This window comes from Anastrepha obliqua, chromosome 1 (genome assembly GCF_027943255.1).
Source record: "Anastrepha obliqua isolate idAnaObli1 chromosome 1, idAnaObli1_1.0, whole genome shotgun sequence".
Lineage (NCBI taxonomy): Eukaryota > Metazoa > Arthropoda > Insecta > Diptera > Tephritidae > Anastrepha > Anastrepha obliqua.
The window spans coordinates 133828059-133971329 of NC_072892.1; the positions used below are offsets into that span (position 1 = coordinate 133828059).

Below are 143271 nucleotides of genomic sequence, written 5' to 3' on the forward strand. Positions count from 1 at the left end.
CCGTGATTGAATTTTTATTTTTGGCAGGTTTAAAAGCAAAGCAAATTTATGAACGAATATTTGAAGCGTATAAGTACTTTTCGTGCTGAAAACCCGGTAATAGGTTCTCTGGACTTAACCATTGATCTGTATCTGGGATCAAAACGTCATACTTCCTACCGAAGCCACGGTGTCAAATCTGACAGTGGCCAGTGTTTTCTTCGTTCCCCCAGACTCCGTTTGACTTGAGTCTATACGGCGCCTTCATTGCTTCCTTCCAGATTTGAAGATCTAGAGGTTGCAAGTTCAGGATGGCACTAAGGGCATTGCCAGATGTCGTACTCATAGCACCTGTGATACCCAAACACTCACTTCTATGTAGTCTCGTTAGGAGTTTTACTCTGGAATTGACCATAGTAGCCTTCCACCAGACTAAAGAGGCGTATGTAGTAATGGTCTAATCAGGGCGATGTACAACCAGTGTACTATCGTCGGTCTTAGCTCCCATGTCTTGCCAAAAGTTCTCTTACACTGTCACTAGACTTTTACTCTTCGAGAGACCTTCTGCTAAGCGTGCGTCTTCCAGGTCATCTTACAATCTTGTACCTCCAAGTATTTGACCTCAGAAGAGGCCCCTTGTCAATCATATCTGCATCTGCATAAGCTAGAACGTGTCCAATTTCCTGCAGATTATTAAGAAGAGAGTCGACAACAAAGCACCTTGGGGTCAGCTCTTTTTAACCTCAACCTTGACTCCTTCATCGTTTCCTTCATCTGTGATAAGCAGTCTCTTGGATAATATAGAGTGGATCCATCTGACAATGATTTCTTCTACTCCATGCCCGCTAATAACAGAGCACATTGAATCATTGTCAAAAACTCCTTCAACGTCCACAAACACGCTAATAGTGTACTCTCTCTTTTCCAATCCTTTTTAGATTATGCTGACGCACTCGTGTACAGCCGATTCACAAGATTTTCCTCTTTGGTAAGCGTGTTGTCTGACATTGAGAGGCTTGCGACTTAGAACCCTCGTCTCCACCCTACGTTCTAGACCTTTAACTATAAGTATAAGATGTCAGGCTTATAGGTTTGAAACTTTTTGGTAAAGCGTAGTTGTCCTTGCCTGGGCTTTTGACAAAGACAACACTCACCAAACGCCATGATTGTGGAACATAAGCTTGCGCAAGACATACCGTAAAGATTATTTTCAGAACCTTCATTAGTTGTCCTCCACCACGCTTGAGCATGATTGGGTAAATGTCATCGGGTTCTGGGGCTTAAGGTTTTCGAATGACGAAAAGGCGAACCTTATCGTTTCCTCGTTAACTATCCTTGATGCAATGAACCAATCATGTCTGCTGGTAATTATATCGACATGATCAGATTGATCAACGAAGCTTTGACCAACAACACTTCTGCAGCCAGGGAAATGTGTTGCAAAGAGAGCATAACTTCCTACCTTCTGCTGGTCACAAAGTCGGGCTGGTGCCAATGTTCTTAAGCGAGATGACAGAATGAGGTCCATGACTTTATGCCCCCTGAAGTTACATTTCGTGCTACTCTAGAGTGTGTTCTGTGAATTTGCGTCACATCCCACAATTAGACTGGGATTTGGACTGGGACTGGATTCAGCATATCTTACAACTTCCACAAACTCCCTCGTAGGGGGAGCGAGAATGGAGTCGCAAGGAAAATAGGCCGGGACGACGATTGTCTCTACCTCTTTCCTCTCTAATCGATACTTTGTTTTGACTGCAACTAAGTCTTGACCGCAGAATTGTCTTAACAAAATGCAATCAATCTCTTTTGGCATAGTAATGCACATATGCGGACGGAGGGAGAGCCCTCTTTATAAAAGATAAACCCCCACTTTATATCTCCCAAGCCCTGTATTTGTCCTTTAGACTCCCACGGTTCTTTGAATAATATTATGTGAACATCTGTTTGAAGTTTCGCATAGCTGTGGTATAGAAGACCGGTCGCCGATATGCTGTGCTGCAAGTAATTCGTCGAGTGATTGATTTAGTATAAGCTCTAGGCATCTCATGGGGCTGTGTAAGGAATATTCTGACTGAGTTATTGAGTTTCAGAAACCCATGATGGAACAATGGAACAAAAAAACATTCAAAGACGACTTTCTCAGCAACATGAACAGCGTCTTCTAAGGGTTAAACTGGATTTTGTGCGTCGATTCATCATTATGGGTGAAACTTGGGTCTATCACCATGTTTTCAAATTAAAACAAAAGGCTAAAGAGTGGTGTGAATCTGGTTATTCTTATACCAGCTGAAAAACGATCCAGTTTTCATAAGAAAAAAATTCTTTTTCATCAGGAGAACGCACCGTGTCACAAGAGTATTTGGCAATGGCTAAAATCCATGAACTACAGTTCGAATTGTTGGAGTACCCACTGTATTTACCAGATTTGGCCCCTAATGGATTCCATCTGCTTTGGGACTCAAAAAATGCATGCGTGGAAAGTGTTTTTCATCAAATTATGAGGTCAGAACAGCTGTGGAAACGTATTTTGCAGCTCTTCCAGATTCTTACTTCAGGGATGGAATTCGTTAATTGGAATCTCGTTGGAACAGGTGCATTGATGTTGAGGAAGACTATACTGAATAATTAAGTGTATGTATTTCAAACCATGAAATTGTGTTTTTCCTATCGAGCCGCAAAACTTATTGAACAACCTAGTATGCCATAATTGAATCTTCTAAGAAAATAGTGATATATATTGTATATACAAAATTACATTCTGAAAAGAATTATGAGACAAACTGTACGTATGTAGAAGAAAAACATCTAATGACTATGCTCAAAAGGTCAAGAAACAAGTTGCTTCCTTGCCATGCTTCAATGCCACAAAAATGTCAAGTATCTAACTAAACATTTGCAAGTGTATGTATGTGTATGTTTTTTTTTAATTTTCTGAAATATATGGCATGTCTTGTGGTTTATTGTTAAATTGTTGTAACATTTTTGTAAGCGCATAATTTGCCTGTGTTCGCTTAACCATCAACTAGCTTAGTGATTTCTTAGGTTTCATGGAAATTACATTTTCTATTTACCAAAGGAATACCATAAAATAAATATATCTACCGGCATTCATAAAATCCTTTCGTAATTTATTGCCTTCTATGCTATTGCCGGCTATTCGGGGCAGCACAAATGATATTGACTTTGCCTGCATTCATTTCGAAGTCATTAAATTGAAAATGAAGACATCCTGGACATGGAGGACATAGTCAATTAGTGTGCAAACAAGACGGATGAAGATTATTGCTTTTGCCAACTGGACGTCTGGTACGTAGAAAGAAATACTCCGTTTGGTTAAGACAAATTGTTTCAACCTTTTCTTCCTTTTGCTCAACTTTTTAAGCATTTTATCTTTGCTAGCCCATCAGTAATCATTACAATGCAGGTTAGAAACAAGAAATTACTAGCCAACAGATAGTGGGAGAAATATGTCAGTGCAAGGCATAACTGCAGGAAAACTAGCTGACCACAAAACAGAAAACGGGTGATTTTTTAGCTATTATCTTTTTAAACATCAGTTTGGTCTATAATTTAACCATTAATCTTCTTACAAACGAACAACGCTTGCAAATCATTGAATTTTATTATAAAAATGCGTGTTCTGTTAAGAAAGTTTAAGATCGACTTTTTTATCGAAGAATTGTGTTCAGCGACGAAGCTCATTTTTGGATCAACGGGTACATAAAGAAGCAGAATTGCCGGTTTTGGAGTGAAGATCAGCCAGAAGAATTGCAAGAGCTACCAATGTATCCAGAAGAGGTCACAATTTGGTGCGGTATATGGGCTGAAGGTATCATTGGACCGTACTTCTTCAAAGATGCTGCGAATCGTAACGTAATTGTGAATGGTGAGCGCTACCATGAAATGATATCCAACTTTTTTTGCCCAAAATGCCATAGCTTGACTTGCATGACATGTGGTTTCAGCAAGACGGTGCCACAGGCCACACAGCACGCGTGACAGTGGACTTGTTGAGAGGCGAGTTCGGTGAACATTTTATTTTACGTTCGGCACCTGTCAATTGGCCACCCAGATCGTGCGATGTAACGCCTTTAGATTATTTTTTGTGGGGCTATGTTAAAGTTCATGTCTATTCAGGCAAGCCTGCCTCAATTAACGCATTGGAAGACAACATTAAATCATTTATATGTGAGATACCATTTGAAGCGCAGTCGCGGTCAACATTTGCATGAAATAATCTTCAAACATTAAATTATATGGACTGTTCTATCGATGTAAATAAAAATTTCTAGCATTTTTCTGAATTTTACGAGTGCTTTTTGAAAACTTTCCTATAGTATTAAAAAAATCTGCCTTTTATATTTTGTGCCAGATAACGAAAACATAGTAAAATAATCATGAAAATGGCTTTATTGGTTTTCAAAATATTCTCCTTAGACGTCAATTCACTTCTAACGGGTGATCAATTAAGAGGAGTTTTTTTCATTTGCGTTTTTTTACAGATCGCGCGCGAGTTGTGGCAAACTGTCATCGTGGATTTGTTGAACAGCGTTTGGCATTTCATCATGGAAAGACTCACACCGCAACAACGTCTACAAATTGTTCAACTGTATTATGAAAATCAGCGTTCTGTGACAAATGTTTTTCGTGCGCTTAGACCGCATTATGGTCAACATAATCGGCCTGCCTTAAACACTATTCGACATACCATCAACAAATTTGAATCCGAATATTCATTGGTGGATAATTCTCGACCGAATAGACCACGTCCAGCAAGAAGCATTGAGAATATAGCGGCAGTAGCAGAGAGTGTACGTGAAAACCGCGATGAATCGATTCGACACCGTTCTCAGCAACTTGGACTGTCGGATGGAACAACTTGGTCAATTTTACGGAAGGATCTTCATTTAAAAGCATACAAAATACAGCTCGTACAAGAACTAAAGCCAAATGACCTCCCTGCACGTCACCGTTTTGCTGATTGGGCTCTTGAAAAGATTGAAGAAGATCCGCTGTTTTCGAGCAAAATTTTGTTCAGCGATGAGGCGCATTTCTGGCTCAATGGTTACGTCAATAAGCAAAATTGCCGTATTTGGGATGAAGAGCAACCAGAACAGGTTCAAGAGCTACCTTTACACCCAGAGAAAACAACGGTCTGGTGTGGTTTATGGGCTGGTGGAATCATCGGTCCATATTTTTTCAAAAATGATGATGGCCGCAACGTAACTGTGAATGGTGCTCGCTACCGTACAATGATATCGGACTTTTTGTTACCTGAAATTGAATCTAATGATCTCTATGACATTTGGTTTCAACAAGACGGAGCCACTTGCTATACAGCTCGTGAAACAATGACTTTATTGAGAAGTCATTTCGGAGAGCAGCTGATTTCACGTTTAGGACCTGTGAGTTGGCCACCAAGATCTTGTGATATCACACCTTTGGACTTTTTTCTTTGGAGATTCGTGACGTCCAAGGTCTATGCTGATAAACCAGCTACGATTGAAGCTCTGGACGCCAACATTACGCGTGTTATTCACGACATACCAGTCGAAATGCTCGAACGAGTGATTGAAAATTGGACCTTCAGAATGGACCACCTTAAGCGTAGTTGCGGCCAACATTTGAATGAAGTCATATTCAAAAAGTAAATGTCAAAGAATGTCCTTTCAAATGATAAATAAAGGTTTTGAACATAATTTACATTTTTGTTTTTTTTTTAACTATTGAAAAAAGCACCTCATGATTGAACTATTTTCCAAAGCACTTTGCTACCCAGAAGTATAGCAAATATATATATATATATATAGATACTTCCAAAAAGAGCTCTTTAAACGCTTCCCAACAGCGTCTTCCAACGTTAAAAAACGTTGACCACGCATTTTATTTTTATACTCGGGAGCAAAAAGAAATCATTAGCTGCCAAATCAGAGCTGTAAGACGGATGACCCATTAATTCGATCTTTCAAGTGCGCATTAATTTGGTGAAAGATGATTCATCTTTAGTGCTTGAATTTCCTTAATTCTCCAAAAAATTCTGGAAAAAAATGGTTGGGTACCACTCAAAATTTACTTTCTCTAGTGACGCAGTTGCGACATGACCGGATATCAGGTTTTCTGAAAAAGCAAGCGACCGTTTGCTGTGCTTCTTTCGCAAACAACATCTGTTGGATTAAGCTTGTCTTGGGTCACTCAATCTGTCGATTACTGATTTGTTTCCGGCTCATATGCATAGATCCAAAATTTGTCACCTTTTAAGATGTCATAGACGTGCTTTGAACCACAGCGGCAGAATTTTTTCAGCATTTATTTGCAGCAATCCATGACAATCGGTTTTATGTACTTTACTGGAATAATCCGGATTTAAATCCGGGAACTATAGCAAAATAAAAGCGCTATTGGAAAAAGATGGACCTCTCGCTTAAAGTTTTTTTGTTTGGCTCTATAATACCATTATAAGGCCAATTCTGTGTATGGAATCGTTGTCTGGTGGAACTCTCTGAAAAAGATGGCATCGGTGAAGAAGCTGAAGAGCTTCCAAAGGTCTGCCCTCATTGGAATCAGTGTGCCGCTTCGAACTAGCGCTTAATGCTAAATGTGGTACCTGTAGATATTGCAGGGAAAGCTGCGGCTGCACGTACCGTAATCAGATTGAGAGACTCAGGCTACAAGCTTGACCTCAATTACGGACTCTCAAGTATACTTAGGAACTTTAGGTTCATTCCTTTGGCGACTGAGCATTGCGCACCCCTGCTTAGTCCGAGCGGAACATTCTCCACTTACATTCCTTCAAGAGGTGCAGCATTTGGAGGCAGGACCATGGCTCAAAATTGGATGGAAGGGTTGGTTGGCGGAGAAGTATTCTGCAAGACCCAAGTTCGGGTTACCGGACCACTGCATTGTATTCCAAGTAATTACTTTTCACTCGTGTAATAGCTGTCACGGAGGTTAATAACTACTCCGACATCCCATCGGCAATCAGGTACATGCGCTCCATGATAGGAATGTCTGACTTCACTTTCGATTGCATCCGAATTCTTCAATGTAAAGCTCAACTGGGTACCTGGTCATAGCGACATCACAGGAAACTACGAGGCAGATCAGCCGGCTAGACAAGGAACCTGCGAGGTAGTTACCCCGCAAAACGAGAAGATTGGGATCCCATGTACTACCTGCAGTCTGCTCCTGGAAAGGTGGGATTCGTGTCAACTCAATGAGCTCTAGACAAGTACACAAACTTGTAAAAAAAGTCTTAGCTCTCGAATTTCATGGGTGCCCTTACTTTACATTACCGTGTGGTATACATGCTGTGAGACTCGATTTACTTCCGAGTCGTTTTTGCGTCAGTTATAGGGAGGATGAGGTGGAATCATCTCAGTACCTTCTTCTTAACTAAGATATAAGCATCTTGGCTCACATGTCTTTGGCACGCCGATGATTTTCATCAGTAGTACGAAGCGGATAACACCACTTTAAATCAGTCATCGTTCTTCAACAAATACACATCCCCTGCTCCTCCTCCTTTTTCCTTTATTCCGAGCTTTCTTATCTCCTTTACAATGGTGCTACAAAGGACGAATTTTTGATTTTCGTCCGAGTGTGTAGCCTCTCTGTGAGCAACCATTTCAACCTAACCTAACGTAGCATAGGAGCATTCCTCGTACATTCCTGGGGAATGCTTATGCTGCTACATCGTACTTAGTCTTCCATCGAATTCTCCTGAAATTCGCTCCCTGAACACGTTTGGAGGACTTCGTTTATTTAGGAAGCAGCATTAACACCGATAAAAATGTCAGCCTTGAAATCCAACGTAGAATCTCTCTTTGGACTTTGAACTAAGAAGACAATTGAGCAGTAAAGTCTTCTCTTGACGAACAAAACTAACACTCTACAAGACTCTAATCATGCCCGTCCTAACGTATGCCGCAGAAGCGTGGACGATGACAACATCCGCTGTGGCGACGCTTGGAGTGTTTGAGAGAAAGATTCTGCGTAAGATTTTTGGGCCTTTGCACATTGGCAACGGCGAATATCGCAGGCGATTGAACGATGAGCTGTATGAGCTTTACGACGACATAGACATAGTCCAGCGAATAAAGATCCAGCGGCTACGTTGGCTGGGTTATGTCGTCCGAATGGATACAAACGCTCCGGCTCTGAAAGTATTCGATGCGGTACCAGCGGTGGTAGCAGAGGAAGAGTAAGGCCTCCTCTGCGTTGGAAATATCACGTGGAGAAGGACTTAACTTAACTTGGTGTGTCCAATTGGCGCCGGTTAGCACGAGAAAGAAACGACTGGCGCGCTTTGTTAAACTCGGCCAAAATCGCGTAAGCGGTTATCCCGCCAATTAAGAGGAAGAAGAACACGTTTAACTGTCGAAAGATGAGCTATACCGAAAATAGAGTTCCAGAAATGTTCCGAAAGCTGGATCAAATGCATAAGTGCGTTGCAGTTCATGGGGCGTACTTTGAATGCAATAATATAACTTTTGAGGAATAAATTCTATTCTATTCCATTCTTCTATTCTGAAATTTCTAAATATATTCCAAAACTTTGCAACTTTAGAAAAATGTATCGTTATCACCACTTTCAAAATAAAGCTAATTCCAGCTAGATCTATCGAATCTCTCTCACTGAGCGATGGTGAAATAGTGAGTCGAGCGGAAAACCCCATTTGACGCAACGAAATGAAATCAATCATAAATATGTATGTACATATTTCATTTATTTTGTTTTGTTTCCTTTTTAGTTCATAATACAAGATGAAGAATAGTAAGTAGAATTCGCGAATAATATCGTTTACAATTGAAATTGAAAATGAGCTCCAAAGTATACATAAATTTGGCAATACTCAACCGAAAAACCGAAAGAAAATACTAAAAAATAGAAAGCATACAATGCAAAAATCAGCAAATTGTAGAGGAAGAATTACTACCGGTGTTTTTTATTTTTACTTTTTCCTACTACTGGCTACTGTCATTGTTAACTCCTCCTTTCTCTCACTGGACGCACTTGTTTGCTGGTTACACGCTGCATGCTTTTGGTTTGCTGATGGATTGCATTGGCGGGTGCTGGTGAGGGTACGCCGTCATTGTTGTTGCCTAATCACGACAAACGCGCTTCGATGGCGGTTCCGCTTCGTTTGGCGCAATCGATTGCAGAATATTGCATTTGGTGTAGTTGCCGAAGAGCGTTAGCAGCAGTGCTACACCATAACCAGTGGCACGTTCACCCTGCAAAAAAAAGATAGCAAAGATGTAGCAATTGTTTGAGATAAGCTGAGTGAAAATAGCATGAAGCAAGTATTATTAAGATTTTTTGAAAAAAAATATGAAAAATACAGAATAATTAAGAACATTCTTATACCTTCTTGTCAACTTTAGGCTGATTTGTTTAGTCTAGGTTATTTTCTCAGATTTTTCGTACTATGGAAATTTGAACTCAAAATCCTAATAGGATGATTTAAAGCCAATAGCTATCCTTCTTTAGTAATCCATTTTAAATTTATCTATGTATGTATATCAACATCTAGAACAGTAATTGATGAGATTTTCCACCTGCCTTTTATTGTACTAAAATTTAATAAGCTATAATATAGTTTTCTCCACAACTGTAAATAACTAAGTTACAAACTAAAAACATTTCCTCTCCTTTTTTTACATTTTGTCTTGGAAATGCTTATTACTATAATTGATGTTTTCTGAAACACAATTAACAATTCTGAAGTGTATTTGATGACTTTCGAAATAAAAGTTTACTATTCTGAAGTATATTTGATAGTTTCTGAAATAAAATTTACTAATCTGAGGTACATTTGATGCTTTCTAAAATATAATTTAATAATCTGAAGTATATTTCATGACTTTTTTAAATAAAATTTTACTCTTTTCAAGTGTATTTGATGCTTTCTAAAATATAATTTACTAATCTGAAGTCCATTTTATGACTTTTTCAAACAAAATTTTACTCTTCTCAAATGTATTTGATGCTTTCAGAAGTATAATTTACCAATCTGAAGTATATTTGATGCTTTCTGAAATGTAATTTACTAATCTAAAGTATATTTGATGCTTTGTGAAATAAATTTACTAATATAAAATACATTTGATGCTTTCTGAAATATATTTTATGACTTTTATACTAATCTGAAGTATATTTTATGAATTTTTCAAAAAAAATCTTACTCTTCTCAAGTATCTATGTATTAGATACTTTTTGAAATATTATTTTACAATTCTGAAATTTAGTTGATAATTTCTGAAATATAATTTACTAATCTAAAGAGTTCAAATAGTGAGTGGTTATCTTACAGCACCTTTGTCGAAAGATCGTCATAATTGGACTTTTTTTTAAATAGGTATGCAGAAATTACCACCAGCTCTCCCTGTGTAATGTGCAAAAAATTCGTGACGATCTCAAAATCTTTGATGCCATCTTTCGCGAATTTTTAATTGTTTGACTTGTGACGTTCTTCTAGCAAAGCGTAGATGTAGCAACTGGCATAATTAAACATATATGGCAGCACTGGAAAAGAGTTGCCAAAAGTTACATTTGCTTGAAGGCACTTAATCGAGTATTAGATGGCCACGTTGATACAGGGAAACATTTTGTGCTTCAGCTCGTTATCTACTTGGGATGCTCTCGCTCTGCCAACACCGTTAGCGTTCTCATTCTTCTCAATGTTACTGTTGACTTTAGACTAGCAACACCAAATGAGTATACGCAGAAAAGTGGCGAATCGAATGCCACTTTAGTAAGACCGCGTTCACACAGGGGAAACATTTGTTGTCTTAACTTTGCGAAACCCTTTTTATGTTGCCCTCGCGCTCCCACACAGCTACACTGTGTGCAATTGTTTTAGTTTTTATTCTGCAGCCAAAAACAACATTGAGAAGAACGAACATGCTTTATGTGTTGGCCGATCACAAGCAACTCGATGGATCTCTTCTCACGTCTTCTCCCCCTCTTCCACAAGTTACGAGTCTACACAACAAAAGCTGTTCCGTATGAACGCAGTCTAATGAAACTTGCCAAACAAAGAGCAAGAGTTGGTAGCACCGAATAGGGTGAGTTATGGTATTATTATTATTTTATGAAGTACTCGCTAGTGATGAATCTTTGTATTCATGATTTTCAAGGTAAGGTTGCTTCTGTGGTTTTCAGTTGCCTTCTGAAGGGTTTGAAGTTTTCCGCGAGAGGTTTTTCATTCCCCTATCTGCCACCTGCGGACGCGCCGGCTAGGGATTACAGTCTCCTCAGAGACGTATCTTGTTCGAAAACTTTGTTGTTGCTTTCACTTGCAAACAGAGCAAACAAAAAAGTGGCGAATCGAAGACGCCTTAAATCAACATGTTTGCACATATTTTTAGCAGAGCAATTCACTTAGAAACTTTTTTATATCAAAAGTCTAATACAACTGCCTTTTCATAATCTATGAATAAACTTCAAATTCCACAAAGCCAACCAGCGTGTAGGACATAGACACTGTTTCATGGCTAATTTTTTAAATAATTTTATACAAATATACGATTATTACATACCGACGAAACTGGAAGCGCCATATCAACGTGCATCCAGATGCCAGGGTAATCAAAACCAAGATGCGCGCCAACAAAAACACCAGCACACGACGGTTGAGCGTTGTTGCGATCCTATAAGAAAAAAGAAAACAGCATTTATTAGATTGAAAATGGCAAACTGACAAAATATGAAATGAAATGTGAAATATGACAATAAAAATAAGAATATTAGAGTGTGGAATAAAAACATGGAAACTTTTAAGTTGGAAGTTACATCCCTAGCTGACTTCCAATGAAAGCTTGGTGACATTCGGTTCAGTGAAGCGAAGTTATTGCGTCTAAAGTGTCAGTATGTTTGTGTAATCGGTACAAAAATGAGTTTAGAACAAAGAGTTAATATCAAATTTTGTTTTAAAATCGGTAAATGTTTACCGAAACATTTGAATTGATGAAAAAAGTTTATTGCGATGATTGTCTATCTCCTGCCAGAGTTCATGAGTGGTGTACACGTTTCAGAGATACATACGGGCCGCCCAAAATCAGTAATCACCGAAAACTTCATCGAAATTTTTCGTAAATTTATCAAAAATGAGCCGAAATCATAGTTGAAATTCATGGAATTGGATTTGAATACCTCCAAAACATCGATTAATCGCATTTTAACTGATCATTTGGGCTTACGAAAGGTCTGACACATTTCATTCCGCACAAGTTAATTAAGTACCAAAAATTGCTCAGAATTCAACATTCGAAAGATCTCATTGAAGAGGCGAAAAAAGACGAGAGCTTCCTTTACAACATAGAATCTGGTGATGAGTCGTGGCGCTTCCAACATGTACCTGAAACTGAGCGTCAAAGTGCTGAATGGAAGGCCCTAGACGAGCCACTACCCAGAAAATCGGGTTTGGAGAAGTCAAAAACCAATTCGATGCTCATTTACGATTCCAAGGGAATTTTTCACAAGGAGTTCGTGCAAACGGGCCAAACCGTCTTGTCGTTTTGAAGCGTTTGATAATGCACCATCTCATCGATCCACTCTTGTCACTGCTTTTTTTTACTACAAATCGCATTTTAACCATCAATCACTCACCGTATTCACCTGATATGGCTAACAGTGAGTTCTACTTATCCGGAAAATAGCATTTGGCCATGAAAGGAAAACGTTTTGCGTCCATAGATGCCATCCGAAAGGTTTGTACCGACACCCCGAAGGACATTGATGGTCAATGACTTGAAACACTCTTTCGAAAAGCTTTTAGATCGCGCAAAACAGTGTATCAGGGCCAAAGGGGACTATTTGGAATAAATAAATTCGAAGTTTATATTTTAGCTCAGTCTTGTTTATTTTGGACTTCACCTTGTATATTCCGAACATCTGAGGATCTCCTTCAGTTTTCAGCTTCCCGACTGCTGTAGTGTCTTTCGGGCTGAACTGAGGGCAATAATGAAAGTCGTAATGTGCTACCTGGATATGAAATCTACATTTTTATTGATAACCAGGCGGCTATAAAATCCCTCACAAAGCAGTCGACAACCTCCAAGGTAGCCACGAAATGCTGCACATCTCTCATCGAGATGGATGAGTCAATCCACCCAAAGGTAATCGGCAGACACATCCAGAGGATGGGTGTGCAAACACGTGACTTCTACAGAATATGTATAGATGATGATCCCACGCCTTTTGTGCCATTGTCCTGTTCTATCCAGACGGAGACTTAACATTTTAGGTAGACAATTCTTTAACCCTTTCAATACTAACGGGACACATATGTCCCAATGAGTGTTTTCGTTTTACTAAATGCCAAATATTTCTTTGCATCGCTGTGTATTTTCTTCCCATCAGTTTTTTACGAGATATACCATCAATTATGCTCCGTATGACCCGTTATACTTTGTATTTTTCTCTACACATGTTTTGCAGTCGTAGTTAAATCTCAGCATGTGCTAGGTCAGTAAGTGGAAAAACGATAATTATAGATCTACTGAGTGCTCATTACGGGGAGGCGGGGGGGACAATGTTTCCCCAGGACATTTTCTCAATTCCTAGAAATAATTTCTTTATTTATACAAGAGGACATACTATTTAAATCACTAGCAATAACTTTTTATGGTTAAATATTTTTTCCCCTTAAAAAAAATCCGTATTGAAAGGGTTAATAAATTGGAAGATCTTAGTTTTGTGGAAATCAGGGAACTTCTAAAATTTTTGAAAAGCCCACACTGGTTGTAGGAGAGATAAAGACAAGTTCGCCACGTGGCATCACAATAGACTATGTGCCTGAGTGTGTCCCACAGTGGACAACCGCTTCAACCTAACCAAACACCTGCTCCACATTTTTACAATTTTTTCATATGAAAGACAGCACCCAACACCGTCAGCAGAAAAAATTATCAAAAATCATCGCGATTTTTGAAGCACTTGAAACTTGGTTCGCAATTCAATGATCTATGAAACTGCATACCTGAAATTTTTCTAAAGATTCTGAAGATTAAAGATTAAATAGTTTGAAATATTAATGAGAGTTTACCGAATTTTTAATATACAAATTTTAAACAAATTTGGAAACTTTTCTTTATATGGTTCTTGTTGTAGTATGAACTTTTTTTTATACAAAAATTATGGAAATTACCAAATAAATAAATAAATAGTCAAAACTTATCAACATGAGTTTTACACTTTATATTGACGCTTGCTGTATTTATATATATTTTCAAACTTTCATTTAAATTTTGAACTTTTTACCCTTAGTATGACACGCAAAAACCAAATTAATTCGATATACGAGTCAACTTCCCCTTCAATGCTGTCTCTCTCTCTCTCTCTCTCTCTCTCTCTCTCTCTCTCTCTCTCTCTACCACAGCTCACTGATCACAGCAAACACACTGAATTCCAATATCAATACCAGCAAGAGTAAATAAACATTTGCAATAGGTTTTGTCCGAAGATAAACTTAAAAATATGTGCAAACAATAAATATAGTAAATAAGTTATTCAATATGTCAGCAGCGCGTTGAAGTGAGTAGGAGGAGGCGAGTAGACGCCCGACTGCTGTACGATCTATGAACGATAGATTTTGTTAGCTTGATTTTCACACTCCCCCCAAAGGCGAAGTATGCGCATAGATGTACTTGGGATGTGTGTGTGCATGTGTATGGCATTTGATGGTTTTGCCAGAAATCAAATGTCAAAAGAGAAAGTGGCTATTGTCAATATAATTGACATTCATTTGACATGTCGCATTGACAAAACAGCCAATAAAACCGTTATTCATGTGGGTCGATACTGAGCGCGAGTGCCAAATCATTTGGTTAGCTGAGCATGACATATGTTTGCGTGAAATTTTCAATTAGCATAAATTCGTAAGTGAGTATCAGCAAATCAAAGCGGTGATGTATATATGAACATATGTATGTATGTATGTATGTGTGTACATATGTGTGCATGTGTATTGATGTAAGAATAGGATATTCAATAGGATATTTAATTAATTGCGTTAATTCATAATGCATGCGTTATCAATGCGTATTACAGTTTTATTTGATACAGCGGTGGTAATATAAATATGAACAACAGAAAAATTCAGACAAAACAAAAAGCCGGAAGACAAAAGTAATTTTTGCAGTTTTTCTTAGTAAATAACCACTTAAGTCTTATTTGTGTCCATGCCCTGACGGAAGAGAAGGATGACGCGGTTAAGGGAACCCGGTGGTCTAGAAATTTCAAAAAATCGATTTTTTGTTTTTTCGATATTTCGAAAGTATAGTATCTTAAGATTATACTGTGAAACAAAAAAAAACTATTCAACCGAATCGTTTGAAATTTTAATATGTTGTACACAACATCGGTGGCTATCGCCCGTACTATAATCGCATTCTTTTTTCAATAATTTCGTATTTTTTATTAAAAAACTGAAAACTAAACCCGATTTTTAGAGAGTCAAATTCAAAACCGCGCAATTTTATCATTTTTTTATTCTAGGGTCCACTCTATACGGACTGTGGTACCAGTGGTACGACCAGGAGTGCCGCGACGCTACTGCAGCAAAAGACACTGCATATAGAGCTACCCTGCAGTCAGTTGCTATGCGAGCGGCTAAAGAGCGGTATAAAGAGAAGAGGGAGGAGAAGAGGCTTCTCAAGCGAAAGAAGCGCGAGTGTGAAGAGATCAAGATGTATGGCAGCAGGACTGAGACCAGAAAATTCTTCGAAAGACGCCTCACGAATGATTATGACGAGGTCTTAAGAGCTATTACCCGGCTTAAGAACAACAAAGTTGCGGGTACGGACGGCCTGCCGGCAGAGAAAGTAAATATTTACTCCGATAGCCACGAGACAATTAAGGCCCGCGGGTTAATGATGATGCCATCGAACTAGTCAAGGAATGCCTGGCTTCACTTTCGTTTGCATCCCAATTCTTCGTCATAAGGCTCATCTGGATTCCTGCGGTCTGCTCCTGGAAAGATGGGCTTCGCGCAAACTCAGCGAGCGCTGGGCATGTACCCCAACTTGTTAGGCCGCGAAATCCTTCTGGCCACGTGTGAAGCGGGGGCGCTCGAGCGATCTTCTGAGGTTGACAAAATTCGGCTCTCAAACTTCGTAGATGTTCTCAGAGGACACTATGAGGATACTTCGAGGTGTGCATGCTGTGACACTTGACAGAACCTCTAGTCCTTTTTGCGCAACGTCAGCTTTATGGAGGATTAGATGGAATCATCTCAGTACCGTCTCCTTAGGCATCTCCTAAGATTTAGGCATCTTAGCTGTTACTTCTTTGCTACGCCTGCAGACCTTGATATTAAAAATCTGATGAACTTCATAAGTAACATAAAGCGATTAACGCAACCGCAACACAGTCATAATTCATAATCCACATAAACTAAACCCATTGCGGTAGACCCCGGTTACGTCAGCTAATCAGCTGATTTCTTTAAAATCTTCACAAGTTCGTGCATCTTCAATCGCCGAACTTTCCTCCATATCCAGATTTTATCGATTGTTTTTGGTGCGGTAGCCTGTCTATATTTTCAATTTCTTTTCACAAAACTAAAGTTTAAATTTGAAATCTGATTTCAAAACTATAACAATCAGCGGCAAAATCTACTTATTCCCAAGATTTCTTTTAAATTTCAGCTAATAAAAACAATAGTAAATAAAAAATAATAACAAAATCAAACAAAAATCCCCACACCAAATTTGGAAGCGAAACTTGTTTTCTACAGCCTAATGACAGTTTAACGACTCACGCGCTGCATCTAAACTTTTCTTTTTCTCTCTACGTATCGAAGCGAGGCAAAAGCGCATTAGTCAAAGCTAAGTTGGCATAAAACACCATTACCAAAATGTGCAAAATGACGAAAACAAAATTTCGACAAGACGTGCACAAAAGCGTCAAAAAGTAGAAAATATTTACACTTGAAAAGTAATGGTGTCGCATACACACTTACATACCTAAATCCCCTTTGACTTTGTTAGTGATTGCTACTAAATATTGTATGTTTGTATAGCCAAGCCTGTGCAAGATCACTAAGGAGCAAAACGACAAATTTAGTGAAAGTGTAAAATAACATCAAGGCGCTATATTATTTTATGTATTTTTCCAATTTCCTTGTGCCGCTCGGAAAAATTTACAGCTATCATTGAAATTTCCCTTTTTGTACAAAGACCCGGTACGGGTCTCTAAATGTAACCAACTTCATCAGACCGCTCGCGCAGCTGATGCACGGGCATCAGCTGTCTCTTAATTGGCTAAATGTCAGTCCAGAGTATTGTTTACAAGCACGTGGAAGCATTTTGCCGAGAGTAAACGAGAGAAAAGAAAATCGGTAATGGATTTCAAACGTAATAGTGTGATTGCATTATATTTGGCTGGAAAATCACAATCAGCGATTGTGCGTCAGTTCGAGCACCTTAAAGTAAATAAAGTTTTTGTTCATTATTACTCGTTACAATTATACTGGTAGCGTGGTGAAACGTCATGGAGGTGGTCATCAAAAGACAACAACGTCACGTGAAATGGTTCAAAAAGTGAAGAAGCGACTTGAGCGAAATCCCCGACGAAGTGCCAATCAATGGCGAAAGAACTGAAAATATCTGACCGTAGCATCCGCCGCATCCTGAAAACTGATCTCAAAGTCAAGCCTTACAAGATCCAATAGGGGCATGATCTCACACCAAAGCAGCAACAAGTTAGACTTGAGAGAGCGAAGGAGTTGCTGCGCTTAGCCGAAAGTGGTCAAATTTCGAACATTGTGTTTTTTGACGAGAAAATTTTTCAGTGGCAGATCATGGACGTTTCCACACGACTCGGCACCGGATCACAAACTCGAGTGAACCAAGAATGGCTAAAAAGCAACGTTCCGAACTTCATAACGTCTACACAATGGCTCTCAAATTCACCAGACGCGAATCCGATCGATTATTCGCTTTGGGCCATTTTGGAGAGCCAGGTCCGATCTAAAAGATTCATCAGTCTCGGGGCGCTGAAAAAAGCCATTTTCCTGCTGCCAACATATTCGGGCAGCTTGCGATTCGTCTGTCTGATGGACGGCGTCAAGGCCATAGTCGATGCAAAAGATGTTTATATCGAGCAAAAGTAAATTGATTCTTAATTTTATATTATTTTCACACAATTTTTACTTTGAATTGAATAAAAGTAATTTTCCAAATTAAATTTATGGAAATTCTAATATAGCAGCACACAACTATCGACTTCAATCAAATTTCTTCCGAGTAACACCAGTTTGGCTGCAAGCTAAACAGAGTAAACGAACAACGGCAGGGCCATTGCGGCATATTAGGCTTAAACGCTCCCAGGTTGCGCAACGTCTGCGCACTACCACTAATGCATAAATATAAATATATGTAAACTATTAATTACAAAATAAAGGGGTATTGAGCAGACAAGCAACGACCAGAGACCCGTGCCACTGAAAAAACCTCTACTGCCATGTGAGTTGATGTTTTAATAGTCGCGGTTTTAATTTCTTCATTATTTTCTTTATGGGCAACAATTTTAATTTGTTGTGCGCAGGTTGGCAGAAAAAAACTATATCTTAGCAGCGGTTACCAGCTGGGTGGACAACGGGTGGACAATCGCCCATGCGCAGGAGTGGATTGTATGCCGCGAAATGTGAAAAACGTAAGGCCAACATTAGGAGGTGGAGCTAAGATTGGCTAAACACAAAACCCAGGCATGTGAGTAATATACAGGGTGGTCGGCATAGTGTTCTTTATTAAAAAAAAACTCCTCATAAAAAACATTTGCCATTCGCCGTCGTGTTAAAAGAAAAGTGGGCCAATAAAGGCAGCCACTCCTGCAAAATTCGCTCCAAATGGCCACTCTCTAAGGATGCATTGCCTTCTCGACGATCATATGCGAGTTTTCTGATCCCCAGATGCGGTAGGTTAGATTGTTCACATGGCCGCCAAGACGAAAATGTGACTCGTCAGAAAAGATAATTTTGGCTTCTTTGCCATAATTGATTGTTTTTGATTTTGGAAATAGGTTAGGAATTAGGTTACGTTATACGGCTTTCTCTCAAAATTTCCAGTGGGGCAAAAGCTGTCAGCGTCAAAATAACATACGATTCAGAAAAAGTAAACACTACATATATGGACCACCCTGTACCTATAATGCATACATAATTCATACAACGTGAAGATAATAGAAAAATATAAAATATGAAAAATTTAACGCGTAGCGCAAGAAAAACAGCAAAAAAGTATTAAAGACAGCATGCGAGAGGGCAGTACGTGTGTGTGCGTGCGGAAAGCAGCAGCACGCAATGCCAGCCGCGGTGCACCGTTAATGCCACAAATAGCGAATGGCACTCGCTTAATATTTCATATGCCCTCCTGCTGCTGTGATGTAGCAAATATGAATGCACTATGCAGCTAAAATTGCGCTGGTTTACAAGCAAACACGGAAGAAGAGATATCAAAATATGTAGGTGCAGATGTGGGAAACAGGAAATAAAGCAGTACGAACAAACAATATAATAAAAATATACGCAAACAAGAACTCATTCAATACGGATATAGGGCATTCCAATAGGCAATACACAGTTTTTTTCTAAAAAGTTTCTTTGCCATAGAAAATGTGATCTTTGGTTGTCTTGGAACGGATCCTAACGTTCAGTTATGAAGATGTAAAAGATAAGATCATATAACCAACCCAATACCAAGAAAAATCACATCTTTCGTAAAAAATTACCTGTAAGGATATATTCCCACTTAATACAAGTCACAAAACGGATTGTTCCCTCCAGATTTAGACATTTTCGTTAAGACATTGTGGAGTATTTTTAGAAAAAATATGGTATTTCAAACGCTGGGGCCAAGAAATTTTCATTGCGATAGAAATTTTTTTTTTGTATCTGAATGAGGGTGAAGAGGTGACCTGGATTTTTACTAAGATTTTTACAAGGATTAGGATTATTGGGTAAAAATGTATGTATCAGCTCAGTGCCTTCCAGCCAAGTTCTGCGCATAATTTTGGAAAACAAGACAGCCTTATTGAATCCAAAATCTAGCGAACGCGAAAATGAGTCAAGCAATTAGACAACTCATTCCAGCAAACTAACAAGACTCCACTTTGGTTTTTGTAAATGCAAATAAGCCAAATATGAAATCGCAAGGATTCTCTGCTGATTTATGTGAAAAATAAGAGGAAAAGACAAGCAGCCTGTGAACTCAAGTAGGCGCTTCTATGAATGGCTTTGAAATGTGGATTTTGTGGTTTATTTTTTATTTATTTAGTTTTTATTAAGTTTTTTATTTATTTTTTTTTGTTTTGTTTTTTTTTGTATGTATTTATTTATTTATTTATCTGTTCATTTATTTTTCAATCTGTTTATTTATTTATTTAATTATTTATTTCTTTTTATTTAATTTTTATTTTTATTTATTTTTTTCTATTTTTTCAATTTTTTGTTTATTATTATACTATTTTTTTTCATTCACTTTTTTTCATTTATTTGTTTATTTTTTTTCTTTTTTCATTTATTTTTTTATTTTTTTTTTTTTATTTTATAATTTTCTATTTTTTTTTTTTTTAATTTTTCTTATTTCACTTTTTTTATTATTATTATTTTTTGTTTATTAATTTATTTTTTATTTAATTATTAATTTTTTATTTTATCTTTTTTATTTTTATTACTTTATTTTTTATTTTTTCATTTTTTATTTATTGATTTACTTATTTTTATATTTACTTATTTATTATGTTTTTATTTATTTTTTATTTTTTATAAATTTATTTTTATTTATTTTTTATTAATTTCTTAATTTTTTTTTTTACTTTTTTCTGTTTTTTTTCTATTTTTAATTTTTTTTTTTAATTTTTGGATTTATTTTTTTTTTTGTTTTTTTTAAATTTCTAGTTTTTTCTTAATTTTTTTAAATTTATATTTTTGTATTAATTTATTTTCTATTTATTTATTTTTTGTTTATTTTCTTATTTATATATTTAATTATTTATTTATTTATTTTTTTTTTATTTTTTTTATTTATTTATTTTTTTTTTATATTTTTTTTTTTATCTATTTATCATCAGTGAATACAAAAGTTTCTTACTGGCTACACTAACACCAACTAAAGTAATTTCAGAGAATATTGTTTAATATCTCTCCAGAAAATGGAATTTCAATGCCAATAATTCAACCAATTTTATTAAGTTCTGTAAGACCTCGACTGATAGGAGGCTCTTAATAGGCCGCCAAAGCAGAATAAATTTGTGCGTGATTACCATTCGGTTGCTTCGGCTTCGAAACCAATAGAGCTGAGGTATAAGTTATTCGTATTTCAAAGCGATGTAAAATATTTCCATATTGCATACCTAACGAGGTACTCTTTATTTAATGCCCTTTACAAATAAATTTCGAAGAATATTTAAAAGCTTATAAAGCCTTTTAAAGCGCAAAGTACAGAAAGTTAGAATTCAAATTGAAAAATAAACTGGCAATTAAAACTTTAGAAACGCCAGAGTAGGCTTTGCTGCACCCAACTTAGATTCGAAGGTATGTTCTACTTATACTACACACAGACATACACCTCTCCTGGCACATGCATACAGCCATTGGAATAATATTCTATAACAAGTGGTTAACTTTACCCATATGTGGGGAAATTCATTCATCCTTAACAACAACACAATTGTTTCCGTTAATTCTACTCATAGAATTCAAGTATATAAAATTTTCAGAAGAAAATGGAGTTATGGGAGTAAGACACGTGCCTTGCCTATCTACGCTTTAAACTTTTCTATGCCTGCACTTACGCACTTGAAAGCAAAATTGGCAGTTTGGAGCCTGTAGTCAAATGTACCAGTTGTAAACCACCTCACAGCTAGTATGAGTCGCAGACCCACTAGTCAGGCAACGGGTGTTTTTTACTTGGTGTAGGACACAGCCATGACAATTGTCAGAATTCGACCAGAAATATAAAAGTCTCATACTAGTTGTAAATAAACAAGAAAAAGACTAGTCCAATTAAGGACCAAAACCACTAATTTGTTATTAAAAAAGGGTAATTAAAAAATTAAATAAATTCAAGAAACAACAACAAAATTTTTTTATTAAGTATAACGAAGTGCCTGCAAACGTTCATAAATCGCTGCCTTCGTCGAAATTTACGAGTTTTCTGGCCCCGGACAATAGCTAACGCCGAGTTGTTGGTGCAAGCTAACCAGGTGGACGCTGCAACAGAAATCGAAAAAAGAAAAAAATTACTACAATCTCGCTAAACAAGCGCTCGTTTCAACAAACTGGTAGAGGAGTTGGGAGAACACTGAAGTCTCTTGGATTGTGTTGAAAGGAAATAATATCCCTACCACAGAACCGTGTCCGTTGGCGAAGAGGAGTGGTTGACACCCTATGCTCCAAATAGGAGTTAAAGGATGACATGTACATATATTAAAATATTACACAGTTTTATTTAGCAGCCTATTCTCATCGAAAATTTTGTATTTTTTATTATAACGTTTGCACTTATGCGCTTTCTTTTTTCAGTAAGTTGAAAAATTCATCTCGTCCAAAAGATGGGATTAACTCGTGAAAATTTTCGTGCAATGATTTAATACGATTTTCGACGTGGATTATCAAGACAGATATGCACTGATTAACCAACTTCGCCTTTTGGCATTGAAACACCACACTTACCCACGATCTTCTACGTGGCCGTGAATCCTTTGAGGATAAATTTCGATGATAAATTTTGATGCTGTGCATCAATTGATAACGCAAAATCATCATGTGACATATCGAGGTGAGATAGAGGCATCCTTGGGCATTAGTGGACCAACATGCTTCAATATTGCATAAAAATTCGGCCGTCAGGCCGAATCGTTGTCGTAGGATACCGCATAATTTGGCAATTTCCCAAAAGAGAACTAGTGTCGATTGGTGTAAAGAAATTCTGAAGAAATGAAGCCGTGGCGGTTCAAAGTGCGTCTATGACATCGAAATCGAGGACGAATATTGAATTTAGGCATATGAGCCGGAAACAAAACAGCAATCGACAGTATGAGTGTTCCAATACGAGGTTAAACCAACAAAAGTTGTTCGCGGAAGAAACACCTTATTACCGTAAATCATCCAACCAAATATTCCAATCACCTGAAATTTTTAACTTATCTTCTCATCCTCGGTCTCGACTCTCCCAAAGCTAATTGTTGATTGGATTAAGTAACTCACTGAATAGTTTTGTAAAAGTTGGCCTGCATTTCATACGGAAGAGTTTATCAATTTTCATATTTTTATTTTATACCAATTTTTTATTTTATATCAGTTTACTATGTTGTACCATAAGGTATTTATTTATTTATTTTATAATTTATACCAATTTTTTATTTTATACCAGTTTTTGTTTTATACCACTTTCTATTTAAACCATTTTATACCATTTTCTATTTTATACCGTTGTTTACTTGTTTACTTTATACCATTTACTATTTTGTATCATTTTCCGTTTTATACCATTTTCTATTTTATACCATTTCTTATTTTTGTACCGTTTTCTTATACCGTGTTCTATTTTATATCGTGGTTGTCTTTGTTCGTTTTATACCATTTTCTGTTTTATACCATTTTTTTTATTTTATATCATTTGTATTTTACACCATTTCTTAATCTATCGTTTTCTATTTTATACCATTTTTTATTTTATACCACTTTCTATCTAAACCATTTGTTATTTAATACCATTTTGTTTTATACCAGTTTTATTTTATACCTTTTTCTATTTAGCACCATTTCTTCATATGTACCGTTTTCTTTTTTACACCATTTTTTTAATTTATACCAGTTTTATTTTATACCAGTATTCTATTTTATACCATTTTTTAATTTAAAGCCACTTTCTATTCGAAGCATTTTTTATTTTATACCATTTTTTATACCATTTTCTGTTTTATACCATTTTGTATTGTACAATTTTTTATTTTATACCACTTTCTATTTAAACCATTTTTTATTTTTTACGCTGTTTATTTTATACCATTTTTATACGTTTTTTTGTTTTATACTCTTTTCTATCTTATACCATTTCCATTTTATACCATTTTTTATTTTATACCTTTTTCTATTCTATAACTTTTTCTATTTTATACCATTTTTTGCTTCATACTATTTCCTATTTTATACCATTTCTTAATTTATACTATATCTTATTTTATTACTTTACTATAGCATTTATTATCGTTTTTAAATCAAAATTTATCATTTTTTAAGTATCCACTCCCATCAAAAACCACACTTTGCCCCAAAAACTTATAAAATTGCATAAAAAGTTTTATAAGCACTTCATCGATACGACAAGGCATTTGTATCAATGAAGTGGTATTCAAATCATATCATAAGCACCACATAACAGCCTCAAACAAGTCTGCAAAATGTTTAAACTGCCAACCTTCGTAACAGGCTTTGCCTCTGTGTAAAAAACGCACACATACAGCCAACTACTATGACAACCAAAAGAAAAAGAAAAACAAAACAAAAAAAAGAAAATAAAAAGAAAAAGGAGACCGAACGAAAAGACAGCCGCAAAGTAGCAGGCAACAGCAACAGTAGCAATCGCTACTTTGACGTGTTGTCAGCGATTAAACTTTTCAATATTGTTTACACGCCTTGATGTATGCTTACATTTTGGGTTCTTTAACTTTTCGCTTTTGAGTGGTGCAACAACAAAGCAGAAATTGAAAAAAAAAACTTGTTTGCCTTTAATGTTCACTCAATTCAATTTCCTACGATAAACTTTTGCATATAAAAATGTTTTCAAGGTTACTAAATATGTGGTTTGTGTTCAATATGCGCTTGGCGTTCTTTCAGCGTGCATTACTTGTTTTTTTTTTTTTTTTGTTCTTTTTACATTTTGTTAGCTCTTTATGGAGCTGCTCTTACCATAGATTGGCATTGCCACAATACAAGCACGCTTTGCCAAGCAACTAACACTGAATAAAAATAGAAACAAAAAAAAACGAATATGAAGAAAATATTTACAAAGGCAATGTGTAGTGCTGCAGACCATTTGGAGTTTGCCAGCTGGAGCTGCTGAAGTTTCGCAGTGATACGGCACGCCGCAGACACAGCAAGCGGCGCTAGCGATGACACATTGGAATTTCATGTGGTTATATGCTCCATTTTTCTGCGTATGTGTATGTGTACGTGCGTATGAACAAATGATGCAAATTTTTATTACGAGCCATAGCAACAACATAGCGTCTATAAAATGGCAGGATATTTTTAAGGATATGTTTGAAAAGTATAATAACAGGAAAAATACGTTTTCGCACATCCTTGATGACAGCAAATGACAGCTCGTTTGGCAAAGATATATCGTGGCTTTAACACATGGCTAAGTTTACATATTTGTTGTTGCAAAAATGGAAGAAGTATAAAGAAACAAATAACATAACAAAAGTTTACCGATACTCCGGGTTGCTTGATGGCGCAAATAATGTTGAAGTTTTAATGGGATTTTTTAGAAACTTTAACTTGAGGAGTAACTCATTTTCCGCCAGCTTAAAGCTGTAGTTACTCTAATTCGCTAAGGACTGTGCAGATTCATTTATCGCTTGCTACTAAAAATTCAGTTGCAGTAATTAGGGTAGGGATTTTGATGGTCTAGGTAGAAAGGTAGGTGAAATGGCTGAACTACCACTTGGTGCTCCCCAAGTAGCACTAAAGCGACTTATAAGACCTCCAACAGGCTGATATCTACAGCCAGGCAGATCTGTTGATGTAATGGAGAAGATTTATTGGGTTTAGGTTGGCGCACTGCCATAGGTAGTTAAAGAAAGGAGCACCCAATGACCTTAATTGTCTAGCTGCCCAACCCGGGCATTTACAGAGAAAGTACTCAACAGTCTCCTTCTCTGAAAGGTCCCCACAGCTTCCGCAATGGGGGTTAAATGGTAAACCTAGCTTTACCGCGTGTGTGCCGATCGTCCAATGACGGGTAAACACTGCTACGAGTTTGGAAATTTAATGGTGTGGAGTCCGCAGGACTTTATGAGTTCTCCGTTTATTGTATTGGGGCCAAAGGGCTTTCGAAATAGCACATGAAGAAAAGGAGTCCCATCTTTTTTGCGCTTTCCTGAGATATAAGTCGTGCAATTCCCTTTTGACAACAGTCAAGGAGGCGCCGATGTCTGGGTAGGAGGCATCTGAGATCAATTCAGTCCCCTGCTTGGAAAGCACATCAGCAATCTCATTTCCCTCTATGTTCCTATGTCCTGGAACCCAGATCAGAGAAATGTTACCTGCACACCCAAGAGATTTGATCTCCTCCTTACAGAAGTTGACTACTTTAGAAATACACGCGGCTTGACTATCGGAAAAGATGTTAATATTATATCTTCTTCGCTCCCACTTTCCTTAAGCATTTTGCTTGCATGTAGGATCGCAAAGATTCCTCCCTGAAAAAATACTAGCAGTATTCGGCGAATTTAAGGAAATAGGTAGAGTCTATACAGCACAAAAAAAAGATGAAATCGTAGCAACATCCAAGCCCTGGTAATGACCAACATCTGTGATACCCTTTTATCATTTAACAAAAATTTCTTTGTTGAGAAGCGGTTATCCCTTTGCGGTTTGTCTTGTAGGGCGAGTTTTAAGAAAAGTTTTTTCTAATATAGTCCCATTATTTTTCCAACAGTATATCCAGTAGTTTTTTGTTTGTTATTAGCAACTCCTTCTCCACCTAATGTTTCCAGTGCAGAGGAGGGCTTCCTATTTCTCTGCTACCACCAGCTGGTATGGCATTGAATAGAACGATTCTTCTGCATACGGTCCAAGCAGTTCACAACTTCCGGGTTTTGCCCAAGCAGTAGCTCCTACCTAAAGTAGTAGCTCCGGAACATCCGTTTGAGGGTGAGCTAATGTAAGAAGGCGAAGCAACCCAGGATGGATATCGGGTTGTGCACTGGGTTTGGGATCCACAACGTAAAAGCCCTCCCCCAATGAAAAACAAAACAAAGCCCCAGATGAAAGCTCTCGGATATATACTATATAATTATAGAACGGACACGTATTTCTATAATTTTTTTCTTTAATTTTTAATTTTTTTTTATATACTGTTTTCAATATATTTTTTTATTTTTTATATATTTTTTTATATTTTTTTTATTTTTTATAAATTTTTTTATTTTTTATAATTTTTTATTTTTTATTTTGTTTTTTTTTTTTTATTTTTTTATTTTATTTTTTTTTTATATTTTTTTTATTCTTTATATTTTTTTTTATTCTTTATATTTTTTTTTTATTTTTTATATTTTTTTTTATTCTTTATATTTTTTTATATTTTTATATTTTTTATTTATTTGTCTAATTTAATCTAATTTTTTTGTAAAAATATAGTTTATTCTATAGCAAAGCCTATATTAATCCAAGTTTCAAACCTTTAACAAGATTTATAAAAACGCTCATCATGATAGAAAAAGTGTATTTCTGTCATGAAATCTTCCTTACAAAAACCATCTGCTGTGCGGAGGCAGCATAAAAAAGTAGCAAAAAATGTACGCTCCAATTATTTTTATTTTTTATTTTCAATAAATGAAAATTCAAAAGTAGATGTATTTAAACAATATACAGTGCACTCCCATCAGAATTCAAAATGATAACAATAAAAATCAATAAATAACAGTCAATGGGGGATCAACAAATTTAAAAATCGACTTACAAAAAATAAAAAATATGAACAGAGAACTGAAAAGAGAAAATATAAAACACAAAACAGTAAATCAAAAGCACGCAAACTAGCATATGAAGTTAGTGACTAGCAACTTCCGACAATTTTAACGGGGAATGTGCGCCCGTATATCAAAGTTTGTGTGCAGGTGTGTGGTGCGAAGGCAACTTGTGGGGCAGGAAAAAAATATTTCGTGCACCAGAGAGCAATTTCCAATATTTAAACAATATAAAATAGCAGACGGACAAATAAACAAACGGCTGGGCAAGTAGTTGAGAAAGGCATCCAGCGGCCTGAAGAATCAGCCACCGAATAGAATCAGCCACCAACATATTATATTACACATGAATACTTCTATATGTTACTCCTATACATATGTACATACACTTATGCGAAAGGCAGCAAAGTGTTTGAGTACGTATGAGTGTGTGTTTACACGTCCGTACACAAAGAGAAACACAGTAACTGCAATCTTTGCGCTGGAAATTGCGGCTTGTGCTCTGCTGCTTAGAGTGTTGCTGCTGCCCTGTTGCCGCAACTAACTAAACAAGTGTTGATTTATGGCATCATCCGGTGTGATTACAAAACGAAAAACACAAATAAAAAAATTCAAATCAAACAAGCGCCGAGAGAAGCACAAAACGCAAGAAGGAAATACAAAATGAGTGGAAACGCATTTCACAAATAAAAAAAATAAAACCAGCTAGAAATGTTAGAAAAACAAAAACAACTAAAAAATACGTTATACTGCGCTTGAAAACATAAGGAAGCTACACATTCTTAAATAAATGCCAATGAGCATAAGGGAAAGGGTGAAATGAGTGGGCGAAGGCGCTAAGAACCAAGCGGAAAAGCAACACGCTCGCTGTATGAAATAGAAAAATGTATGAAAAGCAAACGTGAAAAAAGTATTGCAAGTACAAAAATTCAGTAGAAAAATGCAGCTAAAGAATGTATGGCAATAAATTCAGCCGCCTTTCGCTTGCTGCTGCTGCTGCTCTACGTTGCTCTTGCTCTCCTCGCTTGCTGACCGCCTCAGTTACTTTAGAATTTTTATGGTTTGCTTCCTCGACTGATGGCTGCTGGTTGGTTGGTTTGCGTATTGGCTCATTGCAGCGGCAACGACAACAACATAGGTAGAGCATTTGTTGTTGCTTGGATGTTTGCTTGGTTGAATTCAGGGTTGTAAAGCGGTATTGCGCTCTTCGCTTCACCAATTTTTATGCTTTCTTTATTTACAACAAATGACCTTAACTGCTGCCAACAAGTAACAACAGCCCTTGGCCACAGAATATGCAGCAAAAATATTTAAATATAATAAGTGTGAGTGTGTGTGTGTGTAATAAAGCAACTTTAAATTTGGTGCCATAAAATGCGAAATATTAAAGGCAATGAAATAAAAAAAATAAATTTAAAAATAAAAAACAAAATTAAGAAAAACATTAGAAAAAAGATCTAAAAACAAAAATAGGTATTAAAAAAAAATATACTCTTCTATAAGTTGAGAAAAAAATCTGATCTGCAATTATTTTAAACTTATTAGTTGAATTAAAACTTAAAGTGGTTTAACCCTTTCTCTACACCTGCTACGTGCTATGTCTATGAATGTTCGAGCTAATTCAATATTTTTCTTTAATTTTCGGACAACTGTGTGCAATGGCCCTATGTTAAATATAATAAAATTGTATACCATTCGGTAGAAGGATACCTTCTTGAATGTGAACAAACCATGGCATACGGTTCACTTTTTATTTAAAATCTATACTAAAGGGTTTTGCAATAAGAGCTGTTATTTTGATATTCAAAGAAAATTGCTATTTTTTAATATAAATAATCGGATGTTTATTTCATTATAAAGAGGAAGGTATGCCGTTAATAGTCGAAAATAACATCAGGCAAATGACCACCACGACCACCCACGCTTATAGGACAATATCCCTTTCCTGAATTTTTCCATAACCGAATTGCAAAGTGGCTGCCCTATGTCCTCGATAGCCTCACGAATTCCATCTTTGAGGTCTTGAATCGACCCAGGGCTGTTGGCGTAGACCTTCTCTTTCACGTGGCCCCAAAGAAAAAAGTCACAAGGTGTTAAATTACAAGATCTCGTGATCACCTCTTCGAGAGATAACATAGTCCGGAAACTTTTCCCGAAAATATCAATGGTTTCGTTGCTTGTGTGGCAGGTAGAGCCGTCTTGTTGAAAATAAACGTTGTCCAGATCAAAAAAATTCCGGCCATAAAAAATCGCCTTTTATATATTTAAATAACGACTGTTATTGGAAAACCCTTTATAATATAAATTCAGAAAAACAAGAATAGAAAGAGGAGAGAAAGTGAAAGGTAACTATTGTGGTTTAGTTGGGAAACACAGCTTTTCGATTAGAAAATTCCTCAGATAAATGTCTAGAACTCATGTCAAGAACCGCAACCCACATTTAGATAACTAAAACCTCATATTACCTTTTGTTCTAGAAATCAAATCGAGGCTGTCCTGTCTAGGTAGTATAGGACAGGATAAATGGCTGACCACGGGAGGGGCGCACTTCGACAACGAATAAAAAATGCGTACATTGTGATGTCATACAGAGGAAAAAGAGGCAAACGAGGGAGGAAAAGAGGCTTTGCATTGGAAGATGACGACCAACGGTGGATAATTACATTTGTATTAACCGAAGCTACTAATGAAATTCACCAGGTGTAGCAAATGAGAGCCCAGATGTCAAATTCTTAGACCGGTGCGAGCAGGCCAGCTGAAAAGAAGGTGCTGAGATAATTCCACTCAATCCAGCTTTTGCAGAAAGGACTTGAAGCAATCTCCAATCTCACCGCATGGATACCTAACGAATCCGGTAAGGATACCCACCATAGGAGCTGCGGCTTTATTTATCTTAGAAGTTCCCTTGAGTGCTGCCCATCCAGTCGGGTCCAAAAGGACCTCCGATTTTGCACATTTGCGTACTAGCTCAGCGCTCGCTGAGTTGACGCGAAGCCCATCTTTCCAAGAGTAGAACACAAGTTATTAAAGGAACCCCAATCCTCTCATTGCGCGGTGGAGTGATCTCCAGGGTCCTCTGTCCAGCTCATCAGCCCAGCAGTTTCTTTCTATACCACTGTCACCGGGAACCCAAATGAACTTAGTATCGACGTATTCGAATGCAGTCGAGAGAGAGAAGTCAAGCATTCCCGACTGACGGAGTAGAAATTTACGGTCTTTGCAGTAATCACAGAAGCGGCTACCTCTGCTTGGAAAACACTACATTGATCCGGAAACCTTAATTTCAGCTTGATGGAGAGCTCCTTGCAGAATACTCGCCCACCAACTCTTCCAAATATTGATCCCCCTGTTTCCGAATGTTACATACCGCCCACTTCTCCCTCAAGAGAATATAAATGGAAAAAGTACCGCTCGCACCCAGCGAGGGTGTACATTGATCACGCACCATGCGGATAAACTCTAAGTTTCTAAGAATACTGGTCTGTCTGTAGCTTGTGGCCCGAACAACTCAATCCGATTGCAGCGCTTGCAGCAACAGTTTTCCCTGCGATCCGCATTCAGCATAGCGTTAAGCGCTAGAGTAGGAGTAGTCCGAAGGGACCTATTGATTCCAATGAGACCTTTGAACTCTCTCTGGCTTCTTAACTGATGTCATCCTCTCCAGCGAGTTCCTCCAGACAAGGACTCGTTACAACAAAATTGGCTTTATAATTGTTATATAGTCAAAATGTAACTTTAAGCTTTGAGAACACATCTTTTGCCGATAGCGCGCCTACATCCATACAACGCGACCGTTCCCTTCCTGATTCTCTCGTCAATGGTGGGCGTCCACTTTAGCCCTCTGTCAAGGATGAGTCCCATTTACTTCACTCTGTCATAGAGCACCTACGGAGCGCCCACTATTGAGGAGAGTTGAGCTCTAGGTATTTTACGTTTCCTCGTAATAAGACGATCGTCGCCTTAAGGAAATTTACCGAAAAACGGCAATCTGCCAAAATCGCTTAGGCAGTTAACGCGCCAATCAAGTAGAAGGTAAAAAATGGACCTCATTCTCTCAAAGTGAAAGCCTCCGCCTACGTGTTCATTGAGCTTGGAACCAGCAGTGACTTCACATCTATTGTCCATTACCCCATTATTGTTCCAATCTTCTATCGCTGGGAAAGATGTGGTATAGGATGTATTTATGGCCTATTTATGTATTTATGTCCCAATAATGTAAAAATTAGCATTGGTGATGGAAAACAGTTTTGTTGTTTTTAAAAATAATTCCCATGACGATCAATATACACCAATTTTCGAAGCTCGCTCGCCGTATAATGAATTTAATTCAGAGATGCATGCTTGTCCGAAAATTGTGAAACTATGTCAACGCAAATGTTCACCATTTAATGCCATTTTTTACCCAGATGAGTTTTTAAAAAGCCACTGTAAACTACACGAACATGACTCACTCCCGAACACAGACTGAGTGCGTTTATCGTAAAATTTGTCAAATTTTCCAATGGAAATGTCAGATGGCATCTTACAACACTAGAAGTGGCCAAGGCCAGAAATATAAATAGCAACCCTCGTATATGTATACCTAAATCTATCTCGATTTCTTTTGCTCTTGCATACAACCGTTACGTGAGCAAAATTATAGAACCCGTGCGCGAGCATAAAAAGTCAATCAATCAAATGGAAGAAGATAATCTTTCGTCTACAAAATATTAAACAAAATTTGATTATAAACTACTTAAGTACCTATTAAAAAACATGAATTTTTCCAAAGTCTAGATAACCAATTTTTGTATCCACAAATCAGTCATATTCTCCTCCATCCAATCGAAGTGAAATTCGCAATCGATCTCCTTTTGACAGTTTTTCAAATGCAATATTCGCTTATCAATAGCGCTTATCAAAGACACTAACAATGGCAATTGGAATAAAACACAATTTGTAGGATTCTTGCATGTGCTCACATTCATAAATACATAAACACATACACATGTGCACAAAATTACTAGTGCACAATTCGTCAAAACAAAAGTCACAAAGTGGTTAGAACGAGATGAAAATAGCGAGCAATAAAAAGTCAACAGAAACTCTCCAAAATGACTACTGCAACTGTGACTGGCAATGGTCGCTTGCTAAAATCTGTAAACTAAAGTTTAAATGTATGTACATATGTATGTATGTATGTATTCATGTTCAACCAGCAACTTGTAATTAACTGTCAAAATTATGACAGATGGGCTAAAAAGTTCACTTCCGTTCCACAAAATACCGCAGGATACCAGCCAACACTTTGCTTCAATCCAATGAAACGAAAACTGCAACTACATTTTTTTAGTTAACCCACGAAATACCGTTCAATCAAAAGTTAGATTTACTAGATGCAATATCCAGATATGATTGCATATATTACACACACACACACACACACATACATATAGATACCATATATATATATATATATGTACATGCAATCATATGCTTGTTCATTTATACATTTTTGTAAAATTGTAAAATTAGATTCTTGTTTGTGTCAGTTGACAATAAATGACAAGCGAGTTTATGAGTTGTTATTGTTGTGAATGTTTATGTACGTTGTGTCTTACTTACCGCAACGGAGTTCTTCATATCGGCTATAGCTGACGCAAATTCAGAAAAATGCAATTCCGGTGAGTAAATTAATGGTGCCAATAAATCACCAGATTTACGTCCGGCTTCTAATGCTTTGGTTTCCCATTCCTCGGAGTTGGTAAGTATGGCTCCGTGTAATTTGCCCGTAGCAATGCCCTGCGAAGATATAAGAAAATTTAGATTTAATAATAAAATTCATAACATTTGAAAACTTGAAATATTTGCTTATAATTTGTAATTCTACCAAACTTTTTTTAGTTCACGATGAAGTATTAGAAGCCTTTTTGTGTAGCAAAAGGAGAGTAGGGATCGATTATACAAAGGAAAAATTTTAAGTTGAGGTATTGTAAAGGGGGTTTAACCCTAGCGTTTATTTATTGAACACTGGATATTTGCTTCAAGGAATCAACTATACGCCCTTAAAGACTGATTAAATTATTTATTTATTTATATATAATTGGTGTTTGTACCCTTTGTGGGTGTTTGGCCGAGCTCCTCCTCCCAATTGTGGTGTGCGTCTTGTTGCTTATCCACAAATGGAGGGACGCACAGCAGCCTTCTCTATATACATAGAATGGTTTGGCCACGCCCTTGGATGTGCTCGGGCGAAGGTCCAGCTCGCCATATCCCATTGACGAAATTTTCGCCGGGCAGACAGCTGTGTGGAGTTTATATCGAGGCGCTGGTTAGGTTGGAGCTTAGTAGAACCGTCACCCGCCAGACTGACCGGCGGTGAGACCGCCCTTGTACCTTGGGGGGTCGTGGCGCGCCTATCGTGCCGACAACTGCAGAGCAGGGAGGTGTACTGTTTTCACAAATCATCTTCCTCTGTTTACCTCAAGAACGAGACATTTTGGGAGCGTGCGTGCCCACCGAGGACTCGGCGATCCGTGCGTGTCACTTCCGCCGAGCGAGGTCTTTTGGAAGACACAAACGCAGATGGGCCGGCAGAGCCACATGAGGATTTCTCCCGCATGAACATCGCCAATTGCTTCCTCCGTTCCCTCCTGCCGCGCTCTTCGATTTCCCGGCTTCCTTGGGAGGTCGTACCGCCACCGCAGTGCCTTCACAATGCAAGCCCTACCAATGCAAAACTGCAATGGATTTGACACCGAAGGAAACCCGCAAAATCCATAGTATTGCATCAAATGCCTTTTCTCCAACAGCAAATTAAAGAAATGGAAAATATTGCAACCAGGTTATTCTAAAAACGCCACATTTTAAGCATACAAAATTACAAAGCAAACCAACTTTGAACAAATTTCACAAAGAAAGCGAAAAAATAGTATTTAGTGACGAAAAGAAGTTCAATCTGGATGGGCCGGATGGATACAATTACTAATAGGACTATGGTTAAGTTCGTGCGGTTTTTTTTCGAAATTTGAAACTTTATTGACGTAAAATGGTTACAAATTTAATATTCAAAGTATTGTCCATCGCTTGCTACTACTTTTTCCCATCTTTCTGGCAATTCACGGATTCCCTTTGTGAAAAATTCGGTCGGTTTTGCCGCAATCCACGAATCGATCCATTTTTTGACTTCATCGTAATTACGGAAGTGCAGGTCAGCCAGGCCATGTTGCATCGATCGGAAGAGATAGTAATCGGATGGCGCAAGGTCTGGACTATACGGCGGGTGGGGTAGGACATCCCATTTGAGCGTTTCTAAGTATGTTTTGACCACTTGTGCAACATGTGGCCGAGCATTGTCATGTTGCAAAATAACTTTGTCGTGTCTATCGGCGTATTGCGGCCGTTTTTCTCGCAGTGCTCGGCTCAAACGCATCAATTGTCGTCGGTAGACATCCCCCGTAATCGTTTCATTCGGTTTCAGTAGCTCATAATACACAACACCCAGCTGGTCCCACCAGATACACAGCATAACCTTCAGGCCATGAATATTCTGCGCCGACGTCGATGTTGAAGCATGGCCAGGGTATCCATACGTTGCCCGACGTTTTGGATTGTCGTAATGGACCCACTTTTCATCGCCAGTCACAATTCGATGCAAAAGACCCTTTCTTTTGTGCCGTTGAAGCAGTTGTTCGCATGCCATAAAACGGCGTTCAACGTCTCTTGGCTTCAATTCATACGGCACCCAATGGCCTACCTTTCGGATCATTCCCATGGCTTTTAAACGTTTGGAAATGGTTGATTGATCAACTCCCAAAGTTTTTGCAACCTCTTCTTGCGTTTGAGCCGGATCTTGATCGAGCAATTCCTCCAATTCGATATCCATGAACTTTGGCGGCGCACCCTCGCGTTCTTCGTCTTCCAAGCCAAAATCACCACTTTTAAAGCGTGCAAACCACTTCTGGCACGTTCGCTCAGCTAGAGCATGCTCACCATAAACTTCCACCAAGATACGATGACTTTCGGCTGCTTTTTTCTTCATATTAAAAAATTGCCCGCAAAAACACATTATTTGGCACGAAATTCGACATTTTCAAGTGTGGTAAAAATATTGTTGTTTACGCTTCAAATAAAAAACTTATACTGACGTTTGTGCCTTACGACAGTAGCTCTCCAATGAATGTTTGGAAATGTGGATCGATGGAATAATAATCAAGTTACGCCATCTGTTGTAAAACCGCAAGGAACTTATTCATAGTCCTATTATTTCCATGAATTATGACAGGAAGAAATATACTTGAGTCGACATCACAGCCGAGAAGGTGGTGTTATGTTATGGGGAGCAATAAAATATAGGCGATAGTTTGAAATTGGCGATAGTTAAAAAAATTGCATTTACTCATTCAAAAATTGTACCTCAAGTGAGCTTTACTACCGCAAAACTTTAAGATACCAGTCGGTAAACTTATCCCGTTTCAATACAAAATTCTATCTGTTGTTAATAAAAAAAGGCTTATTATAAAATTAAAACATAGTGGATTTTTTTATTTATTTATTTCCCAGTCCGGTTGAGAATTGCAGATATGGGTGTTGAGCGAATGAAATAATATTGTTCTGTTTCCCAAATATTCACTACATAATTGAATAAGGAGCATTTGGAGCAACCCATATACATGATTTCTTGAAAATTTTTACTTAGATATGATATGTATTAGGTTGGAGAATAAGTTCATAGCGTTTTTATATTTTCTTTTATTTTATAATGATTTGTTTGCTGTTTGTAAAGTAAGTATTCATTCCATAGTATATTTTCGGCTCTAAAAACTATGTTAATTGTATTTTTGAGTTATTGCATTTTTTATTAGTTTTATGGCTTAGAAATTGAATACCCAGGAGGCAAAAATTAACATTCACAACACCTGCCCTTCTTTGCTTTTCATCAAGGTCAAAAAGTCGCCGAAGCAGTCTGGCCCCGAAGCATTTGCGACGTGTATGGAGAAGACGTAAGCACAGAAATCGTTTGCAAAATTCAAAAATGGCGTCTTTGACATCATCGCGCAATGGAAGGCCTTCTAAATTCGATAAAGGAGAATGGTCGCCAAACCAGTCGTGAATCGGCGAAAAAAAAGGCTGCGATCATAAAACGATTCTCAATCACCTTCATTCAATGGGATGACCAAAAAATTGGGAGCCTGGGTGCCACGAACTCAACAAAAAAACAAAAAAGCAAAGAAAGGAGTGGGTGGCTCCAGGAGATACGCCAAAGCCGAGAGTCCAGCCGGATTTTCATCCAAAGATAACATGATATATGTTTGGTGGGACTGCACTGGGAAATGTTCGAAAAGAATGCCACGGTCAACAAGGAGCTTTGCATTGCTCACCTGATCGACCTGATCGACGTGGCCAAACCATACTCCTTCACGACAACGCCAGTTTCAGACAACGCAAGTCTCAAAGAATGGGAGGTTCTTCAGCATCCGCCGTATTCGTCGGACCTTGCACCGACCGATCATCATCTTTTCCGCTCCCTATCAAACCAAATTAAGGGTGCTACCTTCAATAACAAAGAGGGGCTCAACATCTTCTTTGACACCTAGCCAGGCGATTTTTGGTGGAATGGCATCAACAAATTGGTCGATAGGTTCGAAGATATGATATGAATTAACGTAAAACAAATTCATTAAAGATTCATTCCATTGGTTTTTATCGGTACCATTGTCAAGCGTATAACACGCAGATTAGAATTTGAAAGCTGTATGCCGATTATTCCTAAGAGGGCATTCCGAAGAACTGTGGAATTACTCAAAAAACATCAAATCACACGCATATATTGCACATTAGATGCGCCAGAATAATACACCGCCACACATGTCCGAAATCGCGATGCCAGAATTGCCTAACTAAGTCACGAATAAGCTACCTCATCCAGCGTTTTCTTTAAATTTAGTCCTCTGCGTCCTATTTCGTGAAATTTTTCGGCAGTAAGAGATTTTGGTTGGCAAAGGAATTTGGTCATCGGCATAGCAGTAAACGTCTTTTAAAGGCTTCAAGAAAACGTACTATTTGGAAGGCATCGACAAACTGGAGAAAAATTAAAAAAAATTAGAGAAATATTCGAGTGAAACGTCTTGAACTGAGAGCAGATTATATCGAAAAAAGTGATAAAATCTTTCATTGTTTCATTTGTCATAGACTTTGAGCTGTATTTCAATCAAAAAAAGTTTGCCAAGTTTTTTTTATACTTTTAATAAATGTAATGCATCCCATATGATGCGACAACTGCCCGTTATAAGCAACCAGGATCAGTTTCTTATTTCCAACTAATAACGAACATTTTTCACTTTCATTTATTACGGTTTAAAAATATTTAAAAGTGATTGATGCCAAATTTCAAAGTGTTTGCTACTGCATTCAGGCTTTGCAACTTTCCCTGATATACAAAAACCATTCGCACTTGGAATAGCTCAATAAACAAGAGTCTACATTTCTTTTCATGGCACGGCAAATAAAATGTCATACAAAAAACTTACAAGAAAAACTGTGGTGAAAGGAGAATCACTCCATGAACCAATTGATAAATGAAAGTAGAAGGTATAAGAATAAAATAAATAAGAAAAAATTAATTGAGAATATTGAGAGAAGATTAAATAAAAAGTAAATTCTGCTTCAGTTAGACTGCCACTTTGTGGACATACATACGGAGGTACCGTGTCCACATGGGAGTACTTAGTATGTAGGTCACAATTAATTTTCAGCCAACTAAGCAACGTAGCTTGTAGCATTTGCCAATAGAGAAACACAAATGTTCTGCAATTAACGTGTGTGTGTGTGTGTGAGTTAAAGGACCTACGAATGCATAGGTAAAAGCTCTTGTATCATACAAGTGCGCTCATACGCATAATGACCAGGCAGAGAAATCTACAAGTTTCGAGCTGACGTGAAGCTACTGGTGAATTTCTTTCATCTTCTCGGAATTATGTTGCCCAAATCCGACAACAAATCCACCCAAATCGAATCTCACTGTGTAAGCACGCATAAGTTCCGTGGACACGGCTCTACATAAAATCGTAAGCAAAATAGAAAGAGGACTTGCCTGCAAGGAATTTCGATTTCAAAGGAGCTCCCTACAACATCTACCCGGATGCTGTGATAAGAACTCTCGGGCGGGCTTTGGTCAACCACTGTTAGAATTTGTTCAGCAAATTCTTACTTAAAAAACCATCGTCTCATCGATAGGCGTAACTACTATTACTAACTACGCAGTGAGAGACACTCCTCAGGGGAGGGTCCTATTCGCCTACTCTGTAATCCCACTTTAAACAGTCTGCTCTTAAGGCTGTAAAATACTGGCTGCATCGCTTAAGCGGAATTGCATTAACATCATCAGGGAAGCATCTCCAAGTTTTGAGCGATAAACCCAGAAGGGCCGAAATGGAGTTATTTACAAAAAATACCCGCTTTCAAGACCCATTCACTATAGGGGTTGTACTTATGTATACTTGTTACCGAGGTAAAGTAGATCGCGATTATTCTAGACCGCATACGCAACAGGCTACCGCCGTAGCCGAATGGGTTGGTACGTGACTACCATTCGAGAGTGTGTAGGTTCGAGTTTCCGTGCTTGAAAGAGTAAAATGATAGAAAGTTTTTTCTAATAACGGTCGCCCCTCGCCAGGCAATGGCAAAGCGCCGAATGTATTTTGTGCCATGAAAAAGCTCCTCATAAAAACCATTTGCCGTCAAGCTCCCAGAAAATCTCTGAAGGGCAACAATAATTCTTCCAAAATGACAATTGAATTTAAAGCTATTCTAAATAAGCTGGCTAAGCGGTACACCACGACCGTTGTCTGGATCCCTGGGCACAGGAATGTTCCTGGAAGATGTTCCGCGAAAGTGCTGGAGCAAGGAAGGGAACTGATCTTAAATCAATCAACTCTGCTCAGTTTGTGGGCATCCCATTACCCTCAAGCAAGCTCCAGAAAAGGTCGCTCTAAATCACGTAGGTTTGTGGTTAAGTGAGCTTCATGTGAGATAGCTAGGCAGGTCTGGCGTAGAAGCTGTAAACACAAAACTAGGTACCTCATCAATTTAGACCGGACTTCTATTAATACTGAGGTTGGCATCTTCACCGGGCAATGCCTAATGAAAATACATTAGAAGCGTATGGACTTTTGCTGTATTTAATTCGGTCACAGCTGCAGAACGGGGAATGTTGAACATTTTCTATGTCACAGACCTGCCCTTGTCAGAAAGACAAAGTAGTTTTAGCTCGGGAGTTGGAGGGGGAGACTTATGCACAAACAAGTGGTATCACAATGGGCTTTCAAGCCTAAGTGGACCTCTTTGGGAGTGACAACCCCCATAGCCCAACCTAACCTAAAATTCTAGTTTTCAAAATTATTGAAAGAATTACACAGCGACGAGCGATTATGTCACACGTTTTCTCTTTTCTAACGAATCCTAATAGCATATACATACATACATATGAACTGAGGCATGATTTTTGTAAAATGTGAAAGAGCTCGAAACTATACTTCGCCAACTTCAGCCTTAGACAGAAAGTTTAAAATATAAAGGTGCATAATTTATTGAATCAATTACGCAAACTTCCATAACTTCTCAGACGCAGCAATTTTTGTGATCGACGGGGAGATAATATACATATCGACCTCATGGTCCCGTAACGAGTGAATGCGTGGGATTCCAGGAAAAAAAACGCCACCTAATACCGGGGAACGGAGATGGCAAACCATGCAGCGGTCGCAAAGCTGATGGGACACTGAATCGATTGGCAGATTAACGGCAAAGCTGATTCCTACAAAAGGCAAATGGGTTCAAAGGAACTTCGGGGAAGTGGGCTATTTCATAACTCAGTTCCTCTCGGGCCGCAGATAGTTCCAGGAATACCTATACCGCATGGGGTAAAGTCAACAACCGCAGGTGCATATACTTCGAAGCACCAAACGATGATGCCGAACGCACATTCTTTAGTTGCGATAAAGAGATGCTCAGAGATTGGCGATATCGCGCCGTGTAATGTGACTGGCAAGATGCTTGAATGCGAGGATAACTGGAATGCGGTTAAAAGTTACGTCGAAGGTGTATTACGGAAGAAAATAAATCTCGACACGCTACAACAAAACGAAGCCGCACAGACAGAGACATAAGAAGAGGACCCGATACCATGAAGCTGGCTACAAACATGGTGGACGCAGACGTAGGCGAATGGGGACGTCGGTTTAAGCAATCCAGAAGTAATACAGAAAATAGTCTCGGGAAGGAAGTCTTGCCAGAAGAAGAATGGATTGATTTAGCAGACACACCACTCGCCGCAGTAGGCGACGGTCGTTGTAAGTGCAAAGGCATTTTTAACCTTTCAACTGGTAAAAGCTCAGTCACTTCCAGACTGGTTCACATTTGCATAACAATCACCAGTGCTGAGCCAGATATTTTCTTCATTACTTCAAATTTCCACTGCAAGGAATGAATGCATGCAGATATAGCGAGTGTGTACTTACATACATACATACGTAAAATTGTTCTTTGTCTATTCGTACAACGGTTGCGTAGCAAATGATTTGCTATGGACTTACATAGATGTGTATGTGTGTGTGAGTTTCCTTTTTCCTCTTTCTATGCAGTGAGCAATTATTGTGCTATCTGGCATCAAGTCCCTGCGGCAACGAACATCAATGTCGTATTACATTTGTTGCATGCAACGCCAACTTACAAATCAAATTAAGACAAATTGAAAGTACATGGAAAAAAGTGTGAATGGCAAATGAAATAAATGTTGGCGTGCATAGGTTGAAAAAAAAAGAACAAAAAAAAAGTAAATACAAAACCAAGGAAGAACGAAGGAAATCATGGTTGAAAGGAGAACAGAATTTTTACAACCGGTCCATTGCCACTTATTAACACAGGACAGGCAAATGCATTTAAGTAAAATGCAGGAAGCTGCATAAATATATAAAAAAGCACAGGAAGGAATAATTAATGGAATTGCAAGTGTTTTATCATTGAAATGAAAATGAATGAAATTCTATGATTTTGCATAAGGTAATTAAAATTTAAAAAGAAAAATATAATTGATATTGAAGTCGGTATTATTGCCTAAAGTATTTGGAATTTTCATCATACCAGCTTGAGCAAGAAGTTGTCGAACGAACCCATTCGGCTACGGCGTCCGCTCGGTAAGGATAGTCTAAAGAAAACAGTCGTTTACAAGTCGCATGAACGCTTCAGAAAAGATAGTGAATCCATCGAGGATGATGAACGTAGGCACAGACCGTCGACATCGAAAACTGAACATCAACAAAGTGAAAGAAAAGTTGATCAATGACCGCAAATTAATCAACAACCATCAGAGAGCTGTGAGAGGACTTGAATATTGCTTATGGATCCGTTCAGAACATTTTAGTTAGTAATTTGGGGGCCGCCGTGTTGGTCCCAAAGAACCTAAATTTCATTCAAAAAAAAAAAAGAACGCGTTGATATCGCCAAAACATGATTTCCAGAATTGAATGTAACCCAACATTCATCCAACGCATCAATACTGGAGACGAGCCGTGAGTTTGTGAGCTCGACATGCAATCCAGACATCTGGCAAGTGAGTGGAGAGCTCCGAATGAGCCAAGACCAAAAAAAGAAAGCAATGATGCTCACGGTTTTTATGGATTACAACGGTATTCGTGAAAACGATTTTTTGGACGAAGGTCAGACAGTTCATAAGGTCTATTATTTGAAAGTTAGCACTTTTGGGAAAACAACTCATGGATTTTGCACTACGTTAACGCACCGTCGCACAGCGCCATTCCTATTTGTGAATTTTGGACAAAGAACGAAACGAATACCATCCAACAGGAATGGAATTCACCTGGTAAGGCTCTCTGCCGAAAAATCAAAGACGGCTCTGATAGTTATAGCTAGAAGAGAGTTTCAGATATGTCTTGAGGGCTGCACTTGATGAGAAGTTGTTTTTATTTTATTTTAATTTTATTTTAATTTTATTTTATTTTATTTTATTTTACTTTATTTTATTTTATTTTATTTTATTTTATTTTATTTTTTTTATTGCATACATTGCGACAGCTTAGCTGCAAGCCAATAATTTATAACAGGTACAAAATATTACAATTAAATATATTATATATATAAATATTATACAAAATAGTTAAAAAATTTACTAACAAGAAAAACGTTTACTGTAAAAAGTTTCGGACTATATGACAAGAATTGAGTAAAGCTGCTTTCTGCATGTCGAAAATTAAATATTCTGGGAGTTGAAGAGTTTTGACGTTGTCTGCTAAGTTTTTATGCACTAGTCCGTGGGCTGAGATGATAATTGGTAGTATGTGCACCTTCCTTAGCTTCCACTGGCGTTTGACATCAATGCCTAAGTCAGAATATTTGGATATTTTTTCTGCATATGTTTTTTGCATGTTTCTGTTTAGAGGAACAGCAATATCAACTATATAACCAGTCGAGATTTATCAATAAGGAAAATATCTGGTCTATTGTGGTCTCTTGTGGCATTTGTTAAAATTGTTCGGTCGTAATATAGAAGGTAGTTGGAGTCTTCTTGAACAGGTTCTGGGGTGTATCTGAAGTACGGTATTTTGCTTGGATTGAAGTTGTACATCTGCGTCAGTTTTAGATGGATTATTTTCGCGATGTCATTATGTCGCTTCAGGTACATAGAGTTTGCCAGTGTGGTGCATCCCGCTAGCACGTGGTCTAATGTCTCACTTCGACTATTGCATCTTCGACATCTGTCTGCAGCGGCATTTGGATCTCGCATTACGTATTTAATGTAATTTCTCGTTGGAATCACACCATCTTGTATGGCGCAAATGGTACCCTCCGTTTCGGCAAATATCGACCTGTTGGTAAGCCATAAGTGCGACAATTTTTGGTCGACATGTGGGCTCAGCAAGTCTTTATTCGTACGTATTATTTTATTTTATTTTATTTTATTCTATTCTATTCTATTCTATTCTATTCTATTCTATTCTATTCTATTCTATTCTATTCTATTCTATTCTATTCTATTCTATTCTATTCTATTCTATTCTATTCTATTCTATTCTATTCTATTCTATTCTATTCTATTCTATTCTATTCTATTCTATTCTATTCTATTCTATTCTATTCTATTCTATTCTATTCTATTCTATTCTATTCTATTCTATTCTATTCTATTCTATTCTATTCTATTCTATTTTATTTTATTTTATTTTATTTTATTTTATTTTATTTTATTTTATTTTATTTTATTTTATTTTATTTTATTTTATTTTATTTTATTTTATTTTATTTTATTTTATTTTATTTTATTTTATTTTATTTTATTTTATTTTATTTTATTTTATTTTATTTTATTTTATTTTATTTTATTTTATTTTATTTTATTTTATTTTATTTTATTTTATTTTATTTTATTTTATTTTATTTTATTTTATTTTATTTTATTTTATTTTATTTTATTTTATTTTATTTTATTTTATTTTATTTTATTTTATTTTATTTTATTTTATTTTATTTTATTTTATTTTATTTTATTTTATTTTATTTTATTTTATTTTATTTTATTTTATTTTATTTTATTTTATTTTATTTTATTTTATTTTATTTTATTTTATTTTATTTTATTTTATTTTATTTTATTTTATTTTATTTTATTTTATTTTATTTTATTTTATTTTATTTTATTTTTTTTTTTAGAGCTTAATCCATCTCGGCTATTGCCGGAGATTACACATCCCGGATAAAATTTTCAAGGGATTGTGCTCTGGTGGAGCGTAGTCCAAGTTCTACGCCCATGCGATTGCTATTGCTTAAATATTTAAAAATCTACGAACTATTGCACATGTGTCCAGTATGGTCGACTTCTGCATGTCTTCTAAAAGGTGTTGGCAGTCATATTTCTTCAAGTTTTTTATTAAATGCTTAGGCACTAATCCAGTGGACGATATGATTATTGGAATTATATTCACTTCCCTCGCTTTGTACATCTGTTTCAGTTCTATGGCCAAAGCAGCATACTTCGATACTTTGGTGGAGTATGTGCTTTGGATGTTGCGATTAAGGGGCACCGCTATATCGATTACTTCGATCGTTTTATTTGTCTTGTCGAACAAGATAATGTCAGGTTTGTTGGCAGCTGCTGTTTGGTCTGTGGATATAAATCTGTCCCAGTACAGTTTAAAATTTGCATTTTCGATTATTGCCTTTGGTTCATATTTAAAATACAAGACTTCTGCTTGTAAGAGACCGTGTTTTATCGCAAGTTGTTGGTGGAGGATCTTTGCTATATTGTTATGTCTCATGACATATTCACGGGGGGCAAGTACGCTACATCCAGCAATTATATGGTCGATTGTTTCGCCGTAAATGCCGCACCTTCGGCATCTATCCTCTATTGCCTCGCCATGTATCGACCTTCGGAAATTCCTTGTTGGAATAACTCGGTCTTGGATAGCGATTGCGAAACCTTCTGTTTCAGAAAATAGTTTTCCTTTTTTCAACCATAAGTTGGATGATTCTGCGTCGATCCATTCCATTTCGAGATCATGGGGATGGGCACCGTGTATTGTTTTTGCCTTCCATGCTGCGATCATTTCTGCTGGGGTTTTAACCCCCTCAGGTACTGGGAAATCCTGCTCCATCAGACTTAGCGGGGTAAAGCCGTTATCTGCCCTGGCTATAGCTTTAAATAGATGAGACTCGCTGCTTAGAAAATATGTACGTAGCTTTAAAGTTTGCGAGAAGTGTAGACGCGCTATATTAATGATTCCTCTCCCACCAATGTTTCGAGGAAGCGATATTCTTTCCACAGCGCTTTGAGGGTAATGGCTTTGGAACTTTGTGAAAGTGGTGCGTATCAGCGTTTCAATCCGAAGGATGTCTGTCTGGGACCATTTTATTACTCCAAACGAGTATGTCAAAAGGGGTATGGCCCAGGTATTGATTGCCTTGCATTTATTTCCACTGTTCAGACTAGTTTTTAATATAGCTTTCAGTCGTGCCTCAAATTTTTTAATGAGGTTTTGCTTTACTAGCGTGTGGTTGATTCCTTTAAGTTGCAGAAATCCTAAATATTTATAAGATTCGCTGCTATGCAAGTTGTCTATAATAATATTTTGATCTACTGCGTAGTTTTCTTCGGTTTCATCAAGCTGACCTCTAATCAAATGTATTATTTTGCACTTATCTGGTCCAAATTCCATTCCCACGTCATCGCTAAAAGCTTTAGTGGCATCTATCAGCTCATATAGCTTATGCTTTTTGTTTGCGTAAAGTTTCAAGTCATCAACAAATAGAAGATGGTTGAACGTGTGCTCTCTTATTTCTGTTTTCAGTACAAAGCCATTTTGTTTAAGTGTGAGAAGCCTGCTAAGTGGATTGAGACCAATGCAGAACCATAAGGGGCTTAAGGCATCCCCTTGGAATATACCACGTTTGATTGGAATCTGTTTCGAAACAGTTCCATTTAGAACCAGTTTTGTATTCCACTTGCTCATTATGCGGCCCAAGAGGGCAACAGTGGCAGCATCGATTTTGTATATTCTTAATATCTCTAATAGGTAATCATGCGGCATTGAATCAAAAGCTTTTTTGTAGTCAATAAACGCGACGCTTAAATTCCGCCTTCTTCTCAGAGCTACTCCTGTGATAACAGTGTTATTTTATTTTATTTTATTTTATTTTATTTTATTTTATTTTATTTTATTTTATTTTATTTTATTTTATTTTATTTTATTTTATTTTATTTTATTTTATTTTATTTTATTTTATTTTATTTTATTTTATTTTATTTTATTTTATTTTATTTTATTTTATTTTATTTTATTTTATTTTATTTTATTTTGTTTTGTTTTATTTTATTTTATTTTATTTTATTTTATTTTATTTTATTTTATTTTATTTTATTTTATTTTATTTCAGCTTAATCCATCTCGGCTATTGCCGGAGATTACACATCCCGGATAAAATTTTCAAGGGATTGTGCTCTGGTGGATGCGATTGCTATTGCTTAAATATTTAAAAATCTACGAACTATTACACATGTGTCCAGTATGGTCGACTTCTGCGTGTCTTCTAAAAGGTGTTGGCAGTCATACTTCTTCAAATTTTTGATAAGGATGCTTAGGCACTAATCCAGTGGAAGATATAATTATTGGTATTATATTAACTTCCCTCGCTTTGTACATCCGTTTAAGTTCTTTGGCCAAAACTGCATACTTCGATATCTTAGTGGAGTATGTGCTTTGGATGTTGCGATGAAGGGGCACCGCTATATCGATTACTTCGATTGTTTTATTTGTCGTGTCGAACAAGATAATGTCAGGTTTGTTGGCAGCTGCTGTTTGATCTGTGGATGTAAATCTGTCCCAGTACAGTTTAAAATTTGCATTTTCCAAATTTGGTTCGTATTTAAAATGCAAGACTTCTTATCGCAAGTTGTTGGTGGAGGATCTTTGCTATATTGTAATGTCTCATGACATATTCACGGGGGGCAAGTACGCTGCATCCAGCAATTACATGGTAGATTGTTTCGCCGTAAATGCCGCACCTTCGGCACCTATCTTCTATAGCCTCGCCATGTATCGACCTTCGGAAATTCCTTGTTGGAATAACTCGGTCTTGGATAGTCGACAGAAAATATTTTCTTCTTTTCAACCATAAATTGGATGATTGGGCATCTATGCATTCCATTTCGAGATCATGGGGATGGGCACCGTGTATTGTTTTTGCTTGTGTTTGTATATGTTGTTTGCTGCTGGGGTTTAACCCCCTCAGGTACTAGGAAATCTTGCTCCATCAAACTGAGCGGGGTAAAGCCATTATCTGCCATAGCGATAGCTTTAAATAGATGAGACTCGCTGCTTAGAAAATATGTACGTAGCTTCAAAGTTTGCGAAAATGTAGACGTGCTATATAATTGATTCCTCTCCCACCAACGTTTTGAGGAAGCGATATTCTTTCCACAGCGCTTTGAGGGTAATGGCTTTGGAACTTAGTAAATGTGGTGCGTATCAGCGTTTCAATCCAAAGGATATCTGTTTGCGACCATTTTATTACTCCAAACGAGTAAGTCAAAAGAGACGATATCGTAATAAATAAAGAGTGCCGTAGAAAAACGATAATCTTTTTTCAGCACCTTTTTATATTGTAGAATTGGAGGATGCAGACAACCACTATCTTCAGCCAGATGGCGACGCCACGCGCGTGTGGCTGTGGCCCTCGGCTGGCAATGGCAAACCTCCGAGTGTATTTTTGCCATCAAAGACAAACACCACAAATAGGAGGAGTAGCTCCGCCACACACCCAAAAAGGGTGTTTTGCTGAAATACTAGCCAAGAAGTGGGAAAAAGTACTACAAAATTTATCTGAAAAGATGAGCTAAGCACGCAAGATCAGCCAAGGCAGCCATTTAAATGTAGTTAAAAAGCTTTCGGAACAAACCAGCCGCTCACACAGCCTTTAAAAGGTAATGTAAATGATTTTTTTTTTTTTTGTAATTTAGCAACAAATATTTATTAGAAACTATTCTAAACTATACTAACTGCAATTACTTATAAACAAGAAGCGTATTTCCTCACCTTCCATTAATAGTCAAAAATCCTTTAAAAATGCTTCCAAAGTTTCAATAAAATACAAGCAACAAAAGCCATCCTACTATACTCATATTTCAAGCAAATTGCAGACAAGATTTATGAGTGTTGCGCGATTCAGCGCGGCAAGTACCACGAACCACTACAGCGAGTGAAAGATCAAAAGTATGCTGTTGGCCTACGACAACGGTGTGGGTAGTTCCTTAAGGGCTGTTGTTACCACCCTTTAGCCACTATTACTGATGTCCTGTTGTTCTTCTTGTTGTTCTTAATGCTGTTGGCAACGTTGCTGCCACCATCTCCAATAACGGATTTTGCAATTTGCAATTTATTTCTACCAATTAACCTTATGACTTTATAAAGCGTTGCATAAATTTTCCATAAGTAGCTCAAAAAAGTCCAAGGCAAATCCGGCAACCAACGAACCAGCCAACCAGGCAACCAAACGACAGCCGAACCCAACCAATAAGGCGCACAGCTTGAAAGGAGCAGCAAGCGTTTGCAAGAGGCAAAAATTATATGGCAAAATCAAATGCAACTACGTTGAGTTTATTAAAGAGCCGCACGAACACCGAATATTCTTCATTTTGCATACTCATGCACACACATATACGTACGTACACATACATACAAACATATTTTATTGGATTTTTTCATCGAGTTTATGGAAGGAGCATCATTTAAAAAGTGTGGTGAAATCTCTTAGCGATTTAAAAAAATGTATGCTTTTGTAATAAGTGAGGCATATCTTTGGACTTTCGAAAAAACAAGTTACCTGGTATTTGAGAGTTTTTGTCTTTGTAATATTTTCACAAAACAAGTAGAAAAATGTTAAATACAATAATATTTTAATTATATTTTTTAATATCCCGCCCTCGGCAAGCAAGGCAATCCTCCGAGTGTATTTCCTCATGGAAAACCATCTGCCGTTCGGAGAAGGCTTGTGGAACAACATCAAAACGTACGCCACAAATAGGAGGAAGAGCTCGGCCAAACAGCCAAAAAGGAAATCACTGAAAAATATGAGATTCCCGAGGGCATGGTATCCGCAATTTTAAAAAATAAAGAAAAAATAATACTGACGTTCGAGTCTGGTGCTACTTCTCGGCATTGGAATAGAATGAAGAAAGCAACGTTTAAAAGTGTGGAAAAAGCTGTCCTCGAATGGTTTTTCAAAAAATCGAATTTTTTTTTTTTAATGTACATTAGGGCGGGTCGATTTAAAAATCGCTCATTGCTCTGTGAAAATTGTATTCTAAGAATCAAAATAAGAAACTTTGGCCAAGGAACCATGCCTCTAAAACGAATTCTGATGTCCCCCAATTTGGGTCGAACGAAAAATCCCACTTTGACCCATTTAGAGTGCTCCAATCGAGTCCAAATGTTTGACCGACCCCCACTAACTTTGGACGGCCGATCCACCCATGCCAGATTCACACCCCCTGGAACTCCCCTGGGGGATTCCCCATACAATCATTTCAAAAGATCACAATTTTTGGCCTTTACATGAGAAAAGGAACTAAAAAGTTCGACCCAAATTGGGGGACATCAGAATTCGTTTTAGAGGTATGGTTCCTTCGGCAAAGTTTCTTATTTTGATCCCTAGAATATGATTTTCACAGAGCAATGGGCGATTTTTTTGCCTCCCCACAAATCGACCCGGCCTAATGTACATATATTTAAGAATACCCACAGATTTTTTTATATCGTTCCGGTGAATATTTTCGAAGTTACACGCAAATTTAAAAAGGCTTTTCAAACTTTAAACGCGTTTTTCTCAAAATGGTGTTTTCAAAGTCGGTGACCAACAAATTTTAACACGATATATTTCCTAGTAATTAATCGAAGATTTTTTCTCACCGAAAATTTTTTTTTTTTTTTGATAAACAATTTAAGGTTGAAATTTTAATCAAAAATAGATTTTTTTTTTTTTGAGAAAGCGCCATTTTGTTAAAAAAATTTATTTTGCTGCTTATTCCTTCGATTAATTACTAGATTTAAAATAACTTGAATAAATCTGTTTGGTTTTTTAATTTCAAAGGATCCAGTTCAGAGATATAGTGGTCACCGCAAAACGTCTTTTCCGGAGATCAGCTGTAGCTCCTTTCCAAATAAATATTTTCACTACTACTAAGTCTTAAAATACAGTTAAAAGATAACATTATATGTGTACAAATTTTTAGATCAATAAATTTAAAAGCTTTCTCAGAAAAATTCTGGAAAATTTGCTTATTTTCGGCCTGCTAACTGTTACCCCTTAATAGGTAACAGCAAATATGGATGGTTCAGAATAGCTTAAAATTTTTTTGTTGGAAGAAGCAACAAACCTCTATGCTTGATAATAAAGCAAATTCCAAAGCATAAACGACCGGACAACTTTTTGAAAATTGGATTTTAAACTGGATAAGCACTTTCACCATGCAAAGAGTAGGTTCGTCGAGAAGTGTCCGGCGCAGCCAAAAGCCGTAGAAAATAAACGGAAATTGAATTGATGTTCTTTCCATCGAATATGACCTCCAACTTGCAACCACTTGACAAAGGTATCATTAAAACTACGAATTGTCATAATCGTAGCAGGATAGCAAAAGAATCCTTACGGCGTATAGATGAAAACAAAAGACAGGATCATCATCATCAAGCAACGATTACAGCTCAGGGTGAGCTTTAACTTCATCCACAATCCGCTTCCAATCTGCGCGGTTCATAGCAATAGATCTCCAGCTCCTAACTCGTAAATTTTCAGGTCGGCTATGACTTGGTGAAGCCAGGTTAACCTTGGGCGTTTCTAGGACTCGGGTTGTTAGACAATTCGTTGTTAAAAAAGATTTTTTGGGGCGGCTGTCTTTCATGCGCACAGTGTGCCTAACCCTCGAAGGATTTAATGTGTTTCACGACATCTTCTCTCTGGTATAAGTGTAGCAACTCATCGTTGTAGCGTATTCAGTAAGTTCCACCGTTGCAGCGTATGGGGCCAAACACCCTTCGGAGCACTTTTCTTTCGGAAAATAGGATGCTACACTTATTGAATGCATCAATCAAATATAAAAAGTTTGGTATACGAGTATTGACGTTGGTCCGCAAACAACCGTCAACTGCTTCAAAAAAGCTGGTTTTGGTCAGTGTTCTGCTTGTGACGAAGAGAACGGCATAACTTTAATTTTCTTTAATGAATTTGATGAAAAAAGGCATGGCTTAGAGTTAATAAAATAACTGTCAATGCTACACTTCAGGACTGCAAATGACGACATTATTGACCACTATAGCATAAACTCCATCCATCTGGCATTACAGTGCGGAGTGGACAATTGCCTTCTCTACAATACGGCTCCATTCTTCTCGACAGTCCGCTTTCGCTCTATGTTGTGAGATTTTCATCTTTCGTATATCGTCTTGCAACCATCGTCTCCTTGGCTCCTTCAGGGTTTGCTTCAAATACTTTTTTGGTCGTTCTTTGGCTGCGCATTCTTAAAACGCGTTCATACCACCGTAATCTTTGGGATTCTATAAGCCGCGTTACATTTCCTCCCGCGATTAAAACACTGAGCTCGTGGTTATACAGTATACGGTATGTACCGTCTTCTAATCGTATAGAGCCTAATATTCTTCTAAGAGAAAATTCACATCATTCACTTTAAGGTCCCATGTTTCACAGCCGTAGGTGAAAACCGGTCCTATTATAGTTTTGTACATCTGGAGTTTTTGTTCCTTCGATATCAATGAAGAATTCATAAGTTTGATATGGCCAAAGTATGCTCTGTTAGCTGCCTAAATACAGTCTTGTAAATACATATCCTTTTTATGCTGAGTACTACGTCTTAAACTCTTGCATGAACTCAAAAACATAAATTCCGATTCTGATGTGACTATCTTCATTTTTCTTGAGGCCCGCTGGTCTTGTAGCTCACACTAAGCGCATGAAAACGTTCTGAAGAGCCTCCCTATTTCTCGCAAGAATCAGAATGTCGTCAGCGTATGCGCATATTTGTGCCGATTTATAAAATATTGTGCACCCTTGAGCTATTTCGTTTATTACTGAATGCAGTGTTAAATTAAAGTGGTCACCTTGCTTCACGTCAGATTTCATTTCGAATTCGTCAGATATTATTACTTTGGCGTTTGAGTGCATAAGAGTCATTGTTGATCAAATTTATGTATTTTTGTGGTATACCCAGTACTTTTAGTTGATGGTCGATATTTTTTTCATAAACTCAGTAGTTTCGAATTCGAACAGAATGGAAAGTGATGACGAGACTTCAATGTATGAAATTATTCACCTTTGAATTTATATTTGCAAATAAATGAAATACGGTTGCTTTAACCCTTTTTAAGGCAGAGGCGATATATTTACCACCAACAAAAACTTTGTTTATCTTTTTATGTAAGTTATCAAAGGAGTCCTAATTTGTTGCACTGGCAACTAAGAAGGTCCGGTTTATTATTATAAAAAAAAAGAATGACGTTTGTGTGACATATTTTTTCTTGGCGCCACTAGCTGTCAAAAATTGCAGTAATTTTGAAAGAAAATTTGTTACTCCGTGAATCTTCATATTTTTTATTTGAAAGGAGGTAAGAAACTGTTTTTTTATTATGTATTTATGTTTATTCTACAAGTTGTTTGCTATACCTTACAAGTTACTATCGTATTTAGATGTGAGAAGACTTTTTACTCGGTGGGAAAAATATTCCCGCTGCCCGTGGCGTGTTATGTACATTTGTTGAACTAGTTCCTTCTTTTCTCAGATTTTCATGAAAAATGCCGCGCTATTTGAATGAAAATGATATTGAGCAGATGTTGGACATGCCCGATGATGGCTCAGAAGACGGATTTGAGTCTAATGAGGCAGAAGAGTTCAACGTGAATACAATACAACGGTTACTTCAAGCACCTGATGATTCAAGTGACCTTTTACAAAATTCTCCCACTCATTTGAATTCTACACCTAACAATTGTTCCGAGTCAAGTACATCTACAATAGCACTATGTTCACAATTAGATAATTCACAGCCAGAAGAGCCTTTGATAGTACAGTCATCATCACCCTTAGAACAAGAATTGACTGATTAATCTGAATGTGAAGTTGAGTCATGGGGGAAGGTTTTCTGGACATCCAGGCCAGATCCCGATGAATTTGATAAAGTTTTTAACTGATGAAGTCTTCGATTTGATTGTTTCTCAGACAAACTTGTATGCGGAGCAGCAAAATATAAAAAAATGGCAGCCTGTTGACACACAGGAAATTAGTGCTTTTTTAGGCATTCTCATTATAATGGGTTATCATATTCTTCCACATATCGATTTATATATCATCGGAACCTGGATTTCGTGTGAATGAAATAGCTGAAGTTATGCCAGTAAAACGCTTCAAGAAAATTTTAGAGACTTTGCATTTGAACGATAATAGTCAACAACCAAGTAGAGAAGATGTAAATTTTGATAAATTGTATAAAATTCGTTCTCTTATATCTTTACTTAGTCAATCATTTCAAATCAATGCCTTCAATTCCTCTTCCCAAAGTATCGATGAGAGCATGATACTATTCAAAGGAAGGTCCAGTTTGAAGCAGTACATGCCGCTAAAGCCCATAAAAAGGGGCTATAAAGTGTGGAGCTGTTGTGATAATAGCACAGGGTACTTGTATAACTATGAAATTTATACAGGTAAAACAGGACAAGGAACAGAAGAGGGTCTAGGGGCTAATGTCGTAAAGAAATTGTCAAGTAAATTAGCACAAGAAGATTTCAAGTCTCATGTTACATTCGATAACTTTTTTTGCGATTTTTCTATCATGCAGTACTTGTATGAAAACAATATTTATGCCACTGGAACAGTAAGAAGAAATAGAGCAATTTTACCTAACATAATAAAAAATAACACAAAAAGAAACGGCAGAAACCAAAGCCTAAAGTTGAAAAAAGGTGAATTCAAGTGAAGAACTAAACAAGATGTAGCATTTACTGTGTGGCAAGATACTAAAGAGGTTTTATTGTTGACAACTGCATTTCATCCTAAAGTGGAAGTAACAACTGTACAAAGAACGCAAAAATATGGCACCAGGGAAGCTGTAAGTTGTCCTATGGTTGTGAAAGAATACACCAAAAGAATGGGCGGTATCGACCGTTTTGACCAAGTGAAGGGGACGTATGCTGTCGGAAGGAGAAATAAACGCTGGTGGTTGCGGATATTCTACTTCTTGGTGGACGCAAGTTTGAGAAACTCTTTCATTTTATATTCCCTAACGTCGAGAATAGAACAGCTTACCAACTTAGAATTTCGGGTGGCTGTTGCCAGAGGATTGATTAGTGGCTATAGCAGCAGAAAAAGAAGATCAAGCTTGCCTACCTATATCTGCAAGAAATCACGCATAGCATGCCCAGAGGTATATCAAAAAACTGTAAATGCTGTATCTGAAGCACTGCGGTTTGTAAACGTAGGTGACCATATGCCAGCAGAGTTGGAGACTTACCGACGCTCTAAATTGTGCAGCACAAAGGTCAAAGATAAGCGTAGCAAAATAAAATGCAGCAAGTGTAATGCCCCTCTTTGCATCACGCCTTGTTTTGCACAATTTCATAGAAAATAATGTCTCAAATTCAGCTTGCATGTGGCTCTGTTGACGGGCAGTGGGAATATTTTTACCACCTATTTTTCCAAAACTTCCGAAATATTAAGTGTTTTTCTTTTAAGTTTATTTTTGTTATATAAATAAAAACATGCCAAAAATGTAAGCGCAAGTTATTTTATTACTCTGAATCCTTCTGCCTTATAAAGGGTTAAGGGGTTAGGGATGTCAGAAATTTCAAAAAATTGGATTTGTTTGCATTTTCTTAAAATATAATATCTTAAAAATATTGTGTGAAAATTTGAAGTGAATCTGACAAATACATACTTTTCGAGTTATTCAGGAATTAACAAAGGGCGCTCCGGACTCTAGATAAATCGATAGCAAAACTTTAAATGCGTTTTTCTCAAAACTATGTGCTTTGAACTGGTGATCACTGTAACTTAACAACCGCTTGGTAGATTTCAATCAAATGTATACTGCTTTTGAAAAACATAGGAGAATCGAAGTATTCTTTTTTTTTTAAATTTCGATTTTTTTTAACAATTAATTGTCGGGGTTTTTCTCGAAAATCTGAAAAATATTTCCTGAAGCCGCCATATTAATTTAAAAAGTCTTCAATCAGGCACAAGATTATCTATTAATAAAACTAATTTCTCTTGTCCGATTGATTTTAGTTGAATGTCCAAGGACTTGTGATGATCACCGCAATGACTTCTGGAGAAACTCGCTCGACACAAACAGAGATAATTTTTACAAGTATAATTTTTTTTTTTTGAAATTTTGGTAAAGTCAATTCGAAACATGATCATATTAATGATATGTTTTTATTTTTGTAAAATAAAGCAATCGACCAACAAAAAAAAAGATTGAAAATCATCATTTTTTCGGGCCTCTGACTACCCCTAACCCCTTAATAACCATTTTCTTTCAAAAATTATTGCCCTTAATCAACTGAACCGGACAGTAGTTTAAAATTTGTGGCAGTCACGCTCCCATTAGACAGACTGACTGTCATTCAAAATAATAAACCAGCACAACATAAAATATTTATATATAAAATATGGCTGACTTGAGCAGCTTTTGCCTTCGATGTTACAATTAAATAATATTAAAAATATTTTATGACATTTTCGTTTAATTAGCCGCGATAAATAAAAATACCTAATATCGTCATATTTATTATTGCACACTTTGTAGGCAGTAAAGCGCAAAACTGTAGCATTTGTAAAATTTTTGGCGAATTCTAAGATAATTGAAGAAAAATAAATATACAAAATAAAGCATCGGTTTCCAACGTCTTCAAAATTCTAACAACGTTTTCAATAATAACTATTTTTTAATAATTCTAGTGAATCGAATATCATGGAACCTTATATCAGTCGACAAGTATCTCTCGCCCGCTCTCATCATGTAATCATCGTGACTTGACGTCATATTTTACAAACTAAAACATATTTAGTTACATAGCCACATATATGTATGAGTTGCCGCTTGTGCCACCGCGGAACCATAGGAACTTTCATATGTATGAGTACATACCTGTGCGCCCGTTAATGTGGCCATATCCAGAATAATATTAGCTTTCAGATCCTTGTGAGCATAACTTACACCATCAGCTAGGACAAGGCGTCCTTCGGCATCAGTATTGTTAATTTCAACAGTACGACCAGAGTACAAAGTGTGCACATCGTCGGGACTGTTATGGTAGAACCGTGAAAGCAGTTATGGTAGAAAAAAAATGTTGATAAACATGAAAGAACAAAAAAAACAAAATTGTAAAAACGCAAAATAAAATTCTATTAAATTCAGTAACGTACCGCGTTGCATTCCTCCCCACAGCATTTTCCGCCAAGCAAAAGACTGCGTGTAGGTTTTCTTTGAATCCGCTCTTGACAGCCGCATAAAAGGCACCCAAAATGGCGGCAGCACCGCCACAATCACGCTTCATGCCAGGCATTGCAGTCTTGCTCTTAATGCTTAAGCCACCAGTGTCATAAACAATACCCTTACCCACCAAGGCAATCGTATCTTGTGCACCTTTTGGTTCATAAGAGAGCACCACCAATGCCGGTGGCACAGCAGCCGCCTTGCCAACACCATAAATTCCACCAAAGCCTCGTTCACGTAACTCTTCACCAGAAATAACAGTTGGCGTAATACACAACTCTTCCGCTATAAGTTCAGCTTCCTTCACAAAATGACTAACGTTCATCTCATTGCATGGCGTATCTACGATTCGTGCCGCGAGACGTATACCACGAGCCGCCTCTTCAAAACAAGCGATGTCCGCTGATTCTATTGGCTTTTCGGAAACTTGTCCATCCTTTTCGATAATGATGAATTCCACATTTATTATTGAAGCGGCATTGGCATCTGCTTCAGCGCCATTGTTAACAACCTTGTCTTTAGAACAATTCTCAGTTTTATTACTCTGTGTACCGCCAGTTTTTCGCGAATACAAAGGAAAAGCGCGTGCTACAGCACAAGCACTAGCAAACATGTCACTGCGATCGCAAACAATAACAACATTCTCTTCGTTCGCATGCACAATGTACGTCCTAACAAGACGGCTAATGGCGTGTGCACGCGATGGTGTATTGTGACGTGAGCACTTGAGCGGCACAGCCGCTACGGTGGCATAATCCAGATACAGCGAACATTTATCCGTTGGCGAAGGATGTAAACTGGCAATTGCATTCTTGAAAGTCTTCTCATCGCAACGCGTACTTAATTTAGAGGAGACATCCGAAAATTTTAACAAATTCAAATGACGCAATTGACCAATGATAAGCACGGGCTTGTAGTAAGGATCGCAAGGCGTTAAGACACTATTGAATTTGATATCCGCAACCATCTGAAATATTATAGATCGGTTAGTTTGAATTTATATTTTCAGTAGTTTAACTGGCAATAGTGCAATTAAAAGTGGAACTCAAACCTAACGATATTTTCTATTTAAAAATTATGCTCTAATAATGGGTATGTTAAAATTATTTGCTGTTTTAATGTTCATGTATCCAAAAAACTTGCAAAGTAGGGGAAAGTGAGAGAGCAAAATGACATTTCATTTTGAGAGGGAGTTGCAAGTTTTTACTGGCTACATTTTTACTTGCAAGAATTTGCAAATAAGGAACACGGCTGATCGCAGTAAAAATAAACACGAATAAAAATTTGCGAATTGAGTCAAAGTGTAAATTTAAATAAAAATGGTGAATAAATGAAGAATGTAAGTAAATATATTTTAGGTCAAATTTATAAAGTTTAAAGTCATATATTAAATAGGAATCGGCCAATGACGTAGAGGTATGTACTTCTGAACCACAGTCTTCAGTCACCGTTGCTACAGTTTCCGAAATACAAATCAAAAGCATTGAAGGTATCTTTTGTGTTTTATAATTCAGTTTTTATTTATTATTTTAATAGATTTTCGACGACATTCTCTGAATTTTCTTCCATCTTACACTTATTTAACCTTAATGCTGCCACCCGCTAGGTATAAAGGCGCTTTAGGACTGTTCTTGATACCAAATAAAATAAATTATGAATTAAATTAATCGTTTCGAAAAATTTGTTCTACACTTACAGGCGATTCAAGTCGTTTCAATTTTCCATGCACGTGAACGTCCGCCTGATGCATTTTTATTAAATGTATGAATGTATGTAAAATTTAGAATTGCAACAATACAATTTAATTCGGATCAATTGAAATTGATTATTATACGAAATCTTCACCTAATTAACGTAGCCAACGATTGGCCCACCACAACTATTTCAGATAAAATGTTGAAAGCTTGCAATGAGTGCGTGATCGTGTTAAGTTAATTTCGCAAATAAAAAATGTAATAAATAGTAATGTTTATAAACAATAAATCATCCGCTTATCAGTGGAATGAGTAAAGAATTTACGAACGACTATGTCCATATGTTTCATGCAGATAAGGAAGAACAGTGAAACTATACCAATTCAAAATTATGTAGCTTTTTAATTTGCCCGATGTATTTTCGAACCCGCAAGAATGTAAAAGTAATAAATAATTGAACCTTTTCCTAGTTCACAGTTGATACTTGGGGGTTTTCCGAAGAGAGCGACGTTTAATTATTTCGAAATTTGCAGATTTGAAGAATTTTTAGAAATATGAAATTTAAGAATTATTATTGCCGAAGTGAGAATTTTTTATATTAAAATTTTTGGGGACTCGACCACAGAATTCTGCCCGCTGATTTTCCTCATATTCACACACCCCCAAATCAGTCATTGTTCAGATGGCAACGAAGCAACATGGCCGGAAGTTGTGTTGATTTTTTTCATACATATATCACCAACACAATCTTAGTTTTTTCGTAAACAAACCTCTTGAACCCGCTTACGTCAGCCAATGAGCTGATTCCTTCAAATTCTCTGAGAGCCCATTAACGGTCTTATCTTAACCACACCTTCTGAATTGTTTCCCAAATGCACTACATCCACTTGACTTCTACAAACAAAAATAGTAACAATAAAACTAATTGGAATATTGAAGTTCCTAAAAGACGTCAGTAAGAATGCCATAAAGCAGTAGATTGTTATGTAGACAAATTTAACAATTTAAACTTTTAATTTTTCATCTAACTAGTGTTTTTAAATACTCCATCGCCACTATATTTATGATATGTTTTCTATTTATTTTTGTGGAATCTGACATTTACAAATAAGGGGAAAACTTTCCTTTACTACCACGATATACTTGAATGGGGGGCGGAGGGGGAGGGGGTGTGGCACCACCCACCACGCCCATTAGAAAGAGCAAGGTCACACCATTATAACTGTGAAAGTCCCAACCTCCTAGGGTCCCTATAGAACCTCCAGGAGAAGTTTAAAAATTAGGTTTTTTCCGACCACATTTGCAGTTTGTATTGAAATACAGTTGAAGAGAAGAGAATACAGCAGTCGACAACCCAGCAAGCATTTAACTTAGGTTTTATAATTCATAGCACTTATGAAAATGTTGTTTTATCGTAAAAGTTATGAGTGCCGATGCCGAAAATTTAGGCGATTTTTATTCCAAATTTTCAGTATTTGTAAAAATATTTGTTTTTGTAATATATATGTATATTTGAAAGCAAAAATGCGCCGCAGGCGAAAATTTGGACTAGAAATCGCGCGATTTTTATTCCAAATTTTCAGTATTTGTAAAAATATTAGTTTTTGTTATATATGTATATGTATATTTGAAATCAAAAAAGCGCCCCTATAAACAATAAAAATAATAATATAAGAGTTATTCCCTTTAGGTTGACTGGGTTTTTCTCATTTCGCTTTGTTCTTCTCTCTCTCATCGTTCGTTTGACAGTTCGCTCCTCACATTTATTCTGCACGGCATTACAAACGTTTAGAAGAACATTTGTAATAATAAAATTCTAATAGAATTTGTAGTATTATTTAGTGAAAATAACTTTAAATCAAATCTTCAATTAATAAAGAGTGTTTATAAGTGAATTCGTTACTTTTCTGTGTTTGTATTTAAGTGAAATAAGCGTCTGTAATAGGGCATTTTTTCAAGCTTATGCAAAACAGGTGCATTTTTAACGTTAAATATTGCTATTAATTCTTAATTTTAATTTATAAAAAGTAATATAAATCAAAAGGCTGATATAGTGACTACTTTTGCGTGTTATAATTTTTAAATTCGGTCCACGCATTTAGACATTATAAGCAAATATATCGTGGTAAAAAAGGAAAGCTCAGCCCAAATAAATTTTAATATACGTATTAAAACAGCCTCAGTGTTCATGGTTTTATGTATACTTTCGTAAAGTTTATTCTTGTTCCCTGATTGATTCGAATTAAATAGGCTTCACTGTATTATTGAACCAATTCTTATCAGAATTGCATACGAGATATTGTTGTCGATCATCAGATCATCAATGCATTTTGACGTCAGCAATTTCAAAAGTCATGAGATTATATTAATTAAATAATTTTAAGGTCATTGCAACCCTCTAGGCATGAAAGATTATATAGCCAAACATATATGCACCGTTCAAATTGACCAAAATTCGCAAATCACTTGAGGTTAATAAACAAAAAGAAAAACACACAAAGGTAGCATAACAATACAAATAAGAATAGCGGATTCCAATTGTATTGTAGGTTATGAGGAAGGTGAAAATCCAACTTCCATACGTCTTCTGATGTGACGAACTATTTTTAGATATTCATCAGATAAACTTGATTATAATGCAGCCAACCTTGTTAATTTCACTAACTTTCCCCCTCCCATCTTGTCAAAAGTACGGTTAGCATTGGTTTGCAGGAATTGCAATTTTTCAGCTTATTCGGTTTGCAGATGCTCATATTTTCGCATATAATAAATTTCCAGCGTTGTTTATAAACATATGAGTTTAATTATCAATTACTAAATAGATTTTTACTTACCATTTCGGCTGCTCCCTTACGATGGCAAGCGGCAGAATTTCTGGTTGTTGTAGTTGTTCTCAACAAAGTAACTATTAATCGGTCAGTTAAATTAATTAACCTGTAGTTTCTAAATTCCAATCCCTTTGCTATTATATGCATAAATGGTGTGGAAAAAAGAGCAAATGATGAATAGCTCGATTACCAGTGCTTTTGAGTGGAAATTAACAACCAATCCAAAGGAATTTGTCAATTCTCCTCTACGATAACTCTCATGTTTGTTATCGGTATTTTGCTTTTATTTAGTGATCTGATTTTTTGGTACCCAATACACACATCCTATCCGGTACTCGATACCGATTGAATACTTGTTCCTACAACACTTAATATACTCTAAGTAATTCGTTAATTAATTCACGAATTTCTCCTCGTTTCTTGGTATATTCGCAGCGCTACAAATTTGGGAAGAGAACCATTTATTCGCAATTCACCAGGTGATTAAGACTGAACTACTTACAAATCAGGTAATGCGTTCTCAAAATTGTGTATGTATTAAGTAATTCCAAATTTAATTGGGAAATAAATTACGAGTGAAAGAGCGAAATACGGGAATGATTAGTACATACATTTAAAATTCAGATTTCATCGCCTTTTTATACAACTTGTACAAAAAAACTATACTTCCCCAATTTCGGTTGGCTATACTATTTGAGTAAATAAAAGTGCATTTAAAAAAACTTCCTTAAGAGCATAGAAATTACTTTCAGCAAATAAAAACAAGTTTTACTAGCACCCACATTTTCCAAGTTTTGTTATTTGATTTCCGAAATGATGGTAATATAATAAAAATATTATATAATTTTTAATAAATTTGATATGTACATTTTATAACCTTTTGTGAAGAGAAATCCATTAGTTTTTTAATCGCAAAATTTGCTCTTCCTTATTTAAAACCTATACACAAAATGTGCTTTTCAGTAAAATTAATCTCTATTCAAAGACAAACGTGAATATTAATCCCTCTTAATAGCTATTTTATAATCGCGCTAGAAATCCAAACATTTCGGTACCAACTATCGAAGGTATTGGATACATTTAAAAACGGTAACAAGTATGGGTTAATAATTAAAAGAATCAATTCAGCCCATCTCTACTTTTATTTGCGAAAATAAATCGTGCTCCCAGACTAACATGAAAATTAGGGGATAGTAAGACATTTTGCAAGAATTTTGAAGAAATGCGTTGTACTTCCATTACTACTAAAATTATTATTTACCTATTGGAATTTATTATTTTATATCATAGAAAGCTATTGCTTTTATATTCTTAAAGAGAGCTTACCTTACACTTTTTTCACCTGGTTTAAATAAAATATGAATTATTGGGAATAAAAACAAAGCAAACAAAAAAAACGATGAAGAATTAATTTAACTGTGGCAATCGTGGTAGCCGCCGTAGCCGAATGGGTTGGTGCGTGACTACGATTCGGGATTACAGAGAGAATATAGGTTTGAATTTCGGTGAAACATTAAAATGAAGGAACAGTTTTTTCTAATAGCGGTCGCCCCTCGGCAAACCTCCGAGTGTATTTCTGCTTTTCATGGCAGCTCCTCATAATAAATATCTGCCGTTTGGAGTCGGCTCAAACTCAACTTAGTGTTGAAAGCTTACAGAGCTTAAGGCTTTATAGCTCTGCTGGCCAAAGCTTCGACATAACTTTACATAACTTATGCCGACCTACCATGTGTAAAAAGAAAATGTAAAAGAAAAAACTCATACTTCATAGGTAGTTAAAAAAAAATATCGACACTTATTTCATGCAGCCAGTAAAAGTACATATCGTTACGAAATTGTTACATATTTATCCAAATAAAATGCCTTTCAGTAATCCCTCTGAGTTGGTTCACTGAATAGTTAAAAAAAAAAAGTCACAAACCAATGCCAACGCTGCTTGCTTTATTTACTTTTAACAGTTAATCGCTTTACGTTTCGTTTACACGTTCACACGCTTGTCTTACGACCATTGCACAAAGTAAAAGTAAAAATGCCCGCATTTTTTTGACAGCCACCTAAATGTGTGATGGTGTGAGTGCTTGAGCATATTGGCAGGGTTGCTATTTCAAATCCGAATTTTTATGGGATCATTAAAAACAATAAAACATTGACAAAAAAAAAGAAATAGAAAATAATATCTTTGACTTGGAAATGCTATAATAATGCTTTTTATTGAGAAATATTTGCATTTTTACGTAATTTTTTAGACTTTTTTGATTTGATTTTCTATGAAATTTAATCGTTTTTCTCATGCAACCATGTTACACAACCTCATAATCTCAGCTATCATCTGGAATCCAAGAGTTGGTTTTAATATCTCATTCAGTCGGTATGTCGTTGACCCCACCTACCTTCCCTTATAGTTTTTAAATATTAATATAAAATTTACTGAACTTGTTGTATAACTAGGCAATTTAAATTATTTTAAATATATTTGTTACAATTTCGGCGCATATGTAAGAATTCATACATATATTGTATGGCAGCTCTGTAATAAATCGAACTGTTCTCGCTAACACTGAACGCACTCCACAATGTGTTGTCAAGGAAATGTCACATTGAAAAATCTGACATAACAGCGATAGCGCCTTTCCCCGCACACCCATATTTGGCAAACAACCTTTATTATCTTTGCACAAATTGTCAATGGAGCAAAACACGTCAAGCAAAGGCAGAAACGAGCGAAACGAAGATTATTAAATAAGCCGAAAAGAGGAAAAGAATTTGTGCGAGGCAACATTATTTCGATCAGTTTGTTGCGGGGTCGGTTTGCAAACGGTTGTGCAGGTCTAACTTATTTAAGCAAAACCAGTCTATTTAAATTGTTTAGAGTGATATTGGCTGTGTGTGTGCGTCCAACGAACACGAAAACATGTTTCATTTGAAGAATTTGGCACGTCAGGCGGCGGTGCGTCAGCAGGAAGTGGCTACTTTGGTAAAGGCTCTACCAACATCTGCATTGCAGTCGCGTGGTTACGCCGAATACCAAATACCCGATCGCTTGAAGAGTGTACCTTCAGCTAAGGATCCACGTTTCTTCGACATGGTGGAGTACTTCTTCCATCGGGGTTGTCAAATTGCCGAGGATCGCCTTATTGACGATATGAAGGGAAAGCTGTCGCTGGAAGAAAAAAAGAACAGGGTCAAGGGTATTCTGATGCTTATGCAACCATGTGACCACATCATTGAAATTGCGTTCCCATTACGTCGTGATTCTGGGGAATACGAGCTTATTACCGGCTACCGTGCTCAGCACAGTACCCACCGTGTCCCAACCAAAGGCGGTAAGCTAACACTCAAATTAATATAGCAATTAGGGTGGCAAAGCCGTTTTAAGAGAAAGATGTAGTGCATACACGAGGCATTTATGTATTTTTGCAAACTATAATAGAGTAGACCAGACGGGTTTTCTAAGCAAAATATGATATCGCCTCTGACGAATGTGAAAATTTTCAATTATTTCAGAGCTCACTTATGTAATCATTTTTACAACTAAAAAGTTAGTGCAGGTATGTAAATGTGTATGCCATCAAATAGTTGTAACAACTTTTGATACTTTTCATTCTTTTACACTTTCCTTGAATTTAATGCGGCAGTAGAATATATACATACATATTTATGTATGTGGCACCATACAGCTGCATTTGCTTCGGTTGTGGTGGTAACATTGTAGACATGAAGATATTTAACTGGTCGATACTTAAGAGGCATTGCATAAGACTGCAGGTCGTGCCTCCTTGACACCCCGGAAGAGTTTAAATTGAATTTGCAAGCTATTCGAGTGACCTGTTTGCAACGTTGACTTGGCCTTGTGTACTGGAGGAAAACAAAAATAAAAACGCAATGGCATAGAAATTAAGACTAAAAGAAAACATATATATGTATGTATGTATGTTCGCTGCTAAAAATGTAATGATTATATTATTTTATTTAATTATCCTTTCGGCTGACTTATCGATTTTGTTATAAAGTTACAAATGCAGCTCGCATATTAAAAGTGGACAGGCATGCAGATTTTGGGTATGATTTATCATAACAAAATTTAATATTTTTGGACTATGAATATGAAATTAGTGAGTTTCATTTACTTAAAAAACTTTAACGAATTTTATTTTAATAATTATATATCAATAGTTTTTTTTGTTTTCATTAAGAAACTTTTTTTAAATTTGTATTTAAAGCTGCATGTGTGTATATGAATGCATAATTCTTGCAATTGCCGGTAAATTTTATCTACTTCACTCGCAGGATTGGTGGAAAGAAAACGCGCCAATAATTTCACAGCTATTCAAAGAGCATCAGACGGCACCGATTATGTCAAAAATTGAATTTTAATATAGATTTTGTGCAATCAATTTAGTATTCGAAATAATTACTTTAGTTTACCACGAGAATTTGCATATGCACATGAAACTATAGATTTTATAGTTTTTACATTCAGTTTTTCCGTTTCTCGTCGGTTTAACTTTGAAAAAACTAAATTTTCAATAAATAGTTTTAACAACTTTTACTCATTCTATATTAGTATGGATATTAAGCTTCGTCCTTTTTGCTTTTTTATAAAAACGTAAATTTGAAATAGTGGCTACGCAAAGGACACTATAAAATATCTATGTATATTTTTGGTTGTTTATTACCAGAGAGGAAGAAGCTATTATATCAAAATGTAATGACGTTTGTTGTTTGCCGTCTTTTTGTGGTCATATTTGGTCGGCTATAAATGCGGGATCGTTATTATGACGCAGACCGTACTATCGTGGAAACGCCTTCGACCACGCATTTCGCAGCAGACGCCCCTTTTGTCATCAAATATAATGTCACGGCTTCGCTAATTCTACTGATATATCACTTCACATCTTATTATAATTTATTAATTTTTAAGCTTTCATAAGCACCTGTCCATTATTTTTGCGCAAATAGCGCAAAAGCTTTTTTATGGTCGATCTTTAGCGCCTGGGTGATGCTACAACCGCTAACATGGCGGTCAACTTTGAAATTACATATGGATTTCTTTTTCCCCAACCTAATATATAAAATTGTGAAAAGTCCCGTTGAAAACAAACAATTATTAACCTTATCTAACCTTGAAATCTTAAACCGGAATTGCGCTAAGGTGATAGGTTTATATATTATGTTTTTTTAATTTACTATATTCAATGTAAACAAATTTATCGCTGAGCACTCATAAAAATTAAGTTGCAAAAAAAAAAACATCCTGTGAAATTAATACACAATTGAAAGTGTGCTGTGCCACTGAAAAGAACATAAATTAGGAATATTCTCAATGTTTATAAGTAAACAAATAATTAAGAAATTGAATTCAACATGCCAACAATGCGAATTATTGGGAGGCGGCTTCTTATATTATGTATGATATTGCTTGTTATCTTTAAAAAATGAAAATATATTTGCATGCATATACATATTTTTATGTATATATATATATATGTACATATGCATCATATATGTATGTATGTAAATGTACGAGGCTGTTTGTTTTGAAGTGATCACGCGTTTTGTTATTAGAAATGCTAGCGAGGCAAAGCAAATGTATATATGTATGTATGTATGTATGTATGGTGTGTACAACTATTTTGGCAAAGCCCAGCTGATACAAATAGAACTGTTGCCAAGCCCCTTTGCGCGATAATGCTTTCATTATCTGGCGTAAAAAAATATTAGTTGATATTGCCGAACTTTTCGTACAGTCTATTAAAAAGCACTCATTTAACGCTTAACTAATTGATTCTATAAATGAAGCTATCAAAACTGAACGGCGCAAACAGCAATAAATTGCATAATCGTTTATCGCGTATCAATGTACTAGCAGGCACTAGTACAAACTTGTTATTCAGTTTGTGAGTGAGTTGCTATACGAAGGATTGTTATATGTACTAAATTAATTATGCAGGTATTGTGTTTTATGTGAGGCGTGAAATATGGCGTAAGAGCTCATCACGCTTCGTTCTGAATCTATTCCGATTAACCATTACATTAAACATTTTAGCATTAGTTCCATATGTTTGTCTATGCCCACACTGCGAATGGCACAACTAATATCTACATACATATAGCACTTAAGCAACTGTTAATTGTTTTTACCACAGGTTTTTTACGTTCCTGGTGATATGTTTTCTTACTTCATTAGTTACGCCACGAGAAAAGCCATTGTGTTTGCTTTCTCTATTCACTTGCATTTGTACTAATTATTTGCACAAGGTTTAAAATGTTTACCTATGCATTTGAAACGTAATACTTATAATACAATTTTTCATTTATTCTCTCTTAAGTGGCTTTAGAACCGTTAATGCTTTTTCTAATGGAGAAAATACTTTCTGAGAATCTGCCAGCTGCCAATCAGATACCATGACAGGTGTGTTACCACCAGTAGGTGCATACACCTGCTTGAGCCTAAGCCACCTCCCAGAAATGTCAGGAGGCATCTCCTTAACTACGCGGACGAGATCCAGGATAAAACAGACCGACAATTACTGGACAGTGTACAGACAGACAATTAACGACATTTATCGGGAGACTCTTACCACCTTCTTAGGCTCCCGACCGCCGAATGCCGGCATCGGAGTCCAACCATCACCCATTGCAGACAAAGAGCTCCAACTTCCCCAAGAGTCCCGCGTAACCTTGGCACAATTACATTCTGTATACTGTAGCAAGTTAACCTCCTACCTATTCAGAATCGACCCCGACATACTAAACATATGTCCGGCATGTGAAGGCACCCCGCAAGACACTAACCACCTTTAGACATGCCCCATTAAACCCACTTATCTAATACCCCTTTCCCTTTGGTCCCAACCTGTCGAAACAGCAAGTTTCCTGAGCCTATCGTGAGCTAGATGAAGACAACCGGTGATTACACTACACTGACAGGGCAAAGTTACTGCTACAACAACAACCATGGCAGTCGTTTCTACGTTACCGAAATGATCCGGGTTTATGTATATTCGGCCACTGTCACTTCAGCAGCATTGTACGGGGACATGTGTGGGCACCGTTTGTGCTGATACAACAACAACACCTGCATCGAACACTTTTAACGCTAGATGGACTTTATTATTTTGCAAGCTATGATCTAGATATCAGAGCAACCAGATCACAATTAGACCGCAGGGGCTAAATAGGTTGGTGCTTAACTACCACTCGATGGTGCCTGGGTTCGAATCTCCGGACACGAAACACCAAATGATAGTAAACGTTTTTTCTAATAGCGGTCGTCCCTCGGCAGGCAATGGCATATAAGTATAAAACTGTAGGAGACACGCACACCATAAATTGGAGGAGCTCGGCCGAACACCTAATAAAGGGTATACGAGCCAATTAAGCTCTTACAACGAGCTCACAATTTTTTCTTTCAGTTTCGGATTAACTCTTTTCGTCAGTGGCACACAAAAATGTTCCTTTTTGATATCTAGACAATTTCCGACGAAGTTGATCTGATAAAGTGTGGTAGCCTCTATTAGTTTTTATATCAGATATGACTTTCTTACTCACCCCTGCACTTGTACAAGGTGGCGCAAAAGTAACCTTGCGATGTTTTTTGGCTGTAATTAAAAAAAAAATGAAAAACTTTGATTCTTCTTGTGGATTATTTTTATGAGAATATGATGTCATGTAAATGGCCGCCGCCACAGTTGATTGCCATTTGAGCCCTTTTTATGGAATTTTCCATCACTTTGGCCAAAACTTCCGGCGATAGGTCCTTACATTCTTGACGGATATTGTCTTTAAGAGCTGCAAGAGTCTGAGTCACCGACCGATTATTGGTCAAATGAACAGTCAGCAATATTCCGCGTTTTGGAGCAGTGTAGCGTAACATTGTTTATTAACGTGTATTTCGCATGTGTTTACTACACAAATGTCAAAACAGAACTGACATTAGGGCCCAATCACAAAATTTATAGCATTTTCTGATAGGAGGATTACTTTAGCGACACCTGTTATCACCAAGCACCCTTTCATAATAATGACGATCCACCACAAATACGCTAACAAATTGGCGCAACTATAGCAAATGTTACATTGCTCTATAGCGGAATGATCAAGTGCCGTGCTGGATACATGGCTTGAGTAGCGAAGATGTCAGGCTTGGTGTTCGTAAACATGAACGAATCAGACAGAGACACTTTCTTTGCGTTCCCACGCTAGTCAAGTCTATGTTTCCGAAACATCTGTATCCGACCAAGATACCTTAAGAGCATTCGTCCCCAAAAATGAATTCCTGCGTAAATATATGTATGCGGTTGCAGCAGAAAATAGACATGCAACATGCACTTTCCTCTTTTAGGGGCTTATCAGCATATATGTATGTACCTTTAAATCCTAATATTTACTCATATTCAATCATTTGCTAATTGACAGCATATAATGAGCTTGCATTCGGGGCGCCATTTTAAGGCATGTCGCAAGCCTCAAGCGCATCCTCATTAAAAATATAAGCTACTTTAATTAAAAGCACATTCTAAAGCAATGCAAGTAGTTCCAATTCTACATTCGCATTGAAATATTGTAAAAATCGGCGCTCTACTACAAGCTTCCGTCCGATGAATGTGCGCCATATTTATTTTTTTAGAATTTTTAGCTTTGCTGTAAATTTGACATCGTGGGATAGAAAATACTGCAATCAACAAGTTGTAAGAATATGAGGATGTCGGGTGTCAATTGTCACGTTGTCCTCTCAAAATGCTTATGTCATCGTCAACAGGCATCGACTAATTAATTTTTCAATTCTAACAAACATTCAATTTTAGTAGGGCGAGTGTCAGCTGCTAAACCATTAACTTTGTTGTTCATTGAAATTAAATGCATAGATACATAGTCAAATACATTATTTGTATGTAAATATTTAGTTAAGGAAAGAAACCGAAATCCATTGTAGTGGCTAGTATAACAGTAGTACTACAGCAACAACAACTGCTTTTAACAAATGAATTTCTATAAGCCCTTAGAATGGGTATTGTACGAGTATGATTGTTGCTGTGCCTTCTAACGGTTGAATGTTCGGGCATCATCACACAGACGTAAGTTAGTTGCGCCTTCAATATGTGTTCGACACTTGTGCATTGAAATATGAGCGGACATACATACATACATACATGCATATTTGAATACTCTGCCGCTGATAATGCTGTCAATATAATTGCAACTATGTCGAATGCACTTCAGTTTGCATACCAGTGCATTATATTGTTTTGTTTACGCTAAAAAAACAACACTGAAACAACAGTAGTTTTTTTTGTGTTTTTTCAATGAGTTCAGCAGATTTCGCTTTCGTTTTCATGTTTATCTTTCACTTACATTTCTGCTTGTACATTCGTGCGCCTTTACGGCAATCAGATGGGCTAAGACGTCCATTGCAGAGGGCGAGAAATGTGCATTGCAAACGGCTTGGCCTTGCTGTTACCCAGTCGCAGCTACACGTCTCCGCTACTTGTGATATACTGGCTATTTTCAACGATTCTTAATTTAGGATTGTGTTTGGCATCTTTTTCACGCGCTGAATCACCTGCAGCGTATTTATAATTTTTTTTTTTTACCATGTCACTGATTCATTTTTTATTTGTTGCATTTAGAAATTCCTTATTACAATATTACCAGTTAGTTGGTTAGTTTCAGTGTTAACTAATTTGTTTATTCCTGACTCCTGTAAATTTCCATTTGCTACGGTAGGTTAGGTTAGGTTAGATTGGAGCCATTGTATACTGTGGGGCACACTCAGGCTCAGGACCCATTGTGATGCCGTGTGGGGAACTAGCCCTTATTCCTCCTAAAACCAATGTGTACTTTTTAAAAATTTTGTCCTTTATTTCGACAGAGCCGAGATCTTCCAATTCATTACAGGATTGTCAACCCAAAATGGAGAGTCTACGTCTGGATAGAGCAGGACGTAACATAGAAGGATCGTCTCTTTCTCCTCCTCGTCATGTGTTTGCACACCTATTCTCTGGGCGTGCCTGCCGATTAGGCCGTGCCCCGTAATAACTGAGATCATTGTGTTAAAACTATACTTATCTCTTCTTAGTAGAAGTTCCGTGCGTTTAGCATTGAGAGTCGGCCACAGCTGTCGGACGATTTTGCAAGTGGCTTCATTACGCCATCTTTTATTCGCTACTCCTACAATTTCTTCGCGAATACGTAGTTTACATGCTACTTACAATGGCATACCTATATCTTTGTCGATCAGTCAATTTGGTACCGATTTGTGCTAGTTCATCGACTTTGCAGTTCCCCTCAATGTCACAATGGCCAGCCATTTCGTTAAGAGATGCGCGGCACTTCTTAGCTACCTTGGAGGTTGTCGACTGTTTTGTGAGGGATTTTATCGCCGCCTCGCTATCAGTGAAAAAGTCATATCATCTCCAGGTATCGCATCGCACTGTACCAGTGTCACTGCTTTCATTATTGCCATCAGTTCAGCCTGAAAGACACTACAGTAGTCGGGAAGCCGAAAACTGAAGGAGATATTTTTTTTTTCACGGTTATTAGAAAAAACTTTTTCTTAATTTTGGTATTTCACGGAGAATACTTACATACTTAACTTAAAATTTTTAAGATTACGACACTATTGAAGTAAATATTGATGTATACTTATAGATAGTAGATATGCTGAGTAAGTCTGTGGCAATACTGGATAAGTTTGACCGGCTACAATATTCTGAACGTAATTGTGCCAGAGTAACGTCGGTCATTGAACTCTAGTCTTCTGTATCAGCAAGCGAAAATCTCTTTCGTCCGCACTTCAAGACAAATATTTTCAGCAAGCCCTCGATTAATAACCGAAAAATAACATCCCATCGTCTTAAATAATTGGCATGTTTACTCAAAGTTGAAGACATTGGTGCCAGCCTCGTATTTGAAGAAATTTGCGCAGCTGATTTCTCCAGTCCATAGGTAGCACCAAACGGTTGTTTTCAATGGATGTAATGGCAGTTGTTGAATAGCTTCGGGTTGCTCTTCAGCCCAAATTTGCAAATTTTCTTATTGACGTGGCCATTAAGCCAAAAATAGGTTTCATAGGTGTACAGCATATGTGATACATATATTTCAAGCTGCGACAAAATCGAATCCACCCTTACTATTAAAAACTGTTGGTGGTTAACAAATGACACGCAACACTAATTCATACCACCTTTCTAGTCTGACTACCTTCTTTTACTACTTTTAAGCCTTTTATGATAAACAATAATCTATGCATCGTTTTTGTTCCCTTTTTCCCTGCATCAAAGATACAAAATATTTAATAACTTGTAAGTTAAAACAAAATGAATTTCAATACTAAGGAAAAGTTACTAGACATCAGATAATATACGTACTTGAGAGCTCGTCTAGAGACATTGTACGACACATCATTAATATACTAATACTATTGTTTATTGTAGTACTTAATAATATTAATTGATAATAAATAAACAAATATAAAAAAAAAAAAAAGCATAAGCTGGTCTGTGCGCGCGATGCAACTTTGCACAGCGCGTCGATTTTCGTTGTTCAGGTATAAGTCTTTCCTCGTTGAAATGTCAATGAATAGTGAAAAAAATTATATATTTAGTTTGACGGTAGTCACACGTGATCTGTCAACAAGCCTTATTAAAAACAGTACTTCCAATCTGATCACCCTTTACAACGGTGATAGAGTACTCAAAGGCTTTGCTGCGATCAAGAGCCTCCAACTCCCTTTTCTGCTTTACATCGTAATCAACCAAACTTACACTCCAATGTTTACCTCCTGCAAAGGTAGACTTATCTATCCGTAGCGTCCATTTCGTCAGAATCGAGAAAACGATTTAAGCGAGGGAGCTTTTCTGTTTATTATTAAAAGCACTAAGACAATTTAAATTAATTAATTCAAAAGCCCTTGCTTCATACCCAGCATTGACCACACCTGTATACATATATTATACAATGTGTTTATCTAATCTTCAAGGTTAAGTGTGCAAACTTTTATCAAAATCTAGTCATATATGTAAATTAAAAAAAAAAATGAAGCTTCAGGGTTTATGTTTGCGTTATTTATATTGGGAGCTTTATGTATGACGCACCAACGCTGATAAGTGTCGCGTAGAAACACAAAGACTGTACGCTTGATCTCCACCATGCGGTACAATTTTTAAACCTAATATTGAGATTAACGAAAAAAAAGCAAATTTTTGAAAATCATTTTGAATATTCACAATATAAAGTATTTTATAGTAAAAAAACATAACAAAAAGTCAAAAGGCACCGACTGCTAAACTGATGTTGTGAAAAAAAACAAAAACGTTGCTTATAACTAATATGGAAAACTTTAAGGTAGTATCCCCTTTTGCAAAAAACAGCTTGGAGCCTCTTTGGAACCGATTTCACCGACTTTTTAATATACAGTCGAAAGTCGGAACGACCCGATATTATATCCGGTGAAGGTCTGTCACTCCAGCTGGGGCCATGAGGAATGTTTAAGCTGCTAGAACAACTTTTTATACTCAGAAGAAATTGTTGTTTTCCATTCCGCTTTTAACGCCTTTTCAAAGACATATTGGTTAAAATTTCATACTTTCGAATCTCTTTTTTTTTCTAGAACCGGCCACAGGTTTTCAATCTAAATCTGCTAAATCAGGCCAGAATAGAACTAAGCTTTTATATTATTTTATGAATAGCAGCAAAAGTTTTTGCAAACACTCCTTCAAATAAATTTCTTGATATTTAGTGTCCGTGGTAATCAACGTTTTGCTTTTCATATTACGCTGGCAGATGGCTTACCAAACCAAATACAGTAGATTCTGTTTTTATGCGGTTTTGAAATAGTGCGGTTTTTAAAAAAATTAAAAAATGCATGTCAACCTATCGGGAATTGTATAAACAAGATTCTAAACCAGCTAAGCAAAAATTCATCACAGATTACATCAGCAATGCTAACCCTACAAGTATGGAACCGCCTGCATCACCATCTAGATCAGACGTGTACATACATTTCCTCAAGTGACGAAAGTGATTTTACGCCAAATCCTAAACGAATGCGCAACATGTGTGTATTGTCTGATTCTATTTCTGACGATGTAAATTTATTTTTCGATTCTGACGTTTCTTAAATAAAGATATAATTCTCAAAAATACAAGTTTTTATTTATGCGTTTTTATTTAATTATTTCAGATTCATGCGGTCTATGGAACGTATCTATAGTTATAATACGGGACTAGTGCCCTTTTTTTATGCTGTTTTTTTTTTATGATGTTTCTTGCGGAACGTATATACCGCAAAAAAACAGAATCTACTGTACTTTTTAATTTAATTTTCGCGTACTTGTTTAGCACTCGTATTTTGTTTATCATTTCGTATCATTTGGTGCTGCAATATTTTTATGTGATCATAAACCTTCACTTTACCCATATTACTTTCAATATTCCATATTACTTTCAATAAAAATTAAATTTCCGATTCTTTCAGAGGACTGCATCTCCATACCATTACGTGTCACCCACCATGCTTGACTGCTGCGCTGAATTTTCTCCAAACCAAAAGTTTGCCGTTTGATCTGAAAATTTAAAACTTGCTTTCATCAGCAAAAATTATGTTCTCACCCTTATTTGTATGGTCTTACAAATTTCAATTTGGCAGTGCAGTATGTCCATGGAAATCAGCTTCTCTTATGATGGTTATAATATTTCATTGATTTTTTGTTGGTTTTTACCATCTTTATAGTGATTTTATACTATTTCACTCACTTCAACAGATGTTTGACGACCCCTTTCAAAACTCTTCACGCGACCATGATGTTTAAGTCTTATATCCATCCATGTGGACGAAATATAATCCCAAATATCCTATTTGGTTTCAAGAAAAAGTACCATCGAACAAGTCCATAGACTCATAAACAGCATACATAAAGCATTTGAACAAAAAAAATATTGCACAGCGCGTTTTCATGATGGCTTACTTTATAAAATAAAAGACACTCCACCAATGAATTATTACATACTTATTAAGACGTACCTCGAAAATCGATATTTTTTGTCAAACAAGGCGCAGAACGGTCTGAACTATGTGAACGTTCACCTAGTGTTCCTCAAGGCAGCATTATGTGACCTTCTTATACTTGCTGACACCAGCTTCTGGAACGTTCGCGGATGACGCTGCGGTGCTCACAATTGACTGCCACCCCCACAATTGGCCTCCCAAAAACTACAGAAAGGACTTGATAAAATAACTCACTTGTTGAAAGAGTAACGCATTAAGCCCAACGAGACAAAATATTCCCAAACTCTCCTAAATAAAAAAACTTGCCCACCCGTTAAGCTCAATAATATAATTACCTCCCAAACTAACGTCACAAAATATCTCTACTTGCATCTTGATAGCAAACTAACGTGAGAAACCCATATTATCACCAAAGTGAAGGCTCTAGGAATGAAACTCAGAAGCTTATTTTGGTTACTACATCGAAATTCTCATGTTTCTCTGGAAAGTAAGCTCCCACTTTACGCACCGATATTACTGACTTGTTTTAGTTTTCTAACTACCCAGTATAAACATTGCACACAGAAAATAAATCAACTAAAATAAACTCGATAAGTAACGCCAATAAATCCAGCGTGCACGCATAATTTATAGTTTGTATGCACAGTGAAATTTAAGGAGGCATCAGCTGTTGTGTTCTGTTTACTTTATTGATTAGCGCATCTGTATTAAAGATAATTTTATCATTTATACCCAATTCCGTTTGAACGGTCTTTTTTACACGATTTTGAAATAACACGGCGCACTAATATATTTTTTCACCCAAAACTTTCGTTCTTGCACGAATCTCGAAACCAAAAATGTTTTTCTAAACAAAACGTAATTCCTAAAAATTGTCTTACAAATTTGCGCAAAAATAATGTATTTCTTTTTCCCCAAACTAGTATAACTGACTTATTTATTTATTAAAAATCTGCACTACAAATTACCTTACAGACTAGACGAAAATGTAAAGAAAATCAAGCCAAATGTGGCAATTAAAATATATATAAAATGTAAAAAAGTAAGTATAAATACAATAAATAGTCAATTTTTTTTTGTAAGTGGGAACGATTATTCGAGGATCGGACAAAAGGCATATGTATCAAACTATGTTGATGTAAATTTTTATTAAAAAAATATTGAAAATTGACAAATTTATGTAAATAAACGTAAAGAGTTAAAAAAATGACGTCATCTGGTGGCAGCGATACAGCAATAAATAATCATCTAAAATCAAAAAACCAAAAATTTTATTAATCTCGTTGTACGTAGCCGTTTTTTTTTTTTTGTTTTTTTACAAAATGGTGGTGATTTGAATTTCGATGTGTGTTTCTCACCATTTTTTTTGATTTTCAACAGGCCCAAAAAAATAGTTATTTTCAAAATTTTGAAAATCGGCTACGTACAACGATAGCCAATGCGATAACAAAAATTTTTGAAAAAAAGAAAATTAAAATCGGTTCATTAGTCTTCGAGAAATCGTTGTCACCGTATTAAATAAAGTCGTGTCGAGAAAAACGCGTTTGAAATACCTTCTACTCAAATATGATATGGCTCCATGTGACTTTTTCCTGTCATAAAAGAGAACTCGAAGAACACACTCGAGCTTGACTTGTTTACAGTAGCACAGAAAACAAACTATGTGACATATCACGCTGAAATTTGCCATGTAAGCTTATAACAGTCCTACCAAAAAACAAAAAATTTATTTTTGCCATATGTCATCCGCGGACCGTTTTATTGATAACATCTCGTTCATATTTAAGCAGAAGGTAAAGCATCATATCGTAAGCGCTACGGGGCCGAACCGACGGGCGCTCACTTAAATGCACTTAGAATTGGGAATAAAGCGAATTTCGCTTTAAAATTTTTACCACATTTTTTGAGTAGTTATACTAACAATTTGTGCAAAAAAAATCGTTTTTTTTTTTTTTGAATTTTCACAGTGGCGTTCCCCCTTATAAGTTAAAAATGTTCACAAAATTAGATTTAGATAAGCGAAATCAAGCAGGCTGGTATTAAATAATGAATTATAGTCTCTAAGCGCGCGAGCAATGGATGCATTACTCGTAAATTTAGTCTTAAAGTTTTCTCCATAAAAAGGGTAAACATTGCGAAGACTTACATATTTCTGGAACATTAAACTCAAGTAATATAGAACTGGACAGTTAGCTATTAGCAACACTGAAAATAAGCTAAAAACAAAAACTTTATAAATCCAAATTCCAAACTTTGTACAAAGTTCATAAACATTTCTAAAACTTGTCACCAAGCATCGAATTCATTGAACTTTTTAGCCAGACTCTGTAGACTACTTCTAGGTATGCAGTTTCATAGCCCATCCAATTTATAAAACGTGCCAATTTTTTTCCATATGATGTTGAGAAATTCCTTTCATATAAAGCACATGCTACGAAGTCTTGTTTTCATTTAAAATCTCATAAATTATTTATATTGACTATTGTTAAAGTTTTAGACTCAAAACTTATCGATACTAATTCTATGAGTCTAGGAAAGTTTATTTCCTACTTTTTAGTTCGTTTATGAAAACGTGGTATTTAAAAAAACAAGTTTATTTATTTTTGTTTTTGTTTTTTACTACGCTAGTCATTATCATAGCAACAAGTCCAATTAGATTTTATGCCGTCTGATTCCCTAGTATCGACTGTTAGCAAAGTTTTGAAAACATCAATAATGTTGAACGTTGAACACAAACTATGTATGTATGTATGTACGTATGCACGCCGCCACATATAAAACGTTTAGCATTCGCGCTATGCAATTTACTTTAAAATTGTACCAATTCCAACTTCGCATCCCGATATCTAATCTTTGAGCAAATAAATATATTTATATGTTAGTATGTGGATTTTCTTCGTTATTCATACGTTAATAGGGCATACATACGTAGTGTACATACATACGTATGCATGTTTAAAAATTCTATTCTAAGTTCGTATATTCTTTGTCACCTGACCACCAAACACAAAATTTAGCACCAGAACAGACGGCACATCATCTGCACAACTGTACGCGCGTTCTTAGTACAGGGTCCGCCATATAACTTAACGGAATTAAAAATGCTATAAAAAAGAAATTACTCAATATTTTTCCAAACTGTTTTTTTTATTTTGAAGTACAATCTTTCCGGTTAATGATGGAACACAACTTCATTCATATGGCTGTCTCGGCTAGCCATGCACCATCCCATACGATCGGTCCAATTTTTCAACACATTTTCGATTGTATGCGGCTGTATTTCAGCTATGACATCGCGTATGTTGGTCTTCAGTGTATCAATTGTTGCTGGTTTGTTGGCATAACACTGGTCTTTGACGGCACCCCAAAGATAATAATCCAACCCAGTTTCTCTTACTTTTTTCGCAAAGTAACGCACATACGCTTCATTCGGTGCTTTTCTTCTTCCCATTACCGTACGTAATTTTCGTACACATTTTGCAACCATACCATAATTTTCAAAGTAATGTCGCAATATTTCCTAGCGTTATTTGAGCGTATACACAACCATTTTCGTTCAGCGGAAGAATAAAACTAATTTTCTGTGAAATCAGATGGCGGCTAAGTGTTACCATTCTTCAAATAATACCTAGTTCAAATCCGTAACGATAGATGGCGGGCCCTATACTCACTACTTATACACAGTAGCCTATAGGTACACACATACATACTTATATAAATACGTACTTATGTATGTTCTCAAAATATGTCTTTATTTGTTTTTGGATGTACATAGATTACTCAACGTTGTCCCATTAAGATATTGCCAATCTCAGCCGAAGTTTTTCCCCGTTTCGGTTGGGGAAAAGGCGCATACACACCCCCAAAAAAGCGAGCCCCTCTTTAAACTATATATGTATATATATAGATATATATATTTAATGCATATATGTTTATAGTAGTGTTAGTATATATACATACATATATATTTTCTTGTTAATACTAGAACATAGCAACAATGATTCTCGATGGTGCCAAAAGATCATCAGCAGTCACTATCTGGTGGTGGTAAATGACGTTTGGGAGAATTGTTGTTATTTGAACTTTTTGCCAGTGTCAAAAAAATATTTCAGTAGCCATGCGAATTTTTTTGTTTTGTTTTTTTAAATAAATATTATTTGCGTACTGTTCGTGTTATTTCTTGTTAGCTTCATGAAATAGAAGTTCTCGATTGTGAGCTCCCCACACGCTAGCACATATGTACATACATACTATATGTACATACATACTGTGTGTACATATACATATGTATATGTTAAATGGAAAATAAATAATTTTAAATGTACGTTCTTCGTCTTGGTATGATTTCTCACATCTGCTTCGCTTTTCGTTTTCCACTGTTGCAAGCAAGCATCTTAAAATAGGCATCTAGTGAGGCTTTTTTGCAGGTGGGCAATACTGCGATTTGCTTCTGCTTTCAGTTTTGAATTATCGCACTTAAACCGTAATAATATTGATATAATTTGTTATCGTCTGGCAGTACGAAGGTTGTAGGATAGATAGCCAATTCAGTTAAAAACAAAAAACGCCAATCTCAGCAGATTTCGTGTGAAAAATGCGAAAATTTTCGGTAAACATATACATAAGTACAGTACAGTAAACATATATATGCAGTACAGTGCAAAATAAAGCCTTCCCATATCTTGTAAGGGTTTAAAAAGTACGTAAATTATGCTATAATGACCGATTTCGAAAGATTTTTTTTTTTTTAATCTATTGAAAATACAAATATGCACATTAAGTTTTTTGTTTTGGCAAATACATATGTGTATAGGGGCGCCATATTCATATGTATACATATAAACTTATGTACTATGTATGTACAGGGTTGGCCATATTAAACTGACCCATTGAGTAACCCTATAACTTTTTACTGTAATTTGAAATCTAAGGTTTACGTCAACAAGCCAAAGACACTAGGCGCACTTAAGGCCAATATCCGACGGGAAATAGCCGCCATATCGGCCGAGACGCTGGCCAAAACTATGGAAAACGCCGAAAAACGGGCACATTACGCTATACGAGCTAAGGGCGACCACTTGCGCGATATCATATTCAAAAAGTGATGTAAACGAATCTCCTTGAACTAAATTAAATGTTTTTTGCAATGAAACACAAAAAAATGTTTCTTTTTCCATATTTTTTTAATAATCGCATGGGTCAGTTTAATATGGCCAACCCTGTACATATATAGGTTTTCTACTGTGGACGGGCTGTTGTTGACTGGCAGTGGCAGCCATATTTTTTTACCGGCGTCGGTCAAAAGTTTTGTTTATTATTCCCTCACTAATACGAAATGGCGATTTTGAAGGTAGTGTTGCCTCTTGCGTACGCAACGCGAATTGGCCACATAAACTTTTTCTTTTAGGATTTTCTTAAATCGTGGGTCTATGGCTATAAGCCTCAATCGACTGCTGCTGTCCTCAAAGTTAACCCTAAATCAACTTCAACTTAAATCAGTGTTATTCCGTCACTAAACATTCGTCTCACAGACTACAAATTAAAAAGAAGTATAGTTTTATATTCCCCTTTTTTATGTCAAACAAAAGAGTGTGAATTAAAATAATTATTATGAGTATTTTATTATTTCTGTTTAACTAAGTATTTATAAAGCTTCTGTTAGTGAGGTGGTGTGACGGAAATATGTCGAACTGCAGGCGTACGTAGTCTATTAGACGAATGTTCGGCGATTCCGGGTTATAATAACGCTCAAATTTTCGGATTCGTGCCACCCTGTGAGGCTGCTGTGGCTATACATAAAAACCTTTTTTTTGAAATTTAAATTCGTAAAAAGAACTATTTCTTATATGTACATATATCTACACATATTCTATGGATTTATTGTTCTAAGAAAAATAAATTCCAAAAGGAAAATATTTTTTTTTTTTTAATGTGAGAAAATGCGAAAACTTTTTACTGTTTTGCACTCTAGCGGATGTCTTTGGAATAATTAAAGTTCAAAAATAGATTCCTTATACCAAAAAAACTCTACAAAAATTGATAAAAAATGGAAAAAGAAGGGAAAATAAAACTATTTACTCGAGAAAAAATTGATATTAGGTCCATAGTTTCTTCAAGAAATTTCGTGTAAAACTCTTATATTCGCTATGACTCAATGGCAAAAAAGAGAGTGTTGCTGTCTTACGCCGAAGAGGAGATGCCATTACGATGGAGGTTTCAACAAGTCAACGATCCTAAACACACGCCTAACCATTGTAAAACTTGGTTGCGACATAATGGTATAGACGTTTTAAAGTGGATAGATCAGTCTCCTGACACCAACTCCATTGAGAACTTATGAGAGATCGTTAATAGGAAAATTAATAGGGAAATCTGTAGGGCCAAGGACAAACTGCTTGAAGCTGTAAAAGGAGCATGGGAAGGCATATAGCAAAATGTTATTGATAACTTAATATCTTGAAGGCCTAAACGTATTTGTTTACACCAATATAGGAGGTGCTTTAGTTTGTCCATTGAATTTTTGACTACTACGAACTATTTTATATTAAACTTTTTAAATAAAAAAAATTGCTCACAATTATGCTGCTCTATTAAAAGTAAATATATTGCGGATTTTTTTTAGAAAATCAAAGCCAATTTTTTCATGGAACTAAATAACTTTATTCTGTAATGTATTGCCCATTTTGATCAATGCCCTTTTGCCATCTTTCAGGCAGCATCATAATCCCATGTTCATAAAACTTCTGATTTTTATTAATTAAAACTGAATCAGCTACGATTTGACATCATCATCATTATTGAAATTTTTACCATTCAAGGAGTTTTGTAAGAGCGAAACAAAAAGTAATCAGATGGTGCATGATCAGGACTATATGGTGGATGTTGCAAAGCATCCTAACCAAGCTCCAAAAATTTTTTCCGAGTGGCCAAACCTGTGTGTAGCCTTGCATTGTCATGATGGAATACAATACTTTTTCGATTTGTCCATTCGGGTCGTTTTTCTTCAACTGCATTATTTAATTTCGTTAGTTGTTCAATATAGACATCAGAATTAATCGTTCGGTTGGGTGGTAAGAGTTCAAAGTAGACAACAGTGTATTCCCACCAGACTGATAACAAAACCTTCTTTTGATGAATATCAGCTTTAGATGTTGCTTGAGTTGGTTCACCTGGCCAGCTCCACGATCTTTTCCGCTTGATATTGTTGTAAACAACCCATTTTTCATTGCCAGTTACCAGTCGTTTTAAAAATGGATCATTTTCATTACGTTTCTTTAGTAAATCGCAGCTGTTAATGAGTTGCGTTAAATGCGTTTCTTCAGTTCGTGAGGAACCCATGCATCGAGTTGTTTTAAATGATTTTCAATACATGTACATATATGATACATGAAGCTTCTCTGCAGTCTCACGTGTTGTACTGTGCCGATCCGAATCGATTATTGCTTTGATTAGAGCGTCATAAACTTCAACTGGAGGGCCAGAGAGTTTTTCCAGGGCAGTCGGTTTTACGTTACCGAAACGACCCGGATTTATATCCGGCCAAGGATTGCCACTCTAGCAGCATTCCCCGTATGCAAGTATCGGGAATGTTGATGCTGCTATGCTGCTACAACAAGAGTTTTTCATCTGTGAATGGAAAATCACCAGAACGAAGGCTTCGTCACCATAAACAGCACATACCTTTTTATGAGCTTACGATGCGGTTTTCCCTTTGCGGAAATAAAAAAGCTAAATATGACGAAAATATTACAAAAAACTTTTTTTTTACTGATTGACAGCTGAATTGCTATCTATCAAATAACCAAGTGTGTTTTACAGAATTCTTAAAAAAAATTATTTTCAAGTAAGATAATAACAAATTCTTCTGTTATTAAAATTTTCTTAAGCCAAAAATTCAATATATTTTTTTTTTAATATTTTCTTTAATTTTTACGGGTTTCACAGCTTCAAAAATATAACGATAACGATTTAACGATTTATTAAAATTTTCTTAAGCCAAAAATTCAATATTTTTTTTATTTTAATATTTTCTTAAATTTTTACGGGTTTCACAGCTTCAAAAATATAACGATAACGATTTAACGATTTATTAAAATTTTCTTAAGCCAAAAATTCAATATTTTTTTTTATTTTAATATTTTCTTAAATTTTTACGGGTTTCACAGCTTCAAAAATATAACGATAACGATTTAATAAAACTCGTCAAAGCTTTATGCACATTTTGCCCCCAAACTTATTTGGATCCAACATAAATATTATTTAAATATATATAATATATAAATAAATGTTAAGACTAAATTTCCGTTCGACTGATGTCGTAAGCTTTAACTTTCATTCTCTATGAGTTTGTTTGATTCCAAAAATTAACATTAAACCCAAATTAAATTCTACTGAAGTGTGCGCGAGCATATAAATTTCATTCGGACCGAATTTAGCCTGCCTTGCTTTTTAGTTTATTGATTCATTCATTGAGCGCAAAAAATTGCTGAAAGAAAAAAGTGAAGTATGAAGTGAAAATGTGCCCTTACTGTTTTTTAATAAGAAATAATATACTTGGTTGTTAACAGAAATACTACAACGTAACTTATTTGAAATTCTTTATATTAAATACTTTTATTATTTATTATAATATTTTTCACAACACAAATTCCATATTCCCATTCATATGTCGGTTGGTCGGCCGGTCGCGCGATAGCGATAGGAATTTTACGGATAAAACGTAACATGGCATACAATACATACATACATACATACATACATACATACATATACTTATATAGTAAATCATATTATGCAACTTACCTGCTGGCTGTAGCCGAGCGTCACATGCTGCTGCATTGCTTAATTTCTACATCAGAAAACGGCACCTGTGGCTTATAACTTTTTTCCTGCTGTCAGTTGATTGCAATTATTTCACTTAAGACTTGACGTCGACACCTTGAATTCCCTTTTTTTTGACAAAGGTACTATTCTTGTGTTTGACCCACTAGCTGTTCTCGCATACATAGGTACATACCTATAAAGGAAATTAATTGGACTCCGTCCAACAAGGCGTATGCGGCTATTACGTTTTCTCTGTATAAGACCATACGTTGTATGTATGTATTTCGAAGCGAAGTGGATTTAGCTTCATATATATGAGGAGGACTATCTGTATATATACACTTATGGTAGTATATACTCGCTGTGAATTTGTAAGCATATGATTAATGTCTGGTATGCAATGTAAAATAAATAAAAAACCAAATTGATTCTAATTTTAATGTTTGTTTACAGGCACGTATACATATATATGAACATACATATATGTATACGTATTTATAGATCAAAAATATTGTTTTCTATGCAGGTACCACCCCCGGCTGGGGTGGCAAGACTTTCACTGTGCAAGGTTTCGGTAATGTCGGTTTGCATATACATATACATATAAATATGTATAGTGCCAAGATTTTGTTGGCTGATTATGAGTTTAGGATATTACGATATTATTTGGGAAAAAAGAAATCCATGATTTTTGCGTAAAATTTAAAACTAATCGAATTATCCAATTTGGTTCAAGTATGCACCGTTTTGTTGCATAATTTGTTACCATTTTAAAGGTAGCTTCATAACGCCTCTCTCATAGAAGTCTTGGTCCACTTATTGGCGACTAATTATCTATTAATCGATTTTCACGATCTTCTCTTAATAACAATTTCTTGTCACTCAGGAAGTTTTGCAATGAGAGAAAGAGGTGGTAATCGGTTGGTGCCAGGTCCGGACTACACAGACGTGTAAAATACCTCCGAATCGCGGATTGTAGATGGAGAGACCAGACGAAATGCAAAATTAGCAGAACTTTATGGTCCACCTACAATCTTAAACAATCGTCAACATTGATAAACATGAAACAACGGGACGCCTGGAGACTAACGGCAGTCATAACCGGCTTTAGGCCTGTCGGAGAATGTTAACCCTATGCAAACCGCTGTTCAAGAGTCTCGAACAACTGTCTGCCATGCAACCAACAGACGTGTGTGGCCTTGCGTTGCCATCATGGAATACAACACCTCATCTGCTGGCCGTTTCTGGTCAATCGCTAGCTTGAAACGGTCGACTTGTTGACAGCAGAAATCTGAATTTAGTATTTGGCCATACGGAAGCAACTTCATAATAAATTATTTCTTTCCAGTCCCACCAAATACCTTCCTGGCCGTTAGTACTGGTTTGACCACCGTTTGAGCTGCTTCATCACGCTTTGACCACGATCGTTTTCGCACGATATTGTCGTATGTGACCCATTTCTCATTCCCAGTCACCATCCGATTATGAAATGGGTCGATTTCATTCCGTTTGGCTAAGGCTTCGCAGATGGAAATTCGATTCATCATGTTTTTTGATGTGGCACCCAAACATTGAACTTCTTTTTGGATCCAGTTTTGCGCAAATGATTTAAAACCATTTTATTACTATTTTATTTTATTATTTCATTTTGACAACGAGCATAAACTTTAAATTGTTTGATCGATACTTTACGAGATATCGACCACTACAGCCATCTACCGAGAAAATATGGGTTTCTTTTTCCCCCACCTAGTAAGAATTGAAATTATAAAATAAATGAAAAAAAAATTGTGTAAAATTGTCAACATGTGGGATACACTTTCTTTTGACGCTGACAGAATGTTGCTTTTGCAATAGAGGCACCGATTTTTCAGAGTATTTATAGGTGCAACACCTTCGTAACCACAGAACGGAAGACGCTCGTCGGCAGACACAGTTTTGAAAAGCACAAATTTTCGCTAGGTCCTTTATATTTTTAAAACGGTTAATAGTTCTTGATCGGATATCTCCTTGTGGACAATTGCCTTGGAATCGTAGAAACAAGTGAGCAACGGCTTGATTTTTGACTTTGTAATGGCTCCATTCCATTCGGCACTTCGACGTTTGGTTTCAGGTTCATGTTGGAAACACCACGTTTCATCACCAGTTTAAAGGAAGTTCTCGTATTTTCTCGTACGCCCAAATGACCAGTTAAAATGCGATAAATCGATGCTTTGCAGATATTCAACTTCGATTCCATGAATTTCAACGATGATTTCGGTTAATTTTTGATAAATTTACAAACAATATCGATGGAGTTTTCGGTGATTATTGATTTTGGGCGGCCCGTTGTTCATTGTCATTTATGTATGTCCTCTCAACTATCTCTAAAACGTGTAAACCACTCATGAACTCTGGCACGATATAGACAAGCATCGCCATCAACTTTTTTCATCAATTCAAATGTTTCGATAAACATTTTACCGATTTTGACACAAACATAACTGACACTTTAGAGGCACAAACTTCGCTTCCACTGAACTGAATATCACCAAGTTTTCACTGTAACTAGATGTAACTTTCAAACCACTAAAGGTGGCGCCATCAAAAACATTTTTATGACGCCAGTCTTGTTTATTTTGGACTTCACCTTGTATATATCAGCTTGCATTCATTTTTCTCTTAAAACCATTTATTTATACATAGAAATACATAAATGTTTTACTTATTATTATTATAATTTTCTTCTTTCTCTATTTCATAGGTATTCGTTTCTCTTTGGATGTTTCACGTGATGAAGTCAAAGCCTTGTCTGCTCTGATGACATTCAAGTGCGCCTGTGTCGATGTACCATTCGGTGGCGCCAAGGCTGGTCTCAAGATAAACCCTAAAGAATACTCCGAACATGAATTGGAAAAGATTACCCGCCGTTTTACCCTTGAATTGGCAAAGAAGGGCTTCATTGGACCCGGTGTTGATGTGCCAGCCCCAGATATGGGTACTGGAGAACGTGAAATGTCTTGGATTGCCGACACATACGCCAAAACCATTGGCCATTTAGATATTAACGCACACGCTTGTGTAACTGGTAAGCCCATCAACCAGGGCGGTATCCATGGGCGTGTATCAGCGACAGGTCGTGGTGTTTTCCACGGTCTGGAAAACTTTATCAATGAAGCAAACTACATGAGCATGATTGGTAAGCATGTGCACGGATAAGTTGTGATTTATGTGCACGCATAAATTGTGTTTAATAGATAACTAAAATATTGTTTTCAATGCAGGTACCACTCCCGGCTGGGGTGGCAAGACTTTCATTGTACAAGGTTTCGGTAATGTCGGTCTGCATACTTGCCGTTACTTGACACGTGCTGGTGCCACCTGTGTCGGTATCGTTGAGCACGATGGCTCCATCTACAATTCTGAGGGTATTGACCCCAAGGTTCGTATAATAGATCAGATACTTTATTTTACATGGAAACAATAAATGATTGCTTTCCTTTATAGGAATTGGAAGACTATAAGAACGAACACGGCACTATTGTTGGTTTCCCAGGCGCTAAGGCCTACGAGGGTGAAAACTTGATGTTCGAACCTTGCGACATCTTCGTGCCTGCTGCTGTTGAGAAGGTCATCACCAGCGAGAATGCGCACAAAATCCAAGCTAAGGTGAGAAAAACTGCTCGAGTGTGAGCTTTAGAAAATACAGGCTCGAAAGTATATATATATATGTGTATACAAGTATATGTGTTCCAAAGTAAGCAGGATTAAAAAAAAAACAAGTTTTTGAATGCAGGCAATGGCTTCGGAAAGGTAGATTATTCACTGAAGTACTGCCTAAATTTGATAAATATATATGAAGATTTGAAGGCCCAGTCAAAATTTTTATTAAGTTTTCAAAATTATCCGCATCAAAAACAATGTCTCATTTTAACTAAACATTTAGGCAGAATATTGGCACTTGTAACCGATCTTTCGATTAAAAATCAGATTTTGTCGTATGCTCCGTATTTTCGCAACCGAGCAACTTTTACTGCTTAAAAAAATGCATATGCCAATGAAAGGACATCTTTTAGTTGACGTAGAGGTCAAAGAAAAAAGTAAAAGACGTCTGGAACGAAGATCTAAAACACTTTTTTGAAATCCTTTTAGACCTTATAAATCAGGACAGTTTATATGAAACAAATTAAATTGTGTTTGCTGTCTTTGTCATTTAATAAAATACGGCTTACTTTGGAAAACATTGCATATTTCGAATTAGAAGCTAATTTGTGTCTTAGGCCATTTTTAATTATCTATCAGAATTTTTCATTAGATTAGTACAATTAGTTTGAAAAAAAACAGTAGCATTTAATCTACTTTCTTATGTACGTACATACATCCGCTGGAAAATACTTAAGAACGATACTCAGTCTTCTCCATTTCAGACTTTTTTCAATAAAATTACTTCAATATTTTTTTTTTATAAATTTAAAATGTTTTCAATCTGTATTAGTCTTTTTTCTAAAAAAATATTTTTTTCTTCATGTACAAAAGTTAATACAAAGCGAAATTCCTTTGAGAAAAAATACTTAAGAACGAAGCAAAATACTAGTCAAATCATAAAAAATGCAGGTGAAATAGAAAAGTATACATTAATATTTTGTTCAAAATCCTGATTTTCAATGAATTTCAATGAATGTTATCACAGCAATTATATTCAAGCGCATAAAATAAAAAGTAACGGCTGTAAATATATTATTTACTAAAATTAAAGTATAAGTATTAAATTGCAATTGGAAGAAAATCAAATATTTGCAAAATATAAGATGCTGAATTAGACAATAATATTTTAAAATTAAAGAAGTTAATATTCGTTAATATTTTACGTAGGTAAATATTTTTTTACTCCAAATTATTTTAATTAAGGGGGTAGGGGTAATCAGGGGCCCGAAAAAATGATGATTTTCAATCATTTTTTTTTTTTGCTAGTCAATTGCTAGTCAAATAAAAACATAGCATTAATACATCATGTTTCGACTTGACTTTAGCAACATTTTAAAAATAATTTTCAAAAATTAATAATTGTAAAAGTTATCGCTGTTTGTGTGAAGCCCGTTTCTACAGAAGTCTCTTGCGGTAATCATCGCATCCTTGGAGATTCATCTAAAATCAATCGGACAAGAAAAATTTGTTTTATTAATAGATAACTTGTGCCTGATCGAAGCTTTTTTTTCAAAATTTACAATATGGCGGTCTCAGGAAATATTTTTCAGATTTTCGAGAAAAACCCCGACAATTAATTGTTTAAAAAAAATAGAAATTAAAAAAAAATCCTACCAACAGGCACGAGTTTTTTATGTTTTTCGAAAGCAGTATAAATTTTATTTAAATCTACCAAGCCGTTTTTAAGTTACAGTGATCACCAGTTCAAAAAACATAGTTTTGAGAAAAACGCATTTAAAGTTTTGCTAACGCTCCAGAGCGCCCGAGTGCCCTTTGTTAATGTTGAATAACTCGAAAAGTATTTGTCGGATTCTCTTCAAATTTTCACACTTTTTTTTTAAGATATTATACTTTAAGAAAATGTAAAAAAACGCAGTTTGTTGAAAATTCTGGCTACCCCTAACCCCTTAAACTGTTTTACATTTTGTATCGTTAATCGGAGTGCTGTTTGCTGTATTTATATATAATACTTGCTTATACCAAAATTTCCCCTCTGCTTCTTAGATCATTGCCGAGGCCGCCAACGGTCCAACAACCCCTGCAGCCGATAAGATTCTGATCGAACGCAACATTTTAGTCATTCCCGATTTGTACATTAACGCCGGTGGTGTGACCGTCTCATTCTTCGAATGGCTGAAAAACTTGAACCACGTCTCGTACGGTCGTCTGACATTCAAATATGAGCGTGAATCCAACTACCATCTTCTGGGTAAGTACCACGTGACTGGTTATTCTGATTTATTTTTTGAAATATTTTCAATTTATGAACCTTTTAATTATATTTATGCCTCGGCATTACCAAGAAACAAAAAAAAAAAAGAAAGACACATCCACACAGAGCAAGGCATATACGGCTACTTCTAATGCTAGCGTGCTTGCACGATTGCTCCTTTTGCTTGTGCAGTAATGACCGGCATTTTTGCATTGCTCTCATTAATTTCAATTAAAATTGATTGATTTTCATATATTATTGTTGTATATTTCTTTCTCTATACTTTCCAAATCAGTGCGCACTCACCTATGATTGATTGATCTATATTAATAAGGTGTTAATGCTATTCAAAATTCCATGTTCATTTAATTTTAAGGTTATATTTATTATTATGTTATAAATTATTTATTCCATGTTACGGCTTACAGTTGAAACTCGACTGCGTATTAAACATATGAATTTTGAAAATCATAAAAGTGGTAAAATGCCATTTGCATTCAATTTGCCGATTAATAATATTTGATTTTTACGCTTAGAGTGGAATTTAAATTCATTTTAGTTTACCAAAATCTTCACCTAAATTCTATTCAAAATCATCAAAACTGATTTCCTGATTTAAATGCTTTCTATTTAGTTGCTATTTGTCACGCCACATAAACTTTACTATCCATAATATTCATTTCACAGCGCCGATAACACATATTAAACAGGATTTAATTAAACGAATCTAAAAATCTTAAAGAAAATTATCCAACTTTTCATCAATAAGTAATTTGTGTTTTTCTTTTTCCGTTCTTCTATTACGAATTTAGCCTCAGTCCAACAATCCATTGAAAGATTTGTTTTAGACGGTACAGTTCTTCTTTTTAATCTTTGCATCATCTCATATTACGAGCTCATTCTCTTTCTCTATTCTGTTTGCAATTTTTTTTTTGTTATATGCTAACTTGTAAATGTTTTATATGTTGCGGCATTTGTAGTACGGAAATTTCAATATTACCAAGTTCCTTTGACTACTACATGGACTCTCAATCCAATATGTTTGTGCCTACTTTAGTTTGTATGTAAATACATACCTACGTATGTTTGTAAAAGAACTGCTTGATACACCAAAAACGATACACACTTTAGCTACCCTTTTCCCAAACCTTTTTCATATAGGCATGTTTTGTCCAAAAGAAAAGAAAACAACCCCTAAATTTAAACTAACTAATTTTTGCACTTTTAATTTGTCATGAAAATTACTACTTACATGCTTACATTTGTATATATAAAATGAACTAATTTTTTTTCTAATTTAACCATGTTTTATTAGCCTCTATATGACTTCTTTTCACTGCATTCCGCATACATTGTTTGCTTTTGTGTTTTAAAATCCTGTCAAATATCAAGCCACTAAAATGGACACTTTTGTACTAATTTTTGCACTTTTCCCTTCTTTTTTCTCTCACCAACACAGAATCTGTGCAAGAATCCCTGGAACGTCGTTTCGGTCGTGTCGGTGGCCGTATTCCAGTCACTCCATCCGAAGCATTCCAGAAACGCATCTCCGGTGCCTCTGAGAAGGATATCGTACACTCCGGTTTAGACTACACCATGGAGCGTTCGGCGCGTGCTATCATGAAGACCGCCATGAAATATAATTTGGGTCTGGATTTGAGAACCGCCGCCTATGTGAATTCCATTGAGAAGATATTCACTACATACCGCGATGCTGGCTTGGCTTTCTAAGCGCTATGAAATTCAACCGACGCGACGCAATATCACTTAATTAATATTAAGCATCGAGTCGAATAAAAAGAGGCAAGCGGAGGCACACCAACCATTTGAATATTAATTGAATTACAAAATAAATAAATATAATAAACACATTCACTCACACCCATTTAAAGCAAAAAAAAGTAGACACAGCATTCGCGATTATAAAAACGAACATAAAATTTTTTCAATGTGATTCTTTGTAACGGTATTCGAATCATCAATTTCAGACTACAATATTTCACTTTTAATTATTTGTAACGGATATAGAAAAAATCAACGTGCTGCCATTCGTCCTAAGTGAAATTAACATACATACATGCACACAAAGTGAACAGTACTGCATAGGTATCGACAAGTATGTGTGAAAGTGAACGTGAGTCGCTCCCAATATATCATTGACCTCATTTGTCACCTTTGGTGCTAAGCGGCGTTATATTGACACATAATCAAAGGCACGCCCTTCATTTTGATGTTAAATATAATTGCTGTAATTTATTTCACAAACTAAGAATCATTCAATGACGCTGTATTAAAATTAATTCATGTTTACTTCCGTTTTTTTAATAGTCTTGTGTTGATGTTTAAATTTAAGTTTTAAAAAGTGAAGCAATGCATTTTATTGTAAATTGAAAGAGAATGGGACATGTAGACGATTGAGCTGTATCGCTGTAACATTTTAATCTACATATAAAATAAAAGCAAATTATACATAAAAATCTCAAACAAAGTGTTTAAAATATCACGCGCGGAGGTGGCAACGTTAAATGAATTAATGGGATGAACAAATTTTAAGTGATTTGCATTTTATGCAGGGTGACGTTTCGAAATTATTAAATTGTTTTATCACAATCAGTGACGAATTGTGGATACTGAGAGAAATTTAAGCAAAATTCATAACTAATGATATTACAACGGTAAACAAATAAAAAATTGACGACTACAAATCTCGCTATAATTGAGACTTTCTCAAACGACAAATTGGAAAATTTTAAGCTTACGCCTTTACAAGGTTCAATTGGTTCATGAACTGCAGCCAACCGACAACAGAACAAAACTAAAACAAATTAATGCTGATTTATTTTTTTTAACGTCCATTTTTGGTTAAGGGTTATGTAAACAAACAGAATTGCAGAATTTGTAGAGATTAAAGTGCACACGAAACTCTACTAAAATAAATTACTTAATAGAATACAGATAAAACTATTGTTTGGTGAGCAATATTCATCGGCGTGTTTTTTCGAAGAAAACGGCCATAGAATAACCGCCGGTTCTACGTTACCGGAACGACCCGGATTTATATCCGGACAAGGACTGTCACTTTAGCAGCATTCCCTATAGATATATGGGGAATATTTATGCTGCTCCAACAACAACAATATAGAACAATGACTCGTTTTTCTCATGCTTTTGTTGACAAAAGATACAGACGATATGCAGTTTCTACAAAAGAAACCCCACCTACCACATGACCACCTAGATCTTGCAGTTTGACATCCTGTAATCTCTTTATTTGCGCTTAAGTCACAAGTTTATGCTGCTAACAACAATTGAGCTGTTAGAGCTGTTTAAAATACTAATATTCAAATTTATTTGAAGTGAAAGAAAATTGGGTATGTAGATTGTGATATAATCTAATCTCATGTAGATTGTAAAATGCCCAGAAAAGTCTTGTTGCTCACCTATTCAGATATAATTGTTGTTTTTCAAGAAAATATAATTCTTCCTTATAATTGTGTTAGTCCAGCGCAGCTAACGAAAGGACTAAGCAATGCAAAGAAAGTAAAAGTGGCTTATTCCACCCATAATGGTTTGTCGAACGTATATGTATGTATATTTTTAATCGAATGAAAAACATTCAGCCTATTTTTCCATAATATTTATTTTGGCACATATATATGACAAAGTATGTAATTGTATTTCGTAGAATATCCTTTACATAAAAATCGTCTTAAGACACCAATTATTTGTGTAAATACGAGTACATACGTAAAAACATTAAAATTCGTTTTCAAAATTCGAATTCTCTAACTTACTATGCAGTAATACTATAAGTACACTTTAGAAAATATCAGCGGTGTACAATAATGCACAAAAAACAAGCATTTTGTTCTTAGAAAATACAACTTTTTGAGTTGTGTTACATTATTATACACTTTCAATAGTTTTTTGTTTTTCAAAAAAAAAAAAAATACATATTTTTTACCTTAGTTGCTATGAAAACATTTTACGTATTTTAACTGAGTTGAGTCATGTCTTTCTTAAATGTTGCTTCCTTAAGTACCAAAGTTTGTGGAGCTAAAGTTCAGATCATCAGAGATTTTGGAAATAACTTTTGCTTTACATAGTCTTCGATAATTTCAATAACATGTTCACGCATTAATTTTGGCACTTTCAACACGTATCCCAAAGTCTTTAATTTTGTATTATCCAAATACAAATGCTTATGATACAGTTGTTCTTCGTCCAAGTATGGCGTTAGAGGTGTATTATTTATTTCATTCTTTTGACAAATTTCTGCCCAGGGAGTCATATGTTTATCGTTCACATCACTAACCGTATCTGATAAGCTTAACTGTAACGAAAAAAAACGATGATTTAAATACAAAATGGTCAAAATCAGGAACCAATTACAATTACCTTTGTTAAATTGGACATGACAATGCCGAAGTAGTCGACATTTATTGAGAATATGTCAGACAAAATATCACTTATAGTTCCTTGTGTTGAATTAGCATCATCGACGATGTTGTATACTTCACCTATTGCAGCTGGATTTTGTGCCAAAAACCACAAAGCTGCGCACACATCGTCAACATGCACAGTATTAAGCCGCATGGAATCATTCCACAGCAACTTCATACATTCATTTAAATACTTATATATTGCAGCTACAATAATGCGAGGCACTGGAAGGAAAGCAACACAAAATGATAAAACACACGCATTATCGCAAGTTCGTAGTGTTACTCACTTAAATAGCGTTTATCGCCTAAACCGTAGACGATCGGCAGGCGTACAATAGTGTACGGCAAAGCATCACTTAGCGTTTCTAGTTCACGTTCGACCTTCAACTTTTGCTTAGCCACACACGTCCACGCCTCAAGCTTACAATCTTCCCTCTGCGGAATCTTTTCCGAACTGTTGACACACCCGGAACTTAGCTCTACAAATCTCTTCACTTTTATGTTCGCTGCTTCATTGGCGCAATTCATACTCAATTTAAGAATCCCTTCCTTATAGACAGCTTCAGTTTGATTCGGACGCGTTTCAGCTGCGCAGTTAAATACGACATCCCACGTTCGCCCTGTGGTTGGGTGTGGGACGAAAGCATTTTTACAGGAAGCTACAAATAGGAAACAAGTTTGTTGAAAATATGCAATTTCAAAATAATAATAATAAAGTTTATTGCAAGTCAAATTGTACACACAAGCCAGCGCTAAGAATTTTGCGCGACGTGCATACAAATTGTGTGGGCTACTCACACATAGTATGACTCACAATAAGCAAGAAGTGGAAATACAATATATAGTATAATACTAACCGGCATTGATGAGATTAGCACTGCAAAACTCCACTTTCTTGTTATCAAATGCCTGAGAGTGGCGCTCGTTTAGCCACGCCATTTGTGGTGGAGTCTTGTCCACCACACGTATTTCCTCCGCCAAGTCATTTTCAACCAGATAAGCAACTATATTACGTCCGATAAATCCACACCCTATTTGTAGTTAGGCGCGTAGCATTACAAAAAATACGATGCAGATACAAAACAAAAAATTATTTTAAAACTTTTCATTCAATTATAGGGACCAATGTATATCAGACCTACACCTCAAACGCGGGTCAGAATTTCACAATACAATACTTCTTTAATAACTCACCACCCAATACAAGCACCGTTGGTTTATTTTCCATTGTTAATTAAATAATATTATGTATTTCCGAAGCTGACCAGATCAGTTTATGTGGAATTATGCAAATCGTAGGACAAAAAGTTTTGAAATCAACAGCACGAAACAAGCGAACAAGTGATAAATAGAGCTGCCACATCTAGACGATTTGGATTTTAATAAAAAAAGGCAGATGACAGGTTGTTGTGGAATTACCAAATTATCTTAGAATGATAGAATATCACAATCGTTCGCGATTAATATCAAATAATAGCCTTTAAGAATAGCATTCTTTATGATTTTTTTTTTGCTTTCAATAACAAAAAGTAGAATATACTTTTTGTGAGGAGAGAAATGGTATTCCCATTAATACAATATAATAATAATATATAATATTTACATTTTTTATTGTAAAATAATAATTCATTGTTATTTTCCATTTATTAAATAAATAAATAAATAATATTTACATTTAATAATGTGCTTACATCTGTATAATTATTGGGCGTTTTCACAAGGCGAACTCGAAAGACGCAATATCTTATTCTATCATTCTTGGAAATTTCAAGGTTATTCCCAAAATACAATGGTGCAGTGGCAGGTTTTAAAATCAGTAGCCCGTTTTTGTGGAGATCGGCAATTCAATCGATGCGATCCAAATTGCGCGATTGGTCAAGAAAAAGTGTTTCAAAGTATGCATTAATCGGCAAAATGTTGAACAGTGAGAGAAATGGTATGCCAATCAACAACGAATGTGTAAAATCGAATCAACCGCCTTTTGTATTATACAACATCGGGAAAATATGCATGAGATAAAAAATTTGATTTTTATTTATTTCTTATTTTTAAAAGCTTACATGATAATAAAATTATTAGTAAACTCATGCAAACGTAGCGCTAGCGGCAGAGGCTTGCGGTTGGCTGGTGATGTCTGTTGGATCAGATACGACGGAGTAAGTCGGTGCCCTTTAGAAATGTGTACATTTTTTATGTTATCTTCAGTGGCATCTGAAGAAGATCTCTGTTGCTGAAGTGGTGATACCTTTGAGAAGCAAGTTCTAGGCAGGATACCAATAGGTGATGCACACTGGCTGTGGCTTGGCAGAAGAAGCAGGTGTTGGATATACTACCCTGTAATAAGTGAGCGCTAGTTATTATGGTGTGCCCAATACGAAGCTGTGTGTATGATCAATAAATATTTTTTTAATGAACAAGAGCAGTGTGAAAAGCTTTTATTAGAAACCACTTCTATAATAAATTTCTCTAATGCTTTCCACTCTATTTAAAATTTCATTTAACATGAATTTTTATAGACAACGGTATACAATTTGCACATTTCCATTGATTACACAACTTTTTACAAGCTTTTACTTTTAAATATTCAGTTATTTTAATTGGTTACTAAAACTCTTCCAATATAGTATTCGTACTGAAGTGGAATAGAACATGTTAGACGACCAATTGAACAAGTGAGAATAATGTCATGAATGAAAAGTTGATCGATAATAGCTGCAACAACGGCTGAAGTTCTGCCAATATAAAACAAGCGAAGAAAGCAAACAGAAATTACATGTTTGTGAATTTTCAGTGAATGGCGTTTTTTTTTGTTTACATTATTCAAATTTTGACAATCAAACTACCAAATCGATGTAAATGTTGAATAACGCTGCTCTAGCGAAGGCACCTTCTATGAATTCACTGTGCAGGATATTATTTCAAAGAAACTTGGCAATATTTTTTTTATCTCATTTGCCTTTCTGCTTGGCAGTGCCGTTTATTTTTTGCAGCTTGGTTGTAGCTGGTTTAAAAAAGTATTATTTTACAAATTTTGATTGGGCACAAAAGGAATGCCGCCAACTAAAAAACTTGATCTCAACATCGAAGTAGATGTTCTAACAGCAGGTTCCACTGCTGATGTTGTGAACGCTATTCTTGAATTCCTACTCTTCCAACGAAATCAAATTCCATTTGTATACAAGACTTATAAATACTATGTGGGATTGTGGACAGAAGAAACTGAAGGCTGTACTGGTGCCACTTTGAAAGCAGTTACAAGAGACAAAACATGTACAAGTACCCTACACACCTATCAGTTGGATCAACAACGGAAACAGGCTACACAAACGAAAGAATCTATAAGTGCAATGCGTGAGGTAAGATGTAAGATGCCTTGAAATTTAAAATACTAAAACAATTATTATTTGATAATATTCCCACAGCTTATACAAAAGTTATTTGACAAAAACATTGTTCGGCGTTTAAGATTTCTTTTTGGACCTACGACATTTACAGCAAAAGAAGCCTACACTATACACATACCAATTGATTCCATATCTCGGCTTCACTTTCACAGCCAACACCGCATTCCACACGATCGCCTTAATCAAACCTTAATGTAAGTGGAAATTATATTTCTTAACTATCAAAAAGCAAAGCTGATATTTTGTTTTCACAGTTCGCTTCTCACCAACGAAAGTCTTTACAACATTTTTTCACATAATCTATATCCAACCAACCTGTATCTCGAGCTGGAAATATTGTCTGAGCCAGGCCTTTTAAGGGAAACAAATGCGAAGGCACAGTTAATGGCTAAAGATGTGTCGCAGTTACCGCCAAGTTGTAAGGATATCCATTTCCATTTGCAACATTCACCGTTTCCATTAATTAATGGTGGACTATCTTTAAATTGTTGTAAAGAGTTGGAAATATTCGATGGTATAATTAGCCTTAATTTAAATGATGCTCAGTCAAAAAACAGTAATTTTGCGCGTGAGAAAGAAATACAACGATCGCCTTCTTGGTGGGAAGCAGATGTATTAGTACGAGGTTTCAAAGAGAAACCGATAAAGGGCTTGAACATATGGGCACAATGATATTCATACAGAAATAGCAATAGTATTAGAATATTTCTATCAAAAATTGACGTATACAATTTTTTACAAAACAAAAAAAAAATAATCACTTAGACCCAAAACAAAAATGACCACTTTGACCCTAAAATGTGTGACTATAGCTTTTTGCTATGCGAATAATTATATGACCGCTTTTCTGTTTCAATAAAAAACTAAACTAATTTCGATGAACGGTGAAATATTACTACGAAATTACTCAAACATAATTATAGCAGAGAACCGAGCATGTTTTAAGAGTGTATTGGAAACATAATAATGACAAGGTTTTATTTTCCTTTCAAATTAATAAAATTGTATAACTTAAAAAAGTAATTAAAAAAAAAAATAAAAAAATCTATATATTTTTTCAATCTAAATTATGCAGTGCCTCGAATCAGATATCAATGATACACAATTTAACTTGCTTGCCAATGAGGTGGCGAAAGAATGTCGCAGAGTTGTTGCTACCAAGCAGCCAGCCCAGCCCTGTGATAGGCCTAACCGGAAACCATTAACTCTTGATACATTCTGCAACCACAATGTGAATATTCAATACAAATATGGCGATAGTAAAGATGAGACACCAAAGGGGTGTGGAATTTGTGTAAAAATGGACAAGAAAGGAGGGAAAGAAACGCCATGCCAGCTTTGTAAAAAAAAGGAGATGACGCGGGATGAGAAATTGGCAGAAGCTATAAAGTGCATTTCCAGTCCTCTACCTAGCTATTTTAACGAAAAGAAACGTTGTGATCCTATGAGCGTATGCTGCCGTATGTTAGGGGGCGTCAAAAAGTGCCCAAGCAAGGACAATCTATACTCGTGCACTGAGCCTGAACCAACCACCCAGGTTAGATGAAAAGATTAAAATATCAAGAAGTTCATTCTTTAGTGCCTTTCCTGCTAACATGTTTTTATTTTGTTTTTTGTTCTTCAGATAAACAAATTCGCTATAAACTATCCCCCAAATAAGTTAACTGTGCGAGTCGAGCTGCATAATAATCCCAAATGTAAGGCGAATTTCCGTTGTCAAGGCACTGTAGATGAAGGCGATTGTCATAAATTCAAACCAAACTACAGAGAACTACCTTTGACTGAGAAATTCTATTCGAAATACGAACATTTGGAAAGCTGCGACACACCAGACGTCAGGCATTATGAAAATGAATTAGATAAAATTACAAACTATTTTGCTCGAGACATTTTTTGTGTACCACGATATACGAATCAGTATTATGGTTGGCTGGATAGCAAGAATATACAACATTTAGAGTTTTGCGATGCAAGTCGTGTGTGTGCCCCCAAAGTGCTACACAACTTAAAGACGCTGGAGAGTAGGCGTTTCGACCCTATTCAGTTGCAGTATTGCCTGTGTCATGATATGATTAAGCAAATGGATCATTGGAAAATTGTTTGAGAATTAAAACTACACAGGCACATTGTAATAAAAGACAAATTAAATTAATTTAATTAAATTAGTCGGCATAAGTGAATATCCTACATGATTTAGCATATGAATTGGAAACATTTGATAAAAATTAAAACAAAAATATCGTAAAAAAAACTATAGTTGATATTAACATTAACTCATCTTTACTTATATATATCTCAGTAATTTAAATTTGAAATAGTGCTCCTTTTTTGCTGTGCAATAACAATTGTATTGTTGTTTCTCATTTTTATAAATAAATAAATAAATAAAAATAAATTTGAAATAAATACGTTTAACGTAAATCAAGGAAACAACCGCGTAAACTATTCAAATTCATTATTTTGTATTTTTAGGTCAGTTCTGTGGCGCATAAATTCCTCAATTCAATAACGCACTAATTTTCTTTTACTCATGTCGATTTTCCAATTTCTTACCTTTCTTTCACTCATTCTTCTTTTTGGACTCGTTCTGTTGTGTCCCATTGGTACGTTGTTCGCGGAATCGTAATTTTTGTTTTCCATTAATTTTCAGTTAAAAATTCTAATAAGAAATACTTATCATCAAAATTATCACCGGAGAATTGAATCCTCGAGAGGTAACTTTTATTTTTTTATTGAAACAGTTCTCTATTCAGTGTTTTGTGCGGAATTTTAGAGCATAAAATTTTAAGGTGTGGTTTGTGGCTATGTGTAAGCTGGGCTTTAATGAAGCTGAGTCGACTGTGTGACTCAGTTGGTAGCAATGGTAGTGGAATCTCAATAATTAAAGTTAATAAGCTATCTTAAGAAAAAAACTAGTTAAAAGAATTTTATATTTACTTTTTTAAAAGGGTGTGAGGGAGTAATACGGTACAAGTTATCAATTTTCTGGTAACGCAGACTGCGCAGCTAACGTTTGATACACTGCTGCAAAAAGAAAACGTACAAATTATTGCACATCCTTCAAATAAGTGACAGGAAGAAGAAATAAATATCGCAACAATTTACTAATAAACGAAAAAGATAATTTGAAAATAGAAAAACTATATAAATGATTACAGTTAATTATGAGTGCCACACCTAAGGCTCCACACAAGAACGTTAGATTTTAATAATAAAGTTATTTTAATTGATGTGCGTATGTATGTATCCTTAAAAGCGGAGTAACATAATTATAACAGTAAATATGTGGTTTAGTCCTTAATCGTAGTTTATGTTTTGGGTGTGACTACATACATCTTGGTATGTGCATAGCAAGGTGAATTGAATAATGAGTCTACCATTCTTGTGTGGATAATATATATGTTAGTGCATATGTATGTTCATATACTTACACATGCGTGTACATGGATATTCATTCGGATTTAAATAAATAGCAAAAGCAATAATTTTAGAAAAATTTGATTTAACAACATACATATATGCCTACATAAGTCATAAATATAATATATACATACATATGTATATGTAAAACTAAATATTTTCCCATGGTATACGCACGCGCTTGCTCTGCATGATATTGTTATCATGAGGAGTTGTGTGTTGCCCTGTGCACTTAGGTAGGTTGTTTACTTTCTGGCTTTTGTATTTCACACCTTATTAAAAATTAGCCAAGCAAAGTACTTTATTAACATTTGCTAAGCGAAAAAAAACTGTATTAGGCTTCTTGCTTTTTATTTTGTTGTAGTTCAACGCTGTGCAACCGCCTGGAATTTAGAGCACGCAAATGTTGCAGAAAAATGTGCCTTTAGAATACAAGAATCCATGAATTTATAATATATACCGTTCATCTAGATAATATATTTATTAGCGGAAATGGCATATTTAGCCATTAGCTACGCCGTTTTCCTCGTATTATTTGGGTGTAGCAAAGCTGAGGCACTTGCTGCAGCCCAAGCGCCGAATGATCCACAAACATATCAGCCGACTTACAACAAAGAGTATCAACCGCGCTACAATCCTCTCTATACGAATAATCAACAAGTGCCACCCACTTCTCAATATGAAAACCCATTAATTCAATCACAGCAAGACCTACAGAACCCACAACAAGGAGGAGGGGGTCTACTGGTTGGTTCGCCGAACCAAAACAACTTCTATGATCAGTCATCGAACACTTTGAGCGGTGGTATTTATGGTGGCGGCGGCGGTGGAAGTATAAGTAATTATGATCCCTTCAATCGTGGCACCTCGTCCATAGGTTTTGAGTATGGGGATAACTACAGTGATGAACAGAATTTCTGCCCAGAGTATTGGATACCTTTTCGACAAACTTGCTATAGATTTATTCGTTCGCCAAAACGTAACTGGCTAGAGGCAAAGAAAATCTGTAAAGCTTACAATGCTGAACTCTTAAATGTGGATAGTATTGAAAAACATTCTTTCATACTTAAACAATTGATAATACAGAATCAGCGGCAAAATCGCTTTTGGATATCTGCGCGTCAAACTGGACCCAATAGCTGGGCAAATGATGATAACTCACCATTCCTTGTATTGGAAGACTCTTTTGCACTCGACGAAAATCAAGCCCTTGAATACGAAAATTTACATGACAACCGCTTCCTGGTACAGAATATGTACCAGACAGAATATAATCGCAATACTCCGAATCAGTTCTACAATACCATATCCGGTTCAGTAAATAATCGAAATCAAAACAATTTGCGTGGCTTTATCGGTAAGTGGTTATATAGATTTTGTGTATTGACTGCGTGACACTTCTTTTCATATTTTCATTAATAATCACTTCTAACTTCACAGGTCCGAATCAATATGGTGATAATCCGTTTACCAGAGATCGTGTTGTTTATGGCTTTTCAAAAAAACGTGATCGTTGGATGTTCATGCCTGCCTATGACATCGAATTGAACTTGTTCATTTGTGAATCGAAAGTACTCTATAATCCTGAAAATGTAAACCTTAAATTGGACGACAAACGCCCCTTTCACTATGGATTAGATATACGGGATTTTGAGAAAATTCCACGTGGTCCTTATTTTGTAAAACAACCCAACGATACAACATTCGATACTAGTAAAAATCGTCTGATAAATGATGTTACACTGAGTTGTTTGGCTGGTGGGTATCCCACGCCCACTTACCGCTGGTACCGTGAAGTCTATGTCAACGATACGCTTGAGTATATAACCATCGATCCGCTAACGAACGACCGTTACACAATTTCTGGTGGCAACCTTATAATATATGATCCAAAACAGGCCTTAGATCAGGGCGCCTACCATTGCGTGGCTGAGAACAAATTCGGACGCATACGCTCCGAGAGTGCGCATTTGAATTTCGGTTTTATTATGGAATTTAATCTTAAACGTTCAGCTGAAACTGCTGATATGAATTGGGGCAAATCGATATTTTGTGATCCGCCACAACATTATCCAGAGGTTAAGTACTATTGGGCGCGCGATTACTTCCCAAATTTCGTGCAGGAAGATCAACGTGTTTTTGTTTCGAATGATGGTGCGCTCTATTTTTCTTCCATCGAGATTGTTGATCGTGCCAATTATTCGTGCAGTGTGCAAACTTCGGTTTCCGATACGGGGCGCAATGGCCCATTTTTCCCACTACGAGTGGTGCCGAACAGCAACTATCAATCGCTGATATTCGCAAATGCTTTCCCAAAGGTTCGCTTGAAGCAATAGTTTTTATGAAGTCATATTAAATTTTATTAAATTAATATTTGTAGGTTTTCCCCGAAGCGCCCATCGCTGGCGATGAAATCCGTCTCGAATGTGTCGGTTTCGGTTATCCAATACCTTTGTATAATTGGACTAGACGCGGCCAACCCTTACAACGAAACGCTTTCGCAACAAGCAACAATCGTGTCCTAATCATTGAGAACGCAACCATCAATGACAATGGCGAATATATATGCACCATCTCCAACCCACGTAAAACTATACACAAATCGATTCACATCAATATTCAAATGAAGCCACAATTCGTAATTCCGTTAAAGGACAAAATCAAGGACTACAATGGCGATGTGACGTTTATTTGTGAAGCATTTGCCATACCAGACGTTAATTACACTTGGTATAAAAATGCGGAGCGCTTCGATCCAGAGCGCATAGATAAAGATCGTTATATAATACAGGATAATGTGCTTACTATAAAGTATTTAGACCCAGACAAGGATAATGCCATGTATCAGTGTGGGGCTACAAACCAATTGAAGACTGCTTTCTCATCCGCACAATTACGCGTTCTCTCCATGAAGCCGTCATTCAAGAAAAGACCACTCGAATCGGAGATTTATGCTGTGCAAAATGGCAACACTACCATCGTTTGTGATCCTGAAGCGTCGCCACGGCCTAAATTCCAATGGAAAAAAGATGGCCAGCTTATTGGTGCTGGCGGACATAGACGCATATTACCCAGTGGCACGTTGATAATAGCACCGACATCACGTGACGATGAAGGCCTATACACATGCGTGGCCACAAACAAAGCAGGCACGGACGAATCGCGTGCGCGCGTCATCGTTTTGCGTGAGTAAATTGAAATTTTTCAATTTAAAAATATATTATAAATAATGCAATTTTTATTTATTTAAAGAGGAGATGCGTTTTACACAGACACCACCTTTACGCATTACCACACAAGAGCACGATCTAATATTCCTGCAGTGTGATGCGACCTATGATGTGTTACTCGATATTGCATTCGTTTGGAAACATAACGGCGAGATATTGCGCAACAATCACGACGGTACAGAACGTATTGTAAGTCTAGCTAAAAAATGCGCATCCACATAAATCTAAAAACTGAGCTCTAATTATTATTACTTTTCAATTCTAAGATAATAGATCGGAATCGCCTCACTGTGCATAATGTAACACTGCTGGATGGTGGAGACTATGAGTGTGTAGTGAAATCGTCTGTTAATGAGATCTCTTCCAAAACTGCTGTGGTCATTGAAGGCGCACCGGGCGCACCTGGTGGTGTGCAAGTGGTTGAAATTGGCAAAACAAAGGCGATCATTGAATGGGTTGACGGCGCTAACAATGGACGACCCATACGTTACTATAACATACTTGGACGCACCAATTGGAATCGCACCTGGGTGAATGTGTCCACACATGTTCGTGGCCGTGAGGTAGATCGGTATACAAGTCGGCAGCAGGCGGAAGTCTCGAATCTTATACCCTGGTGTTCATACGAATTTAGCGTATCTGCGGTTAATGACTTGGGCATTGGCATACCATCCACTCCATCGCCGATCTACAGTACGTACGAAGACAAGCCGTATATTGCGCCGCGTAACGTCGGTGGTGGCGGTGGCAAAATTGGTGATTTGACGATTACATGGGATCCATTATTGCCACAAGAACAGCATAGTCACGGTATACACTACAAAGTGTTCTGGAAATTGAAAGGCACACTGGAATGGGCGTCAGAGGAGCTAAAAATGCTGCATAACGATGGTGTGGCGGTCGTTAATATACCGCTCAACAACTATTACACCGAATACGAGGTAAAGGTGCAAGCCATTAACAATATTGGTAAGGGTCCAGAGAGTGAACCGGTAGTTATATATTCGGCAGAAGATATGCCGCAGGTGGCGCCCCAAAAACCATTTGCTATTCCATACAATTCCACAGCTTTCAATGTAACTTGGCAGCCAATCGAAATGACACGCGAAAATATACGCGGCAAATTGATTGGGCACAGGGTGAGTTTAGGCGATATAATGTCTCTTTTTTCAGTTAAAAAAAAATATTCCATTTATATTTAGTTGAAATATTGGAAAACGACACATAATGAAGAGGATTCTGTATATTATTTGTCACGCACTACAAGGAATTGGGCGCTGATTGTTGGATTGCAGCCGGACACATATTACTTTGTGAAAGTGATGGCTTACAATGCGGCTGGCGAGGGGCCAGAAAGTGAACGTTTCGAAGGTAGAAGAACGACTATTAATGAATATATTAGCAAGTCTCTCTTATATTTCTTTTTGAACACAATAATTTATAGAACGCACGTATCGAAAGGCGCCTCAAAAGCCGCCATCATCAGTGCATGTGTATGGCATTAATCCTTCTACCGTGCGTGTTGTATGGCGATATGTATCACCAGCACAAGATGAAGAGCCAATCGAAGGCTACAAGGTAAAAATTGTGCTATAATTGAATATACTTCTAAATTTGGTTCGTTACTGCAGGTGCGCGTTTGGGAAAGTGATCAAAATATGATAACAGCCAACAACACGATAATCCCGGTAGGCGAAAAATTAGAGGCATACATTACAAATCTTACACCGGGCAAAACCTACAATATGCGTGTACTGGCATTCAGTAATGGTGGCGATGGTCGTATGTCCAGTCCTACATTGCGCTTCCAAATGGGTAAAATTGACTAGTAAGCTAAAAAAGTATTCATGCACATTACTCTTCTTTTTCTATTAGGTAAAACGACGCGCAATCATGGAAACCGTCACTACCGCAGTGGCCTTAATACGGTATTAGTCGTTAGTTTATTGTACCTCATATCAAAGTACCTAAACAATAACTGAGTAGCGCCACAATACGTATAATTTTGAAAACATTCGAAATAAATTCCGTCCATTTTGTACTCGACGATTAATGTGGGAGAGTATGTCCAGAAATGTATTTAGATTTTTTTTTAAGAAAAGCGAAAAAGCATTCCATGAAGTAATTATGTGACACAGAGCGAATGCATTTAGTTTTTAAGAATATTGTACAACTGTTATTATTTTACAACGCAACGATTCCGTCTTTTTACATGCATACGTACATACATATGTGCGCGTGTAAATCAATCTCTATTCACATTTCTAAGTACATATATTTAGTAAATAACTGAATCTCTACCAACTCGTATTGTAATAAAAGTATACAATCACACCATTCATACATATTTTATAATGAAAGTGACCTTATTATTCATAGTTAAGCGCAAAAAAAGATTAACTGTAAGAAAAATCCAATTTTTTTGTAGTTTACTTAATTATACAGTATCGTAGAATAATTATTTTGCAATCAAATTCATTTTCTTTTACACAACGTTCTGACGAAAACTGATTTGTTTAAATTCCTTAGAGCATAAGGTCTCGACAGCTAGTGCTCCTATATTTAAATAAATATCTATATTTCGATAGTTTTGTATACTTTTCATGGAATTGAAAATAAATTAAATACAGAAAAATGTGAATTCATATATTTATTAATGCTTTTCAATGCTCTACATATTTCAATTTTATATTTTTTATAGTTATATTTAATATATTTTTTATAATTATATTTTATAGTTTTCTTTATAATTATATTTTATATATTTTTTATAATTATATTTTATATATTTTTTATAATTATATTTTATATATTTTTTATAATTATATTTTATATATTTTTTATAATTATATTTTATATTTCTTTATTTTACATTTTATATATTTTTTAATTGTGGAACAACATCAAGACGCGCGCCACAAATAGGAGGAGAGCCCGGCTAAACACCCAAAAAGGGTGTATGCGCCAATTAAATATGTATATTTTTTATACGGACTCAGCGAATTCCATCCGGGAATGAATGACGGCCAGGATAGAATATGTTAAATCGGTCGCTGTTGTAGTAACATAAACATTTCCCATGCGTGTACGGGAATACTGCTGGAGTGATAGTCATTGGCCAGATATAAATCCGGGTTGTTCAGGTAATGTAGAACCGCCTCTCGTATCAAACCGTGTTTTACAGTCGTGAGAGCTTCATCGGCAGAAGTAGAATTAAGTTGTTCGATGCAATGTTTTCGAGTTAATCTACTTGAAAATTCATAATAAATCATCGCACGAAAAAATTCTCTTTCGGTATTGCACGGCAACTTCGACATTGGAAAAACGGAGAACACAAAGGGTATTGGCAGAGCACAAGCATCACAACTCATAGCAAGGCGAATTTATTACAGGTGACAGCAAACACATATAAGTAAAACCCCACATGTATTTGTTGCGTTTGGTCCAAGCATCACGTCAAAATCAGTAATCAAATGTAAACATACCAATACATACAAACAGAGCATATCATTTTGACGTAAGCCATACCTACGGCGAAAAATTCAGCTGGGTGAATGCTGTCACCTTAATAAATCCACCTTGACTCATAGATAACTCAAAAGTAACAAGTTGAAGCACCAAATGTTTCCCTGTATGAACGCGGTCTAACTAAAACACATTAAGTGCTTCCAAACAAATGTAATTTGAGGCAGCCAGAGAAAGGCAGCTTTATCCAGTGCTGCCAACACGTGTTTATTTGTACCAGTTGCTTCATCTAATCACCACTCGCTAACACATAGCGAATCGAAGGCATCTTATTACTTTCTTGCCCTGAACAGAATTGCTGTTGGCGATGGTTGACAGGTGACCAGCTGATCTACTCGCGTTTGACAATTCGATCGATTAAACACAATTGCGACGGGACCGTTTTCAGCTGACATTTTGTGGTAACAATAAAATAAATTTTGTAGTGAAAACTTTTCATTTGCTACATTTTTGAGTGCATGTCGAAATAAACAATATTGAAAAGCTGTTGCGAGTAATCTAAATTATGTACACAATTAACACATTATGCAGCTGTAAGTAGTATGGGCTTGAGCACCTGAAGACCTGCAACCTCACCTCTGGGGTGAGTAAGCTCTGGTCCACCGTTAGGCCCCTGTCAAACCCGGCGAAGCACAACGACAAGGTGGCTATCACCTTCTGGACCCAACTCGTCGAAACAGCATGTTTCCTGGGCCTACCCCTAGATGAGCTAGACGAAGACGAACGATGATATGACTACACTGACAGGGCTACCTATGCTGTTAACAACAACAACAGTATGGGCTTGTTCGAGCTTCAATCACAACCGCAGTGTTGCATGAACAAGCCCTATAACTTGCATTTACCACTTCCCTAATCTTCTCCCAAATTTGGTCCTTCTGCACATTCCGGTATTCCTTCAGAGAAAAATAGTAGACACACCTTTAGTACTTTCGTACTTCCTGTATCAGCAACTCGCTGAAGCTCATTGTTACTAAATCAAAACTTCTCAAATTATTGCTATTTTGCGGGTTTTCTTGGAAAACAAGCAGTTTGTCCTGAAGTGATCAGAAAAGTAGCCCTGAAACTCCAACTCGGAGTAGAAATTAGAAGTGGATCTAAATATTCTCCCGCCGTAAAATTAATCGCTGCCAAAAATTAAAAATATTTAATCGCATGAAATTGCACAGAATCGTGGCGGGAAAATATTTGGATCCATTTCTATTTTTTCTGTCAGCCCTTTTGGCCTCTGGTAACGGTCAAGCATTGTTTGACAAGAACTTTATATCTGTGCGTGTCGGGCGCTTGACGCTAATATCTAAAATTTTTGATTTTTACCGACAACAAGTATGTGTGACACGACGCCACCCGACTGCACTAACACATACAAAGCGCAGTCAAGCATGCTGTATCGTCACCAGAGGCCATTTACTCGCTGTCCGCTGCAGTTCTATTTAGCACGTCAAATTGCTTGAATAGTACTAGAGTTGCCAATACTCCAATTTCGTGGAAGAAAGTTTCAGCAAAATGAGTTGTTGTCAGTTGGAGGCAATATTTCATGGAACTAATTAGAATCAGTTTAGACCAATTGGATTTTAGAAGTTGAAATTTCTTGTCTTTATATGTTCTTTTGTTATACATAGTAGCGGAATATACCTGGGCCCCGAACAATAGCAGTTTCCGGCTCAATTCGCTAACAAAACTCGGGTATAAAATTCACCACCCAAAAGCCAAATGGAGCTTAATAAAATTAGATTAATTTCCAATTTGTATTAGGGTGGATAAAGGCATGTTCTTGTCTTAATATGTTCTTTGCCTGGCCTACATATTTTTGCTTTTACATAAAGAAACGAAAATGACCGATATTAAGAAGAAACGATGAAAGGTGTACTTGTGAAGTTAACATTGACATGTCAAATTTTCAGTAAGACAGATTTGCAAAGGGTTAATTTTTTTCATCCGGCAACGTTTTTCCTGTTCAGAGTATTTCCAAAAATTTTGGAAACACTTGAATAACTTTAAAATTTCGTGTAAATTTTTTAAATTACAATTGAGAAGTGTCGGTGGTAAAACTTTAAATTGTTGCTAAAATAAAATTGGTGCTTAAAGGCGGAGAATATAATATAATAAGGTAGATTGCACTGCAGAGACTAGCGCTGACAGTTGCATTTGTAAGAGTGCTTGTGTGGGAAACGGTGTTGTGATATTTAATCAAAGGGGATCAGCATCAAAGTAGCGGTACACAAGGTGAAGTTGTTGATGAAAGCAAAAGCCAAAAAAGTAAAAAATTTAAGACTTATTTTTTCATAATCATTCAACAAGATTTTGCTATACACACGAACTAGACGTAAATTGAAGAAATGTGTTTTAAAGTTTAGGGCTTCAATTTTATGTATATATATATATTCGGAGCTACATTAATAAATTGCGTCCACGCCCAATTCAAATTGTGATTCAGCATGAATAGGGGCGACATAAATCAGAGCATAATCGAAATGATAAGTAACACAGTTTCCCAGGACAACCATGAGAATAGTTCCACCACAACTGGAATAAATGAGGCATCATCCGCAGCTGCTATTTCATCCCTATTGAATCGAAATTCATCAGCAACGTCCTTAACACCCTTAACGTCGTTGGCCCAACAGCCCAAAACCTCAGAGCAATCTGGAATAAATGATGAACAGAAAGCGTCCACATCGGCACATGCACTATCCGTCGGTGTGGGTATAAATGCAATAACAGGTGACACAGCTGGTGATGAAATGGGTGAACGAAGTTGCTGGATATGTTTTGCCACCGACGAAGATAATCGCCTGGCACCATGGGTCCAGCCATGTAAATGCCGCGGCACCACGAAATGGGTACATCAGAGTTGTTTGTATCGTTGGGTAGACGAGAAGCAAAAAGGAAATGCGATGCGGGCAGTGAGTTGTCAACAGTGCCAAACGGAATATATTATTGTATTCCCACAAATGGGTAAAGTAGCCAATATATTGGAAGCTTTCGATAATTTAATCAAACGTTTAAGTCCCTTCCTGGCTGCCGGTATATTTGTCGGTTCAATATACTGGACTGCTGTTACTTATGGCGCCGTCACTTTTCTACAGGTGTGTCAAACCGCTAACGGTAGATCAAAGTATTCAATAAAGCTCCTGTTATATATTTCAGATTGTAGGTCATAAAAAAGGATTGGCGTTGATGGAAAATGGTGATCCGTTAATATTATTGATCGGCTTGCCTGCCATACCAGTTGGCTTAGTGCTTGGCCGCATGATTCGTTGGGAGGACGCGGTTATTCGATTGATTCGTAACAGACGAAGTATTGCGCGAAAATTCCCGCTGATGAATTTCATTATTCCCTTTCCGTGAGTATGATAATCTGACTTAATACCGACAATTAATTTTTAGCTGACCTTAAAATAAATGTGTAACTGTATACTATTATACGTTATCCATATGCAAACACACATATGTACCTAGGCTCACACTGTAAAACTTCTGGTACTTTTACTGCAAATCTCTTTTAACTTATTTGACTTTATTAGTCAATTGCGCTAGCACACGTTTTTTTCAAGAGTTGCTTTTGCAACAGTTATTTGCGGTACTACTCCCTAGTAGGCTTTTAAATACGACAGACGAAATTTAAACATTAATATGATTTGCTAGAGTTGCGAAATTTGAAATTCAACCAATCAAACTGAAATCCTAATATATAACTGGATGGCTTCGCTGACATGTATTTTTTTTATGAAGTCCAACCACGGCTGTAGTGCATAACTAGAATCGTAGCCTTAAGATTCACACTTTAACATTTTTGTCAATTTGTATTGTAATATTACCTGGTAAAATGTGCTGAAATACTTTAAAACTTAAATTCCGTTTTATAACAGTAAAAGTCTAGTCCTACTTTGATTGGAAAATTTGGAATGGAGAATTTTGAGCGTTGAAATTCAACTTCTTTCGAGTTTTTTACATTTTCAATAATTTTGGAGATTTTTCGTAATTCCGCACACGCATATGCGGGTAAAAAAAAAACAACTAATATTCGTGTTTTTTTTTAATAGTCGCCCATCGGCAGGTAACGGCAAAGCTCTAAGTGTATTTCTGTTATGAAAAAGCTCTTAAAATACCTTCTGCCGTTCGGAGTGGTGTAAAATTAGCTGTAGGTCTCTCCATCTGTGGAACAACGTCAAGACACGTGCACCACAAAATGGAGATGGAGCTCGGCCTAACGACCATTAAGCTCCCGACCACCGAATGCCATAATCGGAGTCCAACCACCACCTACGGCAGATGAAGAGCTGCAGCTGCCCCGTGAGACCCGCGTAACATTGGCACAATTACGTTCTGGATATTGTAGCAGGTTAAACTCCTACTGATCCAGAATCGACCCCGACATACTAAACATATGTCCAGCATGTCAAGGCACCCCGCACGACACTAACCACCTTTTCACATACCCCTCAAAACCCATTCATCTAACACTTACTGACAGGGTTTAGTATTGCTGCTACAACAACAACAGCAACAACAACCAAAAAACGATGTAAGGGTCAATTATACGAGTATATATATATGTATATACATATTGTATATAATAGACGCGTACACCCTTTTTGGGTGTTTGGCCGAGTTCCTCCTATTTGTGGCTAGCGTCTTGATGGAGGGACCTACAGTTTCAAGACGAGTCCGAACGGCAGATATTTTTTATGAGGAGCTTTTTCGTGGCAGAAATACACTCGGAGCTTTGCATTGCCTGCTGAGGGGGCGACCTCTGTTTCACCGAGATTCGAACCTACGTTCTCTCTGAACTCCGAATGGTAGTCACGCACCAAACATTATAGAAACAGATAAGTGATGGAACGCATAAAGGACAAAATAAAGGTTTCCATCACTAAAACCATTTTTATTTAGTATTATAAAAGTTATTCACGAACAAAATTGGATGCTGAATTTTGCGCCAATTGTAATATTCCAATATTAAATTCATAATTTCAATTGTTTCAAGTTATCAAGTTTTGGGTTTCATGTATCCAAAAAACTTGCTAAGTAGGGGAAAGTGAGAGAGCGAAATGAGATTTCATTTTGAGGGGAAGTTGCAAGTTTTTACTGGATCAATTTTTACTTGTAAGAATTTGCAAGTGAGAAAAACAGCTGATGATGGTATGCATTTGATATTCTTCGATAACGAGGTCTATTTATTGTTATGGCAATACTGCTGTTTCCGTGGCGCCGCAATTTGATGGCGGATTCTTATAGAACTCGACAAAAGAAAACGAAATGAAGGAGTAAAATTTTTTCATATCTCGCTTAGTTTTCGAGATATTAAATAAAAAATAATAATAATAATAATAATTTTTTCTTCAGTTTCGATAGAATTCGGCGAGATAAGACAAAATATAGGAGTAAAATTTTTCGATATCTCGATCGATGTGTTTTATCATCCATTGATGTGTTTTATCATCGATCGATGTGTTTTATCATTTTTGCCTAGAACTCCTTTTCGCGTGGGCGGCCTTTGGACGCGCTTCAAAAAAATAACCCTCATCAGTCCGACTCCGGCTACGCAATCCACCGTATTTTTGCGTAGAACTTCTTTTCGCGTGGGGGGCCTTCGGCCGCGCTTCAAAAAAATAATCCTCATCAGTCCGACTCCGGCTTCGCAATCCACCGTATTTTTGCGTAGAACTCCTTTTCGCGTGGGTTGGCGAAAGTTCCAAAGTTTCTTTGTGTGAAGTTCCAAAGGCAATTTTGAAGGCAAATAATTATGAAATTATTATTTCCCAAATAGTTTGGAGTTATAAAGAGTGTTCCTTAACACCTCACTAACATCTCCACCAAGCTTCATTAATAAAGATTTAATAGTTTGCCAAAAATTGCCCAATATACATTATTCTAAATTCCAGCCTTTTATTTTATTCAATATCTCGAAAACTAAGCGAGATATCAAAAAATTTTACTCTTTCATTTCGTTTTCTTTTGTCGAGTTCTATAAGAATTCGCCATAAGATTGCGGCGCCACCGAAATAGCAGAATCCCCATTTTTTACTAAAATAAGTACAATAAAATATATTTTTTTTTTACACTATTATTTCAAAGTTTCCACATTTTTCATAAAAAAAAAACTTTCCTATGCATACTTTCAGCGAGGAGGAAGAAGAACCATCAGCGCAAAATCCAGCCACACCCACATTGTCGGATCCAGTCTCCGCAACGCGCATATTTTGTGGAGCCCTGATACTACCAACCATATCAACTATAGTTGGACGCTTGCTATTCGAATCGATTGAAAATACTCTGCATCGTACACTTCTCGGCGGACTGACATTCATTGCAGTTAAAGGTATTCTAAAGATCTATCTTAAGCAACAACAGTACACGCGGAAAAAGAAGCGCCGCATTGTTGATTACACAGATGAGAATGTGCGCATATACGTAAATCGTAGCACAACGCGCCACCATGGCGCTGGGGCTGGACCTGGAGCTGGTGGGGTTGCTGGTGGTGTTAATGTTGGAACAGCCGATGCTCCGACATCTGCTGGAAGTACAAGTGCACAGTCTCAAGGGGATGCAAACGCAATACCGATACCGCCAACCGATCGTGTCAGCATGGTTTAGATTACCGTTAAGCCGACATAAAAAATTACTTTGATAACTACAGCGACAACACAAAAAAAAAATAATGCTGTGGGCATCTAGCGGAGTGCTATTAGCCGGTTTATTATTATCCATACATGTTGTAATAAATCAAGGCCGCAAACTATGCTCTATGTTTTTTTTGTGCTGACAAAATTTTGTTAGAAACACCAAATTGCTATCCTGTATGAAATGAACTTATAAATATACATATGTGGATCGCTACAAAAATTATAAAAAAAAACTATTATAATAAATTAAAAAGGCATTTGTATCTAAACTGGAGACAAACCCAATATCATACAATATTCAATTAAAATACTTGTTGTGCTACATTTGGTAGCGCAAAATATTAAATTAAATAAAGTAAAAATTAACATGAAATTGTAAACTGAACTTTCGAATCAAACTACATATTCGCTCAATGCACAATTACTCTTTAAAATGAATAAATACAAATTAATTCGGTTAGGTGGGCTTCTATACAATATGCGAGCATGTATTTCATTATGGTAATGTGTATTTATATACATGCATATATACATACATATGTACGTGAAACGCCAATAGTTAAGAAATAAGAACATCCTCTACAATTTTTAAAAGAAAAAATGTTGGTAATTTTGAAAAAATAAGTATAATTTGGTGCTTGCTGTATGTATGCGTTTTGTGGTATAATCGGGTAAAAATTGTTGTTTTTTTGTATAAAACCTAGGGTTTAAATTGGCTCCAATTTCATGTTATTTGGATTCAGTTAAATACATTTGTTTGTTAAATACTAAAATGTTTAGTGCATCCAGACTTACACATATAAATACGTATGTACATATTTTTTAATAATGTTATATAAAAAGACGAAGAAATTAAAAACAATTAAAAATAATGAATTATGTAAACCTAAGGTTGCGATTCTGACTTGATTTTGTGATTTCGATTTGTAACATTCGTAAATACATAAAAGTATAAAAATTTATAAATTATGCATAATCAGTTGTGTTGAATAGGAAAGAAAGTTCACAACAAGGGTTTTTTTCGGGATGATGGCAGTGATGAGGAAACTCTCATGAGTACTGCTATACCGCCAGATCAATATGCACGACTTATAGTCTCACAGCTACACCTACCTACTAACTCCTCTCCACAATCTACCACTCTCTGATTAGCTTAGAGGCTGCTGATTATTGTTGGCGCCTACGAAGCTCAGCGCGCCTTCGATCATTATGAATTTGTTTTACATGTGCGCAGATTCCTTTCAAATTATCAGCAGACTTCAGCATAAAGTCTACAATATTTTTTCCGTTTAAGCTTCCATAGGTTTCGGGCGCATCGCGTGGGCATTGGAACAGAACGTGATCAACATCTTCCTTTTCCGTGTAGATTAGGCAGTTTGGTGAGCAGTCATGTCCAAATCTGTGGAAGTATTTTGTAAATACCCCGTGCCCTGAAGGGAATTGAGTTAGGTAGTAATTTGCGCCCCCATGGTTCCTTTGTAATCACGTCGTAAGGGTGGGTATCAACTCGTATGTCCATCTACCTTTAGGTGATCTGTTCCAGCGGTCTTGCCAGTGGCCGATCGAACGACGCATTTCTTCTGCCTTGTTCTACCGCCGTGTTCGGATAGCCTACTGTACTATCTTCATTTCTTTTGCCAAAATATCAACCGGAATTAGTTCTGCAATGACGAAGGAAGCGTCATCAGAAATTGTGCAGAAGCCATAGAGCAATCGTTTTCTTGAATAGCTGCTTATGTTCAAAGCGTCAGCCCAGATTGTTGCCGCGTATAAAAGGACCGTGCTGACAATCCTAACATATAGTAGCCTTTTGCTATGGCTATGGCCACCGTTGCTGGGGATTATTCGTGCCCAACAGGCCTGCACATACAATGTGCCTTCTTTACATCATATGCTAGGTGAGTTTATATCTATACCCAGGGGTGATAGTTACACTGCCAACATTTACCTTCATAAATTCTACTAATTCTTTCTAATTCTTCCCTGCTGTTTTTTAAAACCGCACCAGTTTTGTGCTCAGCTAATTCCTGGTTAATGGACATCGACTAGCCTTGATCCTATTTACAGATTTGCTGGCGATCCTCTCAGGATGTATTTTGTTACCATTAAATAAATAAATAATTGGCGTGTACACTTCTGTTAGATCAGTGGTCGCCAACCTTTTCAATGTGTTGAGCTACTTTCAAGGCTTTGAAATAAACAGCGAGCTATATAAGTTGTTCATAACACAAGTTGCAAACTGTTGTAATATATATCAATATCCATGAAGGGTGAAACAACAAATTGCGTCACTAAAGCAATTTTGCTGAAATCCTTGAAACGATTTTTGAAGTTTTCCTTCAAGTTAGAAACTATTTCCATATGATATTTACTGTCATAGGGCTCTAATAGATTTTTGAATATTTTTTCGGAATAGGAAAATGCTTAGTATCGCGGTTTTTAGGTTTTGTTCCCAAAATTCAAGTTTTGTAATAAATGCATTTATATCAGAAATCATTTCCGCTAATTCTTTATCCCTGCCTTGAAGCTGCAAGTTAAGCTCATTTAATTTCTCTGTAATGTCCACAAGAAAACCAAAGTCTCTGAGCCAAGTCGAATTCTCCAGTTCAGGAATCGGTTCATCGCGTTCTTTGAAAAATTGGAGTATAGCAGGCAGGACATCATTGAAACGTTTGAGCACTCGTCCTCTGCTTAACCATCGTACTTCAGAGTGAAGAAGTAGCTCTCCGTATTGACAGTCAATTTCCTCAGCCAAGGTTTTAAATAATCTTCTTTGTAACGCTTGAGCTCTAATCTTGTTCACAATTTTCACCACCAGTTTCATAACGTTGTTCAAGTTTAGAAAATTTTCACATAATGCTTGCTGATGTACATATAATACAGTGGTAACTAAGAAATTGTGGAAAACTTTCATCCTTATAGCATAGCGCCACGAGCCCCTTATCACAACCCACCATAGCTGGAGTACCGTCAGTTGTCAGGCCTACCATTTTTGATATTGGAATTTTCTCAGAAGAGATGAGATTTTTTAAATGAGAAAACAGCTCTAGTCCAGTAGTATGTCCTTTGAGTGGAATAAACTTCAAAAGATCTTCTTTAATTGTAAAATCACTAAAAGCCATCCTGACAAGTATGGCCATCTGTGAGGTGTCAACTACATCTGTTGGTTCATCCACTTGCAGTGAAAAATAAATACAGTTATCTAAGTCACTGCTTAAAACTTCTGTAAAAAAAAATCATTGCTCATTACTTCTACTCGCCTCATCACTGTATTAGCAGAAAGTTGCATAGATTTTATAGTAGACACTATTTCGTCTTTATTTCTAAAGTTGGCGAATAAAGAATCTGCAGCTTCCAAAAATGCTTGTTTTATGATTTTCCCGTCTTCATAAGGTTTTTTCTTTTGTGCAATTATCTGGGAAACACGATAAGATGCTTCTGTTGCAGCCTTATTTTTGTCGATTATTTTCAAAAATATTGACTGTTGTCCAATTAACTGGATTTTTAAATGTTTCAGTTTTTCTTTTCTGGTGGCAGAATTTAAGGGGAATGCCTTCTCAAAATTCGAATGTACAGTTTTATGATGCCTCTCAATATTTCCTTTTTTACGAACTGACACAGATGTATTACATAACAAACAAACACTTTTGCCTTTAACTTCTGTGAAGAAGTATTGTTCTTCCCATTCCGAATGGAAATGGTATGTCTTCGCCTTCTTACTACTGCTTGCCATAATGTTTCGAACTCTAACCCAAGTATTAAACTGAGCGCAATGTCGACGTGCATTGCGTATATGTATATAACGCCAAAAACTTCTCGAACAAGCTATTCAGTTCCAGCCGATCCTAGAACGGAGACGCGACTTCGCGTCGTGTTTGTCGGCGCGAATCGCTTACCGCAGTGTTGCCGCTGTTTATCTATTTATTATGAAAATTTCTGAAATTTGCTAATACTGGTATGATTTTCAGACTTTTGGATTTTTTGCAACGTGAGCAGCGGGAGCTACCAGAATTGCCTTTGCGAGCTACCGGTAGCTCGCGATCGACGGGTTGGCGACCACTGTGTTAGATATTTGGCCGAGCTCCTACTCCTATTTGTGGTGTGCATCTTGATGTTGTTCCACAAATGGACCTACAGTTTTAAGCCGATTCCGAACGGCACATTTTTTTTATGAAGAGCTTTTCATGGCAGAAACCTCCACGGAGGTTTGCCATTGCCTCTCGTGGGACGACCGCAATTAGAAAAAAATTTGTGTCGATTTTGGTGTTTCACGGAGATTCGAACCTACGTTATCCGAATTCCGAATGGGAGTCACACGCTAATTTATTCGGCTACAGCGGCCCCCATTACCACCCACCGCGATCATCCGCGAATCCGATGACATTGGTCTAGGAGGAATATCCCATCTAAGGACACCGTCATACACTAGGTTCCATAGTGGTAGGCCTAAAACTGATCCTTGGGAGACTCCTGCTGTTACAATGTATTCCTCAATAGCTTTGTCGGTTTTAAACCTCAGTTTACGCTCTGAAAAATAGCTCCCAATAATTCTGATAATTAAACTCGCCGCCTCTACTTTTATGAGAACTTCTAGCCTACGTTGCCAGTAACAACAAGGGGTAAGTAAATATATTTGAGCATAACAGCGTTCTATTTTAAAATTGTTATGTTGAACGATTGAATTAAACAAATTTATACGAGATTGTTTATACAAGATTACAGTCACAAGTTGATATGCGAAGTGCATTTATTGATTTTTTTATATTTTTATTTAGGTTGGATTCCTTTTAGTAGGTACATATTTCAAGTCACAAATTTGTTGTAGCACCTTGATCAAAAAAACCCCGGAAAAACCGCAGGATACCGTTCTAAGTCAACTGATTTGCATGCTTGTTTTTTTTTGGTAGGTTGCCACATCTGTATTTATATACATATATATATATAAGTGGCGCGTACACCCTTTTTGGATGTTTGGCCGAGCTCTGGCCTATTTGTGGTGTACGTCTTGATGGAGGGACCTACAGCTTTTTCTGGGCAGAAATACACTCTGGGATTACATTCCCAAAAAAAAAAAATTGTATTGCCATTGCTTGACAAAGTTTTAATTTCAAAGTTTTAAAAATGTATTTGAATTTGCAACAACGAGTTTGTTTTGAATTTTATACTAAAATTGGTGATAAAACTTTAGAAAGGTTCGGAAATTGTTTCGGTAATGACACGAACGAATAACGAACGTAGTGGCAGGCCGTCGATAAATAATAATTCATAACTTAAATATGCCTTAAACTCCAGAGAATAATGCCCTTTTCTGTTGTAAGAACACAAATCGATTTCCGAAAATTCTCGTGAAATACTACTATGCCTCTTAAATTACAATCCTCCAAATACAAACCCATTTTGTTCCAATAGCGTATATATATCTCACGATACTAGGCTCTACGTTACCGGAATGACTCGAATTTATTTCCAGCCATGGACTATTGTCGCTGTCCAAGCCATCCAAAGGTACGATCAGACAGAGTTGGTCTAAAGCAAAATTGCTGTTGGAAGAGTTCGTTTGAGAAGAAGGTAGAGATATACCTAAGTACTTTAGCATCACGGACTTTTTATGAGCAGGATACACGTTGGGTATGTCGGGGTCAATTTCGCTTTTGTAGGAACTTTCTGGTTATATCCTGACTCTAAAAGATTTCTCGGATTCCATTTTTTCCCCAAGAATATGCTGCATACGTTTTTCTTAACACTCGGTTACCAAAGAATTGTTGTTGTAGCAGCATAAACATTCACCCCACATATACGGGATATGCTACAGCAGTGACAGTCCTTGGTAGAATCGACTGGCGTGGGAACGAGCAAAGCAAAGATTTCTTGAGCGGTCCTGCTTTTCCATTCTTTCGAAAGATTTTATTTGTAAGAGTTTGGTGTGATTCGAGGAGCGTATTTGTCTATGTCGACTGCTGTTCGGTATTTGAGGAGTCGGTGTTGATAGTGTTGGAAAACTAAAAACATCCATTCGGTGATCGCAACCTGTTACGAATTTTTCCGTTAAATGTCGTTGTTGGTGTAGCAGCTTACCAATTTCTGGTAAGTACGGTGAAGTCATCGATCATCATCGTCAATCTCAGTTAAAGGTAGGCCCACGAAACATGCTGTTTAGAGACGGGTGGGCCCAGAGCGAAAGAAGGTCTTAGGTGAGCAGGATTAAGAGGGCACTTGAATGGGTAGTTAGTATCCTGCGGGGACCTTCACATGCCGGTTGGTATGTTGTTGTTGTATCAGCTGAAATATTTCCTATGCTGCCAAATACTAGACTGTGTACTGTTGCCATTCTGGTCACAATCTATTGGGTACTAAAGCACAACGGACTAGAGGGAAATGAGAGAGTTGACGATCTTGCTAAAGCAGGCACCCGCTAACCTAGTAGGATGAGTACGTCCCTCACTCTCAATTTTGAAGACGGAACTAGACAAGGATCTAACTCACAAGCACAGTCTATGTGGGAAGCCTCGACCTTCCACAGATTTGCCAAAATAATGCCACGAACTTGCAAGACGAAAACAACCAACTTTATTTTAACACTACTAAGGAAGGAATACTAAATATTAGTTGGAGTACTGGCGGGACATTGTCTCACGCCATATTACGTAGCTAAAATGGGATTGGTTCAGATGAACGGGTGTAACTTATGTGAGGAAGAAAGGGATGTGTTAGAACACCTCTTTCGCTACTGCCCTTCTCTAAGCAGAACTCGTTACAACTACCTGGGATTCGTATACTTTTCATCTCTGAAGGATATTACTGACAAAAGGTTAAACTGTTTATTAAAACTCACCAAGACATTTATCACGAAGTATGTTTAACACGACTCCAACAACATCGGTAACACTACGGACCCTTGTGGTTTATATGAGATCTATTCAGAGCAGTCAGATGTACCCGATATACCTATTAAGGAAGTGATTATGCCAAAAATATATTCTTACCCTTGGCATTCCCAGTCTTTAAGCATATTGGTTGGTGATTAAACAAATAAAAAAATTGAAATAATTGGAAACAAGACGCGGTTCAAAGGATCCGAAACACATTATTGAGATGTGCTGTTAACGCGCCTTGGTACGTACGCAGTAGCAATCTCGATCGTGATCTGGTATTAAGCCAGTTGCAGCGGTAATCCAAAAATATGCCATATCGCACATAAAGAGACTCTCTCACCATGTTAATAGTGCAGATTCAGCTCTCATCGATCGGAATGAGTGTAAAGGGAGAGGTCTAGAAGGCCCAAGCACAATGGGAATCAGTACGGCCCCTGTCCGCCATTGGACAACAGAGAAGGCATGGACTTCGATCCAACGATGAGCCCCATGCCCCTTGACTCCATACCATCAGGAGTCATACTTGAAAAGAGGTACAGTGTGCTGCTGCCGCAGGCTCAATTGTGCGCAAACTTTGAAAATGAGCCCGGCAAACACCTCTCGCAGCAGCCAACTACTCTGCAAGGAGTGTGCAGAGCCTCATAACTCATTTGTAAAACGCAAAAGCTTAAACAAATTTTTCGTTGGTTATTTATGTTTATTAACTGGTTACAATGAAAATAATAAAAACAATAAATAATAAAGAAGAAACCGAATAGAGTTTTCTTCTTCATAAAAAAGAAAAAAATATATATATATATAACAGTGTGTAATAAATAAAGGGGATATATTAAAAAAAGATATCTTCACAAGTGTCCTATGTGATTGAAAAACCATCGTGAGACGAGTCACGCGATTTATCCCACTGAACCAGTACATCCAGAAGAGCGGATAGATAGATTAAGGATAAGCGCATAAGGATAATAGCCGCATAGAGTTTGACGTGTTGGGTAATGATTCCACGACAATCGGTTCTACGCTATTGGAATGATTTGGACTTATATCCGGTCAAGGGCGGGTCATTTGAACAGCAGTGCCAAAAATTTATGACTAATGTCTTAAGGGGTTAGGTTTAGTCAGAATTAAAAAGAAATTGATTTTTTTTTTGCATTTTCTGAAAGTTAATATCTTAAAAATATTGTGTGAAAATCTGAAGTAATACCGACAAATATTTTTTGAGTTATTCAACAATTAACAAAGGGCGCTCGGGCGCTCCGGACTCTACATAAATCGATAGTTTGTTTGAACTGATGATCACAATAACTTAAGACATAATAAAATTTATGCTGCTTTTGAAAAACATAAAAAACTCGTGCCTGATCAAAGGATTTTTTTTTCTCAAAAATTTCGATTTTCTTAACCCTTTCAATACGGATTTTTTTTTAGGGGAAAAAATATTTAACCATGAAAAGTTATTACTAGTGATCTAAATAGTATGTCCTCTTGTTTATTTATTTATTTCTAGGAATTGAGAAAATGTCCTGGGAAAACATTGTGCCACCCGTAATGAACACTCAGTAGATCTATAATTGTCGTTTTTCCACTTACTGACCTAGCACATGCTACGATTTAACTACGACTGCAAAACATGTGTAGAGAAAAATACAAAGTATAACGGGTCATGGTGATGGTTCCATGTGTAGAAGTCCACGCAAGTGGGGAAAGTTACTGATCGCCATTCACTTGGGAGTGGCCAGGACGATTCTTCTACATATGGTTCAAGCAGCTCACAACGTCCGGGATTAGCCCACGTATCCTCTGGTTAGCTTTCGAACACACGTTCGGGAGTGAGCTAACGTGAGAAGGCGAAGCAACCCAGCATAGCTGGTTGTGCGCTGGGTTTCGGACCCGCCACTTAAAAATCCCCCCCAATGAAAACAGCAACAAAGCCTCGGATGAGAACTTCCAACACTGATGACGACCCCTGCAAACGAAATAAGGAATACGATTTGAGAGCATGCACCTGGAATGTCCGGTCCCTTAATGGGGAAGGTTCCTCTGCCCGGCTGGTTGATGTCCTCGTAAGAGCAAAGGCTGACATCACTGCCATCCAAGAGATGCGATGGACGGGGCAAGGCAAGAAAACCATAGGACCTTGCGACGTCTACTACAGCTGCCATGTAAAGGAGCGCAAATTTGGTGTCGGATTTGTTGTGGGAGAGAGACTTCGTCGCCAAGTACTGTCGTTCACTCCGGTGGACGAGCGTCTCGCAATAATCCGCATCAAAGCACGTTTTTTTAACATATCGCTAATTTGCGCCCACGCCTCGACGGAAGAGAAGGACGATGCGACCAAAGATTCCTTCCATGAGCGCTTTGAACGTTCCTATGAGCGCTGCCCCCGCCACGACATAAAAATCGTGCTTGGCGACTTCAATGCCAGGGTGGGCAAAGAGGGAATTTTCGGTCTCACCGCCGGAAAATTCAGCCTGTACAACGAAACGTCCGGTAACGGACAGAGGCTGATCGACTTCGCCGGGGCCCGAAACATGGTAGTCTGCAGCACCAGATTCCAGCATAAAAAAATTCACCAAGCTACCTGGCTGTCCCCTGATCGAAAAACGCGAAACCAGATCGATCATGTTGTGATAGATGGAAGACACGCTTCTAGTGTATTAGATGTACGTGATGGTATATCCATGGTGATGGTATATCTCGTAAAAAACTGATGGGAAGAAAATACACAGCGATGCAATGAAATATTTGGCATTTAGTAAAACGAAAACACTCATTGGGACGTATGTGCCCCGATAGTATTGAAAGGGCTAAAACAATTAATTGTAAGTTTTTTCCTTGAAAATCTGAAAAATATTTCCTGAGACCGCCACATTGTTAATTAAAAAAAAAAAGCTTCGATCAGGCTCAAGATTATCTATTAATATAACTAATTTCTTTTCCGATCGATTTTAGATGAGTCTCCAAGGACTTCTGATGATCACTGCAAGGGACTTCTGGAGAAACGGGCTCCACGCAAACAGCGATAACTTTTACAATTACACTTTTTTTTTGAAATTTTGCTAAATTCTAGTCAAAACATGATGTATTAATGCTATGTTTTTATTTTTGTAAAATAAAGTAAATGACTAGCAAACAAATATGATTGAAAATCATCATTTTTTCGGGTCTCTGACTAACCCTAACCCCTTAAGCTGTTGCAATACCAACAACGCATTACACTTCGGTTTATCTAAGATTGGCACAACTTCTAAGCCTTGCAGAACCACATTGGCTCGGGTATCCACATGTAATGTAGATGTTGACACGTCTACCTGGTTCATAATACCCCTTATCTATCATATATCAAAAAGTTATTAACCTCTAGCAAGTGCCGATAATTAAGAATACAATGTTTGGTTGTTTAATACCTGCACCAGTGCCACTTAAGCCTTGGCATTAATGAATTCACCCCCTTCTCCACCATCTGAATATTACTAAAGGTATTAATAAAATTAATCTTGCATTTATTGGGCAAACGATTGGCTTAAGTGTTACTTTGGGTTGAGTGCCGAGGTATTATTGATGATAAGATACAAATAATTATATTACAACGAATTTCATTACTTCTTAGTGCAAATAAAACTTTGCCATTTACGCTCTGATTAACAAACTCAAGCGTTTATAATTTTTTTGTTTTTAATATACAGCTATGGACAAAGAAATAGCGCACTTCCCCACAATAATATATGATGATTTTTATTGGATAATCTAGTAAAATAATTATTTTTGCAATAATCTATTCTATTATTTCAGTAGTATAAAAAAAAGAGGTTGTCTGTAAAGTCGGTTTACTGACGATAGTTTAACGTGATAACGTCATAACAAAATACTAATTGAATGGTTGCATTTTTCAAAAGAAAATTTTGATTTTATTTGTTTGATAGATATTTTGTATGGATATAGAGAATGAGTTAACATTAACATAACATAATATACTTTAACATAACATAACACAACATAACATAACATAACATAACATAACATAACATAACATAACATAACATAACATAACATAACATAACATAACATAACATAACATAACATAACATAACATAACATAACATAACATAACATAACATAACATAACATATCATAACATAACATAACATATCATAACATAACATAACATAACATCACATAACATAACATAACATAACATAACATAACATAACATGCTGTTCAAGCAAGGTAACGACGCATGAGCAAGATAACGACGCATTTTTTGGTGCGTGCAGCCGGCTACATAGAATTATAAGACGTTATCACGTCAAAAAATAATAATAACATTAAAACAACAGGTATTATTAACAAACTTGGTTTTATTTTAAATTCTTGAAGTAAATCAAATTAATAATAATCAATAAGAAGGCATATGCAAATACAAATACGTGAATTTATATTATATATGTACATATGCGCATATACATACACATATACGCTCACTTAAGTAGGAGAGAGCAAGATGTCGAACGTTGCCGTTCGTTTGCTTTGCTTGCTTTGTCGTTCGTTCCGCGCTTTCGCTTGCAGTTCATTCAAGGTAACGGCAATGAGCAAGGTAACGACATATGAGCAAGGTAACGGCAATGAGCAAGATAACACTAATGAGCAAGGTAACGGCAATGAGCAAGGTAACACTAATGAGCAAGGTAACGACACATTTTTTCGTGCGTGCAGCCTGTTAAATCGAATTATAAGACGTTATCACGTCAAAAACGCAAAATAAATAAGAATGTAATACCTACCATACAATCCGACATACGTATTTTTGCAAACCAGCATGCGGGATCATCATTTGTTTACTTTAGAATATTATTAGATATATTAGATATATTTAAGATCTACAAAATTTTGTTTATGCACTCAGAAAATCGACTGCCACATTATCTGTCAAAAATTATTGTAAAGATATAATTTTGCTATTTATTCTCTTCTTCTTCTTCTTGATTGGCGTGATACCCGCTTAACGGATGGTCGAGTTTAACAAAACGCGGCAGTCGTTTCTTTCTCGTGCTAACCGGCGCCAGTTGGGCACACCAAGTAAAGTCAAGTTCTTCTCCACCTGATCTTTCCAACGCAAAGGAGGCCTTCCTCTTCCTCTGCTACCACCAGCTGGTACCGCATCGAATACTTTCAGAGTCGGCGCGTTTGTGTTCATTTAGACGGCATGACCTAGCCAGTGAAGGCAATTAATCTTTATTCGCTGCACTATGTCTATGTCGTCGTAAAGCTCATACAATGTACTGCTCCATCACCTTCGATGCTCGTCGTCGCCAATGGTCCAAAAATCTTCTACAGAATCTTTCTCTCATTATTGGCGCCATTCCAAGCAAATGATACCCAATTTTCAAGTTACTCCCACTGCGTCACCATTATGGTCTTTATTGTGTAACGGGGATTGAAATCTTAGTTTTTTTCACGATGAACAAAAATCTTCCCATTTTCAATGGCTGCCCTAGCTTGGGGCCCACTTGGACAAATATTCAAAATTCGTCCGTTGTGATGCCATACTGGGGAAAGGAGAAAGGAGAAGGGAAGGAAGAAGGAGCTTTGGGATTAGAGGAAGATGACCATGCATTTACGACGACGCCGACATTGGTTGATTTACGTTCGTAATTAGCCGCAACAAGCAACTGATGAACTTTACCAGATTTGTGATATTTAGACCCGCTATATCCGCAGGCGTAGCGAAAAAATGAGAGCACATATGCCGAAATCTGTGCCAGACGAGAGCAGGGTAGCTGAGAAGAAGGTATTGAGATGATTCCACTTCGTCCTCAAGACAGCTTCTTCAGAACGGACTTGAGGCAATCCCAAGTCTCACCGCATGAACACCTAACGGACATTGTCTGGTAAGTATACCCACCAAATTCAAGAGCTGTGGCTTTGTTAGCCTTAGGAGTTCTCTCAAGCGTCCCTGATCTATCCGTGGCCAGAAATCGTCTCCAAAGTTCGCTGTCTAGCCAGCTCATCAGCCCATCCCTTCTGGTCAATTCCTGTAAGGAGGAGATAAGGATGAGGTACTGTGATGAGTAGAGGGCACAAAAAATCATGAGGTCGAAGTGCAAACCTCATTCATACATCTAAACTAATCTAAGGAGGAGATCAAATGCCTCGAACGTGAGGAAACATTTCTCTTATCTCGGTTTCAGGGCATAGGAAAATCGAGCTTGCCAGGAAACAGGGTTGTTGTTTTAACAGTAATAGACGCCCCGTCATTGTAGGGTATATCACCAGGAAACAGGGTCGACAGAACCGGTTGTTCCCGTCTCAAACATCAACCGTTGTTAAAGGGAAAATGCACTCTTTCTTAAAAAGGCGCAAGGCATATAGGGTTCAATTTTATCGTGCGCTATCTCAAAAACAAATTGGCCTCAGTACGACAGAACTAAGATGCTTAAAATGCTGGAAATCCCACACCACTCGTTTTCCAAACTCATAGTGGTGGTCATCGATCACTGGGAACTCATGCTTGGACATCCCTATAGCCCCCATTGCAGAAGCCATCGACAGCACTGGATGGCTGTAGGTGGTTTTTCTCCATTTAAGTTGTGAAATTTTCCGCAGATACTGATCTACTAATGGTATCAAAATGGCACTCTAGTGCTACGTGTAGCGTACCCTGGTACTCTTGCCATCTAATCTAGTACATAGGTACTTTTTCTTATGATAAAAATGTGGGATTTTCTTAAAAAAATCCAAATTCCTTAAACCACTTTTATAGGTTGGCAAAAAAGTCTTGCGGTATTTCCGCAAGCTTGTCTTTGCAAGCGCGTAGTTCTAGTTGTATTCGTCGCATCGGTTCACGCTAGAGCTTTTTGGAAAGCTCTTTTCACGTGCTAACACGTGTTTGATTAATTGTTGTTTGCTTTTAGTCGTTCGTGAGTTATAGCGTCGCAAACATGGAGCAAAATAAAGAGAAAATACGGCATATTTTACAGTACTACTACGATAAAGGCAAAAATGCATCTCATGCTGCCAATAAAATATGTGTAGTTTATGGACCCGATACAGTTTCCATTTCCACCGCACAACGATGGTTTCAACGTTTTCGTTCTGGTGCAGAGGTGACCGAAGATGCGCCACGGTCCGGAAGGCCTGTCGTCGAAAATTGCGATAAAATCGCTGAATTGATCGAAAGAGACCGGCATAGTAGCAGCCGTAGCCATCGGCCGAGAGCTGGGCATGAGTCATCAAACCGTTATAAACCATTTGAAGAAGCTTGGATTCAAAAAGAAGCTCGATGTATGGGGGCCACACGACTTGACGCAAAAAAACATTTTTGCCCGTATGGATGCATGCATCGACCCGTTTTTGAAGCGGATGGTGATTGGCGATGAAAAGTGGGTCACTTTCGACAACGTGAAGCGCAAACGGTCGTGGTCGAAAAGCGGTGAAGCTACCCAGACGGTGACCAAGCCTGGATTGACGGCCAGGAAGGTTCTTCTGTGTGTTTGGTGGGATTGGCAGGGAATCATCCACTATGAGCTGCTCCCCTATGGCCAAACGCTCAATTCGGACCTGTACTGCCAACAACTGGACCGCTTGAACGCAGCACTCATGCAGAAAAGGCCATCTTTGATCAACAAAGGCCGAATTGTCTTCCATCAGGACAGCGCCAGGCCACACACATGTTTGGTGACGCGCCAGAAGCTCCGGGAGCTCGAATGGGAGGTTCTTCTGCATCCACCGTATAGTCCGGATTTCGCACGAAGTGATTACCACCTATTTCTGTCCAGGGCGAACGAGCTTGGTAGTCGGAAGTTGTCCTCAAGAGAGTCCTGTGAAAATTGACTCTCTGAGTTTTTTGACAATAGGGAAGCGAGCTTCTACAAGAGGGGCATTATGAAGTTGGCATCTCGTTGGGAACTCGTCATCGACCAAACGGCGCATATTTGACTTAAATCGCATTATTATAACCAATTTTATGAACAATTGAAAATTCAATAAAAATACCGCAAGACTTTTTTGACAACTTTATATTTGTCACGCGTAGTATGAAATTGCAACTTCAGACCGAGCGGTCATTGAAACCCCGACTTCTTAGGGTAATTAGACGATAACTGCAATTCTTTCTTTTCTGCGAAGTTATGCATATCATGCGAGTACATAATTTTCTACTTCAAATATATTACATATTATATTAAGTGTCTGTGAATATTTTATTGTAGGAGTAAATTGAAATGAATCACTTGCCATAAAACGCAGCCATTCATGTCGAATGAGGTCAGAATTGTATAAATTTAGTTCATGAACTTTTGAAAATACCTACTTATGTGTACATTTATGGTACAGATATGTATGTATGTATGCACTTACGTTTTCTCAGTTAGATTTTTTTAAACATTCACAAAGTCTGAAATTATTATTTTGTGTGACACATTCGATATTGTTTGTACTCGCGCAATGATCGATAGGAATATGAGTCATGTCGTTTGAGCAAAACTACGTTAATTTCTTTTACACAATTCAATCAGACAGGTTCTGTTTCTCGTTTTCACTTCCGAGTATGTTTCAATCAAATTCACTTTAAATCCGACATTTGGTGTTCTGTGTTCCACTTTCACTTTCACTGTTTCATTTCTCCTTTTACTTTCTGAAATGAACTCCGAGTGAATTTGAATATTCTGAGAGACGAATTCACAAGAAAATTGTCGCACAAAAGAAGGAAGCAAAAGTGTGAAAAAATTTAAAATTACTGTATATATATGAGATTTATTGATACTATCGTAAATAATAATAAAATAGAAATAACTCTTTTTTAAGGGAAAAACATAAGAATTCTACTGAGGAGAATTATGGAAGAATATGTCAGATAGTCGAACTAAACAAGCATGGCGCTCCTCAAAAGGATGTATCCTCGCTAGCAACTTGTTTAATGGTTATTTACAGCACGACTATATCCAGTCTGTGCAGTTTAAGAACCTTATTTGGTTGTTGACGTCTAAGCCAGGTAGTTGCTCGTGACTCTTGAACAATGGTTTACCAAGGGTTGACATTCTCTCCTTCTATAAGGGGTTAGGGGTAGTTTGAATTTTCAAAAAAAAATGTATTTTTTTTGCATTTTCTTAAAGTATAAAATCTTAAAAATATTGTGTGAAAATTTGAAGTGAGTCCGCTTGGTAGATTTCAATAAAATTTATACTGTTTTTGAAAAACATAAAAAAACTTGTGCCTGGTCGAAGGATTTTTTTCAAAAATTTCGATTTTTTTTTGCATTTTCTTAAAGTATAAAATCTTAAAAATATTGTGTGAAAATTTGAAGTGAATCCGCTTTGTAGATTTCAATAAAATGTATACTGTTTTTAAAAAACATAAAAAAACTTGTGCCTGGTCGAAGGATTTTTTTCAAAAATTTCGATTTTTTTCTTGACAGCGATAACTTTTACAACTATAAATTTTTTTTTGGAAATTTTGCTAGAGTCAAGTTGAAACATGATATATTAATGCTATGTTTTTATTTTTGTAAAATAAAGCAATTGACTAGCAAAAAAAAAATTATTAAAAATCATAATTTTTTCGGGCCTCTGACTACCCCCAACCCCATAAGACAGGACATTCACAGGGGAAATGGAAAATAGTTTCCTTTTTCTCTGGCTGTACACCTGTGACAGTGTATATACAGTGTACACTCAACTGAATCCAGTGCCTGGATTGCAGCTTGGCGATCCAAATGAATAGCTATATTGCCCCTAAAAGATAGATCTGCCATTAGTAACCTACAAACATTAGTAATTGGCAGTACTTCCGCCTGGAAGTTACTGTAGGTGTAAGGAAGACGTACAGATTTTTCAATTTTAAGTCTATGAGAAATTTACCTGCTCCAATACCACAACCCATTTTTGAACCATCTGTGTAGTCTGCAGTGTCGAAGATGTTTAGTAAAAGTCCTTTGCTCCAGTCTTCCGGGATGGAAAGAGAGTGGCAAAATTCCTATTGAATGTTACCGTTGGGATGATGTAATCAGTCCTCTCCGAGGTGAACTGAGTTTGTCGCAATAATAGACTGGCATGACAATAAGTTCTTCCCTCCAGCGACCCTCTTCATTTAACTTAAATGCACTCATGGTAGCCATCTTCTTGATATGGAGATCCACCGGAGTAAAATGGGTCAGTGCATTAAGAGCCTCCCTAGGACATGATCTGATTGCACCGACCTTAATTACATAGGCTGATATTTGGATTCTGCTAAGTAGTTTGATATTGTAAGCTTTTCATCAAACTACCGATCCGTATGGTAAAGTTGGTCCTATAATCTCCTTATGCAGCCATAAAGTATACTTGGGTTGAAGGCACCATCTTCTTCCAAGCATACGTCTGCAGGGATGCAGAGCAATTTCCGCTTTCCTTACTCAGTATATGGCTTGACAAAGTGAAAATGATTTAATAAAAATGCAAAAATGTTTAGATTTTGTTTTCTCAACTCCGTCATGCGTAGCTTTTCCATCGGGAGGAGGTAAAATTTTCTAAAATACTTAGCATGCGCTCAATAACTTTTCTAAACGTACTATAACCCATTGCAATATGCCGTGATATCTTCCCGATAGCCTTTTGAAAGCCATCTTCTATAAAAAAACTTCAATCTGGCTAGCAATTGTAGTTGAGGAGAAATGCCCCTCGAAACCAACTCATCTAACACCCCTCTCCCTCTGGACTCAACTTGTCGAAAGGGCATATTTCCTTGGCCTACCTTTAGATGAGTTAAACGAAGACGACCGGTAATATTCACTACACTGACAGGGCTTGTATTACTGGTACAACAACAATAACAGGATGGGCAGTAAAGACGTCTAATAACATTTTAACCCTTTTTATGTTACAGTTACATTCTGCAACTAGATTAGATTAGATTCATTTGAGGTTTGTTCTTCGCCCTCCTGGTCTTTTGTGCTCTCTACTCATCACAGTACCTCATCCAGACCCAGTTCCCTTATTAAACTTAAGATAGAGCTGGGCTTGACTGAGCGTACGTGCCTTTTTTCTGACTGAAAATGGCCGAGATGTATCAACCTTCTCCGCGCTATAGCGCCGCATTCAGGTGAGTAGAAGGTGGATTGGAGTCCCCTGGGATTGGTTGCGAAAACGACCAGAATCGGTGAATCATATCCAATCATGTGCAGAAGACTGCGCAGTCTGCAATGGCCTGTAAGAATATCTGTGAGTATTCTCTGTTTATCCTTGGTTTTGGTTGTAGACACTGCTTTTCCTACGGAGTAGGGTTGTACTCCGTCCATCACACCAAAATCTTAAAAACAATGCTACTTGCCACAGCGTAGTCATAATCCTTTCCTCCGGGCTAATGCATTCGCGCATGTTAGCATTTTGTTTTTGAAAAGCAGGCTTCACAATTTCTACAAGTTCCTTGATAGCATTTTTAGACATCCTGTAAAATATTTGAAATTTGAATTCATGCTCTTGTAAATACCTCGTGGCAATGAATTATCTGCTGTTTGAGTTATTCCTACTGCACGGATGCATCCAGTACCTCCTTTTTCTTTTATTTCTCCTTTGAGGGAGCAAATAATACAATAAAATGAATTCCTCCTTATCGCTCGACATGTTGACAACTCGTACTTTGACGATGGATAGTCGCATTGTGTACGGACATGTAAATGTATCGTCATCGTTGCTGCATTAAAAAAACATGTCGTGCCGATGGCGATACGAGCTGTGTGCGAAGGGCCTAACGGGCGATCAGCTTGTTTATGTGTACTTACGAAGGCAAACCAGGTATCGGCTGCAAACGATGTGCGCCTTTGTGGCTGAAAAATAAATGTGCTTTCGATAATTTATTTCGTTTCGACGTTAACGATACATAAACACACGCACATATGCACGAGTATATAAATACTTTAATCTGTAGGGGTGTGTTACTCATACGCCATGTCGCCATTTTTTTCACCATATTCATCACATTATATAAATACGCCACACTAAAATACTTCAACCCCTTCTTGAGTGTACCCTTCGATCGATTTCAATGAAATATCACTCATTTGAAGGAAATGATTTTAGTGCAGAAATGTTAAACTCGATCTATAAGGGGATGGTATCTGACATATAGACCGAAACGTAATAACCAATTGTATATTAGGTCGGGGAATAAGTTCGTACCGTTTTTACCGAAGACTTTTATTTAAACAAAAAATAACAATTATAAAGTTAATGAATTATATATTCGCCGTTGCTGTTTACAACCTCTTCTCACCTCTCAACCAATTTGTTGATGCCGTTCCGCCAAAAATCGCTCATTCTGTTGTCAAAGAAGTTGTTGAGCCAGTTTTTAAGGACCTCTTTGTTATCAATATAGTTTGACAGGGAGCAGAAAGGATGGTAGTCGGTCTGTTCAAGGTCCGACGAATACGGCGGATGCTGAAGGACCTCCCATTCGAGCTTAACGACTTGTGCAACGTGGGGTCTGGCGTTGTCGTGAAGCAGTATAGTTTAACCATGTCGATCAGGTCTATTCAGTCGAATAGTCTCATTCACCCGGGGTAGCTGGGCAATGCAGAACTCTTGTTGACTGTGGCATTCTTTTCGAGCATTTCCCAGTGCAGTACCACCGAACACACATCATGATTTTTTTTGGATGAAGATCCGGCTTGACTCTCGGCTCCTGAAGCCTCCCACTTCTTTCTTTGCTCTATATTTATGTGTAGGCACCATTTTTTATCTCCCATGACACTTCGGTACAAAAGCACTGATTATGACCGAGTGTTGCTCGATGGCGGGTGAGATGCTGAGAAGCAATTTGAAGGCGACTTTCTTTGTTTTTTGCGTTGAGCTCGTGAGGCACCCAGGTTCCCAATTTATCGGTAAATCCCATATGATCCCAGTTACTTTTTTTCTCCAATTCAGGCTTGGTTTGGCGACCGTTCTCCTTCAGAAGGCCTTCCGCTGCGTGACGTGTCATCGACGTCAAAGTAGCCAAACCATCTCTGTGCTCCATACATGTCGCAAATGCTTCGGGCCCGGTCTGCGTCAGCAGCTTTTTGCCCCCTTTGAAAAGCAAAGAAGAGCAGGTGTCGAAAATGTTAATTTTTGCCCCCTGGGCATTCCATTTCTAAGCTTCAAAACTAATAAAAATTAAAGAACTCAAAAATACAATTAACACAGTTTTGTAGAGCAGAAGAGGTCGATCGAATGAATAGTTACCCCTTGCAAAACAACAAAAAACCGTTGTAAAATAAAAGAGAATGTAAAAACGGTGGGAACTTATTCCCCAACCTAATGCATAACCAATCCTAAAACCAATTAAGCTAGGAAACTGAAGTTTGGTACGAAATAGTAAAAGGGGGCATGGCACCTTCCATATAAACTGAAATTTCAAAATTGCTTTAGTCCGGAACAACAAAAGCTAATATAATGAAATTTGATACAGTTACATAAATGACCAATACCTGTCGTGTGGTGAAATGTGGTAGGTATTGGAAAAGTATTCATATAATTTTTCTCTTGAATCGCTTATGCTAAGGTATAAACTTAAGTCTCACTTCGAGTGTACAAAATAAATAACGCAGAAATTTGAACATCTTAAGCAATTTTTATGGATTGAATGAAATGACAGAAAAATGCGCGGCGCTTGGTATAAATATTTTTATTTATTTATTAATTTTAAGGCATTCAATCCCGCACCACTTTGTAAATCACGATTTTTAGGTGTTCTTTGAGATCCTAGTGTTCTGAGCATTTTTGGCACATTTCTAAAATGGTGTTCTCATCAGCCTACATAAAAATTACATGTTGTCGTTGTTATTGTTGTAGTATCATAAATATTTCCCATACATAAAAATTTGGGGAATGCTGCTGAAGTGACAGTCCTTGACTAAATTATATCCAGATCGTTTCGGTTACGTAGAACCGACTGTCGTGGGAACGAAAAAAAAAAAATCGTGAGTGCTATAGCATTCATTGCTATAGTTAATCTTCTTTCTCTCAAGAGTAAACAAGAAGTTTGAAGTTGTCGAAAATAATTTTTGTATACTTTTCTCATAAACTTTTGCTTTAGGTCATATGGAATGACAGGAGTCTAAGGTATGACACGTGCAGAACATTTGTTAAGTTGAAAAAAAAGAAAAAGGTAAACCGTTATACAAGTATATATGTACAGTTCAGTTCCATACAAATTGATTTATCAATTCATATTATCCTTAAACTCATAAATAATTGTACGTCTTGAATGACAAATCGAAACAAAATAAAAGAATGTGATTATGAGTGAAAATCCATAAAACAATGCCGATCGTTGTTGATGCAGGGAAATATGCAACAATTAATACAATACATTTAAAACGGATTTTATGATTGCATCCTTCTTTACGACAATGCATAAACTTATTTTTATCAGAAACGGCGCAAATAGGTAAATGTTTATTCTTCATTTAACGTACATCTTTAGGTGGGAGTGCCTTGTTCTCTCTGCTCTTTTGATGATAATCTTTGCAGATGACCGGCGCAATCTTCTATCTCTGAAGAAGATTCTTCCCTCTTCTTCTCTTCTTCTTAATTGGCGCGATAAACGCTTACGCGATTTTGGCCGAATTTAACAAAGCGCGCCAGTCGTTTCTTTCTCGTGCTAACCGGCGCCAGTTGGATACATCAAGTTAAGCCAAGTCCTTCTCGACCTGATCTTTCCTCTTTCTCTGCTACTACCAACTGGTACCGCATCGAATACTTTCGGAGTCGGAACATTTGCATCCATTCGGACGACATGACCCAGCCAACGAAGCCGCTGAATCTGTATACGCTGTCTATGTCGTCGAAAGCTCATACAGCTATTTGTTCCATCGCCTACGATAACCGCCGTCATCAATGTGCAAAGATCCAAAAATCTTGCGCAGAATTTTTCTTTCAAACACTCCAAGGAACGCCTCCGTGTCATACAATAGGACGGACATGATGAGAGCCTTGTATAGTGTTAGTTTTGTTCGTCGAGAGGATGAACTCAGTTGCCTACTTTGTCCAAAGCAGCACTTGTTGGCAATAGAGATTCTGCGTTGGACTTCAAAGCTGACATTGTTATCGGTGTTAATGCTGGTTTCTAGTCTCTTACAGCCTCAAAATCACAATTGTCAGCAGAGACCTGGGGATCGATACGCGAGAGCACCGATTGTGTGTTTGAAGAAAGGAGGTACTTCGTTTTGTCCTCGTTCACTACCAGACCCATTCGCATTGCTTCCTTATCCATCAACGACCGATTGTTAGTGTAGCAAAAAGTTAGATCCAAGGTATCTGAATCTCACCCAGCAAGAATAGGCTAGCTGAGAAGAAGATGCTTAGATAATTTCACCTCATACTCGAAGAAGATTCTGCAGAAAGGACTTGAAGCAATCTCAAGTTTAACTGCATAAATATCTAACGGGCAATGGTCTCATGTCTAGCTAGCTCATCACCCCAGCCGTTTTCCGCCACGCCACTGTGACCGGTAGCCCAAATGAGCCTATTATCCAAGTACTGAAATGCAGTCGGGAGGAAATCAGGTATTTCTCACTAATTTCGAACGCACCAACAACAAGCACTGAGCCCTAGTTACCATCTGGTTGTCGAAGTAAATGTCTATCTCCCTTACAGTAGTTACAGAAGTAAGCTACCAATCTTTGATTACGGCTGCCTCCGCTTGGAAAATACTAGAGTGGTCTGGTAGGCTAATTTTGAGCTTGATGGGGAGCTCCTTGCAGAATACTTCTCCATCAACCCTTTCGTCCAACTTTGGGGCAATCGTAAACATGTTTGCCATGCCCTGTCTCCAAATATTGCACACCTCCCACTCCTCCCTTGAGGAAATATGAATGGAAAAGGAAAGGAAGCTTTTAATGCTTTTTCCGAGCGGTAATTTTCCTAGGAGCTTTTTCATGCCAAGATTTTTTGTTTGCAGCTCCTTACATACATACATACATACATATGTATGTCGGTATCAAGCTCACGTCTATTCATGAACTGAAGTGATTTTAACCAATCAAAATTATTTAGAGTAACTGAGCTTATAACGCACTTAAAAGCAATAAAGCAGCAACAATTTGTTTGTGTTCACCAGAAAGCAGCGTCGCTCTAAATTTATTCTTTACCCTTCAATATCGTAAACGGGAGGCAAGATTTATGACCACATATACATACATAATTCGTTCGTAGGTGTCTGCAGCTGGTTGAAGTACCCACATACATACATACATATGTACATACATACGTACATATTTATGTTCATATAGACGATGCGCGCCTGGCGTAGGTGGTGGAGCGATCTATCGCCGAAATTTTAATAAACCCATATGTATGTATGCATGTATATTCATAACCGATTAAGTTTTTAAATTGTATGCACACATGCATACATACCTATACATATGTAATTATATGGTTTGTTTTTTGTTTTGTAGAGGTGGCACACAGCATTGAAAGCCGAATTGTGGGATTTGCCTTTCGGCTCACCGCACTACCGTTATGTATTGTTTTGCGGAGGGGGAACGGCCCATTGCCTTTCTACGAAGCGGGGAAGAAATATACATATGTATGGATTTGTATACATATGTACATATATTAATGCAATATATACGTACTCCATGCAAACTCCCATGATCACACAGTTTATTTATTGTATTTGTTGGGTTTATTTTTTATCACTTGTATAATTGTTACTGTTACCGTTGTTTGCTTAAGTGTTTGAGTTAATAAAAATGAGAATAATACATATATTGTACAATATCAATAAGCGCAAATGAAAAAATAAACAAAGTATAATAACGAGATAAAACAACAAAAAAGGCATAGCTAAACAAATGAAGAACGGCAAAAATACTCGAATACATACATACATACATGCATATGTACGTACATAGGTAGACACTCGTTCCGAGATAATCAAACCAACCAACCAATCAGCAAAACAAAAAATACAAAAACCATTCGAGCTGCGAAAAAGCTGCAAAACGTAAAGTGGGAAAATACGAGTATCATAATTTGAACAAAAAAGTTAAGTGGACACACTTGCAAGCATACATACATACATATCTATATACAAACTTATAAAAGATACATACATACATATAACAATAGGCAAAAGAAAGAAGGTTGGAAATCTTCAAGAGGAGGAGGCAACAAACAGTTGTGAGTGTACATTACTCTTTATTTTTTCTTACCATTATTATTACTTTATGTGCCAGTCAGTGTGAACACGTTGTGTGGTTAGACTTTGCCCCTCCAAACACCTCGTGCGCCCCTTACACCGTACACAGCTGCACCTCCTTCTTTCTCTACTGCCTATCAAAAAGTCAATACCAATCCAACCGGTCTCGATCGAGCCGACAAACAAAGCGGTCGAAACCATTTTTTTCTGCCACTGTGCGCTGGCTTGCACAGTATAACGGTAGTGGGAAAAATTTAGTTCACTTCGGAAGTTAAATTAGAAAAATGTGCATAGAAGTTTAATATCATTTAAGTATTATTAGTAACTCTGAAATGTGATTTTGGGTACAAGAAAATGTTAAATAGTATTTGGTGTCATAAAAGTATGGCAAGGATCTTGAATACTTATAGCAAAGTTGTGCAAGGATCAGCTTTTTATTGCAAATTTAATCATTCTTTCCAACTAACCTATCCCATTTCATGACAAAACATATGTATAACAATGACAATTGTCATAATAATAATTGTTATTTGCGAAGCTGATAGTTTTCCGCGCTCGTGTACGAAAATCTTTAGAAAAGCAGGGGAATTTGAAAGAGCAAAGTGGTTGAGGGGAAAACGAATTTAACGATGGAAGAAGTAAGCAAATCTACTTTGGATTCTATAGATTGCACCTGGAGAACACACTATACACTGAAAATACATTATTTCCCATTTTTCTCACTTCTCCTTTGATTTTTAATGCAAACAAACCACCAGCTGACCGTGTAAGTTGCAAGTTTTTACCGGTTTTCTGTTCGTTGACTATTGCGAATATTTCCCTGTTTGAGAAAGATCAGTTGGCTATTCGAAAGAATTTCGCTGTTGTATAACATTTGGATAAACCAATCCAAAGTCTTTGCTATTATTTTTCGGAATACCATCTCGTAAAATATCGATCAAACAATTTAAAGTTTATGCTTGCTGTCCAGGTAACATTACGCACTAAAAAAAAGAGGTTGTCTGTAAAGTCGGTTTACTGACGATAGTTTAACGTGATTGTTTGATAGATACTTTGTATAGATATAGAGGAGGAGGTAAATGGAATTGCAATGGAATAGGTCAAGTTACATTTACACAAACGTGAAAAATGACGAAACATTTATCAAATTCATGAAAGATATCTTCAATTTCGATTGTGCATCAGACGTTAATAAGTCAACAACACTAAGAGGCACCATCATCGATTTGCCTTTTTCAAGACACTTTACACTCGAAACACTCCCTTTCATTTCCTACTTTTTCTATCATCGTCCTATTCTCAACAGAGAAATGGTGCATTACCATGCACACAGGAAGAAGGCATATGCAAATACAAGTATGTGAATTTATATACGAATGCGCATATACATACATATACATACATATATATGCTCACTCAAGTAGGACAGAGCCAGATGTCGAACGTTGCCGAACGCGGGGGCCGATTGTGCTCTTTGTCGTTCGTTCCGCGCTCTCGCTTGCAGTTCAAGCACATTAGCCTACATTTGCTTGCGTACGGAATAGATTCGTATATTTGATATGTCCATATGACTTGTATGCATCTTTACATATAGATTTGTTCTTTTTGAAAATTTCGCGAAATTGTATATATATATGCATGTTTATATACATATATTAGTATACAACATATCTTATAAGGTATGTGGTAAATATTACCATACATTTTTTCCTTCATATATAATAAAAAAATTAATAATAATAACATTAAAACAACAGGTATTATTATGAACAAACTTGGTTTTATTTTAAATTCTTCAAGTAAATCAAATTAATAATAATCAATAAGAAGGCATATGCAAATACAAATACGTGAATTTATATATGTACATATGCGCATACACATACATATATACGCTCACTTAAATAGAAGAGAGCAAGATGTCGAACGTTGCCGTTCGTTTACTTTGTTTGCTTTGTCGTTCGTTCCGCGCTTTCGCTTGCAGTTCATTCAAGGTAACGGCAATGAGCAAGGTAACGCTAAATGAGCAAGGTAACGACACATTTTTTCGTGCGTGCAGCGTGTTAAATCGAATTATAAGACGTTATCACGTCAAAATCTCTCTTCTTTTGCTGTTTTTATTTGTTTCATTCAGTTGTGAGTTGCAGGGGGTTAACAATGGAAGTCAACAAAGAGAAAATGAGGAACATTTTACAGTTTTTCTTTGAATAAGGCGAAAATACAAGCCAGGCTGCAGCCGCTGAAATTGTGAATGACGTTTATGGTGCCGATACTGTAACAGTTAATTAAGTGCAATTTTGGTTTCGTCGATTTCGTTCAGGCATTTTTGAAAGTTCGACCATAAAACAGGTTTCCCCCATAATAAAATCGCAATGGCCAAAAATATAATATAAAGCTTAATCGATCACTTCACCGTGCAAATAAACTTGGTTGCACTGGATAGATATCCAGCTAGCTAGAGAATCAGACTACAGACTTATAGAGTTATTTAAAAGAATTGGACGAGTGCTCAAAATAGTCAACAAATAGTCCTCTTCGTCCATCAAATTTGCGATAGTTGTTTCTATAAGTTGCCGTGTATTTTATCTTTATTCTGTGCTACTCATCCATCCGGGTCTGCTTCAAAATAAAAAAGACGTCGGCGCAATCTATAGAAAGGTTTATTAAAATTTATTTATAAAATAAAAATTTAAGGTATGTTAGACAAATCGCACGCTTTGGCATCGGTGAGATTTGGAAAATATTTATTGATATTTTTAATGAAAGTAATCAATTTTTGAAATGAAAACGATTTAGTGCCAAATAGTTGGCTTCTTATTAAGAAATCCGGAAAAGGTTTTGTAAAGCGCCCTGATAGCACACCGCACGACTTGCAGAACTTATTTGGTAGTTTAGTCGTAGCACAGTACAACAAGCAAATCAATCTAGGTATTATGCTCTCTAGTGCCTCCAACGAGTGCATTCCACGAAAGGTGAAAGTTGAGACAGTAAGTCAAACATATAGTCACATACTCATGCGCCCACTACCAACAACACGCACTTCCTTACTCATTCTCTCCTTACCTCCCCTACTTATATTCTCACATCTCTTTCTTAATTTAATCCCTTACTAGCTCATCTTAACTGCTTTAAGATATTACCTGAACCGATCTCTTTCTCTTTATTACATAACAACAACAACAACTACAATTTACATTTTGACTCTCGCCATTCGTTTTTAAGCTCATTTTTGTTAACTTGCTTGTAAGAATTGCATAACCCTTGAAATGATTAATAAAGCTACCTTCGAAAAAAACGGATTATTCTTACATACATACATATGTATGTACCTTCAGTATTCTTGTTGACAGCAATTCCCTCCAAAGTATTTTTTCAATTAGTTACCAGAATGTGTTTTCAAGTTTTTTCTTACCATGGACATGAGGTTTTCCGCATACCTGTAGTATTGTTCCACGACATTTCTACATTACCGGAAAGACTCGGATTTACATCCAGCCAAGGACTGTCACTTCAGCAGCATGTCGGGGAAGTTTTATGCTGCTACAACAAAAACAACATACCGGTGGTAATGAAATCGTTTGTTGCTGAACTCCAGCCGTTGACGAAGGGAACATATTTTCCCAAATACCTCAATCTAATCAACACATAAAATACACTCTATCACAAAAACTCCCTCAGATATTAAAAAATATCTCAGATCTGCCAGTTTGTTATTATAGTACACTATTTTCGTATGGTTTTTTTTTTAATTGTAAATTTGTGTTAACTGTTTTAGAATTTTACAACGAAATGGTCAATTAGTAGGTGACAACTACACGAGCATTTAAAAATCATTACGTTCTCCAATCGCTTCGGTCTATGACCACATAAATAATATTCGTATTATCAATAATTAATTAGGCCATTACACTGTGCGCGACGGTGTTGGATGCACAGCACCGGCACACGGTCTGCAGTTCACGGCAAAATTAACAACAACTCAAGCACCAGACGAGTGCCGCAACAACGAAAACAACACTTATAACGATATACATACATACATACATATATTGGCGACATGGAATAAAGTGGTTAGGCGGATGGAGGAGAGAGTGGTGTGGTGTCTGTGACTATGACGCACGCTGGAGTAAACGTACCTGAGGAAAAGATGTGAGCGCGAATACAGTGTGAAGCATGAGGAGGGAAAGGTGCAAAGGCAGTGCAGTGGAGGAGTAGAGGTGGTGTTGAGTTGGAGCGTTTCTCATGCAAACTAAATTTATTCATACATACATTTGTATATACGAACTTTTAGCGTACTTATGTACGCATGTATGTTTGCGCACAAAAAGAGTGTAGTCCCTGTAGAAAATTCCAAATCATGGAACTATTTACTAATTTCTACTCATTCTATTTTTCATATAAGCGGTAGTTGAATTGGAAAAGACAATTCCCTATTAAGGGTGACCATTGATTGTCCATTTCTGCTTCAAAGAATTTTGTGTACTATTGAACTCATCTCTTAGCTAAGTTAGACGTTAATTTGTAATTTAATTATGTATGTATATGTTTTCATTATTCTTTAGTTTCAGTAGTCAATTTGAAAACATGTTTTTTTTTTACTCCTAAAAATAAATACATTT

General features: G+C 36.7%; 7 protein-coding genes across 11 annotated transcripts; 5 read left to right on the forward strand and 2 right to left on the reverse strand.

Annotated features, from left to right (window-relative positions):
• Window positions 1–8687: 8687 nt before the first annotated feature.
• On the reverse strand, window positions 8688–61494 carry LOC129236172 (probable aminopeptidase NPEPL1). 2 transcript variants are annotated; one of them, XM_054870405.1, is made up of 6 exons: window positions 61256–61494; window positions 56658–57694; window positions 56380–56536; window positions 33287–33463; window positions 11524–11634; window positions 8688–9216 (listed from the first exon to the last, which is right to left on the reverse strand). In XM_054870405.1, the coding sequence occupies exons 1-6, from the start codon at window positions 61394–61396 to the stop codon at window positions 9085–9087; spliced, it is 1755 nt and encodes a 584-aa protein (XP_054726380.1). In that variant the 5' UTR covers window positions 61397–61494; the 3' UTR covers window positions 8688–9084. The 2 variants fall into 2 exon arrangements, with proteins under 2 accessions (XP_054726380.1, XP_054726381.1); XM_054870406.1 differs by lacking the exon at window positions 61256–61494 and adding an exon at window positions 58424–58572.
• A 2416-nt stretch (window positions 61495–63910) lies between these two features.
• Window positions 63911–92464, forward strand: LOC129236173 (glutamate dehydrogenase, mitochondrial). Of its 2 annotated transcripts, XM_054870407.1 has the most exons (7): window positions 63911–64572; window positions 86824–87258; window positions 87344–87501; window positions 87567–87728; window positions 89769–89973; window positions 90789–90827; window positions 91436–92464. In XM_054870407.1, exons 1-7 carry the CDS (start codon window positions 64161–64163, stop codon window positions 91705–91707), a joined length of 1683 nt encoding a protein of 560 aa, XP_054726382.1. In that variant the 5' UTR covers window positions 63911–64160; the 3' UTR covers window positions 91708–92464. The 2 variants fall into 2 exon arrangements, with proteins under 2 accessions (XP_054726382.1, XP_054726383.1); XM_054870408.1 differs by lacking the exon at window positions 90789–90827 and having other exon boundaries at window positions 63914–64572.
• A 1140-nt stretch (window positions 92465–93604) lies between these two features.
• Window positions 93605–95759, reverse strand: LOC129236174 (uncharacterized). Its single transcript, XM_054870409.1, has 5 exons — window positions 95616–95759; window positions 95279–95452; window positions 94709–95080; window positions 94375–94643; window positions 93605–94309 (listed from the first exon to the last, which is right to left on the reverse strand). Exons 1-5 carry the CDS (start codon window positions 95647–95649, stop codon window positions 94040–94042), a joined length of 1119 nt encoding a protein of 372 aa, XP_054726384.1. The 5' UTR covers window positions 95650–95759; the 3' UTR covers window positions 93605–94039.
• A 1554-nt stretch (window positions 95760–97313) lies between these two features.
• On the forward strand, window positions 97314–98992 carry LOC129236176 (uncharacterized). Of its 2 annotated transcripts, XM_054870412.1 has the most exons (4): window positions 97317–97777; window positions 97844–98019; window positions 98080–98243; window positions 98901–98992. In XM_054870412.1, exons 1-4 carry the CDS (start codon window positions 97472–97474, stop codon window positions 98921–98923), a joined length of 669 nt encoding a protein of 222 aa, XP_054726387.1. In that variant the 5' UTR covers window positions 97317–97471; the 3' UTR covers window positions 98924–98992. The 2 variants fall into 2 exon arrangements, with proteins under 2 accessions (XP_054726386.1, XP_054726387.1); XM_054870411.1 differs by lacking the exon at window positions 98901–98992 and having other exon boundaries at window positions 97314–97777; window positions 98080–98707.
• Window positions 98819–100130, forward strand: LOC129236175 (uncharacterized). The gene is made up of 2 exons (XM_054870410.1): window positions 98819–99362; window positions 99450–100130. Exons 1-2 carry the CDS (start codon window positions 98895–98897, stop codon window positions 99927–99929), a joined length of 948 nt encoding a protein of 315 aa, XP_054726385.1. The 5' UTR covers window positions 98819–98894; the 3' UTR covers window positions 99930–100130.
• A 274-nt stretch (window positions 100131–100404) lies between these two features.
• LOC129236177 (contactin) lies at window positions 100405–107124 on the forward strand. Its single transcript, XM_054870413.1, has 10 exons — window positions 100405–100539; window positions 101610–102602; window positions 102686–103563; window positions 103626–104430; window positions 104498–104664; window positions 104742–105614; window positions 105678–105846; window positions 105920–106053; window positions 106107–106290; window positions 106351–107124. Exons 2-10 carry the CDS (start codon window positions 101738–101740, stop codon window positions 106455–106457), a joined length of 4182 nt encoding a protein of 1393 aa, XP_054726388.1. The 5' UTR covers window positions 100405–100539; window positions 101610–101737; the 3' UTR covers window positions 106458–107124.
• Window positions 107125–109929: 2805 nt separating this feature from the next.
• On the forward strand, window positions 109930–115096 carry LOC129236178 (E3 ubiquitin-protein ligase MARCHF5). 2 transcript variants are annotated; one of them, XM_054870415.1, is made up of 4 exons: window positions 109930–110226; window positions 110358–111089; window positions 111151–111347; window positions 114129–115096. In XM_054870415.1, the coding sequence occupies exons 2-4, from the start codon at window positions 110439–110441 to the stop codon at window positions 114598–114600; spliced, it is 1320 nt and encodes a 439-aa protein (XP_054726390.1). In that variant the 5' UTR covers window positions 109930–110226; window positions 110358–110438; the 3' UTR covers window positions 114601–115096. The 2 variants fall into 2 exon arrangements, with proteins under 2 accessions (XP_054726390.1, XP_054726389.1); XM_054870414.1 differs by having other exon boundaries at window positions 109931–111089.
• Window positions 115097–143271: the final 28175 nt, after the last annotated feature.

Excerpts from the sequence above, each read along its gene's own strand:
- LOC129236177 (XM_054870413.1), top strand. The coding sequence starts at position 101,738 with ATGGCATATTTAGCCATTAGCTACGCCGTTTTCCTCGTATTATTTGGG. Across the intron at positions 105,615-105,677 it reads GCAAATTGATTGGGCACAGG|TTGAAATATTGGAAAACGAC; the intron begins GTGAGTTTAGGC and ends ATTTATATTTAG. Across the intron at positions 106,054-106,106 it reads AGCCAATCGAAGGCTACAAG|GTGCGCGTTTGGGAAAGTGA; the intron begins GTAAAAATTGTG and ends TCGTTACTGCAG.
- LOC129236173 (XM_054870407.1), top strand. The coding sequence starts at position 64,161 with ATGTTTCATTTGAAGAATTTGGCACGTCAGGCGGCGGTGCGTCAGCAG. Across the intron at positions 87,729-89,768 it reads CGCACAAAATCCAAGCTAAG|ATCATTGCCGAGGCCGCCAA; the intron begins GTGAGAAAAACT and ends TCTGCTTCTTAG. Across the intron at positions 89,974-90,788 it reads ATCCAACTACCATCTTCTGG|CCTCAGTCCAACAATCCATT; the intron begins GTAAGTACCACG and ends TTACGAATTTAG.
- LOC129236175 (XM_054870410.1), top strand. The coding sequence starts at position 98,895 with ATGCAGTGCCTCGAATCAGATATCAATGATACACAATTTAACTTGCTT. Across the intron at positions 99,363-99,449 it reads AGCCTGAACCAACCACCCAG|ATAAACAAATTCGCTATAAA; the intron begins GTTAGATGAAAA and ends TTTGTTCTTCAG.
- LOC129236178 (XM_054870415.1), top strand. The coding sequence starts at position 110,439 with ATGAATAGGGGCGACATAAATCAGAGCATAATCGAAATGATAAGTAAC. Across the intron at positions 111,090-111,150 it reads GCGCCGTCACTTTTCTACAG|ATTGTAGGTCATAAAAAAGG; the intron begins GTGTGTCAAACC and ends TATATATTTCAG. Across the intron at positions 111,348-114,128 it reads AATTTCATTATTCCCTTTCC|CGAGGAGGAAGAAGAACCAT; the intron begins GTGAGTATGATA and ends GCATACTTTCAG.
- LOC129236176 (XM_054870411.1), top strand. The coding sequence starts at position 97,472 with ATGCCGCCAACTAAAAAACTTGATCTCAACATCGAAGTAGATGTTCTA. Across the intron at positions 97,778-97,843 it reads CTATAAGTGCAATGCGTGAG|CTTATACAAAAGTTATTTGA; the intron begins GTAAGATGTAAG and ends ATATTCCCACAG. Across the intron at positions 98,020-98,079 it reads CGCCTTAATCAAACCTTAAT|TTCGCTTCTCACCAACGAAA; the intron begins GTAAGTGGAAAT and ends TTGTTTTCACAG.
- LOC129236174 (XM_054870409.1), bottom strand. The coding sequence starts at position 95,649 with ATGGAAAATAAACCAACGGTGCTTGTATTGGGTG. Across the intron at positions 95,081-95,278 it reads TGCTAATCTCATCAATGCCG|CTTCCTGTAAAAATGCTTTC; the intron begins GTTAGTATTATA and ends TCCTATTTGTAG. Across the intron at positions 94,310-94,374 it reads TCATGTCCAATTTAACAAAG|TTAAGCTTATCAGATACGGT; the intron begins GTAATTGTAATT and ends TTTTCGTTACAG.
- LOC129236172 (XM_054870405.1), bottom strand. The coding sequence starts at position 61,396 with ATGCATATAATAGCAAAGGGATTGGAATTTAGAAACTACAGGTTAATT. Across the intron at positions 57,695-61,255 it reads GTAAGGGAGCAGCCGAAATG|ATGGTTGCGGATATCAAATT; the intron begins GTAAGTAAAAAT and ends ATAATATTTCAG. Across the intron at positions 56,537-56,657 it reads GTGGGGAGGAATGCAACGCG|TCCCGACGATGTGCACACTT; the intron begins GTACGTTACTGA and ends CTACCATAACAG.